General features: G+C 49.2%; 4 protein-coding genes and 1 non-coding gene across 15 annotated transcripts; 2 read left to right on the plus strand and 3 right to left on the minus strand.

Annotated features, from left to right (window-relative positions):
- Positions 1–7,712: 7,712 nt before the first annotated feature.
- Positions 7,713–66,251, minus strand: DIDO1 (death inducer-obliterator 1). 8 transcript variants are annotated; one of them, XM_077117353.1, is made up of 17 exons: positions 66,126–66,251; positions 44,735–44,937; positions 43,425–43,536; positions 41,589–42,432; positions 40,513–40,834; positions 38,127–38,339; positions 36,751–36,961; positions 26,345–26,819; positions 26,041–26,200; positions 24,770–24,886; positions 24,533–24,637; positions 24,032–24,170; positions 23,242–23,776; positions 22,533–22,686; positions 21,754–21,843; positions 20,921–21,116; positions 7,713–12,597 (listed from the first exon to the last, which is right to left on the minus strand). In XM_077117353.1, the coding sequence occupies exons 4-17, from the start codon at positions 42,428–42,430 to the stop codon at positions 9,290–9,292; spliced, it is 6,867 nt and encodes a 2,288-aa protein (XP_076973468.1). In that variant the 5' UTR covers positions 42,431–42,432; positions 43,425–43,536; positions 44,735–44,937; positions 66,126–66,251; the 3' UTR covers positions 7,713–9,289. The 8 variants fall into 8 exon arrangements, with proteins under 8 accessions (XP_076973468.1, XP_076973518.1, XP_076973489.1 ...); XM_077117403.1 differs by lacking the exon at positions 66,126–66,251 and adding an exon at positions 65,890–66,115; XM_077117374.1 differs by lacking the exon at positions 66,126–66,251 and adding an exon at positions 57,510–57,636.
- Positions 60,498–60,634, minus strand: LOC143653707 (small nucleolar RNA SNORA2/SNORA34 family). The gene has a single exon (XR_013161490.1). It is a non-coding gene; the product is annotated as a small nucleolar RNA SNORA2/SNORA34 family (small nucleolar RNA).
- A 212-nt stretch (positions 66,252–66,463) lies between the features above and the next one.
- Positions 66,464–73,325, plus strand: GID8 (GID complex subunit 8 homolog). 2 transcript variants are annotated; one of them, XM_077117447.1, is made up of 5 exons: positions 66,464–66,589; positions 69,325–69,454; positions 70,602–70,798; positions 71,107–71,304; positions 72,606–73,325. In XM_077117447.1, exons 2-5 carry the CDS (start codon positions 69,337–69,339, stop codon positions 72,777–72,779), a joined length of 687 nt encoding a protein of 228 aa, XP_076973562.1. In that variant the 5' UTR covers positions 66,464–66,589; positions 69,325–69,336; the 3' UTR covers positions 72,780–73,325. The 2 variants fall into 2 exon arrangements, with proteins under 2 accessions (XP_076973562.1, XP_076973564.1); XM_077117449.1 differs by lacking the exon at positions 66,464–66,589 and adding an exon at positions 66,703–67,279.
- A 7,843-nt stretch (positions 73,326–81,168) lies between these two features.
- Positions 81,169–95,640, plus strand: SLC17A9 (solute carrier family 17 member 9). 3 transcript variants are annotated; one of them, XR_013158042.1, is made up of 13 exons: positions 81,169–81,478; positions 85,513–85,710; positions 86,300–86,439; positions 89,124–89,223; positions 90,161–90,291; positions 90,766–90,862; positions 91,008–91,104; positions 91,553–91,640; positions 92,933–92,999; positions 93,271–93,386; positions 93,672–93,727; positions 93,850–93,879; positions 94,575–94,670. XR_013158042.1 is itself a non-coding variant. In XM_077117419.1 (13 exons), the coding sequence occupies exons 1-13, from the start codon at positions 81,420–81,422 to the stop codon at positions 94,736–94,738; spliced, it is 1,311 nt and encodes a 436-aa protein (XP_076973534.1). In that variant the 5' UTR covers positions 81,171–81,419; the 3' UTR covers positions 94,739–95,640. The 3 variants fall into 3 exon arrangements, 2 of the variants coding, with proteins under 2 accessions (XP_076973534.1, XP_076973544.1); XM_077117419.1 differs by having other exon boundaries at positions 81,171–81,478; positions 92,933–92,967; positions 94,575–95,640; XM_077117429.1 differs by lacking the exon at positions 81,169–81,478 and adding an exon at positions 82,579–82,882 and having other exon boundaries at positions 92,933–92,967; positions 94,575–95,640.
- A 25,487-nt stretch (positions 95,641–121,127) lies between these two features.
- Positions 121,128–121,811, minus strand: BHLHE23 (basic helix-loop-helix family member e23). The gene has a single exon (XM_077161599.1). The coding sequence runs from the start codon at positions 121,800–121,802 to the stop codon at positions 121,128–121,130; it is 675 nt and encodes a 224-aa protein (XP_077017714.1). The 5' UTR covers positions 121,803–121,811.
- Between the last annotated feature and the right edge of the window lie 19,684 nt (positions 121,812–141,495).

Below are 141,495 nucleotides of genomic sequence, written 5' to 3' on the forward strand. Positions count from 1 at the left end.
TTCTAGATATCCAGAAGCACAAAAAACCGATTCAGAAGCACTAGTAAATTAAATATAAAACTTTGACAAAAAAAAGATTTCTACAATTGATTATGGTGATGAATACACAACTCTGTGATGACACTACGAGCCATCAATTGTACACTTCACATGGGTAGTATGGTATGTGAACATATTTTAATAAATTGTATTAAAAAAGATACAGTATAAGTTTAGTATCCAGAATCATGGAACTAAGTAGCAGAAAAAGTAACTAAAATCATTTAAAAGAATTATTTCTAAAGATTGGAAATTAGAAGTAGAGAATGAAAAAAAAAAGACAACCCAATTTAAAAAACAGCCAAGAAAAATTTCCAAAGATCATATTCAAATAGCCATGAAAGTATATGAAAAGATGCTCAACATTATTAGCCATTAGAGAAATGCAAATCAAAACTATGATAAGATATACTTCATACTTCACAGTGGCTGTTATTAAAAAAATGGATAATAAATGTTGGTGAGGATGCAGAGAAATAGGAACTCGTGCATTGTTGGTGGAATGAATGTAAACTGGTACACCTACTGTGGAAAACAGTTGGGTGGCTCCTCAGAGAATTAAACATAGAATTACCATATGACCTGGCAATCTCACTCCTAGCTTTATACCCCAAAGAACTGAAAGCAGGAACTCAGACCATTATTTGTACAGCGTGTTCACAGAAGCATTATCCACAGGAGTCAAAAGGTGGAAGCACCCCAGAAGCCCATCAACAGACAAATGGATGAATATGACGTATCCGTCCAGACAATGGAAACTGTTCGGCCACAGAAAGAAGTGCAGTGCTGGGCCACGGTGCAATGTGGATGAGTGTATTAGTTAGGGTTCTCTAGAGAAACAGAATCAACAGGAAATATCCATAAATATAAAATTTATAAAAGTGTCTTATGTAACTGTGGGAATGTAGAGTCCAGAATCCGTAGGGCAGGCTGTGAAGCTGAGGACTCCGATGGAGGGTCTGGACGAACTCCACAGGAGAGGCTCGCCGGCTGAAGCAGAAAGAGAACCTGTCTCTTCTGAATCCTCCTTAAAAGTCTTCCGTGATTAGATTGAGCATCACTCATTGCAGAAGACACTCGCGTTGGCTGATTACAAATGGAATCAGCTGTGGATCAGCTGACATGATCATAATCTAATTCTATGAATTGTCCTCATAGATACAGACAGGCCAGCACTTGCCCAACCAGACAAACGGGCACCACCACCTGGCCAAGTTGACACATGAAGCTGAACATGACAGTGACCCTCAAAGGCATCATGTTGCATGACATAAGCCAGACAAAAGGATAAATATTGTAAGATTTCTCTTATAGGAAATACTTGGAAAAAGAAAATTCATAGAGACAGAAAGAGCAGTGGTTACCAAGGGCTGGGGAGGAATGGCAACTTATTGCTAAACGAGTATGAGTTGTGGTTTAGGGTGATGAAAATAGTCTGGAAATAGCAGGGAAAATTCCAAAGTATTGTCAACATACTTGAAGTCAAAGAATTGTCCACATAAAATGGTTTTCACGTTGCATATATTTCACCATAATTAAAAAGAAATAAAAAAATTATAACACCTGAAAAGCAGCAAACAGCAGACTCGGTAGCGAAGAAAATCACACCAGTAATGGACTGGACACGGCTGAGAAATCAGTATAACAGGTGCAGTGGAGGGCGGAGGAGGGTGGGGTGACGGGGCAATGCGGGTTGGAGAAGGAGCTGCACCTGGGAAGAGGAAAGTGCCCAGAAACAGAGGGAAGAGGGTGTGCCGGGCTCACCCCCAATAGATTGTGTCTCTTTCTTCCTCCTACTCCTGCTCTTCCTTCCAGTTCTTTAACAAGGTGAATGTGTTCATTTATTCCTTATGTAATTACCATCTATGAAAATGTTTTCTGAAGATACATGTGTTAGTTAGATTCAGTTGTCAACTTGGCCAGGTGAGCATACCTAGTCTTGTTGCTGAGGACATAAGCCAATGGTGCGTGAACCTCATCTGTTGCCAATTACATCTGCAGTCAGCTAGGAGGCGTGTCTGCTGCAATGAGTGACGTCTGACTTAATTGGCTGGTGCTTAAATGGGAGATTGCAACGTAGCACTGCTAGCAGCTTGACATTCCTCATCTCAGCACTTGCAGCTCAGCCCGGGCCCTTGGAGATGGAGAAAGAAATTACCCCGGGGAAAGTTGTTGGAACCCAGGGGTCTGGAGAGAAGACCAGCAGAGACCATCCTGTGCCTTCCACGTAAGAAAGAACCTCAGTGGAAAGTTAGCTGCCTTTCCTCTGAAGAACCAACAAAATAAATCCCCTTTTATTAAAAGCCAATCCATCTCTGGTGTGTTGCATTCCAGCAGCTAGCAAACTAGAACAATACAGAAGTGCTGAAATTCGCAGAATGAAAGGATTCACCGTATTCCAGGAAAATTAAGTGTTCCTGGTACACCCTTGCCTCCTAGAGTAGAAGGTGCTTCTTTTTGTTCTTCAACTTTTGTTTGTGGGGCTGGGGAGGGGAAGGGGAGGAGGTGGGGACGGGGAGAGGAGTCGGGGGGGGCTGTGCATACTCCACTCTGCTCCTTGCCACCCAGCATCCGTCTCCCCCTCTCTTTCAGTGCCTGGTTTATTGGGGTATATGGTGAAGGTCATATTTGGGGGGCACACTTAGATGAATTTTAACAAATGCAAAAGCCATGGAACCCACACTTCAGTCCCTCCCCTCACATAGCTCCCTCTCCTCAACCCCCACCCCCCAGCCCCTGGCCACCCCTGTGCTGCTGTCCCTGAGCTCCACCTTTTCAGAATGTCACCCAGTGGAATCCCACATCTGTAGCCTTTCAGTCTCTTTCACTCACCTGTGGGACCCACCCACGCACCCTGCGGCCCTGCCCTCCCCTCCCATCCCCTCCCCTCCCCTCTGTGGCCAGATCTGATTCCACCCCAGGGATTTGTTTGGCCATCAGGCTGTTCCAGGTTTTGATGATTGTGCATAAATCACCATGAACATTTATTTGCTCACAGGTTTTGGCGTGAACCCATTTATCATTTCTCCAGGGCAAGGTTTCTCAACCACTTTCTAAATTGCTCCCCTAAGAATCCTTTTTTGATTTATTTGCATTAATCTCTCGTCCTCCCCCGAAAATGAAAATTTAATGTAACAACCATACCATCTGTGTATGGCCTGGGCCCTTTGAGGTGGGGCCACAGACTACTGTACTAGCTGCGGTTCTGCCCCCAGCTCAGCAGGCTGGACGGCCGCAAGCCCCCCATCCTCGCCAGTGCTTTTGGCTCGCAGCATCCACCCCATGATGGAGCCCAGGAAGTCTTCAGGCCCACCTCTTTTTCCTAATCCTGATTTCCCTGGGGGGTAAGGTGCCAAGGGAGACCTTCGCAGCCTCCAGCCTCCCTGGCAGCTGGAGGTAGTGTGGGACAGTCTGGCCAGTGGCGGGGAATCAGGAGTTTTATAAAGGTGAGCAGATCAGATGTGGCCTGTCTCTCTAAACCCAACTCTGCAAGTGAAATCATTGCCCTCCCTCCTATGTGGGACATGACATCCAGGGGTGAAAGTCTCCCTGGTGACGTGGGAGATGACTCCCAGGAATGATCTAGACCTGGCACCGTGGGATCAACAATTCCATCTTGACCAAGAGGAGGGGGGGAGTGTAATTAATAAGGTATCAGTGGCAGAGAGAGTTCAAATAGAGTCGAGAGGCTACTCTGGAGGTTGCTCTTAGGCAAGCTTCGGGTAGACCTTGCTACCTATCATAACCTGCCAATCCCCAACCAGGACCATTCCAGCCAATCCTAAAGAACACCTAGGGCAATTTATAAGATTCCACAAGGGTTCCAACATTAGAATAACTTTCCAGAAACCTACAACCTCCAGATGGGACCCTGGTCCAGGTAAGTCCTGAAACTTAGCCCAGCCTCTCCAGAATGTCACATAGTTCCATCTCCCTACCTCATATTAGTGACAGACCCTTCCAATATAAAAAATTTAGAATTGTCATAGCCCAAACAACCTTAAAGAGAAGTATGGAAAGATTAAAGGTGATGGAGTTATACACAGAAGATAGGATATAACAAATAAATATGAATGCTGAATCATTAAGTTGAAATCTCTTTTACTCTCCAGTATTTTAGAGCAGCTAGAAGTAAAACCTAAAATTATGAAATTGTAACCCATATCAAAGTCTGAAATATGTTCTACAACTAATTGTGGTGCTGTGCTTTGAAATTTATAGCTTTTTTGTATATATGTTATTTTTCACAAAAAAGAAAGAAAAAAAGTCTATTGTGATGATAAAAATATACTTAGTCCTCTAGCCTCCTATATTACAGAGCAGGTAAAATGAAAAATATGAGAGTATTGTATGGTAGTCCATGACAAACTCTGAGCTTTGTCCTATAACTACTTGCTGAAGACTGCTTTGAAAACTATTGCTTTTGTATTTCTTTGCTTTGTATATATTATACTATACAATAAAATAAGTTAAAAAAAAAGAGGAACAGAACAGCATCATGAAAATGTGTTGCCTATTAAGAATGGCTGTTAAGACTATGTAAATACATAGGTTTGACTAAAATGTTAAGGGGAAATATTGCAAACTTTATGTAAATTGAAAGAAAAATGTGAAAACTAGCTATGCATAAAAATCAAGATTGGAGAATTTAGAGACAGAGCAGATCAGAAATGATGAGAGGAATGTGGTTAAAAGGAGGACATTTTAGGTTGTATATATGTTACTAGAGTAAAAATTTATAAGAAATCTATAGATTGTACAACACAGTGAACTGTACTGCAAATGATGGATTATAGTTGACAGTGCAATTATTAAAATGATCTTTCATGAATGTAACAAATGTACCACACTAATGCAACATGTTACTAATAGGGTGGTATATGGAATTCCATATTTTATGATTTTTCTGTAAACATTCAACTTTTTTTCTAAAAAAGAAATGGCCAGAGGGTGAAGTTCTAAGCTTTATAAAGTTGCTTACTCAATTACAATAGTTGAAAAAAAACAGGCAAGCATAGGGGTGGCCCTACTGGGGCTCAGCTGTCCTGCCGTCCTGGCACAGTGACTGCAGGGACCAGCCTCCCGGACACCAGGAGGGCACAGCCACAAGCCCAGCCCGGCAGAGCTGGATGCTGTGGCCCCTGTGCTGCTCTGTCTTCTGCAGAGGTCTCTGTTCATTGGGTTTTCCACTGCATGTAAAAAGCCTTTTCTTTGTGGGTGCCCCTGACATTGGCAGTCTCTGCCCAGAAGACAGGGCTAAGGATGAGGGGGTCAGAAAGTACTTCAGGGGTGTTCGTTTCTGGGGAACCTGGGTTTCCTTTGCAGGGATGCCTGGGGCTCCCACGTGCTGTCTGGGGGCAGGGGTGCCTCACAGCCTCTCCAGGAAGCACCTGGGCTCCCAGCAGGGACAAGGTAAGCCTCTGGAACGCGCAAGAATTGTAAAAGGTTGTGATGAATGTTTGATGCCTTTAGAAATTACCCAGGATGTAGAAAATGAAAAAAAGTTACAAAAGTGCATTTCATGGGGTACACAGGTAGTTCAGTGGTACAATTCTTGCCTGCCATGAGGAAGACCCGGATTCAATTCCCGGCCCATGCACCCTGCTCCTGAAAAAAAATTCAACAAATGGTGCTGCAATAACAGGATAGTCACATGGAAAAGGAATGAAATGTCACCCCCACCATACAGTATACGAAAGAAAAAGTGCATATCATTCCGGTTCATAAGAGTAAGCACAAATAGAGGATTGTCTTAGTTTCCCAGGTGGCTGCAACAAAGTGCCACAAATGGGGGCTCAAGACTGCAGGAACGTAACCTCTCTGTCCTGGGGGGCAGAAGCCTCAAATCCAGGTGTAGGTGGGGCAGCGCCCTCGGTGGTATGTGCCCCAGCCCCTGTCCTTACTGCCAGGGGGGCCAGGGGCTTGGTGTGGTTGGCTTAGGGCCTGAGGTGCCTGCGCTGTGTGCAGGGCAGGCAGAGGCCCCATCCTGTGGCTACTGCTCTCCCTTGCAGCTTGTCTTCTAGTAAAACAGTTCTTCTGACGGGACAGTGTCGGGCTGGAACAGGAGCATGTCCAAGGGACAGACACTGTGTCACGCGGTACTCAGGGTCCTGAGCCTCCTGCAGAAAAGGCCTTGTGGTGTGAACGCAGTTTCTAGGGGCCCAGGGCTGCATCTGAGCCTTAGGGCCAGGCTCCGACTGTACTCCTCATCACAGCTATTTCTGGAAAGCTAGGTACATCCTGTACGTACACACTCAGGGGGTGATGCGGGCTGGCGAGGTTACAGGTTGGAGTCACTTGACTGAGGTTGGGGTGCGGTGGGGTGTGGATGGAAGTCCAGGAGGTAGGGCAGGCCAGAGCTGCCTGAGGTTGTGAGAAAGTTTGGAGGGGCACGTAAGGATGGGCACTGGGATAAATGCCAAGGAGAGGCGACACAGTTGAGGAATATGTGAAGGAATCGAGGATTTCAAAATCGGGGCAGATTTTTTCAAGGCATTTTAAGGAAACTGCTGTGACAGCAGTCTGCAAGGCAAGAACAGACTCACACACATCTAGCCAGGCTCCATGCCAAGTACTCTAGCATCTGTACAGCAGAATTCGGATTTTTATCAATTGGCAGAACAGCCAAAGGAACTCTCTAGAGGGGTCTTCGTGGTTAGCCCTCCTGAAGGCTGGCAGGGTGAAAGGAATATGCGAATGGCCGCATGCTGGGCCCGTGGCTCCCTTCTGCGATGATGGGGTCTCCTCTGGTGCCCTGCAGCTGGAGCTCCTTTGGCTTCACTGCACTTGCTTACAGCGGTCGCCTCCTGCCCTGGTGAGTTTAGATGGGAAGTGTCAGCATTGCTACTGACACAACAGCTGGACCAGCCTGGCCTGCTGGGGTGTGGTTACCGCTGTTCTGAACGTTTTCTCATTTGCAGTTTACAGCTGCCTGTGGATATCTGCTGAGAAGACAAGTTCTGGCATCGGGGTTCCCAGGTTAATGTTAAGTATTCGTCACCTTGCCAGGCAGTTGAAGTTCAAGCACAAGAACCACACCTCCCACTTTTTCCTCCCACACAGTAGCTGTGCCTAGGTAGTTGAGAAGCTTTTCCCTGCATCCCCACCCCACTCCCGTCGAGCAAAGGGGCAGCTCTGCCCACCAGCTCCACCGCCTCCACCCACCCCTTCCGGACTGCTATCAACTCTGTCCGAACTACTTCCGGTACCTGGCCAGCTTCGCCGTCCCCACTTTTGCCCCCTCTTGGTTTAAGCTTGACCATCAACAAGAGCATCCTTTCAAAACATAAGCATCAGCCCCCCGAGTCTCCAATGGGATAGGATTTGGAAACAAATTCTCAGCAAGGCCTTCTAATGCTCTGGCCATACCTCTCCACTTCTTCTCGCACTGGGCTGAGCCGGGCTGGACCAGGCCACCTGACCCTTGGGAGCACTTGTCCTCTAACCTGCTGGGCGGCATGCTGCCCCTGCTGCCCCGTACACTGCACTCCTTCACTACCGAGGACCTTGCGGGTTCTTCAGATCACCTGTTCTAATGGCTGGACAACCTCAGACTGAGAGGCAGGTTTGGGGCTCTTGGGCCCTCCCATCCAGCCAGTAAACGGGCTGCATTCAGCTGAGTTTTGGTGATAGGATCTGCCACCCACCTCGAAGCTCCCAATGTTTAAAGAAAAGCCTAAGTGAGGACAGAATGAGTCAAAAACGTTCTGTAGATGTTTATTCTACTTCAAGTAACAAAACCTATGAAGTTCCATGTTTTAATGTACAGTGATATACTTTGCAATATAAAATACAATTTACAGAAATTTCTATCAAGTAAACCTAAAGAACCACACTTGATTTTTACATTTGTGTATTTAAATTAGAAAAATTTGTTTCTTATGTAAAAAAACCTTCACATCATATTAGATGTTGGAACTGGACGCTACCTCAATGTAGTTCAATCTACGTCCCTCGGTCTGAGGCCGCTCATCCTGTACTACTCGGTTCTGTGTTCTCGTAACATAGAAATTTGTGCTATAAAGTGAAAAACTGTAGTGATGTATAATGGATTAGACTCCAAAGGACAAATGAAATCCTCTAATTTTACATTTGCAAAAGTAATTTTATGAAAATATAAAAAATTATCAAAGTGTATTTGTACAGTCAAATAAATTAGCAAGGTTTTCTCCATTTTACACTCAAGTAGTTGAAAATTACATGACAAGAAGCAGTATACTGTATTTCACAGCGAATGCTTACTGCGCAGTTTGTAGTTCTTGAACTAATATCACTATTTTCCATCTCAGACTTTATACAAATATTGTTTCATTTTCAATGACAAACTTTTAAATTTCTCATCTGACAAACCTAAGTTTTAAGCTTAGTGCACTTTTCCTGGGACACAGGAAGAGCTGTGCAGATGGCAAAATTCTATAAACAAAATGCTCCTGATTATTCAAATCAAAGACACCCCCCACCACCTTAAAATATACTTAATTGGTTTATTTTCTCACTTTCTTTAGGCTGGTAAAATTTTAATATTTTCCAATAAATTGTCATTTAAAACGCAGCAGTTTCTACGGAGACAGATGTTGCTTTTAATTGTGTTTTTGAAAACAAATTTATAAGGTACTATATAAAAACTGAGCAAAATGAAAATGTGGTATTGTTTCCTGGTTGAAATTTGTAATTCAAATTTCCTTGTCACAAAAGAAAAATGCACTCGTAAGTCTTGTTTCTCAACCTCCCAGAAACAGTAGCAGACTGTTTTCTCTAAATCAAGCCAGACAAACAGCATCCCCCCCACAACAGTGAAACAAATCAGGGGCAGCAAGGGGCCCCTCGGAAAGCATGTGAAAGACCCGGAAAATCAGCCTTCTGAACACAAATACAGATGAGATGTCAGAAAAGGTATGGCTCTAAGGTCCACTGAAATTCCCTTAAAATTTACAAGTCAAGTTATTTGGAAAAGATAACTTTATAATCTGAAAAAGCAATGTGCTTTTAATGACACTTTCCCATTTCTGTAATTTTGAATGGAAATATTAAGAGTTCGCAGTTTAAAAAAAAGCATCAGAATTGTAAAGATGTGAAATTTCATTAAGAAACCATTATACACAAAACTACAGTAATTTTTTGAAGTCCAGAATATTCTTTTCTTCATCTGAGTTCACAGTCACGTCAAAAACGATTTGTTCGGCAGTCTATAAACCTGGCTTTGAGGGGCCTCCTGCAGGCCACCTGCCAAGAGCTGGGTGGCTTGCGGCCCCTAGGCCTGGGCAGAGGCGGCGCTGCCCGCCTCGGGGGCTCGGGGTGCCTCGGTCTTCAGGTCCCGGCCGCTCTCCTTGCTCTTGCTGCGGTCCTTGCGGTCCCGGCCCCGCTCGCGCTGGTCTCTGTCTTTGTCTCTCGCTCGTTCGCGGTCCCGGTCCCTACTCCGAGACCTGTCTCGGTCCCGCCTCCGTTCCCGGTCCCGGTTCCTGCTTCTCTCCCGGCTTCGGTCCCACTCCTTGGCCCGCTCTGCCTCCCTCTCCTTGTCTCGGTTTGCGCTCCTCTCTTTGCTGCGGTCCCACTCCCGGCTGGAGTCCTTGTCCCGGTGTCGTTCCCAGTCTCTCTCCCTGCTCCAGTTCCTGCCACGGTCCCGCTCCCAGGGCTTGCCGTGCTCCCGCTCGCGCCTCCGCTCCTCGAAGGCCCGGCCCTGGCGAGGCTCTGGTGGCTGAGTTTCAGACTCCTCCACGGGTTTTTCTTTGGGCCCTGCTTCAAACCGCTCTCTCTGCCGACCTTCGAAAGTCTGGCCTCTATACTCATGGCCTTTGCCCTCTCGGAAATCAGAGGGGGCCCACTGTGGGTCCACCTCGGGGCCTGGCCCGGTGGCTCCAGGGGCCAGGGCAGAGGCTGGGCCCGGGTCGTCCCACCTGTCCTTCCTGTGCTGTGGGGGGTGGCTTGGCAACTCCAGCAGTGGCCGCGGGGCGGGCTTCATCACCTGTGGGGGCTGTCCCTGAAAGTGAAATCTTGAAGGAGTTTGTTCGTTTTTTTCAGGAAATGGCGCTGATCCCCGTGGCCCACCAAACGGAAGGGGTGCCGGTGCCCTTTGATTTGCAAATCTTGGCGGTGAATTTACTCTTTGTTCTTCAAATTGCTGAGGCTGAATTCCCCGGGGGCCTGACATGAAATTTGGTGCTTGGCCTCTGGGTCCTTCAAACTGATTGGGATGGGGGCCCCGAGGAGTTTCAAACTGACCAGGATGGGGTCCCCGGGGGCCCACAAAGTGGCCAGGGGGTAGTCCTCTTTGACCTCCAAACTGAGAGGGAGGAGGGCCTCCTCTGGGTCCTTTAAACTGAGACAGAAGGGGTCTTCTTTGGGCTCCAAATTGGAAGGGTGTGGAGCCCCTGTTGCCCACAAACTGGGCTTGTTCTGGTCCTTCAAACTGGGCAGGAGGGCCAGGCATGTCACTGTACGGGGTGTCCTGGAAGTCCCTCTTTTCTCCATGGGGATCCTTGCGCTCTTCAAACTGGGAGGGCGCTACTCCTCGTGGACCCCCGAGGTAGGAGGGGGAAGGTCCCCTGTTCTCCCCATAAGGAGGTGGCCCATGCTGCCCAGAGAACAAGGAAGGGATAGGCCCCTTCTGGGCCCCGAACCTGGCAGGTGGAGGTCCTCTTGTGCCCTCGTGATTAGAAACGAGATTCTCTTCGGAAAACGAAGGGGCTGGTCCCCGGGGTGGTGGAAAGTTGGGGCCATGAAGCCCCGGCATTCCAAAAGGGCGTGGCACAGGCTCCCGCTGGCCCTGGAACTGTGGCTGAGGCCCCCCCTTTTGGGTGGGTTGGGGGAACGTGGAGGATCCCTCAACGGGTTTGGACTGTGGCTCTCTCTGTCCCTCAGTGTCAACTGCTGGCTTGGCATTTTTTTCACCAAACTGAAGGCTTCTTGGATCCTCAAACTGGGATGAAGCAAGAGCTTTTTCCTGAGATGTAAATACTGTGCTTGAGAAAGGATCCCTTCCTCCAGGAGCATTAAAATTCTGCCCATCATTCTGCGAAGGGAAGTTGGGCTGGAAGGAGGTGCTGGGAGGTGTGGGCAGCAGCACTTTGCGCACAGGCCTGGCTGCACCATCTCCGGCACCAGGGTGCCGGGCATTCTCTACGGGTGGCCTGACCACATCCTCGGGGCGCTCGCTCTTCTGGCCATCATGGTTAGACAGCGGTGGAGCATTCTCACCTGGCACCCACTGTGGAGAAGCCAATCCCCGTTCCTCTTGGGCCAGCAGAGGCAGGTGGCCTGCCTCGGCCCCACCGGGAGTATCCCTTGAAGGCGGGGCACTGGGCATGCCATCTGCTGGTGGCTTTAGGGGATCCCCACCCTCGCTGCTCTCTGCGGCCAGCCTCCTCGCCTGCCGGGGGTCTCGGTTCTGCCTCGAGTCAGGGCTTGGGTTTGCTCCCGGGGCCGCTTGGCTGGTGCTGGGGGGTCCAGTGGACTTGTCTGAAATCTGCGGCTCTGGCTGGAACAGGTCCGTCTTGGTCAGTGCTGACTTTGGTGGTGGCGACATTAATGCATCTGACACAGAGAAGTGGGCCATGGAAGCCCCCACGGCAGCCCTCTGTTGCCTCAGAGCCTCTTCCTGCTCCTCGAGCTGCCTCTTCTGCTCCTCAATTTGTTTATTTAGTTCTTCTAACATTTTTTGTTGTTCCACTAAAGAGGGAGTAGGGACATCAGTGGCGTATTCAGCAGACCTCTCTGTGGAATTACTCTTCACATCTGCACACATTCTATTGGGCAGGTCATCGACAGTGACTTTGGCCTCTTCTAGGATGGTCTCATCTTCCGGGTCATAGGCCACCTCCTCCTTTTCTGCCGTTTCAGGTGTCTTGTCCCCATCACCACAACGGCAGCGTTCTGGGAGTTGCGCGGCAAAGGCCCGCTCAGGACCGTACTCCTCCTCTGGGTCATATGGCCTGTCGTCCTCCTCCTCCTCGAGGGCTCTCTCTTTTGAGAACTGGCCAAACTGCTGAACGATGGGATCTAACAAAGGAGTTGCTGACATCCCGTTGTCCACCTTCGTTTTGGAATCTTGCAGGGAGGCTGCAGCGGATTCAACAGAGTCTTTGGCTGGGGGATCAAATGATTTCTTTTTTCCAAATAGTGTCTGGAGGATATGTTCTAGGGGTGAAGCTGTTTTTGAAGTAGCTGAAGCAGCTAAGGAAGATGCTCCTGTAACTGTCGCTGATGCAGCTGATGTGGTGACAGAGTTTGTGGCCCCTAGTCTGAGGGATGACGGTATTTTTAACACCGATGCCACAGCTGGCGCCGCCGGGGGCTCCGGCAGAGGGGGCGGGGGCGGAGGTGACCCTGGAGGGGTGGTGCCCACAGCTGTGTCCGCAGAGAAGAGCTGATACTTGGAGGGTTTCTTTTCAGGCTGAGGAGCTGTAGTGATTTTGGGATAGGGTGAAACATCCACTTCTTCTTGTGTTTGGAGTCGGCTTCGCTTTTCTTCTATCTTGTCTAACTCTCCAACATTTGAAGGACGTTTCATTTTCTGACAGATTACTAACCCAAGGATTATATTGGGACGTGGTGACTCAAGACCTGCAAAACAAAATATTTGTGTAAACTTTAAAACTAAGTTCAGCTTTTATCCTTCAGAAGTAAACTGTATTAAGGGCTTTAGTGGGGAACAGTCTCCATGGGCAGAAGGAAGGAATTTGGTATAAAATAAAATTAAGTGTTTGAAGAGTTTATCCCAAGGCCTGGCTGGTTCTCGTCCTGTGGACAGCTCCCCACCCAGCTCTCCAGTCCGCCACAATTAGCCCCTCATTGCAAATGACAGAATCCAGGGCCCAACTCATGTTAAAACTTGTTAGACATTTCAAAATTACAGATGATGCTAAAGCACCGAAGGGCTTCACCTTCCTGGTGAAGGCCAGGAAGCAAAAGTCTAAAATTGTCAACCTAAGGGTTTGAAAATATTTATATAGTAGGATGACTTTTAAACAAAAACCTGTTTATGGAATGTGCTCTTCTATCTCCTTGTTACAGGGGGAGATCAGGGAGGAAATTTCCTTTTTGTCTTTAACTTATGAGTTGCAATACATAAACTAAGTTCAAGATACTACTATTATACATTCAACAAGAACCAATTCCCCCACTCAATTATAATGATCAATAAAGCACAAACCATAAGTAATTTCATTCACCTCTGATGTCAAAATTACAATTATGGGAAAAATGATGCTACTAACTGAAACAGCTAAAATAAAGGTTAGGTTTAGGAACAAATTCAGTGAATATTAACTTCTTAAGAGCTCCTCACTGTTCAAGTCCCAGTAAACCTGGGACCCCGGGCATGGCATCAGGACAGCTGTTGGGGATGGGCAGAGCACATGGACAAACAGGCCGGCAGTCATGGGGCACAGCACAGTTTTTAAAAAATAATTATATCTTAAAAGGATTATCCCATGGTACCTTATATCAGGAATGCTATTATTCCAGTAAAGCTCCTCCCTCCAAACTCATATGCCAAAGGGGAAAAAAATTCCAAGTCACAGAACAGTAATTCAGTGAGAAAAGAACAAAGTTTATTTTAATAGCAGAAGCTATTTAATAATAGTTAAATTGCATAAACTCTATTTATAGATAGTTTGAGATTACTGTGGTGTACAAAGGTATGTTACATTTATATGCTTTTAACTTATCAGTATCAAGAGTTCCTTACTCATTTCATGATATTATATATATATATATATACACACACACATATATAGGAAATTACTTCCAATAGTTGTTCTTAGATACCATTACGTGTTACTCATTAATATTCCTGAATTTCAACTAAGGACAGCACCACAGGCTGTGTTGCTGGGTGCAGATGGATTTCCCATTCTACCCCATGCTAAACTGGTGGGGGCAATCCAGCACTTGCAGGGACTGAGGAGATTCACATCCTTTCTCCTTCATGCTACCCCAAGGGCCTCCTAGTCCACAGGCTGGTGTGTAAGAGTTGAGATATACAAGGATGGCATCCTCATAAGCTATAATAGATCCGTGTACCTTACCACCAGCCTTTCATTAAAGAAATGGCTTTCAAAATGTCCTCTCTCCGGCCCTTCTGTTAAGAGCTGGGTAAAGGAGGGACTAGAACTGGAAAGTCAGGCAGACTATATTGAATGCAACTGAGGTTTTCAGCTCAGCAAATGTGAAGAGCTATTTATCAAGCTCATTTTGTAATTCACATGAATTGACACTTAAAACAGTGCTTCTCTCATTGTAATAGCTCTTTACCCAAATACTTAACTTACTCACATCCAGTTGTTGGGTATGGTTGATCCTTGAAATGGCTATTAGGGCCTTTTTGAACCAAATTATTTATAAACAATAGCCCCAGAACTTGCAAAATCAGTTTAATTATAGAGCACTCTGTCAAAAGGCTGAGCTACAGGTTCAGTTCTGATAACTTCCCCTTAAAGACCTTGACTTCAAGGGCAGAAGTGAGGGAACGTGCTCCAAGGCGTGGGCGGGTGGAGACACCACACCTGTTGCAAAAGAAGCCTAGAGAGCAAGGGCCCAGAAACCTTAGTTGGAGTAAGTCACCTCTAGCAGTATTCATCGTCAAGGTAGAGGGGCTATGCTACCTCACTAAGGGAAAAGCTCAGTTTCTAAAGGGTTTTGTAGGGCCTCAAATCTCAGGTCAAACGGCTGTGTGTGGTGAGTAAATTACTGTGAAGCCCAGGAAGACACAATGTCCAGGCCTTGTGAAGTATGCCATTCCAACAGAAACTTAATGGTCTAACACACTTATTACAGGAAAGAATTAGTATGCCCTGGCTCTGGTGAAACTCTTTAGACTTTAATCTTTGTCGTCGTATTCATTACAAGTAAGGTTATTATTAAATTACTTAATATATTGGTTTGAAAACACGGAGCCATCTAGACTTGCATCTCCTTAAGCAGCTGGCATTTAAAAATACTTCCAACTCTTGTATCTCATCTTTTTCTAATAAGGTGCCCAAACTGGATCAATGTTAGCTATGGACTTTCCACTAATTTTCCCCAAGACTTTAAATGTAAATTGGGCTGTCCCAAAATACATACCCCAAATTTTCAAGTACTTAAATCTTAGCACCTAAATATACTTATGCTATAGTTGCATGACTATTTGAAATGTAGCTAGCATCTTGGAAATAACATGATTATGGAAGAAACAATACAATTTACTTCTGACTTGGATCTTTGCAGCAATTACTGAGATGAGGGGAAAAGTCCCCAAATTATGTTCTGTATATACTGTGACAAGGTAGGTATCTAGTATTATGATACTAGAAGTTTTTCCTCACAATGTGACTGTACCTGGGGGAGATGCCAGAGGGCCAGGTTTCCTTCTGCATGCCCCACTCTCAACCCAGGGGCTCCTCCCATTTTGGTGGCCACAGTGTTAAGTGTGCTATCCCTCTGAAGAGTGTGTCTCAAGAAGGTGCAGAAGTCAGTGAGACAAGCTGGTTGTGGCATGGAGACTGGCAGCCTGTACTCCAGACTGGTACAGAAGCAATGTGGCTGCTTCTTCAGTTTTTGCAAAATTACTTTTCTCCACTGTTAGAAGCAAGGATGCTTACTTACCCACCTCCCTTCTGAGGATTGTTGAGTGTACAGTTCATAAAGTGGATGAGAAAAAGCAATTAGGTGGGTGGGATATTTTAAAATGTGCCATCCCTTATTTTCAGAAAAGGAAATTACCAGAGTGAGTACAAGGTGTTGAGCTGTCCCCTCCCTACCACCCCCTGCCACAAATGAGTAAATGTCTTCCTTCAGAATGTGTGCTTGTTTGTAGGAAAAGTCTCTTTAACTCCATGCCTGTATCCCAGGGGTTCTATAGTAGAAGGGTTTAGCCTCAGACTCAGTGTTGTCAGAACTAATACCAAGTACCCAAAGAGAAATCAAGAAACCCAAAGAAGGATCTATCTGACAGGTGTGTACCAATTAATCCCCTGGACCAAGGTCAACACCAGGATGTGAATCCAGATGTGCTGGCACTAGGGACCGGAAGGAAAGTAAAGCAGCCAAAGAAAACCACCCCACTCCCAATGAAGGGCTGTCAAGCAGTCCCCATGGCTTCTGGACAAGTCTGATATGTTGTGGAACCATGCTTAGTTTTATTAAATAGGCTATCTGAGAGCCAACTCTTCCTCTTCACTCCCAAAGCTTTCAACATACCTCTAAAACTACCTGACACTTTCCACTATCTGTTATTTAAAATGAAATTCTTCTTATGTTCTGAACCAGTCAGAGCAAAATGTTCATGCCTGCTGGAACCAAAATTGTGTGGGAATAAATAAGCAATGGTTCTGAAGTGTGACTTGGGTAGGAAAAAAGCCTTAGCAAATAAAGTGGGAAAGACAGCCCCCCCACCCCCCAATACAGACACACTCATGCACACTCATACCAGACCCCTCCTTTCCAATTCTGAAATTCTAAGGCCCGTGGAAAACCACTGGGCCTCAGCATGCATTTCAGGTCAGAGGAGAGAGGTATCCATCTTCATCCAGGGGCCCAGGCACCAGGAAATCACGTCAGCAGCCTGACTCCACACCCTGGGGTGCTCTACTCCCGACACCAGGGGGCGGCCTTTGGGAGCTGGGCCCTACCACCAAGAGTGATGCTGTCATGTTGGCTAAGGTGGGACGGAGCCATCCCTTCTGCATGGATGGGCCTGGGGTGGGTATGCAAGAGCTACTAACGATTCAAATCTGAAGAAAGAGTGACCAGTTTCCATGAAATATTTTTATTGATTTTCAAGGAGAAAAAGTAGTACATTCCATTCAATGCTATTTTTGACTCTGATTACAATTTCTGTGCAAATCTATTCATACATACATGAAAACTGAAGAAACGCTTACCTGACAATATTTCAAGTTATAAAATAGACACTACAGATTTAAACATTTTAAGTGCTTTCCAGTGTTAAAGCATCTTAAAAAAAGGCAGCAGCGCCCGTCCCCCTTCACTTGAGGAGAACGGTGTGGGTCTGAACACCTCTGACCTTACTCAGCAAGGCCAAATAAAGGACAGCAGCCCCATCGATCATCCAGAGGTGAAAGGGGTCTGGTACACTTCATGAAAACAAGCATGGACATCTGAGTTTCAAGTCAAATTCTTGGCTAATCACATACCATCCATCGCAGCTAGCTTTTAAAATAAGACTTCCATGAATAAGACTCCAAAAAGTGCAAATAATCCGAGACCCAAAGTCCCTGTTCCTCAAACTGTCAGTGTAACCTGAATCGAGCTGAACCAACACCCAAAGTGGAACACCTGGTTTGAGGAGGGACTCAGGCTTTCAACTGTTCTCCCAAACAATGCCACCAAAGTGCCACTAAAACATGCCATGGGCAAAACAAGAGGACCCAGCATTTCTTGTGGACAAATCATAAAAAATGTGCAAGGACAGAAAGGTCCTTAGAGGATTTCAGCAGGCTTTGGGTGTGTTCTGAAATGCTATCTGTGAATTGTGTATGGCTGTAGAGAGCTCCATGTGGGAGCAATTCCAGATGTGAATCAACTTCTGACAGCGTACTGCTCTGAGACTGAGGGGTAGGAGCAGGCCAGTTTGTGTGGCACCAAATTACGGTATTGAGAAAAGGGCAAGATTTTGGCACCTTCAGCATCTTCACTTGCTTCTTGAGTGTGATCAGCAAGAGCTCGGGGAGAATTTTTCTATAGCTATCTGACCCCTGAGTTTCCAAAAGCAAGTAGTTAAGTGTTGAGGAGGTGAGGAACCCCTGTAATTTTATGTCTATAAAAAATGATTTTCCATAAATGGAGGTATGTGTCAGTCTCGCTCTCCTGCGATACCTTCTCTGCCTTCGACCTTCTATATACCCCCACCAGGCACGACTGCATGCTTACATACCAGTCCCTCTGCAGTGGCAGCTCTTCAAAGCTGCAGCTCCGTGCCTTATTCAGATCTATACTCTGCCCGCTGCAGAGAGAACTGAGTGGCAACAGAACTTCATGACTGGAATGAGGCTTTGGGGTGGAGATGGAGCCAGGTGCAAATCCCAGTTTGATCCTTCCTGGGTGTGTGATCTTAGGCAAGTGACACTATGTGGAAGGAAGTGTACCCATTTGAAACCAGAGTAAACTGCTCACTACTCCCAGGGCTCGGGGGTGGAAGGGCGTCAGGTCAGGGTGGTGTGCATGCTTGGTGTGCAGCAGCACTCAGATGAGGCACCTTCACCCCTTAGACTTCTGCTGCAGCCCACCCCAAGAGTTCTGCATGGAAATAACTTGGTGTAGAAAGGAACCATTGCGACAGAGAAGAAAAGAAAGTTGAGCCTCTAGCCTTCCAAACATACACACACACACCCCAGTGATTACACATCTACAGGAGTAAACCAGGACCCCACACATACACATTTCTGTCTAGAAAACACCAAGTCAAGCACAACAAAGCTATAAATAAGTGAATCGTGTCAAGTAGGTAATCTGGCCTGGGGTCAAGGTTGCTTAGCTAACAGGGAAGTAAATGAATTGTATATACATATTAACATCAGACACTGAGCAGGAGGATGAAACAAACAAAAAACCCAATTATGATAAGTTTAACAGGCTTATATGATTTAGGAGAAAAGCCTTTAAATTAAATTAAATATATATATATTTAAAAGCTTATGGGCAAAATTTCAGTGATGACTTTTCTAAAACCCCTTCTCCTATATTATTGCAACACATCAAATCAGTTCTTTATTATATAGGAAAACCTGCAAGTCTTTGAGTTCCCTCTTTGGGTGATGGAAGTGCATCCAGGAGGTGCTGGGGTGGGTGAGAATGTGATGTCCACCCCGAATACAATGTCCTGGTATTCGAAGAGTGGCCCTTCCCTCTTCCTCTGCCCACAGGGCCCGCCACCCAGGACCACACCCTCAAAGACCCTTGCCCTATTGTACCTCTCTCAATGCCCCCGACTCACAACCAGGCCCAGAGCGGGGCAATTTCCTGTCTGTTAATTCCAACTCTTTCGATTTGTGATCAAGGCAGGGACAGCCCTGAGGCCCTGTGGTATCCAATATCTGGACCACGTTCCAGGGGCTCGATAAACACATCTGACGATTCCTACTAATCTGACAAAAATGCAACTGGTGATGGTATTAGTGCAGCACATATTACTAAATCTGGAGATAGAGTAGGGAGAGGATCTTAAACGAGAATTAAATATTGCTATGTCATAATGGAATGTGTAATATTTCTTTAGAAAGGAGAAGCTAAGAATCTACTGATTTACATTTCTATAAATAAAAGTGTTTTCTTTTTACTCTGTAAGGAAAGTGCTATGTGGTATCACAGAGTCTATAACACCGGGGAATGATATGCTTATTATATTCTATCCCATACCAATCTCTTATACTGTGACTGACCGGAGGCTCTTCAGAGATGTCTGACAAGTCAGCTTCTTGATCTTCACCTTGAGGAAAACAGGACTTTTCCTTTCAATTGGTCATCAAGGAAGAGCGCCAGCACTCTTCATACAGGTGGTCACCAAGAACCTTCAGCAAAAGTTCTTTCTGGCCACCACTCGGTGGCATTTTACCCCAAGTAGTATTGGAGATGATATACTCAAGTACTTTGCTTTTAAAATCTTACTTAGATTCAATTCAAACAATTGAATGTATCATGCCAGTAAATATTTAACCCTGGAATTACTGATACCAACCAATACCGCTCTGGGTACAAATCTAAAGGGTAGGGACAAGGTGACCCCATGTCACCCAGCACTAAGGAACATGCTTCAGCCAACACCCAGGGGTGGGGCTTGTGCTGGATGTGATGCTGGCTCCTTGCACAGGAGCACAGAGAGGGGCTGCTCCCGCCCTGGGTCCCAGCTAGTGTGTTCGCAGCTTTGGCAGCCACTTTCCCCATGTGGATTTCTCCTCCCAACTCCCCTCAGAGGCTCTGAGGAACACGTGGGTGTAAATTCTGCACAGCTGCAGGGCAGGAGGTGGCCCTGGACTGGTGGCTGGGAAATGACACCAAGGTGCCAGGGTCTACGGCAATACCAGTCAGTGCCCAGGGCATTCGGCTGCCACCTCTAGAACAAAGCACTTTAAAGAGCACTTAAAATCTGTTAGAAACGTCATCTTTTATGTAGCATCAGTCCTCTGCGGATTTTATGATCAACGAGACATTTAAGCATCTTATGCTATTTCCCTAAATGAAGTCACAGAAATGTGTACTAAGGGGCTAAGAAAGAGCTGGCCATTAACAGACTATGCCCCCCTCCCCCAACCTTAGAATCACCCTCAACTCCCTGACAAATCTGAACATTTTTTTGAGGTCAATTTAAAAGTAAAAAGCAGTACTTTCTAAGGAATGAGAAAACACAAAGTAGTTTGCCAAAGATAAAATGTAAGCAGATATAAAAGTAATTATTCTAGAAATATTTTTCTACTTCACTAGTACTTTATATCTCCCAGTAATTAGTTCCTATGAAAGAAGTGACTGCAGAGAAGTAGTCACTAATACTAAAGAAACAATCCCATCTGGATTGTTCCCACCTGGGAAGACTATGGCTCAAGTTCACCAATATAAAGTGTTACCTTTCCTCTCCGGCGATCCTCAGGTGCCTGTGTATGTGAACGTTCCAGGACAGGTTGGATGAAAATTGTGGATGTTCTCCCCTTCCCATAAAACTTTTCTGACACAATTTATGCTAAAAATATGGGGTGCTTCCTGAACAACACTCTTGTATCCTAGAAGTTGAGTTTGCTCCCACCTGTCCTGATTCCCACTCCCCGAGAGGCATGGTGTGTGCCAGGTGCCATTATCTGTCTGGCAACAAATTCAAAGGCCTCTCTGTGTTTGTGCTAAGGGACTGCATGGGTGCGGAGTGTGCCTAATTACCACCCAGGAAGTTGGCACTTACCTGGTCCCTCGAAGGGCAAGAGTTTGGAAGGAATAGGGTCCTTGGCACTCAGTGGGATCAGATAGAGGTCCTTGACATGCCTGTTGTTATTAGCTACAACACCAAAGCGGCCACGGCTGCTAAAATAGGAGTAGAGGGAAATATAAGCGACTTCTTCTTCTTCCGTTGCGGGATGAAAACGAATCAGACACAGCTCCTGCAATGCAAACAAAGGACAAGGGGAAAAACATTGACCTGCGGCTATACTAGAAAAGCATCTGTTCAGAAATTAGTATTTAAACCTCAAAAGCAAAGCCCAAAGTGGGAAGTAGTAGCAATTCTGACTATTTTCAAAGTCCTGCTATCTAATGTGCTAAATGGAGTAGTCAAAGGGTACTGCTGTGATGAAAACTGTGAATGCTTTCCAAAGAAAACTGTCTTTGCAGACACCTGCGATTGTAGCTATACTCTCAGGGCTCCACAGAAAACTAAAGCCCACACAAGTGCCCGGAGAAGTATTCAAGCCAGATCTTCTGCAAGTTTCCACCCTTTGCTTCTTCCAACACAAAACAATGAAGAAACACAGCTTATAAAGTTCTCAACAAAAACTTAACTGCATAAACATTATTAAAACAAAATAAATAAGGGAACTTCCACCTTATTTAAATTTAAATACACCTATACAAATAGATACTATTTTCCTCCAATAAGCTTAATTTTCAAGTATTCACCCCCAAATACATAAAAAGCTGTAGGCTAATGTTTCAAGTGCTAACCAACCCATCCAAATGAGGTGAAAAAAGGTGTTTCAGTAAAAACTATCTTCTACAGTTCCACAGATTATAAGCGAATACCTTAGAAACTGATGATTTGAGTTTGCCAATGTAATCCCAAACTGTCTTCGGTGAGATCCTCCCACCAATGTGAATCGTGTCGGGCAAGTCCTAAACAGAAAGTACTGTGAGTAAATTCCTGCCCAAACGACAACTGTACAGAAACTACTGTAGATATTTCAAGGTACGCAACTACATGGGCTTCAAGAAAACCAGACCATTTCCAGGAAAATGGTGATAATAATTCTATTAAATGCTGACTGGTTAACTAGTCTGTGATCGCAAATCACCAAACCCAAGGGTGGTATAATAATAACCTTCTGCCAAATGAGATTTTCTTTAGAAAGGACTGCTCAACACTTTTATGTTACCTTTAAAGGAATAGAGTCATATAGTAATGACTCAAATCCTAACCCAAAATGACTTACAGCCTCTTGTTAAGGTATTTTTAAATCCTAGTGCTGTTTGCATTAATTATGAAAAATAAGGGTTGCCTGCCATGGTGGCTATATACGCATACCATGCCTGAGGCCAAGTACACCTCTCCCCCACCCCCCAAACACCCACGCCAGATAGAGGGAGGAGGAAAAAGGATTTGGGCTTTCTCACAGTTAAGTGCAAGACTGACTTCTCAAACAACTTGACCTCCTTATTCATTGCATTAGCCTCCACCTTGCTTTTAGAGGTGCTGCACTTTCCAGACACTCCCTGAAGCATGCTAGGTATATGATTCTAATGTGTTGTTGGAACACTCCTGGTGCACGTGCACGCACACATTAAGACATGTTCTTGGGTCTAACCTCACTGAGATAATCAAAACACCCAGAGACAGGATATGCCTTTGTGACAAATTTCGCTACGCTCTGCATGTTAATAAATCCTTTCCAAATGGTGCTGAGTCGAGACAAAAACAGGGTCGTATCTCCTTCTGGAGGGGAACGTGACTCTGAGATGCTGTAAAACAAAACCATAGAAAATAAATAAATCTCTACTTCTCTCTGTAAAATGAGAATTTTAAAAGTATTAAGACTTTCTATATTAAAAGCAAAGTGAATTCTGCACATTTTTATAGTATATTTTCTCTAATTAACTACTTTAATCACAATTATATGAACATTCAGGCCAAAGAAAAATAAAGTGAAAAGGAAATAAAACCAGGTCAGAAACACAAATCTCAGTTTTCAAGACTTTTACCTCTAAAATGATAATTATGTCTTATAAAACTAAGCCTCTCAGGGTGCATGAGTGGTTCAGTGGCAGAATGCTCACCTTTCAAGTAGGAGACCCAGGTTCGATTCCTGGATCATGCACCCCCAAAACAAAACAAAACAAAAACAAAAAAACAAAAAAAAACCCAACCAAACGTCTTTTTTCTTTTTTAAATTATTAAAGTTGTATTTCTGGATAAATTTCAGCACAGAAATATTAATCACTAATTATTTTTCTTTTTGTTAATCTACAAGCTATAAAACGTGCTTGGCTTGTTCAGACTGTATCCAAAGTATGCACCTGATATTTGGGGATGGTGGAAGTGACAAGTATCTTGGATCAGGTGAAGATGATGGTTTAGCCAGGATGGACTTGGGCACCGTAATAGAAGTCAGGGCAGGCTTCAGAACGTCCTGTCGGGTTTCTGCCACATGGGTGCTGTCCACAGAGCTGCTGGTGGGGCGGGCTGCTGTGGAGGCTGCGCCTGAGGCACTGGGTGCAGTCCTGGGGTCCCTGCCAGACACTGTGACCGTGGTGAGTATGCCGCCCCCACAGGAGGTTGAGTAGGGAGGGAGCTCTTCCAAGAGGGAGGGCTCAGGGTTGCTGTTTCCTGGGGGAACAGGGAAGTAATTTCTCCCCAGGTTCAGATGAGATGCACTTTCCAGTTCTGATTCAGAAGCAATTTCAGGTACTGTTTCTGACATCACTTCCTCAGCTGCATTAGGAACAGGCTCAGTGAGAGAGCCATCATACTTGGATTTTGAGTCTTCTTTCTTAGCAGAAGATGACAACTTTTGTTTTTTGGGGGCTGGTTCATCTTCTGATGGAATCTGACCTGAAGAATAAGAGGAAAAATTTATTAAGGTATCTGAACAGTACATCTTGCCCGTGAATAGATACTTATCTTACAAGAATAAAATAAACAAATACTTTAAAGATAGGGGCTAACTTTTTAAACTCCAGAAAAAACTGCTCTAGCCATTTATTTTGTTTAAACTTGGGTCCACCACCAATTTGAAGGTTCAGTGATTTTAACCAAAATCAAGTTTAGTCTCATCTTCAAAAGTTTCACCTCCTAAATCATGCTTACCTGTACAAATTTTACAATTTAGATCAAAAAGATGTGCACGGTGCTGGCTTGTTGTGTCTTTCAACATACTGCTAAAGACATCAAGAAGAGGTGCACTACTACTTTTTTCAGGTATAGTTCGAACTGATTCTTGTTGTTCCTAAAAGGGGGAAATAAAACAGGGTGGGTCATTTCTTTTCCAAATTAACAATACACATGTTTAAAAAAAAAATAAGTTAAATAACTCATGCAACTAAGAACCACTGGATAGGGCGGGCCATGGTGGCTCAGCAAGCAGACTTCTCGCCTGCCATGCTGGAAACCCAGGTTCGATTCCTGATGCCTGCCCATGTAAAAAAAAAAAAAAAAAAAAGAGCCACTGGATACAAGTACTTAAGAAATTACACAATTATATATACCTATCATAAACAGTGTCTTCCCCAATAATTTAGGCACCCCAAATATTTGAAATGGTTAAATTTTAGTCTATACTTCTGAACACTTAAAATCTCAAATGCTTACATCTGAATCTGATACTGGTGGAGAATCTTCCATATCCGGAATGGTTTCCTGTTTAATGGCAGTCTTCTTACTTTCATTATGCAATTTAGTTCTGGATTCCATCACCTAAAATCAAAGAGAGAAAAGCCAATTTAAACCTTGTTTCCTAGGACAGCAGATCATTCACACAGGCTTATTATTTCTGGAAGAGTGAAGTATCTAGCACCTCAGGATGCCTCATTTTCTACGCATACTCACAGATTTTGCTGGTCTCTCTTTCCACATGGAGAGCTCTTTAGAGACAAGTTCTTCTGGCTTCATTCTCACAAGTTTTGCTAAAGAGATTTCTTCACGTAGGACACGATGGAAGAGTCCCTATAACAAACAACTTTCATTCACTCACTTGCAAATATCTGAGCACCTGTGAGATCTGAGATACTAGGGAAGAAAATTAAGCTGCACAATGCAGCCCCTGCCCTGGGCTTAGCTGGTGTGTGGCCATGACCACCAGGACACAGACCCTTGGACTTCATGGCTCCCAGGTCTATGCCATGCCCTTCATGGCAACATTCCCATTCTCATCACAGCCTGTTGAGAGTAAACGCCAGTCTCTGCCAACTGTATTAACACCTGCGGCAAACCCAGAAAAGGTTAAGTACTAGGACCATGTAGCAGATTTCAAGGCCCACAGTGCACTGACGCTACTAAAAAAGAGGTCTTCTCAGGAAACACAAAATTCTGCACACCATTTGGAATACAAGTAAAAAATGTCCAGTGTTGGGAATAGAGGTAGAAAGAAATCACTTGTGCTAGTGGTCATTAATAACAGAATGATAGAAAGTGAGACTATTTGATATTTACCCTAAAATGTTGATAAGAAATGACTGCCAAGAAGAAACTGTCACCCTGGCATGCCAAGAAAGGCATTGAGGAGGGGCTGGAGCAGCTCCGCCACACTGGTTATGTGACACAAAGCAAGCAGCCAAACCGTCTATCATCCCTAATGTCCATTGCGATCAAATGGAGAATAGCTCTGCCTACTCCACCCCATCTGTGAGGAGTGAGTTACCACACACCCACTGCTGTGAGCAGCACCCATTCAAATGGGAGCACTGCGGAAAGTGTTTACTATTATTACTTCTTATTGATCTCAAGGAGGCCCAAGTTGGGGAAAGGTAAGAAAATAAAGGCAGCAAAAGCTGTAGAATGTAAGCAGCACCCCAGATGAGGATAAAGAATCTGAACTATATTCTGGAGACGACAGGGAGCCAATGAAGTGACTGGAATTTTATAGCAAATAAAACTGGTGAAACAAAAGATGGGACTGCAAGGCAAACTGGTCAGATCACCGAAAGAACTCAAATACCAACAACACATGGGCATATGACAAGTGTTGCAGAGGATGGAAAAATGTTTTAGTTTTCCCTGAAAGGATTTAGTCTCCAAACACAATGCTTAGTTATTATTGGGAGCTGAAAGAAACTAGATAATTCTCTAGCAAGTCTATTTCTGTATCAGGAATCACTCACCTGATTTTTAGGGTCCTTGAGGTTGAACATGATGCTGCGGTATTTACTCTTATAGCGATTATCTGTAACTTGAAACAAGTTAAACATCTCCTTCTCAATGTGGAGGGCAATCTTTCCCACTTCATTTTCTGTCATGATCAAGTCGTCACTGTCATTGACTCTACACAGAATAAGAACAACTACATAAACCACTCCACCTGCATATATTAAATGTCTTAAGCACCAGGGCAATCTTGAAACTACCACTTTAAATGGAAAAGCCTCGACTTTAATAAGAGGTAAGAAATAAAGTAAAACAGCCCACCTTTTCCACAAAATCTCTTTTAAAGAACGTCGGATATTTTGCCGAATTTGTGAATTTGGCTGTGACAGGGCAGGATTGGTGGCCATGAGCCGTCCTGGGGCTGGAGCAGCTGTAGGGATAGAAGCAGCCGTCGGCTTTCTGAGTGCTCCACCCAAAGCAGAAGAGCTGGGTAATTTCTTAGAAGCAGATGCTGCAGTGACAGGTGTCAGTCCTGACTGTTTAGCAGTTGAAGTACTGCCAGACGGAGGGGCTGAGAGCCATGGTCTCTTGGGTATTGAACCCCTGAAACCTGAGGGTGACTTTTTAATGGTCTGTTTAGGTGCTGACACATTAGCAAAAGAAGGTGACTTCTTTGGAACTAGATTTCTGGGCAAGGAAGGTTGTTTGTTGACAATAGAGCCCGAAGGAACCATTTTTTTGCAGGCTGTGACAGTGGCTGCCATCTTCTCCTCCGCTCTTTTGTCTTCCTTCATGGCTACAAAGGAAACAAAATGAATTGTTAAACTGATACAGTTCACTCTCAAACTGGGCAAAAACTTATTCATTATTACTGTATGCACTAAATTTAGAGAAAAGGAAGGACTTTAAAAAATAATAGTCGTTAAACTCAGGAAAGCAGTGTGGTTAGGAGCTGTCAGTAATGTTTATGATAGTAATTACCCTTTAACTCTTCCAGAACGAAAAACACTTTTACATTAAAACAACGCTTTACTTCAACCAAAAAACTCTGCTAGATTAGCAGATTTAAATGATTAGCTGCCTTACCTGAATTTCACATTATCCAAAATTAAGCTAGCCTTAGAACAGCACTTTCGTTAGAATTCAAATGCCATTTTAAACGCAAAACCATTCCAAGAAATGATTGGGCAGATTCTCTTTAAATGCAAACTCAAAATCCCTGATAGGGGAAGCAAGGGTAGTTCAGTGGTAGAATTCTCACCTGCCATGTAGGAGACCCGATTTGATTCCTGGCCTGTGCAGTCCCCCCTTCCCACTCCAAATTCAACAAATGGTGCTGCGATAACAGGATAGTCACACGGAAAAAGTATGACATGAGACCCCCACCATATGACATACCAAAAAAAAAAAAAAAAAATCCTCTGATGGAGCCCATAGGGCCTCCAAAGGACCCTGTAATGCCTTAGCTCTTCACGTAAATGCAGAGTCACAGCTGTGAACTAGATTATTCACTTGAAAAAGATGCCATTTAGAAAAAATGAGTAAGCTGAATTAACCACATGGGAAAATCCATCCTATCTTTACCCTAAAAATTAGATGCAATTATAAAGTGGTCCTGTTACAGAAGTGTTCCCAATTATAACCCTCAATTCGATTCATGGGGTCGGACATGTATTAAACTAGTGCTTTCAATCCAAATGAGGAGTCAACAAAAGCTAAAAAAAAGCACATAAAACCCCTCAAGGTGCACAAGAACCTTTATAATGCCAGCATGTTAAAAAACACAAAAGACATGCTGAAAAACCAATTAAAGCACAATCCTCTATTTGGCCATCAGAATGAGGTCTTCAGGAACCACGGAAGACCACACCCAGATATGCACTGCAACCCTATGACCCTAGCCAGTGACTGACCATAGCAGAGTCACTGAGGCATGCAGAGGCTTGGATGCAGAACAATTATAGTGCTCCTTTAGGCATGCCTTGCAAAAAGACTGGGATAGAGGCGACTTTCTGGCAAGGCCCCCAGAACTGCCTTGGCGGTGGATGCAGTCATCTTGTGCTAGGCCAATCCCGGGGGCCTCCAGAGCTACCACAGGAAGCTATCAAATCCCACAAGGAGGGACAAACTGGGAATTGGCCTTGCCTGGGCATGCCCTCCTCTCAAAACACCTCCTGCAAACTGTAAAAACTCCCCAGCATCTAAATGGGGGAACATCTTCCAACAGATGTTTCAGTGATCCCTTCAATTTTACCCAGGGAATAAACAACATTACTGCTCCTCCCACCATTGTTCAACTGTTTCCAATAAACCCAGGAGGAGGTATGAAAGCAAGGGAAGATGTTACTACTTTTCCTACATTTAAAGCCTCACCAACAGAGCCCGCCCAGAGGTATTCACTGTTCAGTAGACCTCTTAAAGCCATACCAGCTCTTCCCAAATGCAGCCACTTTCTGAGATTGGTGGCCCTGCATTCTCCAATAGCCTGTAACAACGGCACTGCATGTGCTAAGTTCATTCTGACTTACACACTAACTGGCACTAAAAGCCTAGGGCTTTAAGTTTTTTTACTTTATACTATAAAGTTCCTTAATTTTACAAACTTTGCCAACAATACTATTTAGATAACAAACTTAGAAATGTAAGAAGTACTTCAGGCATGATTTTGACTTTAAAAGTTTTCATATTTTGCCTTTAATAGAATTGTTTTAATGGTAATAATTAACTGAAAAGGGAAACCCTCTATTTTCATCTCACAAAGCCCTCCAATTTCATGTTTCCAGGTTGCCCCTGGCTAAAGGTGGCTTGCTCATTGGACCCCTATGCTTTGCAGGATTTTCAGCCGCAAGCAATCAAGGGTTTTCAAGACCCCAGCCCCCCCCCCCCCCCAAAAGCAGCAGGCTCAGTCTACAACTGCCTCAGTGGTCATCATGAAAAACTTCATTCTTTTGGGAGCTAGATTTTTAAATAAATTGCATTAAAAAGCAATGATAAGGTCTAACAAAATAAAACACAGGCACACTAGGAACAAAGAAAAAACCAATTTTTACTACCCAGAAAACTATTTCTACATGTATTATTTCATCAGATCAAGTTTAAATACCTAAGGAGTTACCACACCTTAGTATTCAAAATTGTTTTTTCAGTTAACTCAACTAGCAAAAATCACAGCATCTAACTCGAAGTACTGTCACACTTGAGGTTCAACAACTGAGAACACTTTTCTCGGGGAAGGGGGTGGGAATGGGAGCAAGGAAAAAATAGGTCTTAAGCATGAGGATCAAGCGCTGGAAGACAAAGCCTAAGGCCCTCTGACATTGAGCAGACAACACTGTGAGTCAACACAGGTTTGCAGAGGCCTGTAACCCTGACTGCCAGCTGGGAAGGCAGCTGCTGGTCATCATGACAGGAATGAGCCTGTCACGATTAAAACTGAGACCTAAAGCCAGTTCAGTCACTGACTTTTTGAAATATAAACTGTGCTGAGAATATTTTAAGAGTTTTAAAGAAATCTTAAAAAGGCTGTCCTAATGTGTTTCCATGAACTACAATGAAACACCTCAATCGTAACATATAGAACACCTGCAAGATGACTTGTTTCAGGTTGTAAATTCGCATTAACTTCAAAAGCCTCCAATTTCTAATCTTTAGATTAAGGAGTGTCCACCCAAGATTAATATTCCTAATGGCTGACGAGTTTCTTCAATTTAATCAACCTACTTCCCCCTTTAATTCAGGAAAATCAAAGTTAAGAGATATTTAGGCTATTCCAATACACGAGATTAAAATTACTTATTACCAAAAAAATGAATAGTAAATGAATGTACCCTACTAAAATAGCAGTTACAGTAAGGTATTTTGTAACATTAGCTGCTTCTGCCCTTTTAAAGTGAGTCGTCATTATCCTTGACCTACACTCAGTTTATAAAAGTGCAATTAGGTAAATAATTGTTTGGTAAAATGTTCTTAAATTGTGGATTTCAATGGCAAGTTACTTTAAATGTTCTTCTTTCAAAGTAAAATCCTATCCTCCAATTGCTACGTTCCTGCCCCCTTCACACTATGCTGGGCCTGGGTGAGGTGGGCAGTGTTGATGGTGGAATGTGGACTATCACTGACAATGACCTAAAACATCTCCTTGAGCCATTCAATTTGAAAGTTCATCTATGTTCATATTTAACTTTGTCATGTTGTGTATAAATGCATAGAAGGGTAAGGAATAACTGAGCAACCAAACAGAAAAAAAGCTATTTCAGAGAATAGAGGCCATCACCCCTCGCGCCCCCCCCTCCCCCAGACTACCAACATGGGTTTGGAATGCTCTTCAGGGTATGACAAAGGCTGCTGCGTGTGGTTAGCTCCCAGCTGGCCCGTGACAGTATTATACTGGTAGCATGAAGCACTAAAATGACTGTCAAAGACAACGAGGTATGATACATAAATTACCCAACAAATCTACCCATGGTACTGGATGAAGGAGGCAACCCATTGGGAGTGTGCCCCGTTTGTGCCATTCTCTGCTCAAGCCTCCTTTAGCTTCCACAGGTGCATCATTGGGGTCTGCAGGGGGAGGAAAAATGATGCCCCGACTCCAGGCACAGGAACTGACCCTGGGGAGCCAACTCCAATTACTAGGTACTGGAGTAAAAGCTGCCACAATGGGCAAGGCTACTGCCCCCAATTAAATTGTTTCTGCAGAGTCTAGCCGCTTGCTTATCATGGAAAACAGGTTGTTGGTGCTAAGCCTAGAAGTGAGCAGGAGGCCCTGCACAGGGATTACAGGCACTCTCTATTTGGCTTATTTCCCAATAAGCATGAAATGAAGCAATCTGTCCCACTTGCAGGCCAGCTGGGGCGCTAAAGCATCACCGGATGGCACTGGTGGGCCGGGCCTAAGGGGAGAAAAGGAGACAAAAATCTATGTCTCTGCAAAGCAACTTTGCTGAATATAACTTGGGTAGAACCTTGCAACTGCCTGCTAGCTCCCAAATAAATGTGACAGCAAGGTGGTTAAAACAAGGAACACAAGGGGTTTGCAGTAGCCATAACCAGACCCACCCACAGATACTGGGCTCTTAATGATTGCTCCCACCAGAGCTCTCCTCACAGGCAAATGAACTGGTAGACAAGTATTTAGGGTTACTGTAGTTGGTTTTATACCTTTTGGTCCCTCCAAAACAACAAAGGAGATAAATTATCTTATAACCTCCAGATGTGAAACTTTCAGTTGCAGAGATGCCTAAGGTGGGCCCACTGTCTAATGAATCTGTGAGCAATTAGAAGGAAAAATTAGAATTTTCAAAATTAGCAATAATTGTCTGTAAAAATCCAAAGAAATCAAATGAAAAATGAGTCTCTAGTGTGAAAATTAATGAATCTGGACACTTACTTTCTTCAATGTGTGTACATACTAACTTGTAAAAGCCAAGTAATTGTAGATCCTCAATAAGAATGAGTATGAGCTCTTCGGCAGAGATGTTCACAATAAGTTGGTCACTTTTAGGGCAGTGTGACTTATCTAGGGGACATGGGCATCTTAACTTCCTATTGTCAGTAATCTCTAACCCACACCAATTTCCCATCATGTTTTGACTCTGGTTATCAAATAAGACCAAGTCAACTTCACAGCTTTATGTATTTCCTATAATATGAACTTGCAAACCAGAATTCCAAAGAGATACTGTGGAGGAACTGTGGAAGAAAATTCCGTTTGCTGTGACATCAGCTCTATTTCCAGCTCTCAGTATGACACGTGTACAATAAGGCTTCCCATTTCAATCCTGCTTCTTCACTGTCAACATTTTTCCTGATGTGAAAAATCACAGTGCCAGCCAGTAGCAAGAGAAAAAAAAACTTAGGCTTTTGCTCCTTTCAATAGTCAAATATTTTCAAATAAATTATTCTTTTAAAAGTACAAATCAATGATTGCTTTTATACCATAAAACAAAACATGGATAACTCCCATATAAGGAAGCACTGATGCTCCTCAGAGTGGGTTATGTAGTGAGTACAACTGTACATCTGCAATTGAGCTGTCCTTCATTTCTCAGTTTGTTTCATATATAGTATTTTAAAGTTAAACTAAAAGCTGACTCTTCTTGGGCTGGCATCCATAATATATAAAGAGCTGGTTCCATTCCTACTTGATGTGAACCACTGAGGTGAAAGGATGCGGGCAGCATGGGAAGCCAGGAGTTTTGCTGCTCATGCCCCTGCATCTGGAGTTTCTGTCATCTGGCCCAGCTGCAGGTGTCCCAGTGTGGCTGCCAGAACCAAGTTTCATTTAGGGAACCGCTGCTTTCCTGGGATCTCCCAAGCAGGTAACAAGCACTCTGATTAACAAGGTTTGACTTAACCAGCAGTATTTGCTTGTGCTAAAATTGTTTACTTTGTAAACGAACATGATAGGGACATGGTAAAAGAGTCTATTTACCTTCCCAGTCCCAATGGTCCAACTCTGCAAAAGGACCCGAACTGAAATGCACCAGGCAGACACAGTTAAGGAGTATGCAGCCAATTACCTTGTTTTCGCTTCTTGCTGAACTCCTCCAGGTTCATGGTAAATTAAAGTTGCCCCAACCTTTATTCAAATGATTTAAATTCATTTAAATAAACGAAGGTGGCAAAAAGCACTTATTGGTCTTCTATGTTTGCTTCTCTAATTTTTAGAAGCTAAGAATGTACATGTTGATGTGTTACAGAAAAAAAAGGGATTAAGTATTTCACAATTTTATGCAAATATATTTGAAACTTGTTACCGTGTCGGAGATATTATAGCAGGCTTCTTCTGTGACCACCTTTGGACTCTAATTGACATCGATAACACCATCAAAGGAAATGTCCTATAGCATTAATCTTGAAAGAATATTAGAGTAGATCCTTATTTCCACCAGGTTACATGTAGTTCACTGAAGAGCAGGTGACCTGAGCAGGACCAATTCCTACTGGCCACTAACACCTTGCCAGGTGGCCAAAGCACCAGGACCAAGAGGACAGTTCAGGGACAGGCCTGAGCCAGAACCTTGGCCAGTGAGGCAGTGACCTCACCTCACATGTGGAATTCTATACAGGTGTGAAGACCTTCTCTGATTTTCTGGACAGTGGGCCATTTGAGCTCATAAAAAGTAAAACATTTCAAAATACATAAAGATGCCCTTACTGACACCCAAGAAAATTTCAGCTGTAGGGACAAATCGAAAAATCAGTTGTCAATCTAAATCCTTTACCAGTATAGTTAATGAAGGTCTGTCTAAGTGCACAACTTTTGATTTTCCTCTAGTGGGGGCGGAGGTGAAGAAGACTGGTTCAAATGTATCAAACCTAACATGTGGCTCATCTCCAACCTCATTTTGATTACTACTGACAACTCCAGAACAGACAGACACAAATGGCTTATACAATTAATTTAGCAAATCCCTCCCCAGCTTTAATAATCTAGTATCCCTACATATTTTATTATAGGAAGTTTATCTTATGCCTTCAGTGAACTATGCTTCTGGAGATATTCTCGGTGCCATCAGTCATCTTTCTGGGGACCTGTATTTCACTCGATCCATTTTTATCACATTACTGGACCATGTGGAATGCACAATTGAACTAAGGGTACATCTTGGTAAGATGCATAACCCTCTGGATTTGGGTTGAGAGACTGTTATGGTTTTCCATTTTAATTCCCAAAGCTAGGTGGCAAACTGTAGAAATTAAACTTCTCAAGTCAAAATTTGTTCAAATCCCCAGTGCTTTAAGTCGCCTAATGAGCCACTTACGGAGTCTAAAATACTAGGGAAGGAAGTGTACCCATGAATATAAATCCCCAAATCCCGCTTCAAAATTCTAACAAATCAGGGACATTTTGCAAACAAATTTTCAGCCCTCTTTATGCCTTGACAATAATGAGAGGTGAACAGTAGAAATAAGAGAAAAAAATAATGGAAGAAACAGGATCTAAAAACACAGAAGTAACATCATAATCTTGGGGGGAAATAAAATGCAAATTGTTTCCATTAAGCTAAAGATAACTGTACAGAAGAAAATCTCACATCAATTTTTAAAAACTAATCAGAGGAACAATTAAGATCATGTTTAATTACATCATCTTAAAAACATTAACAATCTATTGATACTTTAATGGATCATACATTCTCCTCAAGAGAACAGTAGGGATAAGCTTCTGTGCATAGAAAGATCTTTCCCGCTCAACAGATTTCTCCCCCACATATATTTGCTGAAAAGTTGTACCTGTATCCACAACCCAAAGTCAGCACACTAATGACTTGGGAAGGAAAGGAAATCTAGAGCATTTCCACAGGGCAGAAGCCAGCAGCAGCATTTCGGATAATTGCTGGATGTTGTCACAAAGTGTGCACGGAGTCGAAGGTAGATTAACTCATGAGAACACTGACTTGAAAAGCTCCTCATAAGAACTGTTCCATTGTCAGCTTCAGGCCACATCTTGTCCCCCATCTCCCTGGAAAGCCCATCTCGTAGCCGACCAGGGAGGCAGGGAAAGGGCTCCTGGTGGGGACGCAGAGTTCTGGTGAGCTCCATGCATTGCACCTCTGCCTCCTGGACCCACTGGGGCCCAGAGAACATTCCCTGCTACTGCAAAAGTGAAAGTGAAGTGACAGTTTGGGGAAAGAGGGATAGATGTGGTAACTGCCTGCACCAACGCTGATTTCAGATTTTACCAATGATCCTACTCTCCTTTCAATCATCTTTTGGGAAGATGACATGTCAGGGATAAAAAGAAACCACTAGAAGCAACTAAAAAGTTTTTCCCTTATGCATGTTATAAATTTTGGATATCCATCAATTTTGAGCTACAGATGTGCTGGGAAGTTAAGTTAATCATTAATTTCTCCCAACTTTCTGTCAACTGAGGCAAATCAGCTTCAGTGGAAAGATGAGGTGTTGGAAGTGAAGAAAAAGGGAAAAGGTGGAAAAGGTCTAAGAAACACCATCTATAAGTGGAGAACCCGAGCGTCTCATTGACTGCCCCCAACCCCTTCCATCCCTCCCTTACCCTCAAACATTGGGGCAGGTAGGGAGGAGTAAGAATTTGAGGGTTACAAGGATTAGAGCCCATTCTGTCTCATACTCCCCACCACCATTTCCCTACTCCAATGCAGGTAGCCTCTTGAGACTCCCTAGTGGGGGGTTTCAGGACAGCTTTCCAATTCTGACAGATACAGACTGAAATGAACTGAATTGAAATTAATCACCCAATTATCTGTATTGAGGTTATATTTCCAGTTTAGCTTTCCTTTATTGTATGTGCCTATAGCCACCTTAAAACATTTTCAGCACAGTATTAAAGTGTCTGCTTCCCAGCCATTTACAGATGGGTGATGTTTATTTTTTTAAGTATCCCTCTTACTTCTACAAAGGTGCTAATTTTTGTAGAGGCACTGTAATTTGATGAAAATTTGAGACTTGAAATTCTAGGCTCAAAGAAGTTAAGGTGTAGAGACCTGTTACATGGAATTGGTTAATTCTAATATTTACAATGTACTTCTAAAATCTGAAACTCTGAAAATATTCCAGTATTGCTGTGCAATTTACTTGTGATTCCATTTCTTAAGTCTTGGCGCTGTTAACATTTTCACAAGGAGTATTTAGTGACAAATATTTTCAATCACACTCGTTCTAGAACGTGCCCTCCCATGAATGAGTTGTTAAAAGGCTGACTAGAGGCTGCAGTGCACTTTCATGACACTGAAATTTAGGGCTAACCTTTTTGGTGCTTTAAAAATATGGCACCAAACGCACTGTAGACTGCACAGAAAATGAAATGAAAATAATCTTAACAATAGAATAAGATGTGCCTTAGAGATCTAAGTTAAATTTCTAAAAATTTAACTTTGGAGATTTAGGCTGAGAAGCTGGAACAAACAAATGATTCAAGTGACATCTAACCTGGGATTTAAAACATCAGAAATATCTTAGTTTCTCCCAATAACTTGAAATTGGGGGTAGTCTAAGCACTTAAGAGGGAGGGTAAGGTAGCCAGTTACACCTAAAATATCAAGCCTCACCTCTGGGAAGGACATTAATAGTGTAGAACACACATCATACTCACTCATCTTGGTACTTATTAAGCAGGAGTAAATGGGCCTTCAAAAGTTGAATGGGTGTTTATGCAGTACGTATGTAGTACATGAATTGGACATGAAAAAATGCCCATCTGTCCATTCGAAAACAAATTTAACTCCTGAAAATCACGCATAAACTGAGTATCACATTCAAAACTGACAGAAAGTGATTTTCACAACATACAAAAGAACTGATGATTATATGGGCTAAAAAGCAGATAATGTGGGAAAACTGCTAAAGCTAACAGGGCTGTAATAAAACTATCATGTTTGGACAATGATGAGTGCTTAGCAGTGTATCTATTAAATCCGATTTTGTTTTGAAGATAATATAAATACTTACCAGAGCCTGGTAATGAAAAATAAAGAAACCAAACATCAAGGTAAAGCATTCAGCAATGAGATTTGTACAACTTTTTGAAAACACTGACGAGAAGTCACAACAGACTAAGGATGTATTTATAGGGCCTCAGGAGGCATCTCAGATATGGGTATCTTTTTCACCATGAGTGCATCAAGAGTTTACGACCAGAATAAAAACACAGTTAAAATTCCAAATCCTGGACAGACCAAAGTGGATGGCTATCCAGACAGAATGGAAAGGGTCCATGAGGCTAGCCCCTAGGTCATACATACATTTATACAACAGTGATGGCGAAAGAGCAGCAGTCTTTTCTGGCTTTACTGCATTGTAATTGTGATCGCTTGCCCAAGATGGTGTGCTGCTTTCAGAAGTTGTTTCTTTAAGTGCTTCATTCCTAGAAGGTGCCACCAAAGTCTTCTTCACAATGTTTTCTTTTTTGTCTGGAGCTGGTTTCTTGTGCATAGAAGAAATTTTAATGCCCGCCTGGATAATCAGTAAAATCATTAAGGTGGTCAGAAATTATACTTTAACTTCATTTCACCTCACACTAAGGGCAATGACATGATCTGGCTCTTGAGTCATTTAAGGCCCCCATCCTGACCCAACACTGTGCTTTGCCAAGCAGCATCTGACCTCATTAGCACACCCAGCAAGCCTTAGGGTCTCCACTCTCTGAGTGATGTGAAGGGGCTTAATATATGACAGTTGTAAACCTGTCCAAGTGCAAGGCTGCTAGGGCAGCCACTTGTGCCAGGCAATAAAATAAGAGAGCACGAGTGTGAAGACAATCTTAATGCCTGAAATGGGGGTAAGAGTGATTGTGGAAAAAAGACAGGGGCATAAATGGTATTTTGGCATCAGCAATTGAAAATGTAGAAACTTAGGGATGGTGGCAAGGACCCAGGGTTCTCTTGGCATCTTCATTCTCTTACTGTATATGTAGTAGTAACTGCTTCCATGGCACTATGATTCAAAATTAGCAGTCTCAAAAATTAAGTCATCTAAAGTCTAGAAGAGCATTAAAAAATAATAAAGATCCCTCCACCCCCACAAACAATGCCAGTTATACTCTGCTTGTCACATATGTAATGTAATGGAGGTGGAAGGCGGTCAAGTGAACCTGAACTAAGACTCTAGGAAGGATCTTCAAGCGTAGGACAAGTCTGTGATGTTTAAAAAAATCCCTGGAGTCCTTCCCAAGGACACACAGGTAAAAAACAAGACAATATCGAGAACTAAGTTTTAGAAATTTAGCACATATAACTTTTGCTCAGGACCCTACTTTTCCTCCCTGCCCATCTACCCTGTAAGTATACTTTTCACATGAAGCACAATGATTAACAACTCTTCCTGACAAGACTATGTATTATTTATCGAAATATTCTATTTTGCATGCAGCATTGTCTGTATTTGCTTTACTGAATTTATATTAATCCCTCAGCTAGAGGGAGAGAAAAGAAAACATTAAAACAATATATGCTGCTTATTTGTATTTCTGATAAGAAAGTCGGTGGACAAGAGTGAAGGCAAAAATAAAGATGATACGATCTGCATTACATTTACACCTGATACCTACATTCTACTATAAATAAATGCTTTTTACATACATTCTTTTTTGCTTAAACTGGTTAAATGTTGGTTAACTTACCTGAATGCTACATTTTGGAAGACTGAGCTTTTCTGGTTTCATCTTGGCCTTTTCTTTAGGTTTTGGTTTTTGTTCTTTACCTGAACTTAGAAATTTCATGGTAGCTGCAGCATGCTTAAGAATGCAGTCACTGCTACAGTAAACCGAGTCAGGCTGCGCCACGCTAGAACACCCAGGGCCAATACATTTTGAGGCCCCGGGAGCCTCTATAACCTGCAGAATGAAACATGTGATTTCAAACAACGCACTTGCCATTTCTAGCAGTGAAAGTACTCTGTAAAATCACTACCTATGTACTGACATCACTGTTCTTAACCAAGAGGCACTAACAGTATTTTAATGTGATATATTTTGTCTGTTTATTCCAACGACATGATTATTTCCCCTGTGAAAAATGTTCATTCTTAACTGCCCTTTATGCCACCTGTGATGGGCAGAATTCTAAGGTGACCACAGTTTCCTGCCCACCCCGTTGTGCATATATCCAGTATTATCCCCTCCCCTTGAGTGTAAACAAGGCCTGGGAATATGGTAAGATTTCACACCCATGTTTAGGTTCCCTTATAAGGCAAAGGTACAAGGGTTATGCAGTTGTGGTTAAGCTTCCAGATGAGTTCATGTTCATCAAAGAGGCCTTAGAAGTGTGAGGGGGACAGGGCTTCTTGAAGAGAGAAGACTCCCTCTGTGGCTTTGAAGAAGTAAGCTACCATGTTGTGTGGGCCACATGGCTAAGATCTGAGGGCAAGACTACCAGATAAAATGCAGGACGCTAATTAAATCTCAATTTCTGGTAGACATGAATAAATTTTTAGTATAAGCATACTACAAAAATGACAAAGGACATACAAGTAACCTGAGGGAGTGTGGAATCAGATCTTTCCCCAGTGGAACCTCTGATAAGGCCACAGCTTGAGCCCTGGCAGACACATGAGGGCAGTGTTACTGCAGCCCAAGCAGAAAGAAGACTGGGCCAGACTCACAATCCACGGAATCTGTGAGCTAAGGAGAGTGTGTTGTGTGGCAGTGGTAATTTATTACACAGCAACAGTAAATGAATGTATCACATTATCAGAAGAGCTAAACTTGATTGATCCTTCTTACAATAATCTCTATTTTGATGGACAAGACTAAATACACACAAACATTTCTCCCAAATATACTCATGCAAAATTTTTTCTCAAATAGTTAAGGTAATTGTTTATCCTCCACAGGATCTAAGTTTTTCTTATAATACAATTTAGGTGTATATAGCCTCAAATACACTCACAATACAGACAAGAAATTAAGATAACATTTCTGTTAACTTCTATTAGTCTTCCTATTAGTAGTCAATATTACATTTTCCACTTAATGCTTCTATAATAAATTTATCTAAACAAACCCAGTCCTCACCGTACTTAATGGGCTCTGTGCTGATATGGGGCAAGAGTATTAAGGCCGAGATGCTTCTAAAACAGCCATCTCAGAGACGCCCACATGCCCAAGGTGTGCTGAGGGATGGGTGGATGGGCAGGTAGGTGGGGATCAGGCATCTCTACCAGGCCAGCTCAAAGAAGAAAGGCAGGCCCCCTGGAGGGAATACAGGCTCTGATCACATCTCCTCTCATGTGGACGGGAAAGGGAGAATCATAAGTGTAGGAGATGGTTCTCAACAGCAGACACTAAAGACACATAGAAAGCATGACAAAAAAATCACGCTATGAAGGAACATAAAAACCAGCTGTGAAGAAGAAATGAATAAGCGGAAGCTGTGAAAACAGAAAGGAGGTATAAGGACAAGCACGAGTGAACGTCAAGACTCTCACTGAGGGTCAGGTCAGTGGCAAATGGCCAGTCTCTCAGGTGCCTCTGCTGAGACTCCCATTCTCTCTGGCTGAAATGGCTTGGTTACCTCACATGTATCCATGCTATAAGCACCCCACAGTGCTTCTCCAAGTGAGACACTAGCTGTCTGAAAATGGTATTAGGCGGTATGAAGAAGCAAGTTTACTTCAATAACCTAATAAATAATTTTGTTATATACGCTGAAATATAACTAGCATCAGGCTCAAGATTTCATTAATATGAACACTTAAGGAGAGGTTAGTTTTCTAAAAATGAGTTCATTTAACAAAAAGTAAGTAAATAATAGCTTAGGAAACAGATACTGTTAAAAAAGAAAGTGACTGATGGTGCTATGCATAGGTCTGAAATGTGGAGGCTCATGCTGTAGGCCAGAAGCTTTTTGGCTAGAGTCCAGCCAGCCCAAGGACACAGCACCTTTGGCAGTGGAGACTTAACTTATTCTAAACAAAACAAACTCTTATAGTTCTGAGGTTTTATCAATAGAGTCTGAAATCCACAGGGATGACCTCTTCACATTTACCTCTGTAGGCAAAATACTTACAGGTTGAAATATCTTGAGTTTTTTCTTGCCACTTGGATGTGCGGCTTTCTCAATTCTACCCTTTATTCCTTGGTCTTCACTAGATTTTTGTTCAACTGTTCCTATACTTGTAAAATCTGTGCCATCAGCATTTCCATGGCTAAACTTAGCTTCCTGCTGATCTGTGTTTTCTGAATTAGCCTCATCCTGCACTTGCAGAATGGTACAATTGGGGCAGATATAATCTTCCCCATTTCTTTCCAAAAGCCTCCCTCGAGCCTCAGAAATGCCCACACAATCGCCGTGAAACCATTCTTCACATCGGTCACAGCAAATCATAAACCTGAAATTAGATAATAATAGTATTAGGAATGGAAGGTGAGAGCTAAAGAGCACAAACTCAATTTCAGTAATATCACTAAGTCAAATTGGTTTTAACTTTCTTATATGAAAAAAATGCAAAATATAAACATTTTGTTTATGCAAATATAAACAAAATAAAGAAGTCCCATTTTATTAATATTCAACCAAATTTGCTTCATCTTTTATATTGAATGGAACATTTTAAGAGTAAACTGTAGGCGCAGGACATTTCAACCCTAGGTACTTCAGTAAACACCTGTACAAAACAGCAATGATACCTTTATCCCACCTAATAAACCAAACAGTGGTTCCCTAATGCACCTGGCACCCAATCCTAGTCAAAAGCTCCAAGATGCCCCAAATGTCCACACTGCGGCCCAGTTAAATCCTGCCATGGCACTCTACTAAGACTCTACAGTGTATGTTACTGTCCAGTATGTGAGCCACAGTACCAGGCAGAGGGTATGACCGGTGCCGTGAGGATCGCACATCATTTCCTTTTCTGCCCATCACCTTGACTGAAAGCAGCTGCATGTGTCCACAGTGGACAGCATGGTCTGAGGCAGTCCTTAACGATGCGTTCTTTTTTGACACGGACATTTTATTTTTTACAACTAAAAAAGGTATTCACACAGTCCCACTTTTTAACTCTTTAAATAAAATGAATGGAAAATGTCTATATCACTTGGGGTTCCTGGAAGCTGGGGGCAGCCGCCCTCTTTTCAAGGACTCACCTGTTGTTATGAGGTTGCCGACAGAGGCAGTAAAGGGCGTTGGGGTCGTAGACCTCACAGTCGCGTCTATGTTTGATTGATTCTCCAGATTCTTCTTCTTGAATTCCCTCAGATGCCTTCCCTTCCAATATGCTTTCTCTATTATCTTTTGCTGCCTGAGACACAGCTGCCTGACCAGTCTCGGGTTCCTGCTTACCAGGCAGTGAGCTTTCCACAGAATTGCCTGCCTTGATATCAACAGTTTCTGTTAGATCCTCTTCACGACGTTTTTTCCTCAGGCGATTCTGTATACCTTTCAGAGGCCTATCAGTCGGCTCTTGTTCTCGCTTTCTCCGAAGGCGATTCTGAAGTTCTTTCAGAGTCAACCCATCGCTGTCACTGTCGGAGGCATCATCATCATCATCATCATCACCTCCTTTTGTCTTTTCAGAAGAGACTGGTTGTTCCTTAACACATGTGGAACAAGACTTTGGACCACTCTTAATTTCAGAGGTGCTTTCTACACTCCCTTCAGAGGCAGTTTCAACATCTGTAACTGGACAAGATGTTGGCTCACTGGAATCTTCAAGAGAGACAGAAACATTCTTTCTTCCTCTGCGTCTAACCGTTGTAAGAAACTCTTCCACTCTCTCAGTACGCTTTGGTTGCCTTCCACTGCGTCGCAAGGAGAGGCTTTGTTGCTGTTGCTGCGGTTGTTCCAGAGAATCGATTTCAGCATCTCCCGCGCTCTCTCGCTTAGCAATCGTGGTTCTTCGAAAACCCCATGTTTTCCTGAACTCCTTACTTGTGGGTTTGATGGTCTTAGGCATTTCATCATTGCTTGGACCTCCTTTATCATCCATACCTAATGGTAATATGAAATGAAATCATAGCTGATGTTAATGAGCTTATTATTATTAGTTTTTTTGGTGAATGACCAATAAATCACTGAGCTAAAAGATCACATAACCTTTACTCATACACAAGATGGACTATCACCTACACAAATGTAAATTTATGAATATGAATGTAATGGAACAATAGTCTACCTATGAAAAATGATGTTTTACATTAAGGCAAATAATTTTGACCACTGTTTCCCAAAAGTGTGGTACGTGAGATGATTCCAGGTGATTCGGGCAGAAAACTTAAAGTTTATTAGAAAACATACAGCTAGAAAATCAAATCTACAACTTCACCATTTTTCTTTCTGTTTAGGATAAGGCTTTATAACACATGTAGTATGGAAAAATATTACATAAGTAACAGAAGAAGTGGTACAAGAGCACAACCAAAACTGTGACAGTCAACCAGCTCTGTGTGCTGTGGTAGGTCACCCATGGTCATACATTTGTTGCCCGTGGCTGCGGAGATCAGGTTGGTTCCGACCACAGGGCACAGCGTTATTAACTATGCTAGTCCACAGCCTTGCTTTCAAGGTAAATGCATGCTTCTGTCTTGGGCTTTTGGAGACCTGTCCAACTACCTTGCTCGACCCAGCCTTTCAGCCACTCCACCCCCAGGTGTCTTGTCTTGCCCGGTCACAGTAGTTCAACTGCTGAACGAGTATCAAGTGACCCTGGAGGACACTAGATGGAGAGCAAACCACCCAGATTTCCTGATCCGTAAGACTGTGAGGGGTGAAACGGTCACTGTGTTAAGACGCTGAGGTTTTAAGGAAATTATTATAAAGCAACAGATAACTGGAACACTTAGAAAATACTGACTTGAGAAATAACTTTTAAGGTGTATTTCTTCTCTCTTTTTCTCTTTCTTTCTAACAGAGTATTAAAAGATGTTTTAGAAACCTTTACTCTCTTGTTTAAAATGACAAAACCTGAAAAAGACAGCGTATACCTTAAGAATTCTTTTCCAAGATGTCCAGGCTTCAATCACATTTAAACGCTAATAATGACGCTGAGTTTACACCATATTCCATCCTAGGAGAATGACTTGTATTGAATGAAACCTTAAAAAAAAGAAAATACACAAAATTCAAATCCACTTACAGCCTAAGTATTTTCTGTTCTGTTTTATGGTTGTTTTGTTTTTGCTTTCTACTAAACGCTGTCACTTCATATTTTCTTTACCAGCCCTGTATATGCTGCCTGGAAGCAACCACTTGCTCCCAGGTCACTTGGAAGCTTGAGGAAGTTGCCTGTGACAGCATCCACTGTTCTGGGATGAGAACCACATCACTTCTTTGGTCACCCGAGGTGACCCATCTCTGTCAAAGGGTGCAGCTGAAACTATTCAGGGTGGCCGACAACAATTTCACTGCCTGGTGCAGGTGGTGAGATGAGCTTACAGGAGCACTGTAGCTATGGCAACGATAGTTAAGTCAGGCAGTGTGGATTCTGCTCTAGCTGGGTGATCTTGAGCAAGTCACTACGAATATCCAATGAGGCAATGCTGATCTTTTCAAAAGGCTGAGAGCTTTGAATGTGATAAATAATATGAAAACCTCCTGAAAATAGACATGCTCTTTCCAAATACATGTGGTTAGAGCTGGTATACTAAACTGTATTACATGGCTTACAATTGTTTATTCATTCTTTCTATAGAAATTTTACTTTTAGGAAAACAACTGTCCCTACTTGCACAAAGCAACTTGCAGCAAATCTTTTACAACCATCTTGAAGAAAAAAGTTCTAATTTTCATACATGTTGAATATACACTAAAGATGCAGGTTGGAGAGGCCATGCTACTAATGGTTCTTAGCCTTGAGGGGCTCACATCAGCCTTCCCCAAAAATGCAAGTGAGTGCAGTCTCTCCACCTCAGAGGGCCAGCCCTGATGGGGGCCCCACAAGGTCTGGGAAAGAAACCCAATTCTCGCCTCAGTGGGAATGGCTTTCTGACAGAATCCTCTCCTCTGGAAAAAACAATTCTCAAAGAGAAAATGGGCAATGTAAATATATATACACATTAATAAAAGAAAATAATGAATGCAACTTAAATGAATAATGAATGCTTTGGATCAAATGTTAAGAAATGATAAAACATCCATCTTAAAACTTTAGGCTGAAGTTTAAATATTTAAAATAAAAACGAATCTTACATGATTATCACTTTTATAATGCCATTTTAGAAGAAGAAAATAGCTGTCGAACCTATTAACAAAATTAAAATTTTGTTTTTGTTGTTCAACATTACTGATACTTTACCTGTCCAACACACTGAAAACTTGGACACTTTTTTCCTTAATTCCTAAATACAACAAAAGTCCTGGCCGATGAAGTCATAGACGGCCAGGCCTCAAGACACTGCTGTTGTCAGTCACTGTTCACAAATAACAGGATTCGTACTTTCAAGAATAACTGGATTCGTATTTTCGATTATCGACAAACTGCTCGCATGGAGTAAGCTCCTAAAGAAAGTAAGAAAATGTTTTACAGATCTTAAACAACCAGAACTAAAACCACACATTGACAGATGCATACTATGTAAGCTACAAAGACATTGGGTAGACTAAAAAACAAGCAAACAAACAAAAAACACCCCTGTACTTCATTTAAACACAGTCTTCTTGTTTAAAGATGTTTACAAAGAACAGTAGATACTAGAGTACTAATAACATACTATAAAAGAAGAGGGTGAAGAACCCAGAAGAGGGAAGTCTTGGTTGGCACACTGGAAGTAGGCAGATATGAAAGCAGCCGGAAGTGTGCTTAGGCTTCAGTGAAGTGGAGAGGAAAACATTTTTTTTAGAAATCAGTAATTGATAATCTTTCCAATTATAACCCTGCTTCTGAGATGGACGCAGCACAATAAAATCTATCACAAAACACAGACACCTGAACAAAAGGTGAAAAAGCTCAACAGCAAAATAGCACATTATATACAAATGTTGTTACATAAAATACTGATGGAGACAGAGGGCCTTGAAAATAAAAAATATAGAAAACACTTGTTAATATGCCAGCGTTACTGTCCCCCCACACATATTTTTAGTAGTGCAGCTAGCTATTTTAATTTAAAACTGAGAAAATTTTTAGAAGACAATGTTTTTGATTATTAAACATCTGTGGTACACTTACGTGTATTTAAAAGCCATTTCTCTCTCTATACCCCCATTTAAATAGTCATGCCTAGTTTAACCCCTCACTGAAGATGCCCTTACTTTTACCTGGGTCCTTAATCTTTTCTAACCCTTTTACCATCCACCCCTCCAAGCCCCACTCTCCCAACCAGAGCCCCACATCTCACCTCCTCCTCCGCCTCACTCCAACTGCCTTCCCTCCAACTGCCTTCCCTCCAACTGCTGTCTCCACGGTGACCCCAAAACAAAGGGCACAAACATTCTGACTCAGTTCCTTTTAAAGAGACAGTGAACATGACATTTCAGCACTGACTTCTAATTCTCCAGTGTTCACTGAATGCCAAAAGACCTGAGCACAACCACACCATCTCTTTAATGTGCCAAACTTATCCTCCAAATGACTGTGGTAAGGTCAGAGACATCTCATAAGAAACTGGAAATAAACTTTACCTTCATATTTCACAACACCAAGCACTTATAAAAGCAAACAAATTAAAATGTTCTCAGGAATGGATAAGTCACTTTTTAAAATTAAATTTATATGCTAATCTGAAAAATAAATGTTCCTAGAGGTGTGTTCTGAATAAATAATCCAAAAGGGAAAGTGTAGTTATTTCTGTTAGTACAGATCAATTTAGGTAATTTGGTTCAATTATTGTGGCTGTTTATTAGAGCAAACTAAATAGGAAATACGGTCATAAAACTATGTGGTCACATCATATTAATATCAATTTATTACCCAGAAAGTAAAGGGAAGGTGGGCAAGCATACCTAAAAGAAGCAAATGGGGGTGGGGGGGAGATATATACGTCAACACTGAATATACTGAAATAATTTAAAATGATCTTTTCCTCATTTCTGAGTGCATTTTTTTTTTGCAAGCCCAAAAACATTCCCAGTTGCTAAATGTTTCACACTTGCTAAAACGGGAAGTAGGAATAATGCTATTAAACCTCAGGTTTTAAAAAGAATTATACAAGACAACATTTCCCAACTGCTTTCTTAACAGAAACTCAAGGTGACCAATTGGTAACCAAATGACTGAAAGAGTAATTTGAAAACAGGACATACAGCTGATCTCTAAGCTTCTTGAACCGGCAACTCTCAACCTCTTTTGTCTCCAGGCCCATTTACACTTAAAAATTGAGGGCCCCAAAGAGCTTTTGTTTATATGGGATCTATCTATCAATATTTCCAAATTAAAAATTTTAAAATATTTACCCATTTGAAAATAAATCCATTATATGTTAAACACTTTCTGTAATGAAAATAATATTTTCCAAAACACTAAGTGCTAAGACTGTCACTGCTTTAACATTTTTGCAAATCTCTAGCTTAATAGAAGATGGCTGGGTTTTCCTATCTACTTCTGCATTCAATCAGTTGCCACGTATTGTCTTGGTTGATATAAAGACTATCCTGCCTTAAAAAGACATGTCATTACAAAGTCTTAAGTATTGGGAAGTAGTGACGTCTACAAGGGCAGATACAAGTTTGCCCAAATTCCAAGTTTTTAATTGGAATTAAAAAAATTAAAAATCGGCACAATGAGAGTGCCAATTTTGTCATCAGAAACAAACAATGTTGGTTGCTTTTTTTTTTTTTTTTTTTGAGACACACACCATTCGTTTTCAAGAAAATAAGTGCCAAATTCTCAAGACTTAGCAACCATGTACAGGGTGTTACTTCAAAAGAATGGTACTGTAAGGAGAGGGTAGTTCAGTTCACAACTGAAACAATCATGCAAGTGTTCTTACTGGGGACACTGGTGGAGCACTTTTCTTGCCTTTGCCATTTTACCACACAGAATGTTAACAAGATTTATACTTAAGGACTGAGATTTAATAAAATTAGTAATTTTTACTGAGGTGCACAGCATACACTTGGAAGCCACTGACTTGCTTTGCTTTTGCTCCATCTGTGCAAACATCAACACGGTGAAAAAAGCAGTAAAGTTCCTACTTCCTATAAAAGTGTTTTGATCTTTTAGGACCTACAAGGGTTTTGGGGACTCCAGTCACCCACGGAACATACTTTGACAACTTCAGTAACATGCCATTTCTATTGGATTGAGAACACATTGGCTATGTACAATGCAATATAATACTTATCTATACTTGAGATACCAGAAGGGACTTAGAATGTTTTCTTCCACAAAACTGTTCTAAAACAACCTCCGAATTTTTTTTCAGCTTCCCCCACTCATCAGAATATTAAACTGCCAAAAGTAAATTGCCCAAAGGCAAAATACATTATTCATGTTCTTAAAAGTTAGTTATACATGACTTTACAACTATCATAAAACTGAAGGCTCAACTTCTACTATTCTAATATATTTACAGTGAATAATTTAGTAATTAATTTTTAAAACACTTTAAAATATGATACATAACCACAAAGACATTCCTATTTTCCCAGCATGGCAACCATGGGGATACAGCTATGGATTTTTACCAAGAAATTAAGAGACAAGTACATGTTCGCCCCACCTGTGGCAAAACACTGCGCTTCTTCAAACCTCAATTTCCCCCCCTGAAACAACAGTCAAAATCAGGAGCAAGGTAATAAACAAAATATAAATATAAAAAAATTAAAAATATAAAAAACCTAGATTAAAGAATTATAATTTTAAAACAATTTTATGGATGGTAATGATGGTAGCACAACATTGTGAACATAATTACTTAACAGCACTGAAACATATCTGAATGTGGTTAAAAGGGGAAATGTTATATTGCATATGTGGTAACAGGAACTTTTTTTTTTAAATCCATTAAACTGCACTATACTAACAGTGAATCCCAAGTTAAATCATGGACTATAGTCAATGGTACAATTATAAAAATGTGCTTTTGGGCGGCTCACAGTGGCTCAGCAGGCAGAATTCTCGCCTGCCATGCCGGAGACCTGGGTTAGATTCCTGGTGCCTGCCCATGCAAAAAAAAAAAAAAAAAAAAAAAAAGTGCTTTCATCAACTGTAACAAACGCACCACACCAATATAAGGTATTAATAGAACAGTATAGGGAAATCCTGTATTTTATGCATGATTTTTCTGTAAACCCACAATTTTGCTAATAAAAATTAAAGAACAAAACAAAACAAAAAAAGAATTTTAATCTGCCAGTCAGAAATTATATTCAAAGCTACAACAGAACATATAATTTTGGACTCTGTTAACTCAGAACTTTTCCCAGTGTCAACAAAGCTCAGCAGAAGTTAACACACATTTATATTTCTTATACGGGTCTTCTGTATTAGCAATTAATCTTTTGTGTTTGTTGATGAGGGAGACTGAGAAGATACTACAAGTTCTTTAAACTACTGACAGAAAGACAGTCTACCCAAGAAAAATACTCTTTTTACAATTAATTTTGATAATACAATAGTCACTAATGGGAATATGTCTAGAAATTTCAGACAACTCTACACAGCCTGAGAGTAGGAGTGTTCTCTTTCAATCTGCAGATATTTTCACTTACATAAAATGACAGTCCAGTTTGCTCTCTTACCCCACCCAAACAAAAGGTCTAAAGTATACACGATGCTTGTCCTGTGCCATGAAACAAACATGGCAGCTGCTACACAGAGAACAGATTTGGGCCCACAAAGTAAAACTAAGAAATCCCAAACTTTCATTTATTACAATTTTTACACAGAATCTGACTTCCTAAACTACATTTACATCTTTTAGAAGATCATGAATAATTCAAAGCATCTAGCTTTTATTAAAATCAATTATCTTCCCTTGTTTTTTTTGGCATGGGCAGGCTCCGGGAATCAAACCCAGGTCTCCGTCGCATGGCAGGCGAGAATTCTGCCACTGAGCTGCCATTGCACAGCCCAATATCAATTCTGATGAAGCCAAGGTATCTGCTACTCAAGTCTCTCAAGAGGTAAACACAGAGAGAAATCTAGAAATACCACTCTCCCTCAGAAATGATACTTATTAGGTATTTTTGCTTTACAGATATTTGGAGATAAACATAACTTGCTACTTAAAGTCTCTTCTAATGCTACCTTTGACCTTGACTGGCTCCCCTCTTGTCTCTCAATGAACAAGAAAATATGGTTTCACACTATCCTAGAGAATGCCCATGTCCCACATTCAGGCTTGTGTTGTTCTTAACAAAAGGGCCACTGCCTGGGTCTTACTAGGTAATCAGCTGAGTTGCACAGACTGTTGTCCCTGTTAAGGAATTCTGCCTATGTGATGTGTTAATAGAGTTATCAATTAACAGACAGAGAACCTAGAGACTCTTGAGGGGAAGAAGCCTGAACCAGACTTACTCCAAACTTTCCCCCCAAAACAAGTTAATTACTGAGTCAATAAAGACAGCCCAAAGACATCACCTATCTTCCTAAAAGTAATCAATTTTGCCAGGGTTAAGTTTAGAATAACCATTTTAAACATTCATTGCTCCATATAATTATTCTCTAGAGCAGTGCTATCCAAGTGTGGTTCGGGGCTTTCAAATAGCTGCAACTATCTGCACAACAGTTTTAGGTGCAACTGGCCTTTTTCACTTAGGAGTAGTGCATGGTAGTTTCCCAGAAGTTTAAATGAGACTGTTGTCTGTTAAACCGGACATTAAGAAGATTTGCAAAAATGTAAAAACTGCCGCCATTAAATTCTGTTCTAGAAAAGTTTTCCTAAAATGTTATTTATGTTAATAGGTAAGTGCTTATTTTTTGTTAAATAAAATTAAAAATTTAAGCATCTCATTTTGTATGTATTTCAAATACGTTAAATAGCAGCAGTTGTAACAAAAGCTCCTTGGGGTCCTCAATTGTTTTTAGATGCGTACAGAGGTCCTGAGTTTAAAAAGTTTGAGAATGGCTGACATAAAGTATAGATTTACACTCAGCAAAATTTTAAAAGGCTGCTTATCTAATAATGTGCCAAAATAAATCCCAGTGACCTTCTCATTTAGTCTTAAGGATTACAAAGATTTCTACTTGTAAAGGTACAGCCCTCGAACTGTGACTGTCACTTAAGTTCAAAGAATATGGTTAAGAAAGAAAAGAAAAGCCTCCTCCTACGAGCATCTGAAGGGGAGCTGTATCTTACACAGCAATTAGAAACTCAAGCCATAGCCCAATGGGTAAGAATGATGAGTAGTCAAAATTACCCTTGAAAATCATTCAGGACCCAATTAACTTTGTATTTTGGCTGGAATCTTCCCTTCTTTCCTGAAGACAGCAGATGCCAACGTCTATTTTTGTGTATGCGTGTTTTTAAGGGAGGTTCAAACCTAAGACAAAAATTATAAAAGAAATGACATGATCTTCTGTATCAGATTCATGTATAGCTGAATTTGATAGCCCAGTGTGTGTAAGATGCAGTTTCACAGCACTCCTATCACTACTGTACGGGTGGGGAGAGAGAAGAGAAAGGATGTCTTACTACTAAAAAACATGTGGTAAAACCTAAGAACACCGTGCCATTCATATCTCAGTCCAACAAACCCAGAGAGTTCACAGGCAGTTTCCACGACCTAGGCCTTGGGTGTTCTCTGTGGGTGACCCCTCCTTTTGGTGCAGATTAAGCACCCCTGGTCCTGATGGCTACAGCCACCACCACAAGCCCTCTCTACTTACTTACTCGTAAGTGGGGTAAATGCCTGCCTGCTTAAGCAGATGGTGTTGGTGTATGTGTGCGTGGGGGTTGTTTCCTAGGGCACAGCACATGGGTTTTAAGGTAAAGACATCCCTGGGCATCAATCACAGCTGTGGCGTACTGGGCAAGTACATGTGTCTCAGCTGTGCCTTCTTGGCTGTACAGTGGGGACAAAACTGATCTCACATAGCTTCTTAAAAGGAGCTCTGAAATGGATTGTGTCAAGTATCAAATCAACACAGTGTTTGCCCACAGTAAGTGTGTGGCCCAGGTGCCATCTAGTAACATGCAACACCCATGCTAGTGACGGCAACAGGCCCTCTTAAGGGAATCTTTTCTGACACATATTTATGGGAGCTCATAAAGTGCTTGGCTCAGGGGGCAGAGCAGGCAACACTGTCTTCTCAGAGAAGGCAGGAGGCTTCACTTGGATCTAGTAAAAATGAACTGAAAGCATACATACATTTCTAAGGCTGCTTGCAGCCACACTTTTATGACAAAGTGCCTAGCTGAGCACAAATGAATATCCGATGCATCAGGAGAATGGTTTGAGAAATCAAGAAACATCCATAAAATAGATAAAAGGGTAATTACACTCACTGACAATGGAAAGAACTCCATGAGCTGTGAGCGAAAAGAACAGGACCCGCGCCAGCCTCCACACAGGCAATGCATGCTCAAGATGCTCACCCCGCCCTGCCCCCCCGCCACCGTGCTCACCAATATGAGAGCACTCATCATGTGGGACTTCTGGGGGACGGTACTTTTTAAATTTTATTCTTTACATTTTGCATATTGTTTTAATCTTCTGTATACATATTTCTGTAAAAAAACAGTAAAACTATCTTCATTTTGGAAAAAAACTGACTTTCCTTTCATAAATGTATACTAAATACCATTTGAATGTCTATCAGAACATAAAAAAACAAAATTGAAGCATGTTTGATATTTAAGAGGGAAGTATTTGCTTTACAAATTACATACACCAAGATAATTACCACTACTGATTTTAAGTTTTATACTTGTGGCTAAAAGAATTCTCCCTAAAATAAATGCAATTACCTATTTAATGTCACAAAACAACTTACCCTTAAAAGTACTACTTGAAAAATAAAATGTAGCCTAAGCAAGACAGACTACTGTCCAGGCGAGAATGAGCTCAGTTTGGATAGCCTTTTTCTCACCTGAGTTTTCATGAACTGCAAATTGCTTAGCCTTTATAATGGAATTAGCACACATAATTTGATACTAGCTATAAAGATACCAATATTAGATATCTACTGTAAGGGATCCCAGTGTCTGAACACAAAAGGAGCCTCCTTTCTTAATGGGCTGTGCCCTCCCAGGCATATGAGAAATAAGGCCTCTGATGGACACAGAGCCACACTTGCAGGGAGACTGAATACATTCAATATCTGCTTTGCCTCCAAGGGCCAAAAGGGAGTCACCTAGTATCCTCAAGCAGGCATATATAAGATGTAAAATGGCTAATGCCTACAGAAATATAAACCTATCAGGACCTCAAACAGCTCACAAATGTATACTGAAGCGACCATTCTCTTGGGATGCACAGGAACTGCCCCCAAGTGAAGCAAGTCCTCAAAGCCTTGGAAAACCTTACAAGTCAATAGCAGGACCAGCACACAGTTCTCTTCGCCAAAAGGAAATGGGAGCAAAAGTCCCCACACCAATCCCTCCTCTATCCACAGGAAGACAAATCCTATCTACCTTTCAAGGTCCACTTCAAACCACATTGACTGAAACTGTGTGAAAATATGTTCCAATGACATATTTTATCAACACAAGCCATTGTGATGCTTAACATACAAGCTGAGCTTTACTGTTTGTCAGGAAAGAAATAACAGTAGCCATGGTACTAGTAGACAGTAGGGGGCAGCTAATCTCAAAACTTTATATTTTACTTGTGCCCTTGTTTCATATTAGAATGGAAGGCATCTTGTTTGAAATATCCTTTATTTAATAAAATATTAACAAAAGGTGACTTTTGGTGGAATATCAGATGAAAATGCAAGGTATACATAACAGTGTTCCAAAACAATATAAAAGGTATCTTATTTAACAAGTTCACTTGTTGAAACAAACAGAACAGACTCTCCTCCCTACACATATAGGCAAGCAGGAAGAGAGCACTTCATAAGAGCATCAGGCAACAAGTTTTACAACGGAGCTGGATGTCCCCAGGTGAGATTGCTGTGCTATCTACAGTATATTTAAAAATAGGACAACAAATACTTGACAAGCCAGACAGAAGATATGCCAACAAGAAATGTCACTAAGGGCTCTATATCCTAGGGCAAATGAATTGACAGCAGTCATTCAAAGGAAGGAACTGGGGTCATCTATCAATTTCCCCATTGTCTTTGGGAAGATGGGCAGTGCCCTCCTTGGTCACTGCTGAATCCCTGGTGCTTAAAACTGTATACAATAAATATCTGCCAAATCCATCAAGGAATGGTTCTAAAGTTTCATGGATTTTATTTCTTAAAATGCACAGCTAAAGCATCTTTCTTGGAAGTACACTTCAGCCAAACATGTATGACTCCAGAGAAATCATGAAAACTTTGTCTAGTATAGTGGTTGAGGGCACTGAACCTGGAGCCAGACAGAGAGCCTAGTTCAAATCCCAGCCCCTTAATCTTGGACAATTTACTGCTCTGTATTTCAGTTTCCCTGAGGTAAAATGGGTACAAGAGCACCCTACTCGGTAAGTGAGTTAGTACATGCAGATTGCTCTGAACAGGGTTTTTACTGTAGGGTAAAGGGAGGCTCTCAGCTTTACAACAAGTACGACTTTATGGGTACAAGAGAAGTTGTGTGAATATGGAAAGGCCTTAAAATTCAACTTTTCTCCTGTAAAATGTCCCTGAGTACATTAGGCTCAACTCTTACTCATGAATATCCAAATGATGTGAACATCTCTATCTATGACCAAAGCATAAAAACTGAAGAATATCTTTTCATTAACTTGAACTTTAAATCATCAAACTATTACCTAATGCCCAAACTCACCAGCATCTCAACATCAAGCTGAGGAACACCACTGAAAGTGAACAGAAAAAGGAGAATGCAAAGGGAGATCTGAGTGTGAGAGATGGCAACACAAGGATTACACCTTTCTGTAAAGTATTAAAGTTGCCTTTTCTATTATTAGAATTAACGGAGGATAAAATGTGACAGAAATACTAAATCAAATCAAACTGACAAAAGAAATGATGTAATAAAAAGTAAAAATCAGTATTTTAACATCAGGTATATACTTTTTAAGAAAACAGAACCCATTTTCTGACAACCTTTGCTTCCTAAAGCACCAAATATCCCACAAATATTGTAAAGCTATCGTTTACAAATAATAAGTTAGAAAGTTAAGATCAAATTAAATGAAAGCAAACAGAAGACATCACATTTAAAGGTTTTAGGATGAAGCAAATATACATTCCTTCAAGACTGTCTAGAGGTGTATGGAGCAGTATAACCCGCTCAAGTGAGTTTTTCGAACACATGCAGTATGGCAGAAACACTTTTATTTCTCTCATGAGGAAAGGCACTCACAGGAACAAGCGGCAACTAGAGTATGGGAGCACGCAGGCTCTTTCTATCTTAGTCGCTAACGCAAAGGAGTGCGCCCCCGCCCCCCCCCCCCCCCCGACGCGTTCACCATTAGCTGGCTACTTAGGAATTACAATCTGTTCTCGGAAACTAGCAAAGTAATAGGTGAGTTTTCTATACCTTATTACCGTAATTATTCATTTAGTTTTTAACCAATCACAGATTAGGGTAAATTGAACCCTTAATTTGCATACCCAACTGCCTTATATAAAGGAGTTCAATTGAATAAGCTTATAGTTAAGCATCTATCCTATTCTAGTCAACTTAATCCTTCATATATTGACGTGATTTGGGGGGAATGTGGGCCAGGTTCAGAGGTCGAGACTTAAAGGGGCTTCCATACTTCCTTATTTGACTGGGAGGAGTCCACCATTCTTTACAGAGGGACAATTTCCGTTAAAAAAAAAAAAAAAAAAAAGAGGCGTGGGGAAGCGATTCAATTCAAGCAGTTAAACGGCAACTCAAAAAAAAATAACAAATATGTATGAGTAAGAACCTTAGTTACCTTTCGGATTATTCCGCCTCCAGCACGGCAGACTTGGATCAATGGATGATCATCACTTATTTCTTTCAAACTGTCACAAGAACCTAAGAGCAACTACTTTTTACCTTGAGTCTTAACTCACAAACCAAAGGAACGGGCTGCAAACAACGCTGCCGCGACCTACTCCTACCCACTTCACAGGCCCTTTCAGGGGTCCGGAAGCCCGAAGGGCGCAGCCGCTAAACTCCCCAGGACACGCGACAACCGGTTGCAACCTCTGCCTACGGGGCATACAAAGGAAAGCCCCTCTGACCAAGGAATACAGGGCTGCTTAAACTCCCGAGTTCATACTGCACGAAGGGCGTCTCTCTGTATCGTACCGGAGCCAGGAAAAGAGTAAAACAAACGCTACCCACCGACCCCGAAAGTGAAAGTATTCCCACAGGCTCCGCCCGAGCGCCGGACCACAACAACCTCGGCCCTGGGACTAGGCTCAGCCTTCTATACCCCCCGGATCCGGCACAGCCCCCTTGACCCCGGGCCCGGCGCGGCACCCTTCCCCGGGCCCTTCCCCAGTGGGCGGCTGCCGCCATTTTCTCGGCGGGAGCCGGCACGGCACGGGGTCGGGGGCTGTCGCCTGGCGGCACTCGACCGCCGCCCGCCCGGCCTCACTCGGTCCTTCCCGGCTCTCGAGTACAGCTCTCATGGCCTCGGCCCTTCCGCTCAGCCCCCAAACCGCCACTCACCGCAGGCCGCAAAGCCTCTAGAGTCTCGCAGCCATTTCCTTCTCAACGCCGCCGAGCGGGAGGACGGGTGTCTGCGCGGCAGACGACGCCGGCCATCGAGACGTCGCGGGCCAGAAGGGTGGCCTAGCTCCAAGTAGCGCCTCCGCGCGGCGGGAGGACCGCGTCCGTCTGCCCGCCCGGATGCGCACGAGCCTCTGCACTCAGCCGCCTGCCGCCGACCCCCACCCGACCCCGAGCGGCGCGATTCAGGCAGGGACCTTCCGGGCTCGCGAACCGTCTCAAAAGCGAACGGGATCGGGATTGCTTTGCGCGTGGTCGGCCGGTGTCCCGACCCCAAGGATGTCATCTACATCCGGGAAGCGGGAGCTTCGAACGGTCCCCTTCCCGTTGTGGACCACCGATCCCCACTACAGGGTGCACGCAGAAGGGACCCAGGTGTGGCAGCTGGCTTGTTCAGCCTATCAGCCATCCCTTGATGCATTTTTGCCAGAATTTTATGCCTTAGACGCCTCGTGTTGGTGGGAGATACTAGGCTAAATTTACATGCCAAGGTGTGAACGCTAAGGATAAAGGAAGAAAAAGCCCAGCTTTTATCTTTTCCAGATTGCATTTCTCAAACTCTTAGTCACATCCGCCAAATCTCTCATGACCCAGCACACCTTGGAGCAGCCCCAAATTCCAAGGTCCTCCAGTGGGTCTGCAGGCCTGGCAGGCCCCAGGAAAGAACAGGCCATCAGCCTTAAGTATGGGTTTCTCCCGGACTTGTAGACCTAACCAACCCCATTAGCTCCCTACCAGAAACCAGGGGGAAAGGAACACTGCGAGAAAGGCAGGCGGGCAGCCCTCAGCTGTCCTAGCTGCACGGACCCCAGCAACAATGGCGCAGTCAAGGCCTTCCAGAGCCAGGGGCTCCGCACCCTATGCTGCCCAAGCCTCTGACTCTCCCCATGTCATTACACCTAATGAATGCGGAGTTAAGAGCTTAAATAATCCACGGGCCCTCTTTACGGCAGTCATTTCAAAAGGAAAGATCATTCTGGTCTTTCATCAGTCCGTGATTGTGCATTTGTTTAACGGAGATGTCACATCCTTTCAAAAAACAACTTAAAATCAGGGGAAACATCACTACAGTTCTAGTATCCTTTCCAGCTGGCCTTCAAAACGATACAGGAAAACCAAGAAAAGGAGCGAGCGTGCGAGCCTTCCTTTAACCCCAAGGCCGCCCCCGACGGTGCGCTGCCCTCGCGGTCGGACTGTGAGGGAGGAGGGGGGCGGCTCCAGGTATCCGGGATAGCGGATCGGACCCGCTCCCCCTCGGCAGGCCGCCCGGGGGAGCCCAGCAGTGTCCTCGGCCCACCCCGTCCTTTCAACCAGCCCGCGTCCCTTCTTCCGGGCGCCCTCGGCTTCCACAGCCTGTTTGTTTACCTGGCAGCGTTCAGGCCCGACCCTGCTCCGCCACGACGCTGCGCGCTCCGCGCCTTCCGGAGGGCCGGGGGTTGAGGGGGAAGGGACGTCCCCGGGCGGAGGAGGGAGGGAAAGGGGGGAGGGGAGGGAAGGGGACGGGAGGGAAGTCCCCGGGCGGAAGGGGAGGGGCGGCCGCGAGGTTCCCAGCGCCTCCGTGCCCCGGCGGGCGTTGCGGGCTATAGCCCGCCTCGGTGCTCCCGGATCTTGCCGTGCCCACCGGGCCTCCAGCGCGCTGGGCAGTCCGTGTCCCTGGAGCGCGCTTACTGTCACTTCCTAAAGCTGCACTGGGGCTGAGGCCGACTCCGCCCCGGCTCCCCCGCAAGGCAGGAGCGACCGAGGGGCAGAGCAGGGCAAAGAATGCAAACACCTCTTGGCAAAAAGACACCTGGGTCAGTAGCGGGTTTTCCCAGCTCCTGCTGCGTAGAAGGGAGGGTCTTGCGTTCAGCCCCCACTTCCCCTGATCGTCAGGTGCTCATTAAAGGACCAAGTCTCTCCCCTGCCCTGAAAAGGCTGGGAGCCCCACGAGGCCAGGTTCTTTTTGGCCACTATTCCCAGGACTGTCCTCTTTAAATATTTCTTTAAATAGATGAATGAAAAAGTAGTAACAAAATGCAATCCTTCCTCACCTCTTTTCCCCAGGGATAGAATGTAGATTCCTAGGAAAATACAGTTTCTAATATATTTTATGGCTAGTAAAAGCTTTAACCACCACGTATTATTTTGAAAAAATGAATTTTCCTTACTTTTACATTTTATAAGGGCAGGTAGGTTTAACAGCACTTAAGATGAATTTAGCTACACAATTCAATCAACTCACAAATGGTACAAGATTTCACAATCAAAATGGCTACTGCTTGCCCCCTCCACTTCAAACCAAACTGGGTAATGTACAAGTGTTTGGCTTCCCTTTAAAGAAAACAGGTTATTATTCTTAACTCGCCCTCTGTTTGCCTCCCACTACGGCAACTACACTAGTACATCCCTCTAAAGGGTAAAGTTACCATTAGAAAAGGCAACTTCACATAAAATATCCGCTCAGTGAATTTATTTGAATCATCTGTTTTAAGGCAGCCACCTGTCACTGTTGAAGAGTGTGGAGGGGAATTGGCAGGATGGAAAAGGGCCAGAAAACAAAACAACAAAACATTGGAGAAAAAATCTAGGAATAGAAATGAAACTTTTAGGTTTAACCCTGAACACCAATAGAAAGCCTGTTATGGAATGTGATGGAGCTGCATATTCCAAGTAGGACGAAAATCATACCAATTTCTGCCTTTAGGGCAAAAAGAAAAAATAGAAAGACCAGGACAGAGGAATAAAAATGAGACAAGAGAAGAGAGCCATCCACGTCCATGCTGGCATATAATTTTCCAACATTCTGAGGCCACTGAATATTTGTAGCTGGACACAAGGGTCCTGTCTCATTTGAACATTACTATAAACCTGTGCCATAACTAATTTTTCTTTTAATTAAAAAAGCACAAGGAATGGATCTTTGATCACTTTTGCCTCATTAAGTTACCCAAGACAAGGGCAGTTATAGACTTATCTTGTGATAGCACCTAAAAATAAGACAAAAGAACTACTCTTTTTAGAATGGTTTACAGTATTCTGAAATGTCTGCTTTCCTTATTTTTTTCTGAAACAATCATATTTCTCTATTATATCCCTCCCAGTCTTTAGTTCTATGCAGTTAAAACAAAGATTGTGTCAAGTCTACAGAATTCCATACCCTATTTTTCTATCAAACATTTTCCTATGTCATTCATAAATGTTGCTAAATGTTTAATATGCATAACATATTCTGCATTGTAATGCCATAATTTACTTCTCTGGTCCCCATCTCTGAAAAATTTAAGGCTATCGCCAATGGATAAATATATTTACATAAAAATATTGGTTTGTATTTGATTATCTTCCTAAAGTGAATTCCCAGAGAAGGGGTTACAAACATCAAAGAGTGTCAAATTGCTTTCCAAAAAGCTTGTATGGACTTATATTATCACCGGCAGTGTTTAGGAGGGCCCATTTCACCTTATTCTTACCAACTTTTGAAATTTACTCATTAAAAGATAAATTTTATACATTTATTATATAAATTTTAAGACTTACAGATTTAAAAATTTCCTTATTTATTTATAGTAAAGATGAACACTTTATCAGCCACTTCTATCTTCTTTTAAATCTACCCACAAATAGCCTGTGTCCAATTATGCTTTAAGCGTTTATCTGTAGTTTTTAATTACTTTGCACAAGCATTTTAGAGATAGTAATCCTTTATCAGACATTTACTGCAATAATTAACTGGCAAAATATTTAATAAGCAATATAAAAGTTCACTTTTCCTGTCAAAAGAAGAGAAAATTTTCTTCATCTTCCTACTAAAGAGAACACATCTTACTTTCCAAATGTCTGATATCTTTTGACAGGCAATGAAATCCAGTAAGATTTGTGCCTTTCATATAATGAAGATCATCATATTTAATTAACTAGAGCCTGTCCAGTGAAATCAACTTTTTCAACCAGTATCCATAAAATACGTTTTCAGAATCCAAAAAACAATTTAAAAATTTCTGTAGTTCATTATTACCAAATTAGGTAAATACAGGCCCATAACAGAATCAAGAGACGTTAGGAAAACTTCAAAGGCAAATTAACTGAAAGGAAGAAAAAAATACCCCATTTTTGGAAACACGAACTTTATACTATTGAAGTTTAAAATGTACAAGTTAGGGCTCTAACCATAGAATAAGGGAAGACATTTAAAGGAAGGGCACATTCCAGAACTCTCCTATCATTTTGGATGGAAAATCCCTTCACAGTGGTTTTCGGTAATACTTAAGTTTAACTGCATTATAATTCTAATAAACAAGTTAAATCAAGAATCCCTATATTTTGGAGTACTAGTTTTTATAATGACTAAGAATAAATATTAGTCACCAATGACTCAGATGTTTCTTTCTAATGAATTCACCATAACATTTCCAAAGTTCCACAATGGCCAACAGACCACAGGCAGACATTTCTTTAGGCCCCTGTTTGAAACCCACAGCTCCATCAAACTGCTGGCCTTGATTCAGGGCCAATTGTTTTGCTTTTGAGTTCAGTGAAAAGTAAATAGTCACGATGTGTGAATTTATCTCAATAAAACTGCATTTAAAAAAAAGTAAATAGCTTCGGAAGAAAGTAAATAATATTTCCTACCTGATTGGCTTTTCAGATAAGAAAACCAGAACAATCAATGCCTTTCACATATAAAAAGTAAAACTACTTTTGTGCCAAAGAAGCCATTTATCCTTAAGACTAATCATATCACAAAGTATATCACAGAGAAAAAGGGGGAAATAACCCACAAACTTTTAATGAATTCCTAAACTCACAGGTGGGCACTAAAGAAAAAGCTGTAGGTAGGTATTCCCATGAGGAAAGAGAATGATCCATTTAAAAGAAGTTAAGTTACAGGCACAACGGGACAGTGTCCCATTCTTCTGCCTCTCCATCCAACCAGAAAGCCTCTGGAGCACGGGGGCCTTAGGTGGGGAGTGGGGTTTACAGCTACTGTTTGTGTCAGGCTACAATTTAAGGGATTATGTTTTGTTTAAACAGTGGATTTTCTGGATTTATGTAGAATAGGGAAGCTGTCTAAGGTGATTCTTGCACTTAACCAGTTCAGAGAAACACAATGGTGAGAGTGAAGAGGTGGCTCTGAAGGGGACACCAGCAACAGACGCTGAACTTTTAGGATCCCCCAAAAGGGACTGTACTTTTATTCTGAATTTCAACAAAATTGATGTCCATAAATCACCCTTCCAAAACCTGAATCTTTTTGAGTTCCAAATTGAACCCACTGCTTCTAAAATGTAAGAATTATCTTGTGTGTCCAAAGGAGGAATAAGATCTACTCAAATCTGCCTTCGGAAGGTTGGAGGACAAGTAGGTCGCCTTTTGTGGTTGCATGGAGAAATGAAAAATCTTAGGGTTGTCAGACAAACAAAACTTTCATTTCCTCTTCCAACAGAGAATAACCAATTAAGGAGCAAAATAGGGAGATTTTAAGTAAAAAAGAAAGAAAAGAAATTTTTTTTTTTTTTAACATGGGCAGGCACCAGGAATCGAACCTGGGTCCTCGGGCACGGCAGGCAAGTGTTCCTGCCTGCTGAGCCACTGTGGCCCGCCCAAGAAAAGAAAATTTTGCCACAGTTTAAAAAATTGAAAAAAACCCATCTTCATTCAGTGCTTCTACCTCCCTATGTGAAAACATTCTTAAAACATAGGGCTCTGGCTATCTGTAGGTATTATGTGCACACACACGCACGTGCATAGATGCTCTCCAGGAAAATTACAATGGCTGCCTGCACTGGTCATTGCCAGGAGAGGCGCTTTTGTGTATTATTAATGACATTGTAAACGTGGGAACACAAGTAGAGGGTAAACACATTGAGAAATTATATATTCCTCATATTTATAATTATACAAGTATGACCACAGAATGTAAACACACTGAGAAAAACAAGTCTTTGGAATGTGATAACCAGATCTGCATGCAAGAATATGATAAGGACTGGCTTGGCCTCAGTCACATGGGCAGAGCACCACTAGTGGCCGGCTGCCCACAGGGATCCCCCCACCCACTGCGGTTGGACCTGGCTCCAGGAATCCCTTGTTAAAGGTATCTGCCTGCAGTCAAGTAGCTCACAGGCTGATGTTAAAGAACCTGAACCCTCCATTTTTAAACAATAACCTGATCTAGTCAAATGGCAGCCTGGGAATAAGCTAGGAAATAAATTGCAACAAGAATTCAAACTAGGGTCTGTGGGATCTGCTTTCAAGTGCTAAATTTACTTTCCATTTATTTTTGCTTTCAGTTTGTTACAACTGTAATTACACCACAGATTCCTGAGAAAGGATTTTCCAGCAGACAAAAACAATTGACCTGCTTGGGTTTTTGAAAAAATAGAACAATAGAATGCATACTACAGAACTGCAGATTCGAAACACCTGGCGATAAACTAGCTTTGGTTCAGTAGAAACATATCAGAATGGACAATCAAGGCTTATCTGCTCCTCACTTTGTAAGATCCACCCCCCACCCCTGGTAAAATGAAAACTCCAGCCAATAGGTCATTTCCTCACTTGCTTCTGCATTTGCCCTCTAAAAGCTCCTCCCCTCATCCAGCTTTTTACCTCCTGTGGTTTCCATGCTGCACAATCATGAAAAGTAAACTGTTCAAACAAATGTATACAAATAATATCATCTAATATATTTTAAAATACATATATATGTAAAATTTTATTTAAACAAAAAAGAAAGTTTGAATCCCAAGCAAGTATGTGTATATCAAATCCCTGACTAGGGTCTGTAAGGCATACTTGTATTCAATGTGAAATAGTATATAAGCGCGGTGCTTGACTGGGCAAATTTTAAAAACTGCTATTTAAAGAGTGTTTTAAGCCTAACAGTTGGCAATGCCAAGACAGCACCACTCCCCCAGCTCCACCCTCATTTGTTTCAGGTAATAATATGACAACAAAGAGTTAAGAGTATCATCACTCAGCAGTCATTAAGGATCAAAAAAGAATCAATAATATAAACTCTAGTTTTAACCCAACCAAATCAGTGCAGCAATTTATTACATAACGTGTTGTTACAAAACAAGTGCTTTCTGATTTAGCAGTTTAATCTGGAAAGAGGTATAAAATCAGGCAAATGTGGGGCGACAGGGCAGACAATTAAAAAAATCCCCTCTGAACTTGCGTTACAGCGCCTCAGTTCAGCAGACATGTGATTATGTGCAGCAGAACTAAATAACAAAAAATTCTTCACTTCTAACATCCTCATAAAGAAATTTTTTGAATATTGTGAAAAGAGAAGTCTATGAACACTGATTTCTAGGTATCTACTACCTAGCTGTGCCAAGGGTACTGAGCACGGACAACTGATTGATTCATATATTATCCTTAAGAATAAAACTATTTGCTTTTGCCAAAACCCTTTGAAAACTAGAGGCCTCAGAACTTTGGGTTTTGATTTTTATACGTTTGTATTTTAAGAGTGAAACAAAAACATCTAGTGAAATAATGTGGTTCTGAAAAACATGATTGATAATCCTGGGTTTCAAACATTCTACGATTTCAGTAAAGGAAGGACTATGTATTTTATCCTCAAAATAAAATTCTCAAAATGCTTTTCCCTTTTTAATGTTCTTTTAAAACCTCATTAATGTTCTTTGAAAAATAATATGCCTTTAGTATCTCTTTATAGAACTGCTAACCTCTCTCTTAAAAAGAAACAGTTTCTCAAGTTTAAAGCCACCACCTGGGCTTGGAGACGAGTGAGTTCAGACCACCTGGCCAGGTCCTGTGGCCTCACTCTTCCAGACACCACCTCTTCCACATCAGGAAGTGCAGCCAGTTAATCTTGATCCCAGATGGTGACCAATGTGGCCGTGCACCCTCTCCTCTTCCTGGACCCATCTACCTCTTTCCTGCTCTCCCTTACACTTTTCTGTCGGTCATCTCACAGACTCTGCTGCCAGGTCCCAATGGTGATGCTGTTCTTCAGGGCTCCTGCCTAGGCCCCTCTATTCTCATTCTTATATACTAGCCATAGGAAATCTCATTCACACCTTGTTTCGGTTACTTGTTATCTCTCCTGGATCCAGGCCCATCCATGCAGTTCCTTCCCTGACAGCTCCAACTAGATGTTTCAAGTGTCCCCAACACATACAAAACTGAACTAATGATTTCCGACCCTCCCCCACAACCCAGGTCCTTCTCTGGCTTTCCTTCTTCACTGGATAGTTTCACCCTATATACTAAAATGCCCAAGCCGGAGCCTGGAATTATCGTTGATTCCTTCCTTCCTCCTCAGTCATCAAATCCTGTTGCTTAAGTGTGTAATATGGCCTCTTCCACAGGCTCCCATCACTCATTTGCTGCATGGCTCTCCAATCCCTCTTGAAAGTGTGGAACACATTACTCTCTTCCCCTCACCCTCATTCCCCTAACAACTTACTGTAATTTTGATTCTTCCAGTCCCACCCCATCACTCAGTCACCAATAACCATCAAATGGTGAGTTTTGGGTGACTATCAAACTAGATCTCTCTGTTGCATTGGACATTGCTAATCACATCTCCCTGAAACTCACTATGCCCTAAAGCTGTGGGGACATTCGACATTGCTAATCACATCTCCATGAAACTCACTATGCCCTAAAGCTGTGGGGACATTCGACATTGCTAATCACATCTCCATGAAACTCACTATGCCCTAAAGCTGTGAGAACAGCCTTCTAAATTCCTTGGTTCTTCTCTGTCGCCTTAAGGGATTATGGATTTAATTCACTCCTTCTCTTTATGTGCATTCCCAGAACACATTTAACTATTTTAACTCCCACACGATATCACCACAAAACATTCCAGTCCAGCCTGATCTTTTCCCTTGAGCTTTAGATGCGTCCCACAAGCACCTCAAAGTCAGCCCCGCCCACAACGAACTTACCATCTTTCCTTCTCCCCCTACTACATTCCTCATCATGAGCGTTCCCCCTTTTGTATCCTTCTCACTGGGTGCCATCACCCCTGAACTGATCTATCGGGCTGCAGATCTGACCCCTCTCCCTTAGTTTCCACAAACTGTCAATCACCAAGGACTGTTAATTTTCCTTCCTAAGGAGAAAGCAATGTCAAGGCATTTTCTGAGCAAAGTCAGTCTAATATGGCAGACAAGTGTGTAAATGAAGTCTGGTTGTGGGCATTTTCTTTACTTGAATAACCTAATTCTGTAGGTCCAAAGTTTTGACATAAATCAATTTAAAACACACATATGCAGTATATGTCAGCAACTACTTTTATCTACGACATACAAATTTAGTTGCCATCATCGGATAAACAAGGGGTTGCCCGCTCAATACTTCTGTTTCTTTCTAAAGCTCTTCAATCTTTACCTTTACTTTTCAGTAAGGAAAAAAAAACAAGGCCTTGCTCTGACAGAGTTTACATTGTTCTTGAGAAGACATACAATAATGAGTAAATGAACACGCAAATATATACTTATGCCCTCAGCCAGCGCTCATCTCCCGCCACTGCCCTTCTACAACAAATATCCCCGAGAAGAAGCCAGCCAGGCCCGGCTAGGAATACAGTGAGGACTGCGTCGCTCGCTTCTCCAAGGAGGTCTTTCTTCAGCCCCCGCCCCACTCAGCTTCAACTCTAATAGGCCTGGGTCCCTACGTGTCGACGCCGACGGTTCTGCGACCCTGGTGGGAGGACGTGACGAGCGCTGGGTCGTCCCTGCCCGCTCTTGCTTACCCTTCTGGCATCGAGCGAGAACGCGCTTACCAGCATTCGTCGAATAAACTCAATGAATTCAATTTAACACTCATTCAGGAAACCCACGCCCAGTACGGATCTAACAGCGTCTCGCCTGAGCCTCTGGGAAGCAAGCAGTCGAGAAGCGATTCCGTCGGAGGGGCGGTCTTGGAGCGCCTGGCATCTCTCTCCCCATCCACCCCCTGCCCGCCTCCGCGTCCTATTCCCTCTGGCCTGTCACAAAGAACGGGAAAGGACGCGGGCACCTTAGCCTCCGACTCAATCTAGATGTCGCCGTCCCGGCGCGAAGTTTCCACATCACGACGCGTCGGCGGCGGCCATTTTACTAAAAGCGGTCGATACCTTTTGACTCTCGCGCCAGCCCATAGAGCGAGGGCGCCGCACGAGGAGTTCTGCGCAAGAACGGAAGCTGGGGCTCCGCAATTCCGGGCGGCCGCCGCGTCCGGCCCCATCGCGAGAGCGCTTCATTGGTTGCCGCCTCTTGATCTCGCGAGAGGTGGGGGGGCGACCGCCGGTGGTCTACCCTCTTGCTCACGCCCCCACCCCCGCCTCCGCCGCGGCCTCCGCCTACCTCTCCTGAGGCGCCGCTGCCGCTGCCGCCGCCCCCGCCCCCGCGACGCCGCCCCTTCCTCGGCTCGGGCCCAGGCCCCCTGGAGCGGCCGCGGAGCCGCCGCCGAGACCGTGCAGCGCGGGAGGCGGGATCCGCACGGTAAGATGGCCGCGCGGGCCCGGGCAGCTTGATCCCGGGCCGGGAGACGGGCCGGACGGCGGCCTCGCGCCCGGGTGCCTGGGGTGCGTCCCGCGGACCCCGGGACGCCTGGACCGAGCTCACCCCGCGTGGGTCTGGGAGCCGGGCCCACGCAGGGGTCTGGATTTTGGTGCGCGCTCTCGGGAGTGGAGGGCAGTCGTCTTCTGGGTCTGCACGTCAGCTGGCCGTTTCTTCTCGGCCAGAATGTGCTCCAATCTCGACTGTGCTTCGGAGCCGTAATTTAGGCTTTATTCTTAAAGGGAGAACATTTTCGAACGAAGGCTCTATCCTGCGGTCTAACCATTCGCCTTACGAAAATAATAATTAATGGTTGTCCAGAACATATTGAATCTGTCTCCCCGAAGAGAAAGGTTTATACAACAAAACTGTTTTAAAGCAGACACGGCGTAAAATGCCGCCTGGACAGCAAATGTTTGTTGTCCTCGGTGTTTAAGGAATTTATTTTACTGGTTAAGAATTTGTGTTTATTTGTGTTGATTATTTAACTGCTGGAGGTTGAGCTTGCTGAGTTTTTCCCGCGGAAAACAGAACAGGGCAGTTCTTCAGAGTCGTCGTTTTTAAAAAATCGCACTTACCACCTGTGTGTGATACTAGTGTGACTGCCCGTTGCCAAGTGAAAACTGAGAAAAGGTGCCTTTTTTAAATATTGGGCTTCTAATATTGGTTCTAACTCTACCTTTAATTCTATCTGCGAATAAAAATGAGCTCTTACTGAGTTATACAGTTGACCTGGAGGTACGGGGGATGTTTTGTGGTGTCACCGTATTCTCTCGGTTTTACTTCTCACTTGCTGCTCCTTCACATTGTTTTCTTTTGCTGGTGTCTGCTCTGCTTGGAGACACACATTCGCCAAGTCCCCGGGGGGCTTTTGTCTTGTTTCCTCTATCTACTCTTTCTCCTGTGTGATCTTTACAAACTCTAACCTTTATTTCTCTGAGAATGTTTCCCTAATTAATGTTTCCAGCGCTGAGCTCAGGACCTGTGATCCAGGTACCTGCTTTACTTCACCTACATGCCTAATGGTCACCTCAGACTTGTTCCTCTCCTAGTCCTTCCTCCTCATTTGTGGCCCTACCTTCCAGGGTCTCAAACTGGAAACCTCCAAGTCCTTCTCCATTCTTCCCTTTGTCGTATCTCTCCACTCTCAGTCCATCAGCAAGTCCCATTGCCTCAGGGTCCAAAGAATCTTGACTCTAGTCATATCTTTCCTTCTCTTCTGCCAGCATTCTAGTCTAGACAACTATCCTCTCTTGCTTGGATGTCTCCCTTCTGGTCTTCCTGCCCAGTTCTAGGCACCCTATTATGTTCAGTCCGTCGTTGACCAGGAAACCAGAACCGTCTTCTAACTTTTTTGTTTGCTGAAACAATTTGCTATGTGTAATGTCTATAATGTATGTATAAATCACATCTCTGTGGCCTCTGCCATCCCAGTCATCCTCCCACAGGTAACCACCCTTCTGAGATTTATATTGCTTGCTCATACTTAAAAAAAAAGTTTTGCCACATATATATTTGTTCCTAAAGGACATATTAGTTAGTCTTTTTGATTGTTACAAAACTATCATGCCATACTTAGACCTCTGTAACTGACTTTTTTCATTTAGCATGGTTTCTGCAAGTGATGTGTGATTGTTAGTTCATTGTTTTAACTACTCTGTTCAGTTCTGTTGTGTGGATACACAAACTGTAGTTCCTTCTCAGCAATCCTGAAGTCCAAAAGCTCTGAAACCAGAAGTTTTTGGTTTTCTTTTTAACCCATTTGGTGGTAAAACATGACCTGGTTAATAGGCTTTATTCTACCTTCTTTGAATACTTGTACACGTCACTGAAGAAATAATGTTTGATTATAGGGTGCTGCCCCAAATTCTTATGTAATACGCATATGGTAAATTGTGCCATATAAGCTTCCTACCATCTGGAAAAGGCTGATTTCTGAAACAAATCTGTCCCAAGGGTTTAAGACATGGTATTGTATTCTCCCTGTCAGTTCCTTTGTCCAGACTACTGTGGGTGGTTTCCATATTTTGCCTTTTTGAACATTGCTTATGTGAAGAGGCTTGTATCTGTCCCTACTGCAGGTTTGTGAGTTTTTCTAGGGTATAAATGTGGTATAGGTAGAACTACCATGTTATAAGGAATCCACATGTTCATTTTTACCTAAAAATGCCAAGTTGTTTTACACAGTACCAAATAACAGAGATTGAGAGAACTCCAGGCCTTTTCTAATACTTGGTATTGTCCGATTTTTTTGTTGATCTAGTGGGTATACAATTGTTCTCCCTTCATTTTAGAACCTAAGTCATAACATGTAATAATTTAGTTTATAACTCTCTAGTGGCTCCATTTGTACTTAGAGAGACTCTAACCTCCTCTCTCAGACTATGAGGTCTTACTTGATCTGACCTCAGCTGATCTCTCAACTTCCTAGGTCCAAGATCTCTTGGCTCTTCCCACATTCATCCCACCTCCTCAACCCCCTGACCTTCCTCCTGCTGCACAGACACACTTCTGGGTCTTGGGCCCTTTGCATGAGCTGTTTTCCAAAGTTAGAGTATCTTTCCATTCTCTCCCTTTTACTTCTTATGACACGACTCTTGTTATTATTTTCTGAAATAATCACGATTGTTATAGAATTTGTAACTAGTTCTTTAAGATAATATGTTTTTTTCCTGTAGAAATACATCAGAATGAGTTATACAGAAAAACCCGATGAAATCACAAAAGATGAATGGATGGAAAAACTCAATAACTTACATATTCAGCGAGCAGACATGAATCGTCTCATCATGAACTATCTTGTTACAGGTAAGGGTTTATACTAAGGATGTTATTCCTTGAACATAATTTTCCCTCTTCTATACTCTGGTATAGCTTTACCACTGAAGTTCAGTGGTGAGGTTGTGTACAAAAGATATTATAAAAACATAGCAATAACTTCATTTGCACTTTATTGTGTTAAAGATATCCTCTTCAGGACATCAAGTAAGTTTTCTTGGTATCTGAGACCTAAAGAAAAACTTGTTGCTTGACAATTTTTCAGTTATATAATCAAGATCATTAAAAATATTCCGAAGTACATTTAAGTCCCAAATAATTTATCTCTTATGACCAGTCTGGTAAATTATGCTAACCTTTTTTTAGAAGATGTATCCAACTCAAAAAGAGGAAAGGTAGGAGGGCAAAAGTGTATGGAAGGAAACAAAAGTGATCTGTCATCCTAACACTCAGCCCTCACTGGTATTTGGGAGAAAAAAGGGTAATAATATATGTGCTAAGAAAATCCGTGTTTTCAAAAGACATAAAATGAAAAGTAAGTCTCTCTCCTCTTAGTCCTCAGATGGTCTCTGTGAATTAGTACTATTAAAAAAAACTTTTTTTTGTAAGATGATCAGAAAATGTAGACTCATAGCTGTACATGTGTGGAGAGAGGGAGGGAGAGAAAGAGAGAGAAACAGAAGGGGAGAAAGAGAGGGAGGATTGAGTGGAGAGGTGTACACACACTGGCTTGGGTGCTGAGAAGCTTTGTAGAATCACACAGAGGTGGCGGTCACCAGTTTACTGCAGGTAAAATTGGCTTTGGAGGTACAACATGCTTTCTGCTGGCTTATCCAGTTTGTCTAGAATCATTCAGAACCACACCCTCAGTCTTGGGCACCTGTCCCTGTAATTTTAGCCTTCGAGGAGTCACACTAACAACACCGAGCTTTATGCATTCATTCTAAGCCTCTTTGGCTAATATGTTAGGATATTTTTTTGGATGGGGTAGAAAGGAATTAACATGCTTTTTTCATTTGCTGTATTTCAAGATCATAAGTAGTAAATTACAAAGATAATAATATCAAACTCCTAAGAAAGTGCTGTTCATATTGGAGGTCATTAATTGGAGAGTACAAAGTCTTTGTGTTAATTTCTTGCTAACTTTCCCAGCACTTAAGATGTTTTTCCTGTTTAGAGGGCTTTAAAGAAGCAGCTGAGAAGTTTCGAATGGAATCTGGAATTGAACCTAGTGTGGATCTAGAAACACTTGATGAACGAATCAAAATCCGAGAGATGATATTGAAAGGTCAGATTCAGGAGGCTATTGCATTGATTAATAGCCTCCATCCAGAGCTCTTAGATACAAACCGGTACCTTTACTTTCATTTGCAGGTGAGTTACAGTAGTGATTAGTCTGGTTTGTGGATACTTGATGAGTTAAGGCTATTTGTAATAATTTAGAAATAACTAGGCCAATTTGTATTCATAAGGTATTTAAAAAATTTATATGGGGAAAGGATTCAAGTTAGGGTTTTTTAAAATGTATTTCAGAAGCTGTTTTAAAAATGCAAATTTAATAATTCCGAGATGATAGAAAATTCCTTTTAGATATACTTTTGACTAGAAACAAGTATGCACTGCTCGTTGTTGCTTGCCAGAGTATGTGTTGTTTAAGCTGGTCTGTTTTTGCCAATGAATAGCAGCAACACTTGATTGAACTGATCCGGCAGCGTGAGACCGAGGCTGCCCTGGAGTTCGCACAGACGCAGTTGGCAGAACAAGGTGAAGAAAGCAGGGAGTGCCTGACAGAAATGGAGCGTACACTAGCTTTGCTGGCCTTTGATAACCCTGAGGAGTCACCTTTTGGAGACCTCCTTAACATGATGCAGAGGCAGAAGGTAAAGACAGGTGAAAGAAGTCTTCCTTTTCACCCTCAACCGAAGTTCAGAATGGAATTTTCAAAACAAAAAAAAAATGTGTACAGAATTTGTATGGTAGAATGAGACAGAAGGTTTCTTGGTATATGACACTGTGGTATGGTAGGGTCACTTCCTTCCTAATTTTTAATCTTTTGGCTTGTTAAATCAGAGACAGGAGGGAGCTATACTATAAAATGTCCGTTTATACCTGTAGATCAGATGTAGATGCCAGAATTATTGTATTTATTCTACAGTATTATTTGTTTCCTTGGCTGCTCAAGCAAATATGATGCAAACAGGTGACTTAAACTATGGAAATTAGTGGCTCATGGTTTGAGGCCAGGGAAAAGTCCAAATGCAGGCATCATCAAGGCAGTGCTTTCTCCCTTAAGACTACGGCGTCCTGGGGCTGGCTACTGATGACTCTTGGTCCTTGACTTCTCTGTCATGTGGTGATGTACATGGCAGCTTTACTTGGCTGCTCTCTTCTCTTTCAGGTTCCAGTGACCTTCAGCTTCTTGCTTCCTCTGGCTTTTTCTCTCACTCTGTCTGAATTTCATTCTTCTTTTAAAGGACTCCATTAATAGGAGTAAGACCCATCCTGAATGAGGTGGGCCACATCTTAACTGAAGTGATCTCATGAAAAGACCCTGTTTACAATAGGTTCACACCCACAGGAATGGATTAAATTTAAAAACATGTTTTTCTGGGGTAATTTTTCTCATTTATCTTAAACTTCTTCCTATTTGGAGTCTCTCAAAAACAAGTGTTTCTAAGTTTTTTTACTTTAAACTCTCATATTTTCTTCTGAAAAACTTCCTCTCATTACTATTATTCCAGCCAGATGTGACAACTCGTCATTTCCCCAGACACACCTCCTGCTTTCCCCATCACCCCAACTTTCAGAAAGCTGGACTTGCTCCTCTTCATGGGTACAGTCCTTTCTTGTCACCTTGTCAGAAGTACTGCCTGTTCTAGAAGGGCCACTTCAGGTCCTTCCTTGGGGCTCGTTAGGGCTGACTTTTCCTCACTGGACTATGCATGCTCTTTCCTCTCTCAGATCTCTCAGCACTTTGTCTAAGTCATGCTAGCACCATCAAGGGCAGGTATGGCTTTTCCCCACTGGGGTGGAGGCTCGTTCTGCTCACAGAACCCCACAGTGCTACACAGTTTTATACTTGATGTTTGTTTAAGTAAATAAGCTTCTCCTGTAAAAATGGTTTTTAGGTCTAAAATGTATGTTATTAATAAGCTTTTTATTGGATGTATTTGTTTTCCAGGTGTGGAGTGAAGTTAACCAAGCTGTCTTAGATTATGAAAATCGTGAGTCAACACCCAAGCTGGCAAAATTACTGAAACTACTACTTTGGGCTCAGAACGAGCTGGACCAGAAGAAAGTAAAATACCCCAAAATGACAGACCTCAGCAAGGGTGTGATTGAGGAGCCCAAGTAGAGCCTATACAGACGGCCCGAGCGCTGTCTAGGGCTCATTGCCATGCCTCGCTGCACCTGAGACATGTGACTGCAGCAGAGAACTCGCTCTTTTCCCCTGTTCCCTTTTTTTTTTTTTGAACTGGCATCTTTTTATCTTTTTGAAAGGGAAAAATGGCCCTTTTAAGTGCTGGGAAACTTGCAACAAAAGACACTGTTTCTCTGGAGGTCTGATATAGGCATTGCACCATGGACCATTTTGAAGAACTGGATACGTTGAATTTGAATATTCCGGTCATCTTGGTATTCTTGGCTACTGAAGGATTTGGTTTGCCATTTGAGTGCTGTAGATTAGGGGATATCAGTTAAGTGTAATATCTCCTGCTTGAAATCTCTGAAAAGCACTGAGCATTCGTTTGCTTTTTGTTAGGTAGTAGGCAGACAGTACTGTCCTCCATTTTCCTAGATCTTGTCAGGCTTTCATCTAAAAGTTCTTCCTTACCTGCTTGCTTGTTCATTTTTTGTTTTTTTTTTCATAGGAAAGAATATATAAATTTGTAAATCCTCATTCAAAGACTTCTTTGGTGTGATGCTATTTAGTTTGACTTTTTTTGCCCTCTGATTCTGGGTATTCTGGCTTTTGGGGATGTGTGTGTGTGAGCAGCAGGGTGTGGTACTTTGCATTTTTCCACACGTTTATTTGGTGCTGTTTGTGATGAGGGTCTTGTTTACAGTAGGTCACTGAACTGTCTTTTCCAGGCAGATTTTTTTTGCATGGGCAGGCACTGGGACTTGAACCCGGGTCTCCAACATGGCAGGCAAGGACTCTGCCTGCTGAGCTACCGTGGCCCACCCTCCAGGCAGTTTTATTGAAAATAAAGGTTTCTCTTTGATTTCAAGAATGACCAAAATGGCCTTTAAAAAAGTTTTAATCATCTAAAACAAACCTTTTGTTTTCAGGGGATTTCTTACTCCCCTCTGGTGAAAGGCCACAAAGACCACTTCACCCCGTCTGTGTGCTGAGAATGGTCGGCTTAGCACTGCATGCTTTGGCTGAGGGCTGTGAGGTGCTTGGTAGCCTCTTCCAAAGCATCGTGTGTTCAGTTGTGGTCCATCTGCCTTTCAGTATCTCAGAGTTATCTTTTGTTGCATGGTCTATACTTTGTAGATGTCATGATTTGTTCACTCATAGATTTTTCCCCTGTCGATGGAGGGCCGTGTATAAATGGGTCAGCATATGGTGCTTCTGCACACAGGTCAAAGCAGCCGGCAGTCCATGCATGCACCTGCAACAGGGGTTTACACGCAAGGTTGAATTGCTACAGTATACAGTGGGTGTGAATGACCATGCTGGCCTGTGCTTAGAGTCACCTCTGTGCATCACCATAAAGCTGCCGAGCCCTCATGTGCATTTACTGCGCCCTCCTGTGAACAGGCTTCTCTTGCCACCAGTGTGGTGGGCTTGGGCTCCCCAAGGCGCTGTGACTCATTTTCCCCTGACCCATTCCTTATGCTGGGACAAGGTGTTCTGGCCCTGGAGGCTTGATGGAGAGAAAAGCTTTCAGCAGCTGCATCTTGGGGAATGCCTGCCTTAGTCTTTGCATAACAGGAGGTACCTTGACCACCAAGGCTGGGCCAGGCCATGGATTGCCAGCCTTCCAGCATTTAAGCACATTGCATAGACTGCCTCTATCTGGCCTGCTCATCTTAGTGAAGCCCATGCATACCTGAGCCCTGTTCATTACATGTCTGTGGCACTAGCTGTTCTCTGTGCTGAATGATGTGTTTTACTCTTTGACTTGTAGTCTGGTGGTGTATTTTTTCAAGCTCTCTACGGTTTTCAGTGGGTAGGAGTTTGGGGCAGTATTTACTTTTATATATATATATATATAAATAAATATATATCATTTATATAATTTAGTGACAGAAGCAGAGATAAAACCGTGGCAGTCATTATAGAACAATTTTAGCCTCCAGACTGAGCTTTAGTGCCACCCTTTAAATTTTGTGAGGATGGAGTGCGGGCAGAAGGCCTGTTCTTTTACTTTACCATCTGGAACTGACAATTTAAACTCCAGGTGTCTTAGCAGTTATGGACAAATGTAGCCTTTAGAATTATTTCCTGTGAGGTTTGGGGATAGAAATAAGTTAGAGGGAAAGGGGGTTTTAATCTTCAGGTATTTAATAGGTTACATACAACAGAAGCTGAAAGAAAAATAGGAGAGGTAGAGATGAAAGTGTACATTTTTTTAAAAACACCAGATAGTTCAGCATATTCCTCGTCATTTTTAATTAATGTATATAAGATCATTTACATGCATAATTAATATATCAATTTGACATATTAATACTAGAGCCCGTGAGATGTGTAGTAACAGAAAGGTTCGCACACAGGGTCACCCGTGAACTCTCGGGTTGGGACGGGGTTTGTCATGTGCTTGAAATGTTAAGTGATATTTTATTCACCAGTCCAAGCTAATGCTAAAAACCAATGTGAGCTAAATGTTGGTGAAACTAAAAATTCTGATGCTATTCTTGTTTTCCTTGCTTAAGAGAATATAGTTACCTTTTCTATGATCTGTTCATAGACTACAAATTGCCTTTCAATGTAGTGACTTTGTTTACTTTCCCTATTTGCCACCATTTTAGTATTTTTTTCCCTGCAAGAAGCTAAAAGTGAAGTCATTTTGTGATAAAGTTACAGTATAATTTGATTTTTCTGCTTTTGTCTCATATTTGGATCTCACTGTTGTGTTTATTAAAATTGAGCTGTTTTACAGAGGGAGTTTATTTCTTCTTTCTACACTTTCTTGTTGAAAGTGCCTTGAAATAAATAAAATTTGAGAATATTTTGTACTCTATGTTTCTGATATCATGAAGTTGTTTGAGAAGTAACCCCTAATTTGGAAGTGTTCCGAAGCATAGAGATTATTGCAAAGCAAATGAGAATGAATAAGTTTTTATCTTTTTAATTAAGGTCTGGGTTTTAGAAAAGGCAAAAATTATTGAGACTAATATTTGAGACAAAAGAATTTACTGTACAGGCTGGCGGCTAAAGAAGGACATTCCTAAGCACATATGTATACAAAATGCTACTGGCCTCTGAGAAGCAAGAGGAGTGGTCTTGTTGTCCAGTTGTCCTCTCATACCTAACTGAAGGGGACATGATCTGAAAACTTGTAGATATTTTGAGTCCAAGGCACCGTGTCTTTAGTTCCTTCTGCCTGTGTACTATTTGTGTGCAAGAGTGGCGGCCCTGTGGGGGATTTGTCAGCCTGTAGAGTCTTCATGCAGATGGAACATGACCCCTTCCGGTTGTTACTGTCAAGTCTCTGAGCAGAAGGCCAAAGGCCAGGTGCCCTTGCATGGAGCCCGCAGTTCACTTCAATGCTTGAGCCAGAACAGGCTGTTGTGCACAGTTGACAGCACGTGGCGAGGCCGTGGTTCCCATCAGCCTTTGGTGTTGCTGCCCTGCTGTGCCATGTGTCATTTTTGACAATGGCTGTTTGTTTCAGAAATACGTATTTTTTAGATTTATAGGCAATTGTATTGTTAACATGAGGTATTTTAAATCCTGTGTAAATGTAGAACCTGCTGTAGTACTTTTGTGCACATTTATGTCTAATTCTTCTCCATCCCGGGGAGGGGGTCCGTGCCCACACTCCCCATAGCTTTTGAAAAATACAGAATAGGTCACTTTTGCTGTCTACTGCTAATTTTTTTTTTTTTTTAACATGGGCAGGCACCGGGAATCGAACCCAGGTCCTCTGGCATGACAGGCAAGCATTCTTGCCTACTGAGCCACCGTGGCCCGCCCTCTACTGTTAATTTGATAGTAAAAGTTTTCCTGTTTTCTCAGATTGGTCATCTGAAAGCTCTTTTTTTTCCCCATTCTCTAAAGATATTTTAATAAGAGCAAAGAATTAAATGCTTCATTAACACATTTTATGGAAAATTGATACATTGGGATTTAAAGGGGAGAAGGAACCTTTTGTTTCACCTAACTTCAATGCTGTGGTTTTGATCTGTCTCCACTCTGAACATACTCTACTGTAGTTTGGAATTGTACCCTGTCTTTGTGTGCATGTGTGTTTACTTTTGAAATCTATCTTTCTAGAGTGGGGCACTTAATGTTTCATAAATGGAGATTCTTTTTTGTGAAGGAAGTAAGTCAGAACTATTTAAACTGTGCTTTGAATTTTTTTTAGTTGAATTAGAATAAACTAATTTTTTTTACTTTTTCTTATGAAAATTTCAAACTTAGAAAAAAACTGAGGGAATACTAAGACTAGACCCAAGACCCATCCCCAGCCTTAATGGCTGCTAGAGCTGGAGGGAACTGCAGGTTTAGCCGTGGGATTGGTCCCCCTTTGTGGGGGATGTTACTTGCAGAATGCTTTGCAAAGGCTTCTGGCTGCCTCACGGTGAGATGGAGCCTTGACAGCATGCTTGCTGCTGAGAGTTTGGGACTGAGCAGTGGGCATTCTGGGGCACAGACTGGGCTGATTTGCTTTAGTTTAAAGAAGGTGAGCCTTTCCCAACACATCTCCCTTACTCGGCAGGGACACTGTGGTAGCCTTGATTCTGGGGGCCCCTTCCTCTCATATTTGTCTCAGGCTTACAGGAGGCACTTTGGTGGTCCCTGTGATGGCAAGTACAGCTTCTGGCTTTCAGTGACACCCCACCCCCGCATCCACGGAACCAGTGAGGGAGCCCGGGAACTTGAATGTTTGGATCTGAGTCTGGGCGCAACAGTCTGAGGCACCCAGCAGGGCCATGGGTCCCTGCTCATGTGACCTGCCTGGAAGGCCATTGAGGTGGTCTTGCCTTCTTTGCTTGTGATTTTAATATCAAAATAGAATCCCAGGCCGAGGGGCCCTTTGGCTTTACCAGCTGAGGCAGACAATCATGTTAGCCTGTGCTCCACGGTGGCGCATCCTGAGCTGTTCTTCCTTTTCAGGGTGCTGATGAACACCCCTGGGAAATAGGCCAAGGCCACACACTCAGGTGAAGTCAACATGAAAGTGTACTTCCGTACAGAGGCTAGGGGTGTGAGCTGTATGTTTTGTGCTCCTTATAACATCCCTGCCTGCGGAGGGGATGGGAAGGGGAAGCAGGACTCTAACCTCAGTGTGTGTAGACTGTCTCCCTGGAGTGTGGTGGTCCGAAATCTAGCTGGAAGGTTAGGCTGACCATCAGGTGTGGCCTGCAGACTGGGTTACACCCTGCTCTCAAAGAAAGAAGAACAAATGATTTTGTCCATGTCAGTGTTTTGAAGCTGGTGCGTTTTTAAAATGCAAGCCATGGTCCAAGCCCTCCTTTTTGCTGTCGTCACTGAGTGTCAAGTGCCATTCTCATTACACAGTTTTGGTGTGAGGCCAGAAACGCCACTGTGAGGATGCAGTTGTTTTCGGCCATCCCAAGTGTGCTGTCTGAGCTCAGGCAGGCATGCGTTGAGATGGGCTGTGTGAGTCTAGGGCCAGAGAAGCCCTTGAGGTGTCTGGAGTCCCATCACAGGCTCTGCTCGTGCACACCAGGGTTCTCTTGCTACAGGTCCCTGTGTCTCAAGCAACAATTTTCCCAACTGGATTTTTAAAGTGAAGAAGATGGGAAGTTCACAGGCTGGAGCTGGAGGTCTGGCCCAGTGTCACTGAGGAGTAGGGGGGAGGTGGGTGGTCATCTGGAGGCGGTGAGACCTGTGGCCAGCACTACCTGGGGCAAGGGATGGAGAACGGCTCCCTGCTTGGCCACGGGTTTGTGACTGGCAAGGACTTGATCTCTTGGTGCTGCTGTTTCTTAGTGTAAAGTGGAAAGGTCCAGTAGCTTGTTAGATACTTATACGATTCAAATAATTCAAGAGCAAAGTATTGCAGAATTTTGAAGAATTCCATATACAGAATCTTATATTTCACTAAACCTATTCAATGTAGTCTCAAAGTTTGTTTTCCTGGCTTTCTAGTGGACTTTTACCCAGTCCTCAGTCCTTTGTACTCTTCCAGGCTATGTTAGCCTGAAGTGGCTGCTCCAACCCCACCAGTCAGTTCTTGCAAACTGTGCAATGCTGTGGTCTCACTTCTTAGAGTTACTTGGCAGTCACAGTGGAGAATGATGTGGCTTGTCAGTCCCATTCACATGGATATTCATCTTCAGAACTGCCCGTGTTGGTTGGAAAGGACCCAGGATGAAAATGGGGGTGCAGGGGGGAAGCCTTGGCCCAGGTTTTGAGTTGTCTTATGGAGAGTTGCAGCAGCCCAGGTCTCTTGATACCCCCTCTTCTTGGAGGGCCCTGGAATGGAGGCTAAGGCACAAGGGCCACACTGTAAGCAGGAAGACCTGAATGAGCTTTAAAAATATCTTAATAGCTTGTCTCTGCAGCAGTGCTTCAGATAAAGGATCTCCCATTAGCCAGGCCGAATCCAAACGAGAAGGTGAAAACAAGCACCAGGAGCAAAGAGTTGTGGATGTCTGACTGTGACAGAGACTGGCCCGAGGCCAGTCCTACTCCTGAATCCCCAGGTGTTAAACCATCTAATTCTTTCCCCACATACTGGGCCACTACTGACCCCTCAGGGCATGACCCCTCACCTGGCAGCTATTGCTGCCATCCAAGCCTCCCTCCTGCCTGCTGCTGGCTCTGACCTCATAGGAACAGTGTACAAATAGCCACTTCCTGCTGTTCCTCAAACCCCTCTCCCTCTCAGGATCCACTAAGCCTACTAGCTTCTCCTCAAGGCTCTCCTCCACACTCTGCAGGTCTAAACTCCTCTCAGCCCTGCTGCTTCTACCCTGGTCCCTGGTCAGAGGCTCTTTGCCTCTGGCAGCCTGGATTACTGCAGCAGCCGCATTCTTGCCTCTGCCCTGGCCACCTTAAGTTGTCCCCCAACAATCGGGGGGGCTTGTGAGACTAGTGACCCTGACCTGGGCTCTGGAGTTAGCAGCATCTGCCCTGGCCCCACTGCTTTGCTCTCGCCTCTTGCCCTCCCTTGACGCTGGCCCCCCTCTATCCTTGACGTCACCTCCAGGCCTTTGGACTTGAAGCTGTTTGTCTGGAGGAGAGGATACGCTTGATAGCAATAACCACTTCCAAACTTTTCTTGGCTTTGGGTGAGGACAGTGGGGACTAAGCCCCCAACTTTGTGTACTGAACAGCAGATGTGGGTGGGCCCTGGCACGGCACATGGGTGTGTGTGTGTAGTGCCTCTCCGTGCAGGCACCATCCCGGTGCTGCATTCTCTGGAGAAGAGCCCAGGGAGACTCCTGCTTAGAAGGCATTCAGTGCAGTTGGGAAGAAGTAAGCATTGAACACAAGACTATGCCCTGGGGGTAAATAGGGCTCAAGTGGGACCAAGGTGTGGGGGACCTACCTCAGACAGGATGTCTGGGAAAGCCTCCAAGGAGCTGTTGTTCAGGCTAACCAAATAAAGAGATCAGGAGCAGAAAGTGCAAAGTCCCTGGGGTGGATTTGGCTGTTGCACAGAGCAGGCTGTGGGGGTGTGGGAAGGCAGGTGTCCCAGCATAGAGAGCGAGTTTTGGTTTTGTTCTACGTACAGTGAGAAGCCTCTGGAAGGATTCTAGTGTGTTGGGATGTGGCCGACTGGTGTTTGGGTAGACCCCCAGCTTCTGCATGGAGGATGGGTTGAAGTGGTCAGAATGAAGAGAACAGGGGTGTGAGGCTGCTGCAGCCCCCCATGTGAGGACTCAGTGAGGCTGCAGGGTGAGATGGGGCCCCACGTCAGCTGGCTAGCACTGGTAGCACTCTCCCATGCCAGCTGTGTCCTTGCCATGGTGCTGCAACGCGCATACTGATGCTGCGACGCTGGCTCTGAGAGGGTTTCTTCAAGTGGGATGTGGTGCACCTGAGGGAAAGGATGTGGGCTCAGGGCCCCCCAGCACAGGCCTGGTGGGGATGGATGCCAGAACACCTTTGAATGATTGGGCTCAGGCCTCATGGGGCCTGGTGAGTGACACTGACCAGCGGCTGAATCACCCCAGTCCCTCAGCCGCCTTGGCTAGGGGCGGGGCTGGGCACCCCTATTGAGAAGTGGCTCCCCTGGCACCCTCCTGCAGCTTGGCACAGGGTCAGGCTTTAACCCTGACTCATTTGGTCTGTGGTTAGAACCGTCGGAGGTAGGGTCCCGGATCCCCCGTTTCACAGGTAGGCTACAGCTGCAGCCGCGGTTGTGCTGCTGGGAGGTGTGTGCCAGGGTTCCCGCCGCTGCCTGGCCTGTGTGCTGCTGGAGGCCCCGCCGGCCGCGGACCTGCTGTGAGAGGGGCCAGGACGTTGGCTGCGGTGGCCTCCCAGGATCCGCCTTGGGCTCGTGGGTTGTGGTGAGTTCTGCGCTGCCGCCAGGCGCAGGAGTCGTTTGTGGGGGCGTTGGCTGTGTGCGGCGGGTGGGCGCGGGCGCCGATTCGGAGGCGCAGGAGGGACGCTCCCGGCAGAGAGGAGGCACCAGGGGCGGGGACCTGGGTGGTGCAACCCCGCCCGCCGCGGTGGCAGTCCGGGGGCGTCGCGTCCTGGGAGCGCCGGACGGAAGCTCTGCTGGGACTGACACGTGGACTTGGGCGGAGGCGGCCCGGGGCGGGCAGGGCTAGCGCCCGCGGGGAAGCACGCACCGGCCCCCGGGACACCCCGCCTTGTCAGACAGTGCTGCCGCCGCGCCCGATGCAGCCGCCCCCGGACGAGGCCCGCAGGGACACGGCCCAAGACGCCCAATGGTCAAGGTAGGGGTTGGCGAGCAAGGGCAGGGGGCTGCCAGGTTGGAGCTGGCGAGTGTCCCTACAGGAGGTGCCGGTCTCCGGGATGGCCCCGCTGGCCCGGCAAGGTCCTGCGAAGGGGTTCCCCTGCACTCTGCCTGGGGGCGGGGAGGAAGGAGGAGACAGGTACCCAAAACTGCTGGTGGGACCTTCCTTCCTTCCCAGTCCCGAGCCCTGGGAGGAGTCCTGAGCACTGAGCCCTTCTCAGAAGACGGGCATCCTTGAAGCCTGGCACTGTCCTGAGTAGTGGTTCTGAGGTCAGGAACCCTCACAGGCTTCACTGTGTCCCGAGACTGCCCCTTTATGGGGGCTAAGGAGCCCTGCCAGTCACCCTATACCTTATGGCCCCCCAACAGAAGCAGAGGGTGCTGGTCAGGAGGCAGCCCTGCAGCTAAAGGCCATATACCAGCACCGATGACAGGGACCTCATCCCTCCCTGCCCTGTGGGCCTGTCGGAGGGTCAAGCTGGGCAGGTCACGGACCACCACCATGTCCATTGGTGGTGGTTTCCACTGCCCCGTGTTGGGGCTGCTGGAGACCACCAGAAAAGGGGTGCGGTTGGGTGGGGTGGTGGCAGCTCACAATGGGCCAGCGGGGGAGAGGCCTGGAAGGGGCCACTGACCCCAGGAGACCCCTGTCCCCAACCCAGGGCTTGGCTCTTGTTCTGGTCCTGGGGCTGAGGGCCCTCCCCCTGCAGACAATGCCGCCTTCCCTGGGAGCCCCCGCCAGCCAGTAGCCCTGGGATCCCCTTTCTCCCACACCATGCAGGGGCCAGGGAGCGCGCCGCCTGCAGGCATGGTGTCAGGGAGGGGGCCTGTTTTCCTGAAGGTGATAAGGGTTGGTCCCATCTGATTTCAGGAGCCAGATACAGGCAGAGCTGGAGGGAAGATGGGGAGAGAAGCTGCAGGTCAAAGAAGCCTTCCGAGGCCAAGAAGCCCCTGGGAAAAGCACATGCAGGGGGGGAGGTGCAGAGACAACACAAAACCCTAACCAAACCCTGGCGGGGTTCCCTGCCATTAGAGGGTACCCATTAGAGGGTGGAGGGCTGCACTTCCGGCTGTGCCAGCTAGGCCATGGGGGTGGGGGGAGGTGGCAGGGGGCGGGCCTGCCTCTCCTCTCACTTCCTCCTACTGGCCACCTGCTCCTCCACGTTTGCTCTCCTTTATGGAGGGGTGTCTGCCCGGCTGCGCCTCTCATGGGTGCGGCCTGTCAGGGTGCGGGGTTTACGGGGCACACTCCCCAAAGTGCTCTCAGTCAACATGGAGTGCTTTGCAGTCGTCCCCTCGGGCACCTTCCCTCCCAGCAGGGCAGCCACCTCGGGTCTTGACAGCTCAGCTGATCTGCATGGGATCTGCCTCGCCGTGGGTGCAGGTATTTAGTGTACATGGGATCCTGAGAAGTGCCACCTGCCGACTCCCATGCTCTGCTGAGCCCTTTATGGGACGGTGGTGGCTTCCCCCCCCCCCCCCAGAGCAGCCCCTCTCACCACCCCCTCCCAGGACGGGCCAGTGGGGACTCTCACATTGTAGCTTTCTGCCCAGTGCCGCTGGCACATCTCACTTTTCTGAATTGTGGGCTGTGTGACAAAGTGCCTCTCTCTGGGGGCCTCTGTGGGGAGCAGCAGCTTTGGGGGTACCAGAGCTCCCTGGAAGAGCTGACCGGCACTGAGCACAAGGTGCCTCTTGTGGGGGCCCCTGGGGGCCTCTACAGGGAGCAGTAGCCTTGGGGGTACCAGAGCTCCCTGGGAGAGCTGACAGGCACTGAGCATGCCACAGAGTGGGTAAAGAAGTTTTTTGGGCGATGCCATTTCCTTTTCTAGCCAGTCAGCAGGAGCAGAGACTGGTTAGCTGGCCTTGGCCTGGCCGCCCCTCTCCAGTCAGGCCCAGAGCCTGTGTCTCCAAGATCTGTGGGAGGCCTGCCCATTGTCAGCCTAGGGACAGGCAGGGATGGGCCGTGGGGCCTTCCCCCTGGGCCCCAGCAGTGTTTCCCACCCCAGTGCCTGGGGCCCCCATGAGGCTGGGGACCTGCAAGCCGAAGGGTGGGGCTGCAGCCCACCTTCCACCCCATGCCTCCAGGCACGTGACAGAAGGGCCCGGATCGGGGCACAGCCACGGTTCACGGGGCACGTCCAACTTAGCTTGTCTCTGCCCGTGACGTGCTAGGACAGAGGCCTCTCCATCAGGGTCCCCACAGCCCAGCCCCTGGGCAGCATGTACCCTCCCTGAGGACTGGCCAACACCCCAGGACCCCCGCATCTCCTAGCCCAGCCCCTCCCAGGAGGGGTACCCCTATCCAGGGTATCACCTGCCCTCTGCCCTGCTCTCTGAAAGCACTCCTTGAGTCCCCCACCCCCACCCCATCATTGCCAGGCTTTGCTTTCCTGGCCACGAACCCTGTTGCTTTCTTGAGAGAACTTAAGGTTTGTCCACCCGGGCCCTGGCCTGTCATCCTTGACCTTTGTGTTTCCAAAGCCCTCCCCTCCCACTCGTCCCCCCCACCCTCCAGCCTCCTTCTTCCTCCCTCCTCACTTGCTCACGAGGGCCTGGCATCCCCTGCCCCCCTTTAATCTGTTCCTGCCCTGGGCAGTTGGGGCCGTGGAGAGGGTGGACACAGGGGCCACCCTGAGGTGGGGGTGCAGGCTTCTCGCGGACCCCCCTCCTAAGACATCCCCCTCCCTCATAGGGAGGTCATGAGGTCATAAGGGGCACCCCTCCACCTTCCCTACTGCAGACCCCCTGTGCGGCCACGTGCCAGCTGCCCTGCAGGGAGCCTCCTTCCTCCACCTGCCCCCCGCGAGCTTGAGGCTCAGTTCTTGCCCCTTTTCCTGTGCACTTGGTCTAGAGCGGTTTGTTTTTTGCTAATTGTGAGAGTGCCATCCTCCCGCACCGCCCCTCAACTCCTGGCCCCCACCTAGACATCCCATCCATACTCACAGGCCCCTGGTTCCCTTCGCACCTTTCTCTGTCCCAGGCCATGGGCTGGGGGAGCCTGGCAGGTGGGGGTGGACGCCTCTCTCCGAAAGTTTCCTCAGTGAGACGGGGTGACCCTAGGGGTGGCTGAGCAAGTGTCTCATTTACAAGACAAACTCACCAGTGAAAACCAGGATACCCCTTGGCCCGCATGTCCTGGCCTCTCACCCCTGCAGCCCTGCTCATGGCTGGGCCTGGGATCCGGGTGTTCTCCACCCTATGGCTGTCACCTGAGCCCCCGGCTGGACCAGCCTCTCCTCTCTGCCCCACCTGCTCCTGGGGAAAGGGCTCCCACACCTCTGGGGCACCTGCCAAGACAACACAGAAATCTGGGCATCTTGCTGATACCCATATGCTAGGGCCACAGGTGCTGCATCACGCCCTGGGGACTCCTCCCCTCCCCACCCGCTCGCACCCTCCATGCTCAGCCACAGGCCCCTCACACTGCACTCCCGGGGCAGCCTGACCCATGGGGCTGTTTGGTTGGGGAGAGGGTTTGGGCTGCCTCTGCCCCCAGGGTCTGCTCCCAGCCAGCCCTCAGCAGTGTTTGTGAATGAATGAAGGAAGAAAGGAAGGACGATGCGAACAGCGAGTGTGCGCTGGGGCCGAGGAGCGGGTAAAGGCACAGCCCATGCCTGGACCAGGGCAGCCACTTCCAGATGGACTGGCCATCCTCCCTCGTAGGCCCCTTTGCTGCCCCTCACTGTCCGCCACAGTGGGTTTCTGGCTGTCAGCTCCTGGTCCAGGGGTCATGAGATGGTGGGCCCAGGACGCTCTCGGGCTGAGCTTGGCTCTGGGTCCTAGTGGCAGCTCTGGGTCCCTCTGGCTGTGTCTCGGGTGCTGAGGTTTGTTTGCCTGTCCTGCTGCCCCACCCCCCAACGGACCTCTAGGCTGTCCCAGACCCTTGGCTGTTTGCACGGCATGGCCATTTAGGGTGTCAGTGGCCCTTCCGGGAGCCACCATGAACATGTCCCGCCTGAGCCTGGCTGCCTGCCAAGAGGCTGGGCACTGACCGGCCCCTCCCACCCCCAGGCCCGAGTGCCACGCATGGACAGGGACGCTGCTGCTGGGCACCTGCCTGCTGTACTGTGCGCGTGTCAGCATGCCCATCTGCGCTGTTGCCATGAGCCAGGACTTCGGCTGGAGCAAGCAGGAGGCAGGCATCGTGCTGAGCAGCTTCTTCTGGGGCTACTGCCTGACTCAGGTCCTGGGTGGTCACCTCGGGGATAGGTAATGCCCCCACTCACCTCTCCTACTGCCCAGGCTCTGGGAGAGGCTTCCCTGGGGGGTCTCTGGGTGGGTCAGGGAGTGGGGGTGGAGGAGGATGGGGAGGATGGGGAATGGGGATGGGGAAAATGGAGAATGGGGAAAATGGGGGATGGGAGTGGGGAGAATGGGGATGGGGAGGGGGTGGAGAATGGGGGCAGAGAGGATGCAGAACAGGAGGAAGTGGCTCCCAGGGGACTGTTGGTAAATAACTTTGGGGAGAGGCCCTGCCCAAAGGGAGCCCTGGGGCTGCACAGGAGAGGCCCTTGTGGGCAGAAAGGCTGAAGAGTTGTGCCTACAGTGCCTTCGGGTGCCAACAGCCCTGCCACCCAGCATCGTGGTGCTAGGTGAGACAGCCCCAGGGGTTCTGGAAACCCAGATGGACAGAGACCTGGCCCAATCCTGCTCTTTCACCTCTCAGCGCCTTCCCCATAGAGCACTGGGAGCACCCACCTTGGAGGGGAGGGCTGGTGCAGACCCCCTGGATCCTCTGGTCTTGCCCTTGAGGCCTACCAGCCTGGCCTCCATAGCACCCCCCTTGTCACTCCCCCAGGATTGGGGGTGAGAAGGTCATCCTGCTGTCGGCCTCTGCCTGGGGCTTCATCACGGCCGCCACCCCGCTGCTCTCCCACCTGGGCAGTGCCCACTTGCTCTTCATGACTATCTCACGGGTCCTCACAGGCCTGCTCCAAGGTAAGGGCTTCGGGCAGCTTCCCTCAGCTGCTCACACTTCCCTCTGGTGCCAGATTTTGCGTGCATGTGTGTGCATGTATTCACTGCAAGTGGGCTTATGTGCACATGGGCTCCCACATGTATGTGCATGCATGTGAATATGTACATGTGCATGTGTATATGTGCACACCTGTTACTGCAGTGGACATATGTGTGCAGGTGTACATGTGTGTGTATGTCCCTGAGCATGTGTATATACCTGCACCTGCAGTGTGTGTGGGGTATGTCTGCGTGTCCCTTAGCCTCTGGAGGGGTGTAGGGGGCCAGGTGAGCCTGTAAGTGACTTACCTCCTGGAACCTGCTGTGTCATGGACGTGCTGGCTTGGGGAATGGCACATGGCCACCAAGGTCACTGCTTCCAATGCATCTGTGTCACTCCATGCTCAGATGGGCACTCGGGCAGCTTTGTGTTGTCAGGAGGATGGAGTCCCCTGGACTAGCCTGCAGTGGTTCCCAATGTTAGTGTCTGACCTACAAGGAGGCCCGGCCCAACCCTAGTACCCACTTGGCCGCCCCAGTGCCCCACTCACCCTGGCCCCTGACTTCCCTGCAGCCTCTCACATCTTCCTGCTGCTCTTTCTGCTTCTGGGCTGCACCCAGAGCCAGCTGCAGGTCAGGCGGTGGGTTCTATGAGTGTATGACTATGTGCGAGATAATGGTGTGAGTGTGTGAAAGCATGAATGGTGTGTGAGGTGTGAATGTGAGGTGTGTGTAAGAGGTGTGAGTGAGTGTGCACAGCTCTGTGCAATTATGTCACGTGAGGGTCGTGTAGCCACCACGGCTTCAGGATATAGAACTCAAAGAAGGTTTCTTTTAACCTATAGGCGCTTACTCACTTGTGCCTCTTTATGAAAGCAATGGACATGCACTGTAGAAGTTTTAGACAGAAAATTCTAAAGCAAAACAAAGTAAAAACTGGCCATTGCCCCGTCTCCAGCACTTCCCCACTGCGAGCTGCCTCTGGATGGCCAGACACAGACAGGGGGACTTTTGTCTCAGCTTTGGTTAAAAAACACTGGTATTTCTTATAATTACAAAAAAATATCAGGTGCATGGGTAGTTCAGTGGTTAGAATGCCTGCCTTTCATGCGGGAGACCCAGGTTTGATTCCTGGACAATGCACCCCCCCCAAAAATATATATATATGTGTGTATCTAGTGATTGTGGAAAAGTAGAAACCAGCTCTCATGAAAAAGGAGGAGATGTACTCGGTTGGAACCCCTTCCCCGAGGCAACCTTGTGCATGCCAGGGCCCGCTTGCATACCCTCCGAGTGCCTTCTCCGTCGCCTTGGTGGCTCGCACACCCAAACAACACTGTTCTATGGCCTGTGGCCCAGAGAGGGGCCCATGGAGACCTCCCCTGGTCAGCACCCCACTCCCCAAGAGAAGCCCTGTCCTCCTACCCCTCCTTTTTAAGTTCCTAAAATCAGTCTCTCAGCCTCCTGGGACTGCAGAGTTTATCTTGAGCAAAGACATTATCATGCTAATAAACAACCTGTGATGAAAAATGACTCAATCTGGCAAACATTTCTGCATGTGTGGCTATAACGTATGGTAATAATGATGTAGAGCGCAGACAACGCCCTGTAGATAGTGAACCTGCAGTGAAGAGGGACAAGTATGGCCGTGATGATTCTAGGCAACTCAGTGGATGCTGCAGCCCCAGGTGGATGTGCTCACACAGCCCCTTCAGGCAGAAGCTTTAGAACCCTCTAGAATGGAAGAGACATGGTTCCTGGCTGCCAGCTGCCTGGTGTCCAACTCATTGAGGCCCAGGACATGCTCAGTCCATGTGGGTTGTAACCTTTCTGAAGCTGCTATAGAACCCTGTGTCCGAAAGAAATTCTATGAGACTCTTGGTGCACAAAACAGACAGAGACAGAGCTGCCCAGGGAAAAATTTGCATATATCTGCATATGCGTGTGTGTGCACATACATGTGTGCGTTGTGTGTGTTTCCGTGTGACCGTAATGCATGTAGCAGTGCAAAGGCTCAGGGGAACACAGCCAGGAAGCTGATATGTGAGTGTGCTGTGTTATATATGTGAAGTGTATTGTGTGTGTGCATGTGTGTGTCAGTGCAAGGGAGACATAGAGTCCTGGTGTGTTGGTTGGTAGGTGTGTGTTCATGTGTATTCATATGCTTGGGTGTTCATGTGCACGTGTTTGTGTGTGAGTTTGCATGTGTGTTCATATGTGTATTGCTTGACCACATGTGCACGCACACGTTTGTATGTGTGCATGTGTGTACACATGCACATGTGTGTTCATGTGTGCCACGTGTGTACATGTTGTGTCTATGTGTGTGTGCATGGGCATGTGAGTGAGGGCCATGGAGCCCCACCTTGAGCCCCTGTGGTGGGGGCAGGAGACCCTGCTTAGGGTGGTGTCCTTCTTGCAGCTCCTTCTGGCCATCGCGCCTCAGCCAGTGTCCCCCCAGGTGGAGCCCGTTCCTTCCCATGCAGCGCTTAACGCCCGGCCCTGCTCGCCCCTTTAGGCTAAGGGAGCATAAACAACAAATGGGTCTTCCAAGTTCAGGACAGACACGGATCATTCTCCTTGTCATCCTGGGTTATGGCCCTTTCTGGTTGACCCTCACTGGGCCCTAAGCCTGCTCCCAGCCTCACATTCTCCATTGGTTCCAGGAGTCTACTTCCCGGCCCTGACCAGCCTGCTGTCGCAGAAGGTCCGGGAGGGCGAGCGAGCCTTCACCTATAGCACCGTGGGGGCTGGCTCCCAGTTTGGGTGAGTTGCGGCCACGGGCAGGGGCTGCCACCGTCCAGGGCACACTGTGGGCTCTGACCACCTGGCTGGGGCTTGGGAGGCACCCGCTGCTACCCAAGGTCTGAGAAGAGCTTTCTCTCTGTGCCTCCTACTGCCTTTCCCGTGCTGCCGGCTATGACTCAGGCTCTGGACACATGGGGTGCTGACCGGAGAGCCAGGGGTGCTGTGCCTCTCGCCTTCCTGCTCCTGGCCTCTGTGGGGTCTGCGGACACTGAGCTGGACAGGGCGGGGTGGGCTGCAGGTGCTGGGGGCTATTGCCTGTCTATGGGGCTTGACGCATGCCTGCAACACAGAAACCTTTGCCCCTCAACCCCTGTCCTGCACAGAGGCCTGAGGAGGGAGCTGGGCAGCCGGGTGGCCAGGTGGGATAGGTGCCCCTGAGGGTGTGCCCCCCAAGGGTGCACCTGGGATACTGGGAGCCACAGGGACATCTGAGTGGGGGGCTGCAGGTGGGCCGGCTGTGCTTTTGTGTTTAAGCTCGTTTTGGAATTTTGAGCTCTATAACGCATGATCCTAAAGTTCACTTCAGCATGTCCCTGGTCACCATTTTCTGCATGTTCGCTGCCTTGTGTAGTTTGAAGGACACCCTACCACCACCACCACCCTGCCCCCACGACTGTAGGCCATTGCTTCCAGATCTGAAGGTCTGGAAGCAAGAAAAGCAAAACAAGGCAGGTCCCACAGCAGCCTGCCCTGCGCCAGGTCACGTGTGTGCTGCAAGTCCCTGTCCTGCAGTGTCCAAAGAGGCAGCCCTGGGCCTCCTTTCCCACAACTGTGTCCAGCAGTGACAGACGCTCTCAGAGTGCCGCTCAACGCTCCCCCTCCCCAAGCCACGTCCTGTAGGTGCATCCCGGGAGGACATGTGGCCCAAGGCCATAGACTCTCCCTGTGCCTCCAGCACGCTGCTGACGGGGGGCGTGGGCTCTCTGCTCCTGGACCGCTACGGCTGGCAGAGCGTCTTCTACTTCTCCGGCGGCCTCACATTGCTCTGGGCCTACTATGTGTACATGTACCTGCTGAATGAGAAAGGTAAGGGGGGTGGGGGGCTGTCAAGGTGCAGGGTGGGTCCAGGGGGGCAGGGCCTGCCACAGGCACCCTCCCCCCACCCCCATAGTAGCCCTTGAACCTCTGCATAGCAGCCTCATCTCGGCAGGCCTGGGAGGTTTTGCTGTGGCAACAATCCTCTAGCCTAGAGCCTTAGGAAAAGATGCCAGAGTGCCGAACTTGCCCAGTAGAGCCACAAAATTCCATCCACAAAGTTCCATTTGAGATGAGCAGACACCCGGGACCCTGGCAGCAGAAGCAGTCTGTGCCTGCAGGAAGGGGGCTGGGCGGGGTCCAGGTCCAGCACCCCCAGCTCTGGAAGGGCTGTAGGGAACACTGGCTGGACCACACCTTTGGAACTGGGTTTTCAGGGAACCCGAGTCAGGGACCCCATGAGGCTGGCCCCAGCACTATGTGCCCTGGGCCCTGGCCTGAGTGGCCATCACTCTGCTCCTTCAGCACTGCTAATGGCCCTGAGCGTCCTGGCTCAAGGCCTGCCCATGTCCAGACACAGGAAGGTTCCCTGGAGACAGCTCTTCCGGAAGGCCTCAGTCTGGTGAGTGGGGACCGGTGCTGTCAGCTGGGACACATGGGGACAGTGACGGTGGGGGTTTTGAGTCTGCGGACTGCACACAGGGGTCCTCCTCGCTGAGCCCCCCTGGGCCCCCGGCCGCTGAAGACCCGGCCACGCCCTCCCACAGGGCTGTCGTCTTCTCCCAGCTTTCTTCCGCCTGCTCCTTCTTCATCCTCCTGTCCTGGCTGCCCACTTTCTTCCAGGAGACCTTCCCCAGCTCCAAGGTGGGTTGCCCGTCCTGGGAACCTGTGGGGAAGGGAGGCCTATGCTGCCCGCAGAGCCCCCTCAGCCCCACAGAGTCCTGGCAGAGCCCTGGGGGACCCCCACCCTCACCGCCCCAAAGACTCCCACCGTCAGCCCCCACGGAGCCCCAACCTCAGCCTGCACAGACCCCCACCCTCAGTCCCCATAGAGCCCTACCCTGGGGCCTGGCATCCGGCCTGTCAATGGCTGTCCCTGAGGTGGGCTGGGGCAGGAGCTGTGATATGGAGTCGCCTGCTGGTGGACACAGCTCACTATGGGGCACCTGCCCTTGCTCTGAACTGGCCTCCAGAGCTTCATATTTGCAGGGACTTGGGGCAGGTCTGGGGGTAGAAGGCATAGCCTGGACCCTGTGTTTGGGCTGGGGCAGTGTGTGGGGTTGGCCTCTCTTAGGCTGTGCTGTCCCCGCAGGGTTGGGTCTTCAACGTGGTCCCCTGGCTGGTGGCAATTCCTGCCAGTGTGCTCAGTGGATTCTTCTCTGACCACCTCATCAACCAGGGTGAGAACTGGGGGTGGCAGGGGGCCCTGAGCCAAGCCCTCGGTATGCCTGACTTTTGAAGGGTTCAGGAGAGACCCATCAAGGGGCCGTGGAGCCCGGCGCTGGTTGTAGCTCAGATGGAGTTTTAGTTTGCCAAGCTGCCAGAATGAAATATGCCAGAAATGGGTTGGCTTTTATTAAGGGATTTATTGAGCTAGGAGTTTGTAGATCTAAGGCCATAGAGATGTCCAAGCTAAGGCATCCAGGGAAAATATACCTTGACTCTAGGAAGGCCGAAGGCTGATGGGTCTGGAACACCTGTGTCAGCTGGGAAGGCACGTGGCTGGTATCTGCTGGTCCTTTAGCTTCTGGTTTCAAACAGCTTTCCCAGGGGTGTTTTATTTCTGCATCTCTACAGTGTGGGTTGGCTCTGAGCTCTTTCCAAAATGGTTCCCTCTTAAAGGGCTCCTGTAAGTGGATTATAACCCACCTTGAATGGGTGGAGACATCTCCATGGAAACCACCTAATCAAAGGTCCCGTCCACAATTGGGTGGGTCACATATCCATGGAAACAACTTAATCAAAAAGATCCCGCCCCGTAATATTGAATCAGGATTGAGGAACATGTCTTTTCTGGGGTACATAACAGTTTCAATCCAGCACAGATGGCACCCCCCCCAACCTTAGTGTGGGGTAAGATCCCGTGCTGGCTGGGGCTGTGGACCCTCTGCGGGGAGGCAAGACCTTGTGTGGGGTCCCAGGCATAGGTGTTTGCCCTTTGACCTTCCAGGGAGCCCTGTCTTTGTCTCATTTTGCTTCAAGCCTGCAGTGGGCGGAGCCCCCGGTGGTGGGAGAGTGGGGGTGGGGCCATGTCCGCTGACCTCTGGGAACACTGTCCTCGCAACACCTTGCAGACTCGCACACGCTCTCACACTCAATGTGCACGCTGACACTCCATCTGGAAGAATTAGCGTTTCCCTGATTCCAAAAGCAAGACATGCTCACTGGGGCAAATGGAGCATCTGCAGCGGCCAAGCATGCACATTGGCGTGGCTGTGTATGCATTGTCTGAGCGTCCCTTTCCCGGCCCATGCCCAGAGCACACATCCGAACCTCCCCACACCCCACATCCTGCGGACATGCATGTACATGCTTGCACACACATGTGCATACGCTTTCACCATGGCCCAGGAAACCTACCTGAGTTCTGGGGTCCATCCCCATGCCTCACCCTGAAGCTGGGTGAGCACCGGCCCCTTCCCACCACATCGCTGGTGGCTAAGGGAGCCCCTCCTTGTTTGCCCACCCCCAGGTTACAGAACCATCGTCGTGCGCAAGTTCATGCAGGTAGGAGCAGCGCCTCCTGGGGCCTGTGGCGTGTGAGTCCCAAGTCACCAGTTTCTGGGACCGGGCAGAAGTGAGGCCTCCCTGAGAGGAGGACACCGGCCTGGGCTGGCCTGAGCCTTCCCAAGGCTGGCCCACGCCCTCAGGCCTCGAGCACCACTGTCTGCCTGAGTCCACTCTGTGCCCGGGGCCTCTCTCAGGCCGCTGAGGAGGGTGCCCTCGTGTCAGGAGGAGGGGCCCCTCGCTCAGGGCGCCAGGGTGGGGCCCCAGTGTCCCCGCAGCAGGCTTTGCCTTGCCCTCCTGCAGGTCATGGGGCTCGGCCTTTCTGGCGTGTTCGCTCTGTGTCTGGGCCATACCTCAAGCTTCTGCCAGTCCATGGTCTTCGCGTCTGCCTCCATCGGACTGCAGACCTTCAACCACAGGTGGGACTGGGTGGCAGGGCAGAACTGGCTCCTCCCACCTGCTGTGTTGCAGTCCCCCGTGGAAGCGCGGTGCACAGGGGTCCCCTGTCCCTCACTGGGGCCTTTCCACCACCCTCCGTCTCCTCAACGAGGGCATTTAATTAGAGGGGTCTCATTCAGGGTTTTCCATACGAGCGAGCGCCCAGCTTGGGTTGTTTGTGTTGGCGCCGGCTGCTGCAAGGGGTGCATGTGGGTGCTGGTCCTTGGGCGCTCCGCGGCCAGCCACCGCTTCCCGTGTCCCCACAGTGGCATTTCTGTGAACATCCAGGACTTGGCCCCCTCCTGCGCTGGCTTCCTGTTTGGTGAGAACACCCCCAGCCCGGGAAGCTGCGCAGAAGCTGCCCAGCCTGGGCTCACCCGGGGGGCGGTCTGGGCACAGATGGGCCTCTTTTGCCAGTCTGGACTCACTCTGGCCTGTTCACAGGTGTGGCCAATACAGCTGGGGCCTTGGCAGGTAAGAGCTGGCACTGGGGGTACCAGGCGCCCATTCTTGGGGGCTCCTGGGGGATCCAAGCCCAGGGTGCCAGGGGGGGACACGTGCCATGTGCCTGGGATGCCAGGAGTGATCTATGCCTGGGATACCAGGGGTGACCCAAGTCCGGGATACCTGAGGGGGACCCATGCCTGGGGTGCCAGGGGGTGACCTATGTCCAGGGTGCTAGGAGGGACCCATGCTGGCCTCCTCCATGCCTGTGGGTTCCCGGGGAGCCCACATCCACCACGAAAGCAGCCCAGATGGAGATGAGCCAGTGTGAGGGACACAGTTCCCAAGCTGGCCCTGGTGGAGGCCAGCTGCCTTCCCGCAGGCTTCACCACTATTTGACCAAGACTTGCAGATGTGGGCAAGGGACCCGGGGCTGATCCCCCCAACTCCTGTAGTCCAGGCCCCTGGTGGGGTCGGTTGCCCTTGGCTGCCCTGAGAGAGACACGGGCTTGTGCAGAGGGACCCAGGCCAGCTGGCCAGCTGCTGGACGGCTGAGTTGTTGCCACCCTAGACACCCTGGTGCCCCTGGCTGCTCCTCAGGTGCCAGGCAGGATCTCCCCTGGGCTCTGCCCTTGAAAGTCCCAGGGCCCGGGGCTCCTCTGGAGAGGGTCAAGCCAGCCCGGAATCGCGAACCTGCCTCACCAGGCCCTGTCTCTTGGGTGCAGGAGTGGTGGGCGTCTGCCTGGGTGGCTACCTGATCGAGACCACCGGCTCCTGGGCCTCCCTCTTCCACCTGGTGGCTGTGGTCAGCAGTCTGGGGCTATGCACCTTCCTGCTCTTTGGACAAGCCCAGAGGGTGGACCTGAGCCCCGCTCACGAGGACCTCTAGTGCCCCCCTACCCCGCGCAGACCCTGTGGCCTTGGAGGCTGGGGGTTAGGGGCACCAGCCGACTCTCTCCTGACCCAGACATGTGAATGGAGAAGGGGGTCCGCACAAGCCCAATAGGGGGAAGGCGGGGTGCAAGTACCCCCCAACCAGTGCTGGCCTCCATGCCAAAGGCCTCCCACTGAGCCTCAGTTTCCCTTCCAGCCTTCCACACTGACCCACGTAGAGCCTGGCACGGATTCCCCAGGCTCCCCAAGGTCTCTGCACTTGGTTTCCCAAGCCCTGCACCTCAGACATTTGGGAGTGGGAGGTTCTTTGGGTGTGGGTGTCCTGGGCACTTGGTTGTTGAGCAGGGTCCCTGGCCTCCCCCGCACCAGGGTGACAACCACAAATGTCTCCAGACGCTGCCGTGTGTGCCGACTAGCATTGCCTCCGGGGTGAGCCCCTGCTCAGGCAGGGCCTTTGGGACGCCAGTGCTTCTGCGGCCCCCACCCCCCAGATGGAGCCCAGTTCTAGGAGGCCTTGCCTGCCTTGGCGCCCCCAGCCGTGGCTTCAACTACGCATCCTAGGAATGCAGCCAAGGGTCCGCAGAAGCCACTGTCAGGCGCCCACCCTCCCCTTGGGTGCTGCATCCACCCACTGCTGAGTAGGCGCTGCCCGGGACCCCCGCGGTAGAACCCTGCAGGCAAGGGCTCCTCTCAGAGCTGTGGGGGCCCCACAGCCAGTTGACCCCCCCCTTTCAGGACCGGCCTCCACCTCCTCTTTGTAAGCTGAGCCGTTGGCCTCATGTGACGTGGAAACGCACAGATGTACACATAGGAAAAGATGTGAAAAAAAGTGAAAAGTCACAACAAAGCCTTATCTAAATGACAACTTTGGGGAAAAAAGAAATAACTTTTTTCAAATATTCTGTTAATCCATGGCTAACTGAAGTATTTGCACGCTTGAAAAAGGGGAGTCCCTCTGGGGCCTACTGGGTGTCTGGCGCTATGAGCCCAGAGAAGGGCTGCAGGGCCACCCTGGCATGTGCTTTCTGCCCCAGGCCTTGCAGCAGTGCTGGGCGCCCGGCCCAGGACCACCCTGACCCCTCACAGGACCTGCCAGGAGGCACCCCGAGTTGCTGGGTGCTGCCCCCAACTCTCTAAGGCCCCATCCCCTGGATGACAGTGGCAGGGGGTCCAGCCCTTTCCAGGACCCACGGGGCGTCTATTATCTGGGGTTCCGGGCAGTGCCTGCTGGGCCCACATGGTCCCACCCCCTTGGCCCAGCTCCAAGAGCTTGAGGCCCAGCGCATCCCGGAGCCCGGGGGTCCTGGTGCAGTCAGTGGAATTCTCCTTGGGGGGCGGGCTGGGTGCTTACTCACCCACTCGCTCACTTCCTCACTCGCATGCCCCCCCTCCTTGTGCTGACCACAGCAGCCCCTGCCCCAGGGGGTGCCGCGGGCCTGGCAGTCTGGGGGTACCAGTACTCACCCAGTCCAGATCTGGTCCAGGCGAGGACAGCACAAGAACGAGGGCTGGGTTGGGACAGCCTCTCTGAAGGGTGGAGGCACAGAATGGCAGGGCCCAGCATGGGGAGGGCTGGAAGGGGCAGCCTAGGGGTTGGGGAGTGAGGCCTGGGACGGGGTAGCCACGGGGAGACCCATTTGCAGGGCCCAGGGCAACCAGAGAGGGGTGAGGAGTTGAGGGGGGCTGGGGAAGGGTGTGGGATGTGTTCTGGGAGCAGCGGGGAGCTATGGAGGGGTGTGATCAGGGCACATAGAGTCCCAGAAATGTCTACCTGCCGTCCTTAGAACCCCTCCTGCCCCCACCACTCTCCAAGTCCCTGTGCAGGGACCTCTGGGTCAGGGTTGGAATGCAGATTCTCAAGGGTGTGTCTGAGGTATGAACTGAGACCACACATGACCCTGGGGGGCAGCGGGATCCCGGCGCCTGGCCCACCCAGGGTTGGATTTATTTGACCTGGTGGGTGGCCAGGCTGGTTGGTGCTCCCAGATGGTCAGCGGGTTTCAGTGAGCCTGAGCACTGGGGTTGTTGGCCCTGGGCCCCAGTCTCAGCATACAGAGGGTGCTCGGCACACTGGGACCAGCAGGACAGGGGGCTCAACGCCCCCATCCTCACCAAGACTCCTCGCCCCGGGGCCATGTGCGTGTGCAAGAGTGTGTGAAGTGTATGTCAGTGTGAGTGCTGTGTGAGCGCATCAGTGTTGGGGACGAATCCTGCCCCCTATAAATCCTGCCCCTGGTCCCGAGGGTGTGAGCCATTTGTAAAAAGGGCCTTGGAAGGTGCTGCAGCTGCTGGCCATGGGCGCGAGGCAGCCCCAATGCCAAATCCTCATGAGAAGGGACAACGGAAGTCACCAGAACCCAGAGGAGAAAGGAGCGCCGCCCTGCGCATTGCCGGGTGACACGAAGCCCAGGGGAGCCCTCAGTAGCCCCCGGATGCCAGTCTTGGGGAGAAAGCCTTGACTTGTGGGTGCCTCACACTGAGAGCCAGTGAATTCCGATCACTTAAGCCACCAGTTGCTTGGGAAACAAACACAGTGACTGTGCGTGAGGGTGTGTGCAGTGCATATGTGAAAGTGTGTGTGTGAGTATGTGTGTGCATGCATATGAGCCTATGTGTGTGTGTGTGCACGTGAGTGTGAGTGTATGAGTGCATGTGTATATACATGTCTGTATGTGTGTGTATTTGTATGTGAGTACATGTGCATGTGTGTGACTGCATGTATATGTGTGACTGCATGTATGCATAAGTGCTTGTGTGAGTGCATTCGTGTGCATGCGTGTATATGCACGTGTGTGTACTTTGTGCAAGTGTGTATGTGCATTCATGCACGTGTGTATGTGCTTGTATGGATGTGAGATATGCTTGTGCATTCTTGTGTTTGTGCGTGTATTAATGTTTGTGTGAGTGTGTACATGCGTATGAGCATTCATGTGGATGTATGTGATTGTGTTCTTGTGTGTGAGTGCTTTGTGTGTGTATGTGCATTCATGTCAATGTGTGTGATTTTGAGTGTGCTTGTGTGTGCATTTACATGCATGTGTGATTGTGTGCTGTGTGTGAGTGTATGAGTGTGAGTGCATGTGTTCCTTCAGGACCCTCCACTGGGAGACGGAGGCTGCTGTCATTCCCCTGCTGGCTGACAGAGGGTGCCGCTGGATAGGGCTGCATCCCTGCTTGGCATGCTGGTGAGGCTGTCCCACGGCCCCACTTGCCGCATCCCCTGGCCCCATGTCCTTGCCCCTGGCCTCCCGTGTCCTTCCACTTTGCTGGCTGGCCTGGGAGCACCAAGGACAGCCCCTCTGGCCGGGCCTCCCCGAGCCAGGAGCCAGACCCCACTGCCCAGTGAAAGGACTGCCCTTCCAGACCTCCATGGGCTCTCAAGGCCCAAAGCTGCGCTTCTGGGCAGGGGTTCCATGACCTCCAGGACAGAGAGGGTATGTTGGGGCCAGGCCTGCTTTGCCCCTGGGAGTCCTGGGGACCCCCCTGGTGCTTGGACTCATGTGGCTCCTGCTGGCTGCGTGTAGGGAGAAAGGGAAAGACGGAAGGACAGGGAACCAAGGAGACAGGCCCCTGTGGATCTCCCCAGAGTAGGGGACATGGAAGGAGGGGCCTGCAGGGAGCTGAGTGTGGGGGAGGTGAACTGCAAGGACAGGGGCAGGGAGCAGGGGCCCTTTCACCCTGCTGTCCCCAAGGACCTGTCCCTGAGTTACTCTTACAGTGTCCACATAGTTCTGGAAAAGTTGGAAATTATATAACAGTATGAGAAAAGACCTGGAGCCTCCCCAAATGTAGAGACACCCAGGCAGGCCCTGTGGGCATGTCACTATGGGCCCTGGAGGGACATAAGGAAAAGGCCCTGTCCATCTGCCCACCCACCCGTCTGTTCATCCATCCATGGGAAGTCTCTCTGTAGCCCCTGCCCCCTGCCTGGGGAGTACCCTGCTGCCCCAAGCCCTCCCACTGTCCCCACCTCCGTGTCCGGGGACCCTTTACAGGCCTTTCTTGTAAGCGGGGTTCCATGGCACTGCCTGGGGCTGGCTGCTGACCCCCTCCGTGGACTCCCGTCGCTGCCCCTCAGAGGGAAAGGGGAGCTCGGGGCTCTCAGGGGCGGCCCTTCTGCTGTGCCTGTGCCTGTGCCCCCAACATGGGCTGGGGTAAAAGAGGCTGCCCATGGGAAAGCCCGGAAGGGCGTTTGCTCTAAGGGAACGGTGTAGGGCGCATGGTGTGAATAGGCACATGGCTCAGCTGGTGGCCGGTCTGCCCCCGAAGCCCCCAACACAGTGATGGGGGTGGCTATTAATTGAAATAACTTCATTAATGAGTAATTAAAGCAGGATGAGTGTGTCCCGGGTTGTGTTTCAGTGAGTGCCCTTCAGCTGTGACGGGTCTTAATTAAAGGACATGTGTTTCCACTCGGTCCACTCGGGCCCCACCCCCCACCCCCGTGGCCTCAGAACTGTGGTGGGGGCGTGGCCGAGCTGCTGGGGCGCTGGCTTCCTCAGCCCTCGGGAGCCCTGAGGAGCCCATGGGCCGGCCAGTCTTCCTGGGGTCATGGTCCAGGGCAGGAGGGGACCGCGGCTCCATGCTCCCTGCAGCCAATCTTCCTGTCCTGTCCTCTGGGGGTTGCTGGCCCTGACCTAGCACCGTGATGCCCGAGCAGCCTCCATCGGCCCCAAGGGTCCTGTTAAGGAGGGACAGTTTGGGAGACGGAGGACGCTGTGGCCCTAGGCTGTCGTGAGTGGAAAGCCATGGCGTCTAGCAGCCAGTGCCAGGGCATGGGGTGGGTGGAGGCACCAGTGTCCCCCAGCTCTCTGCCCAGTGGCGTCTCTCTACCCCACGCTCATGAAGGGCAGGGTGGGGCCTGGGCTGGCCAGGCGGACCCCGGGACCCCCAGGACCCCCAGGAGCCGCCCCAGCACCCTGCATCTCGGGACGAGTCATCTTCTGTCATCTGCCCACAGAGCCCTCCTGGACAGACGTGACCACCCTTGGGCCCACCTGTCCTGGGCGCCTCTCCTCCCACCCCACAGCCCCGTGCCCCCATTGGCTGGGAACAGATGGCCATGCTGCCCACTCCTCAGAGAACACCGCCATGGCAGCAGGGAAGGGCATGGTTCTGGACAGGTGTCCCTTACCCTGAGCTCAGGATGCAGCCTCCCCGTATACCTGTGGAGACCTTGCCCCTCACACCTGCCTCCGCCGGACCCCCTCCCATGTCCTCCCACATGCACAAGCCTGTACACACACACGTGCACAGCCCCAACACCTGCCGCTGCCTGTGCCCGGCATCTCGGGGCTCAGCCTGGGGAAGGCTGGGGCTCCCCCTACACTCTGGGCCCCCCTTTGCATAGGAAGGAGTGGAGCCTCCAAAGAGGCCTGGACTTTGCCCTGCCCCTGGGGCCTCGCTGTCCTTGACATTCCCCCGCAGGGGAGGGTCTTCGGACCCATGCCTGAAGGCAGATGTGATATGGGATGTGATATGGGTGTCTCCCCTGTCTCCCAAGCCCCGTCCATAGACCATTCACAGGCAACGCTAGGCCTGGTCCCCGCTACGGGGACCCCCAGACGCCCCTATGCTCCTCCTTGCATGGGCCCTTTTTGCTAGAGTAAATTATCGAACCTGAGGGGTGGGCGGTGCGGGGGGCCTGGGAACCCTGAATGTGCGGCTGAGGTGTGGGGTCTGGAGCTAGGAGGCCCATGAAGGGGTGCCCTGAACTGTGGATCAGTGGGCCTGGGTCTTTAGAGCCCGGATTGTAGGGTTCCTGATGTTGATGTGGGGGAGGGGGTCTCCTCGCTCCCCAGGCTTCCTGTAGCTGCCCCCCCATACCCTGCCTGGGGCTGGTGTAGGCCCTATTGGGCAGGCTCTTCACTAAAGGAATAGGAGGCCCCCCGGAGTGACCAGTGCCCTCCTTGGCCCCTCCCCAGTGTCCTGCCCATCAGGGACCCCCAGTGTCCACAGATACCTCGTTCCCCACCTGGGGGGTCCTCAGCCGTGGTCATCTGGGTTGAGTGAGGTGTGGAGGGCATGGCCTCATCTGGACAGGGGGATGGGCAGTTTTCCAACAGCCCTGAATTCCTACCCTCACGGGGGGTCTGTGACAGCTTCATGGCAACAGGCAGCCACATGAGTTCCCCAGGGTTGGACCCCGGTCCCTGCCCCAACCAGGGGTGCAAGGAGGGCCGGGGAGCCATGCTGCCCAACCCCAGGTGCCCACTGGCCGTGACTGCACGAGGGCCATCCAGTGGGGCCGCCCCTGCCCTCCATTCCTCACTGTAGCGACTGTCGGGGAGAGAGGACAGAAAGGACTGGGTTTGGGGTGCATCTGGGCAGCAGCAGCAACAGGAGTGGGTGCCAAGGCTCTCACAGGGCCGACCACAGTGCCTCTGCCTTCATCCGTCCGTCCATATCCAACTTCCTCTTCTTATACTGGACGAAGGCCTGGGGTGACCTCACGCCACTGTGCCCAGGCCCATTTGCAGTGAGCTGCTTCCTGGGGGCACAGCACAGTGAAAGCCCCCTCCCTCCACCTCCATGACCACGGCCTTGTCCACAACCCCTTGTCCAGAGCAGCCCGTCAGCATCCTGAGGTCACAGCTGCAGAGGGGTCTGTGCTGACCTCTGGGCTCCAGGACTGGGGCTGCTTTCCCCGGACGTGTCCTGCCTGCCACCTCGATGGTGCAGCCTCCTTGTTGAGAAGCCGAGGGTCCACCGTGGGAGGAAATGAGACTGAGATTGAGGAATGGGGGCTCCCCTTCAGCTCCACCCAGAGGACACAACTCTGCACACAGGTGCGCACACATCTACACAAATGCATGTGTGTGTGCACATGCCTACATAGCTCTGCACATGGGCATGCACACATCTGCAAGACTGCACATGCATGTGCACACATCTACATGACTACACAACTTTGTATGTGTGCATGCACACCCTTTTATGACTCTACACATGTGTACAGATCTGCACAACTCTGCATGTGTGTGCACACCCCTATATGACTCTACATGTGTGTGCATACATCTACACGACTCTGCACGTGTGCACACATCTACATGACTGCACAAATATGCACATCCTTATACAAATCTCCATGTGTGTGTACACATCTATGCAACTCTGCACGCATCTGCATAACTGCATATGTGCATACATCTACACAACTCTGCACATGCATGTATGTGCACACACCTGTATGATACAGGTTGCCTTCACCCCCTGCTTAGACCCAGCAGTGTCGCATGGTCAGCTGTCACTCACCATCCAGAGAGCCCACCCCTGCCAGGGTCCCCAGCCCCCACCGCGGGAGTGCAAGGAGAAGTAGCTCATGCCCATCCCAGCCTGGGGGTCAGTTTAACCTGATGGCGTCCGGCTAGGAGGGTCAGCTCCCTTCTTCAGGCCCCAGGTGATCACAGGGGGGTTATCCCCTTCTTTGGGGGGACCCCTCTGTCCCCTGCTGATGCCACTGACATGGCAATCCTGTCTCACAGGCAGAGGTTAAAGGAATTTTCAATGGTGTCAGAGTCTACGAGCCTCTCCTGAGAGCAGAGGAGCAACCTGGAAGCTTCCCACCCCTCGCCTCTTTGCCTGAGGAACAGAGGATGGGCAGACCTAGCTCCCCACATTGCTCACAGCCCCCCTCGTTCCCACATCTTTGCTCAACTTCAGCTGATGGAGACATGATTTCTACGTGGGCTGCAGACATGGCTCCCCATCCTGTGAGCACCCCTGAGTCTCTGTGGCATGAGCACCAGCTAGAGAAAGTGGGGGACAGGACCTGAGGTGGCCAGGGTCTCTTTTTCCTGCGGACCTGTCCTGAACTGGGTCCAGCAACACTTCCTCCCCCGTCTCTGGACGCTTGCCCGGGGCACCTGGGGGGTCTGTCTCAGCACACTGGGTTTCTGCGGAGCAGGGTTGGCCCATCTTCAGGCTCTCTGCCGCCCCCTCCCCATCATACCTGGACAGCCACCGGATCCCTCCCCCACCATGCCTCTTCAGCCCGGAGCTGCAGTCCTGCCCTCTGCCCGCAGGGACAGCTTATCTCCTGGGGTGGTGGTGGCAAATGTTTCCATCTGCGTGACGCCACGTTGATGGGCTCCTGTGGGCAGCTTCTTCTGCAGTTTATCTCGTTACGCAATAGAGCCCCTTAGCCGTGATCTAGGCAGTTAGATACGCTGTTCTCAGCGTTTCCCATTCCCATTTTGATTTTACTGAAATGATTCTCAGCAAGGCTCGTTCTTTTACATGAAGAACTTACAGCAAGGCTAGGCCTTTGGTCCTGACAAATTTGCCAACAATGGCTTCCAGCTTTCTAGCAAGTCCAGTTTCCCTGGTCAAAGCCAGGAGACCTAACTTCGCAGAGGGCCACTCTGCCACCCACTCTCCGTGGATGCTCACAGGGGCTCCCAGCAGGCACAGCCGCACCTGGGCCTGGGCAGGGCTGCCAAGGAGCTGGCTCTTGGACCAAACAGCCGGACCGAGGCTGATGCAGGTCGATGGCCGGTGTCTGGGCCTGGGCCCACACGAGTAGGCTGCTGCTGGTCCTTCCCTGTCCCGGTGACTGTCAGGGACAGGCTTTGCGGGCTGGTCCTTCTGTCCCCTAGGCTGTGGAGAAGCCCATGCTGACGCTTCTCCCCTCCTGCCCCTCCCCCTTGCTTGTCCTCAGTATTTGGTCCACGTAGGCCCCTCCCTGGCCAGTCCCTTCAGCCCTGGAGACCCCTATCCTTCAGGGCACAGTGGTCGGTGTCGCCATGAGTCTGCTTGGCTCTACTCAGCCTTCCTGATGAGCGCCCCCTGCACCCCTGCTCTGATCTGGGGGCCTGTGGCAGGGACACTGCATGGAGTGTCACCACAACATGCCCACAATGGTGGCAATTCTCATCTGAGACCCAAGTGGGGGGCCCAGGAGCTGCCTGTCGTGGGCAAAGGGCCTGCCTCGCCTGCCAGTGGCATGGGGGGGGGGGGCAGTGCCGTGCGAGGGTTGGGAGGCCCCATCCACCCCTAAGGTCAGGGACTGTCCTTCAGAGTGAACAAGACAATTCCATTTATTTGCAGAAAAACGTAAAGGAAAATGGCCCCAAAGGAGCCCCTCCACGTGGACACTAGCGAGGCCCTCCTGCCCGGCTGCCCCAAGCAGCCACGTTCAGCTTCGTGTCCCCGAGGCTGACCCCTCGCCTGGCTCAGCTGTGCTGCCTCCGATGGCCGAGCCCCAGGCCCCCGTCATGGCAGAAAGCGCCCAGCTTCCCCCACTCCTGGTGACACTCAAAGGGGTGTGGGGGATAAATGTTTCCCTAAGTTTTAGCTGACATTCAACTTTAATGACTTTTTCAACAAAGTGACTTTTGATGGCGGCTGCGCCGCAGCGTCCCAATACCTGACAGGTGCCTCCGCCGCGTGGGCTGCGCAGCCGCCCCCCCCCAGTCCCCCGCTCAGTGGGGCCGCCCCTCCCCACCCAGCAGCGGCCCCTTTGTCTGCTGCGCTGCCACCGCCGCTGGCTGTTCAGAAGTGGCCACCCCGGCCTGTCAATCATCTCTTGCCTGAGGCACTTTTTCATGATTAGAAGTTCCTCAGAGAATGAGGACTCCAAATTAGGTTTAAATTAAAAATAAGAATATTCATGTTGTTGCACATCTAAAGGTAAAAACACAACAGAATCCACACTGGTGGCTTGGGGTGCGGGCATCGCGGGTGGGGGGGCTGTGTGGCCACGTGGGACCCCCGGGACAGGGGCAGCCGAGCTAGACAAAGGCGGGGAGGGCGGGTGGCAGCGTGGACCGCGCGGGCGGGGGCAGGGGCATGTGTCACGGGGCTGGCGGGCGCACTGTGGGAGCCCGGGCGCTGTCCCTCGAGGAGGCTGCGGGTGGTCCCTCTGGGGCCATGAGCACCCCTTCCTCCCGCCGCCCTCCCGGGGCAGCCCCAGTGGCTCCTCTTCCCATGTCCTCACTGCCCAAGGGGCTGGGGGCTCGGCCCCCCCCCCCAATGCCTCCGCAGGAGCCCGCAGCCTACTCAGGTCCCGGGGGGTTGTTGGCCGAGGTTCCCACCCTGAGTGGGGGGGCCCAGCCCCCAGCCCCACACACCGAGGTCCCTATGAGCGAGGGAAATGGATTGCGGGAGGTCCGGCCATGGGAGTCCCCCAGGCCAGGAGCCAGTGACAGGTGACAGAGACTTCCAGGACCCAGGATTGTAGCACCGGTGCATGCCACAGGCTTGGGGAGAAGGCAAGACCTCGATGGCACCTTGAGTTGGACTTGCCCCTCACACTGGAGCCAGCAGGTCCTCATGGGGGGCCCAAGCCACTTCCACAGCTGGGAAACGACAACAGTAGGAGTCACAGCTGCAGCTTGTGCTGCGATTAGCTGCCATGGGGGAAGTCAGGGTGGCTTCCTGGAGGAGGTGGTGCTCCAGCCAGGATTCCACTGGCCAGACCGAGTGAAAGACATGGACGGGAAGCTGGGGCTTCAGGAATAGTTACACAAAGGTGCGTGGTGGGTGGATGGGTTGTAGGTAGTGCCTGCCTGAGCTCCCTACCCCGCCTGGGCAGTGCTCGGGAGCACCTGGAGATGGGCACATTGGCTGCACGGAGGCCTCTGGAGTCCTGACCTCACACCACACCTCTGGTCCCCAAGGATGCACTGGCTTGAGGGTGGGGATGGGTTCAGGGAACTCAGAGACCCCTGACCATCTCACCACAGGGTCACGAGGGGGCCTCTCCCTCTTCTCCCACCCAGGGACTTGCGAGGACCAGGGAAGTCTGGCAGGTGCAGGCCTGGGAGGCTTCTTGGAGGAGGGGCAGGGGGCCTATGGGGGACAGTGGAGGGACCTGAGTGTTGGGAGGATGGCCCTGGGCTGAGAGAGGGGGCAGTGGAGGTGGGGAGCAGGGGCGACTGTGAGACCTCGGGTGGAGGGACACTGCCAGCTGGAAGGATGGACCCCTTCCAGGAGCGCCCAGTATTTTGGACCACTTTGGGAGTGCACAGGGAGCCCCCGTGGCCAGAACACGATCCCCACAGCACCCCTCTGCTTGCCCAGCCTTCCCTATTGCCCGCTCAAGGTGTTTGTTTTCCCAGTTGCAGGGTGGTGCCCTGACTGGACACAGCATCCAGGTCCCAGGGCCTGGCCAGAACTCATTTTCCCTTTTGCAGGGCCTGCCCTGTGAGCCCGCCACCCTCCACAGCATCCGCAGTGGCTCCCATCCCTGGGGCCCGGGGGTGGATCTCGGGCCATGGCTGGGCCGGGCAGGGCAGATGCAGGCAGGCTGTGACCCTGTGGGCTCTGGGGCCTCTACCACTGACGCCGTCCCCAAGGCAGGACTCCATCTGGGTTCTCTGCAGTCCCAGGGCCTGCTGAGGGGCCCTGGGGCAACCCTTGCTCTCAGGGGGTTTGCAAACGAGTCCTGGGCTCAGTGCCCTCCACCTTCAGGCCCAGCAACGCAGGCAGAGGGGTGGGGAGCCCAGGGGGCACTTATCAGGGCTGGGAAATAAATAAAGCCCTCCTCACCTCTACGGTGCCTGCACAGGACCCCCAGCCAACTGCCCCTTGCCTGCCCACCCCCCTGGCCCATCCTCAGGCCCACCGTCCCTACCCCCCACCCCCGGCCCACTGTCCCAAACCCACTGCCCCTGCCCACTGCTCAGAGGCCCCCAGCCTCCGGCTGTAACTCTCCTCCGGCTGTAACTCTCCGCCAGGTGAGGCTTCCCACACCTGCCTCATTAACAGGCAAAGGTGAGTCCATCGTGTGGCCCCTCCTTCCTGGACTTGGCTTCCAGGTGGGGTCTGAGGCAGCCTGGGTCAGGGGAGGATGAGCTGGCACAAGTCTGGGTACTGGGCGCTCCTGGAAGGGGTGTGGGCTATACCAGCAGTGGAGGCGGCCCAGGAGAGCCTGTGGGTGATGGTGCTCCCCCCAGCGATGGGGGCCGCTCGTTAAAAGGGGAGTCTCCCTGGGCATTGGCCCTGGAGCTGGGCGTGGGCAGGGGGGCTCTCCGTGGCCTCCTGGGCAGCTGCTGAGAAGCTGCAACCTTGGCTGGGCGCCCCCCCCCGAGCCTCTACATGTGCCCCTGGAGGGGTCCGTGGGGGGCCCACATGAGGCCATCATGCTCAGGGACAGGGCTGTGGCCTGGCCTCTGGGCTGCAGCCTGCCCTCCCCTCCACCAGTTACAACAGTTGGGGGCTCCCTGCTGCTCTCAGGACAGCCTCCTGAGGGGATTCCACCTGCCCTCGGCCCTGCCATGGCACAGAGCCACCTGCCCTAATTTGGGGCCCTGGCCCCGACATTCTTTCCTCGCTCCCCCTGCACATGGTGCTTCCCCTCTGGCTGGCCCCTTCCTCCTCAAGGCTCAGCCCAGACGCCACCTCCTCAGGGGAACCCTCCTGGGTTATCTGGTTACTGTCCAGCCCACTCGTGACTGGGGATTCCCAAGGCCGAGACCAGGCTGGGCAGCTCGTGGCCACATCTGAGTGGGCAGGCCTAGGTCAGGGGGAGGCTCCCACCATCAGTGCCACCCCCCACCCCAGTCACTGTGCAAACCATGGCACCTCCCTCGGCCTTTGGGGGTTGAGGATTTAGGGAACAGCTCCAGCGAACATTTACCCTGCCCTGAGTGCAGCAAATTCTCGCTTCTCACCCCGAGCTTGGCCGCGCTGGGCTTGGTGTTGGGGGCCCTGGTCCGCCTGGCTGTCCCATCACCTCTGCCACCGGCCAGCGCGGTGACCACAGGGAGTGGCCAGGAGCCGAGATGTGTGGCAGCCCGTGTCCTAGCACTCCCGCCACACTGCTAAATATTTTAGCAAATAACAAATTTTAGATGTGGGGCCAGATGCCCAAGTTGACTAAGTGCTTAAGGCGCCAAGTGATAAAAGGCCCCGAGTCCCAGGAAACGGGGATTCAAAACCTGCCCCGAGGCGAGCGCGGGTGGGGGACACTGCAAGCTTTGCGCGCCAGGCGCGTTGCGGGGCTTGAAAGGCCATGTCCATCTGTCGCCACCGCCTCCCGCCCCACAACAAAGCCCCATCGCCTTTGGAGCGGCCAATCGCCAGCAGCCCGGGGGACGGCTGCGCGTGGTGGGGACGCCCCCGAAAGGCATTGCTGTCCATATTCATGAACCAGCCTACCGGGCCCAGGGCCAGGGGCCAGGAGCTCTGGGCCCGCCTGGGATGTGCCATTCCAGGGAGGTTGCAGCATCTGAGGGAAACTGCTTCCCAACCACTCTGCCCCCAAAGTCCGTCCAGACATCCTGGAGCCTGGTGGGGGCGGAGGCCGCGGCCCACTGCCTGGCAGAGGAGGGGGGCTTGGTCCATCCTGAAAGTCAGACCAAGGACACTCTGCCCTGTTGGGGAAAGATCCTCTGTGATGCCAAGAAGAGGGAGCCGGGGGGTGCCACTTTCTAAGGAGGGAGGGAGGCCCAGGTGAGGGGCTCCAGGAGTGGGGTTTAGGAGTCCTGGGGGGAGGTGAGAGGCACGGGGGGAGGCCAAGGCACTTTCGGAGAGGTGCCTCTGGTTGAAAAGACCTGCTGAGTCAACCGGGCAAAAACTCTGCCCCAGTCAGCGGAAAGCTTGATTAGGAAGTCAGCCCAGGGGGTTGGTCTGCAGAGGTGCCTGTGGGCAGCCCCTAGTGGTGGTGAATTTGGGACAACTGGCTCACAGACTCACGTACTTGCTCTCGGTGGTCTTATCTGTCTGACCATATTCTTATCTGCATGGCTAATTTGCTGATGCCCATTGTGACAACAAGGGTGTTTGCCACTGTCCACTGCCTCCCCCTGTGTCCCCCCAACCACTTCCCTTATTCTGACCACAGACCTACTAGGCAAAGCCTGGTGTCCCTGATGTCCAGAGACTGGACCCAGGCTGGTCAAAGGGCTGGGCCAGGGACCAAGAGGGGCCGGGAGGGGTCAGGGGGTGTTGGCTGCGGCTTCTGGGAGGGCCCAGCAGGTGTGGTCTGGTTCCCGGCCCCTCAGCGTGTCTTGGGCTTACTGTCGCTGAGTCTGTGAGGTGAGGTGGGGCTGTGCGTCCCCGGCCACCGCCCCCCGCCCCCGGCAGCTGAACGAACCGGTGGAGACCCTCAGGCCAAGCGTTTAGAGCCATGCACCCATGCACTCAGAGCCCACCGTCCTGGGATGCAGCGCCCTCTGTCCGCCCTGGGTGCGGGGTCCAGCGGGGCCTTTCATTCTGGCTTTAGAAGGTGTAATGCGATGGTCCCTGACCTGAGGTCACTGGGCCGTGGAGGAGAGCCGCTCACTGTGGTCCCCTACCCTGGTCCCTGGCCCCAGTCACCTGCCTTGGTCACCTGCCCAGGCCACCAGCCCCGGGTCTTTCGCAGCAGGCATGCTGTTGGTCCCATGTCTGCTCGGGCCGCTATGGGCGACAGAGCCCCTCCCCCCGTTCCAGCACACTGGGGAAAGATGTACTCTCTGGGGTCCCCTTGTTCAGGTGTCCCCACAAGAGCTGCAGGGAAGCTCCCCCAAGCCCTGGTCCCGCTTTCCTACCTAGCTCCATCCAGCCCAGGAAAGCTCTGCTGGACCCAGACTGGCCAACAGAAGGAGACCAGAAAGGGACGGACTGAGCCGAGTGCAGAGGGCAGGTGGTGGGGATGAGGATGGGCGCAGGTGGTGGGGGTGAGAGTGGGCGCAGGTGGTGGGGGTGAGGATGGGCGCAGGTGGTGGGGGTGAGGGTGGGAGCAGGTGGTGGGAGTGAGGGTGGGCGCAGGTGGTGGGGGTGAGGGTGGGCGCAGGTGGTGGGGGTGAGGGTGGGTGCAGGTGGTGGAGGTGAGGGTGGGAGCAGGTGGTGGGGGTGAGGGTCAGGAGAGGCGGCAGGTACATAGGCGCCTTCAATCCCCTGATGCCATCCAGCTAATCAGCAGGGGCAGTTATCACTGCCCATAGAAGGTGACGTTGGGGGATTGAAGGTGTCTGTGTACCTGCTGCCTCTCCTGAATCTCAGTGAGGGCCCAAGGGGCCTCAGTGGTGACGGCAGACGGGCTTCTCTGGGTCCTGGGGCTGAGACATCCTGCCCGAACTGGGCAGTGCCGCCTACACCTGTTCAAGGGCTTTCTGCCTGCGTGGCCGGGTGCTAGGGAAGTAGGGAGAGAAAGGGGACATCTGCTCCTGGGGACACCTGCTGCTGTGAGGCACCTGCTCCTGGTGGGATGCCTGTTCCTGGGGTTGTCTGTTCCTGGGGACATGGGCTCCTGGGGACACCTGCTTCTGGGGGCTGCCAACCCAGCCCTGTACGAGCCAGGCCTGGAAACCGATAACTCACGTCAAGTGACAAAAGCATGGAAGAGGGGGCCAAGGGAACAGGCACGGCAGAGGACAGCACTGCATGGGGACGACAGTTAGCAAAGAAGATAGCCATGGCATGTGCCCCCTCGGTGGGAGGTTCCCATTTAATACAGAGCTTGGAGGCCCAGGTCCCACCAAACCTCCAGCATACCCTACCCAGGGACCCAAATTTACCAGCTTTAGCCTTTTCCCACATTTGTATATTATTCGATTTATATGCTATTATCTATCAAAACTATCTGTTTTCTAAACATTTGAGAGTAGGTTGCAAACGTTGTGCTTGTTTACCATGTAACACTTCCTTGTAGATTTGGAAATTCACAAGGACATTTCCTAAGAAAGGACCTTCAATTAGGTTAATCATCTTAAATGCAATTAACGATGAGGTGAAATTTGACGTTGATGTAAAGCGTCTGGTCTACATTCCATTTCTTTCCATCGTCCCAGTAATGTCCTTTGGGCCCTTTCTCTGCCATTCTTAGAACCACTCCAGGCTCATGTACTGCATTTAGTTGTCATCATCCCTTTAGTTTTTTCTGTTCTTTTTCTAACTGTGGAAATAAGCAGACAATGTGCAATTTCCCGTATCCACCTCTCCCGGGCATTCAATTTTGTGGTGTGAACCCCATTCATGATGTCGTGCCACCCTCACCACCACCTATTTCCAGAACTTTCCCATCACCCCAGGGGGTGTCCTGCTCCCCTCATGCACAGGTGGCCTCAGGGGTATTTGGTGGCAGTGGTCTCAGGGGAGCCCCAAAGGCTAATGGGGCAACTGCGGCCCATCTGGAGCAGGAAGAGCCAGGTTCGGCACAGACCTTGTGTGCCCTCGGGTGTGCGCACAACTCCATTTAGAGAGTGATTCTGGATTAAACCGGGGCTGAGCAACAGGCGGCAATCTGCATTAAGTCTCAGCAAAATGAAAATTGCAGCTTTACTTAGGGTTGTCACACTGGGAGATTTAATCACGGCCTCAGCCATCACGTCGCACTGCCACCAACAGATGACCAGTGCCAGGCAGGGAGTATGGCCGGGCTCAGGGCTGAGTGGAGGTGAGGCCAAGAGTGACACATACAGTGCGCTCACATACTGTGCTTACACTCATACATCCGCTCACACTCACAAGCTGACACTCATGCTTACACGTGCATGTGTACACACCCACACATATGCTTACAGCTGTTCTCACACTCACATGTACAAGGTGACACCCATATGCTTATATGTGCATTCTCACACTCACTTACATGCTTACACTCACTCTTACAGGCTCACACTCAGAGACGAATACATGCCCATACACATATGCTCATACTCGCAAGCTGACATTCTGTTCATCTGTGCATGCTTACACTCACACACACTCACATTCTAACAGTCATGTGCACACTCACATGCTCAGTCTCATCTGTGCCTGCACATCTGCCCATTAACAACATCAGTGACTTACTCTGATGACAGCCCTTTAAATTCGCTTTATTTATTAAAGACATTTCAGATTATTCTCCATCAAAGAGGTACAACAGGAGGAAGAAGATGAGGGGAAGGAAAGCCTGCCACCCTCCCACCTTCCAGGGACTGTGCACTGGAGCAGCCTCTCTTCCTGGGTCCCGTGTAGCCTGGCTGGGGTTCTGCAGCACCCCCTGGTCTCCAGCCTTTCTCTTTTGCTGCCTGTATCTCTCCATTTCATCCTCAGCTTCTCCAGGACATCCACAGCTGCTCTCCAACTCCTGGTCTCCAGAAAGGAGCCCCTGACTGGCTGGGGATGGACCAGCTCAGGAGCAGCCTCGAGTGTCAAGCTCAGGGCCAATTGTCCACTGAGACCCCTGCCCCAGGGCCGCTCTCCCCTCCTTAAGCACTGGCCAGCTCTCCTCCTCCCCTGGCTTCTCCTCTGGCTTGACTGCTGCCCCGTGTTCAGCCAGGAATCATCTCTGGGGAGGGAGCTGGGGTGAGCCAAACACTCAACAAGGAAGCCCAGGGCAGGGGGTTCTGCCTCTTCTTTGCCATCTCTTCCTGTGTCCTGGGTCTGAGGGTTCCCTGGGCTGGCTGGGGTCTGGGTCCCCTCTCAGGATGTCACCATTAGCCAGTGGTTATCAGTCAGCCCGGCTGTGGGGGTATGCGGCCTGGCAGAGAACACGCGGGCTCTGGATGTGTAGTGGGCGGGCACGAGGGTGGCGGAGGCCCCTATGGGTCACGGTGGGGTGGGGGTCCCTCGCAGGCCGGCGTGGGGACGTGGTACATCTCAGTGGAAGGGTGTGGGGTGCGACAGGCGGTTCACAGCCTCCCAGTACTTATCAAACACCCGTGAGTGATGGGAACTGCCAGTCCTGCCCTCCTTGGGTCATCCCAGCATCTCCGGACATGTCCCAGGAGCAGGTGGCAGTGAGCCTTCTACGCAGCCACATGCTCTGCACATTGCAGCGCTCAGCTCCACTGTGCAGTACGCGGGCACCAGACACAGGTAAGCAAATGTTCTCTTCTGTCCAACCATTTACACGTGAGACCCTTTCTTTGCTTGCTGGCCAAACAAGGATAGAGGGCAAGGAGTGTTGGGTTCTGGGCTGCAGCAGCTCATGGCGTAGTCTTGAGGGCAGAGCAGTGGCCCCTGCTGCAGTCCCCAGGCCCACTGAGGACGGATGCTGGCCTGAGGCCCTGACTGGCGGGAAGGACAGCCAAGTCAGGTCGTCCCCTCTGCTGGCCTTGGAGTGCCTCTGTCCTGGGGGCAGAGCTGCTGGGAGCCCAGTGGTCCCCCAAGAGGGTGGACGGGGCCACAGGGAGGCAGGGTTCATGGCCTCCCCTCGTCACCCCAGCGACACCTCATGCCCTGGGAGAAGTGGCCGCTGGCACCAGGTGGGCTCTGCTGCTGTTTAAGGCATAGGAGATGCTGTGGGGAGGGGAGGAGGAGGGCACTGGACTGATGCCGAAGGCCCTTCGGCTTTGGTGGTGTTGGGGTTCCCCATGTCCCGGATCGGGATCCCCAGAATCCCAGGTAAGAGTCACTCCGGAAACCTTGATGATGCCTGTCACCCTGCAGGAGAGACCAAGGCAGAACTGGTCACTTTAGTCCCCAGCCTGGAGGCACCAGTGGTCCCCTCTGTCCAAATCAGGTGCTGCCCACTGCTTGGGCCAGTGGGTGCCTCAGACCTGGTGGGGGTCTTGAGCCTGCCCCCGGGTCCATCGGTACTGCAGCTCCTACCCAGCCCCAGTTCACCCACAGAGAGGCCTCCTGACCCCAGCCCGGTCCCTGGGCCCCCCAGGACCCTCACCAGCCCTTCCTGCCACACCCACTGGAAGGTGTAGCACCTATGCCCAGAGAAGCGGCTCTCTGGCCATCCTGGCAGCCATGTTTTGGGGGCACCTCTGTCAGACCCCTTGCCCAGAGGAGTCTCTGACCTTGTTTGCGCATTTACGCTTATTTTGGAAACGTTCTTTTTTCGCCTACATGGCAGGGAAGGGTAGGCAGGGCTGTGGAAAGTTGAGCGTCATCTCCTAAGTGGCACATGTCGCTGGCTGCAGAGCCGGAATGAGGCAGCTTAATGAAGCCAGTGTCCTTGAAAGTTCTTCATCATCCCTCCTCCGTCAGCCGCCCCCAACACAACAGTCATTAAGCACCGCGTCCCCTGAAGTGCCAGCAGAGGCTCCGTCACCGATAACGAACAGGTTTAGGTCGGGCTCATCCCCACAAAATTACTCTTTAACTCCAAATCACCCAGACAACATGCTCATTAAAAGGCACTAAACCCTGGCAGCGCCTGTGTTCCAACATCTTCACTTAGCAGCTCAGGCCGCCTGTGGCCGCAGCCCCCCAGCCCCCGTGCCTCTGGGGATCAGCCCCCTCCCATGCCTCCAGGGACCAATCCCCCCCCCACCTCTGAGGACGAGCTTCCCCCCCTCACCTCTGGCGTTCAGCTCCCCCACCTCCGGGGACCAGCCCCCCTACTTCCGAGAACTAGCTTCCCCTTTGCCCGCTGGAAGCTGGAGATGGACGAAGAGGTCCTGCAATGGCTTAAATGGGGCGGATCTGAGGCTGGGGCCACAGGCTGGGTTGAGGCATCCTGGGGAGAGGAAGGGAGCCCAAGGGTGACCGCACCCCAACATCTAACTCCCGACCTGCTGCAGAGTCTCTCGGTGGCTGTCCCAGTGAGCGAAGCCTGAGACAATGCGGAAACCTCCCCGGGGGCCCTGCTCTGCTTCAAGGTCTGCGCACTTAGGGCCACACCCCCTTTCTTCAACAGCCGCCGAGGCAGCAGCGCCCCCTCATCTGGCAGGAGGGTCTGGCTTTCTAGGGGACTGACACCTGGTTTCTTCCAGGCCTTCCTCGGGGGGGGGCTGGGTTTGGCCTTGATGGCACTCTCAGGCCGCATACGGGGTTGATGCGGGGTCCGGGGGGCAGGACAGGCTTGAGTGCTGACTCTGAGTTGTGCTGCTTTTGAAAAAATGACCTTCCCTTCTGAGCCTCAGCTTACCCACCTGAAAAATAGGTGCTTCGATCCCAGGGGCCATGGGCCACCAGTGCAGTTTCCAGTTCTAGAAGGCTCTGGAAGCAATCATTTTACAAAATGCTTGCCCGAAGGGACGAGAGGCCATGGATGGCCTCCATCTCACCTGCTGCGGCTGCCCACATGTCCCGCAGGGCTGAGGGGCCTCCACGCAGCAGATGCCTGCCGGGTGGTGAGGCCCGTGGAAGGGAGTGCCGGCTCCCAGCTCCTCTGTGTACTGACAGTGCGTCAGGGCCCGGCGCCGGCCCCCGGGGCTGCCACGCCTGCCGGCCTGTCCCCGGCCATGCCTGGGCTGGGTCTGATGGGCACCTGGGAATCTATGGTTTTCCAGGGACAGACCATGTCCTGTGTGGACCCTCCCATGCCCTCAGGGGGCCACAAAGCTGCCGCTGGACTGGCTGGTCCCTACTCCCTTGGCCTCCAGCCACCCAGGCTGCAAATGCCCTTGGGGAGCAGGCAAGAGGGTGTCCCTGGGAACCACAGCCAGTGGCAGGCTGGCAGCATGGCCGTGGACCTCCCAGCTCCTCCCGGCCCCCCAGGACAGAGTGGGCTCAGCCAGGGCGGAGGGGGTGTGTGTGTGCCCTGGGGGCTGGGAGCACCAGGGGGTGAGTGGGTTCCAGCGGCCCCCGCAGAGGCTGAGCCTGGGAGACCCGAGCTGCCCCCCCAACCTCCCGACGTGCCCCTCTACGCCGGGGCCCTTTAGCTCAGCCTTGCTCCAGTTTTCCCTTCCCTGGAAGGATGGGCCACGGAGTCGCTGCAGCCTCTTTTGCTCGTGTCCCTCCCGGCCACTGCTTCTGCCAGGTGGTGAGTAGGGGGCCTTGCCTTGCTCTGAGTACGGCTCAGGGGTGCGTTACCCCTCCCTACCAGTGAAGGGGGTTCCTGAGAAGGTCCTGGTGGCTGCGGGCTCCCTGCCCCATGCATGCCTGGCAGTTGTCCGAGTTTTATCGCCCTGGTGTGTCATCAGATGCCCACGGGCCGAGCTCAGGTGACAGCTAACATCAGTGGCACCGCTGACAGTGCTTACCTGGGGGGAACTGTGGGGACAGGGTGGGGACGGTGGGGAGGGGGCTGAGTAAATTTTTCTCCTTTTAATCTTTCCCAAAATTTTATTTTTAAACATATTTTAAACTTTCGAATCTTATTTGAAAAATGTCAAAGTGTGCATGGGTTGAGAGAGCAGTGTCATGTGTCCCGTGTGCCTGAGGGTTTCAGGGACCCCTGGAGTGGCTGCACAGGGCTGTGGGGAGGCAGGGATGGGGTCAGATCTGTTGTCCTGCCGGGCCCTGGGCAGGCATGAGCAAGCCCCGCATGCTGGTGGCCATGAGGGGTGGAAGTGGGGGCGCTGCGGCTGAACCCCTCGCCCGCAGGAGACACTGAGGTAACGCATGCACGTGGCGCACCAACAAGCAGGGAGGGCTGGGGCTGCCGCACTCCATGGACACTGCTCGCTCCCCATGAGGCCCACCTAGGGAAAGGCCTGTGTCTGGAGAGACCCTCAGTCCTGGGCATAGCTGGGCAGTGTGGCCCTGCAGGTCAGGAAGGTTTGCAGGCAGACGTGTGCAGAGGGAGGGGCCGTGGGTCTCTCTGAGGCAGGGACATAGGCTTAGGGGACATGGGGTGGAGGGTGGTGGGGGGAGCAGGTGGGGGCGCTGTTCTGTGTCATTTCTGGGCTGGTGGATGCATGAGCCTGCAGGTCAGACCTCACACATGCATGTAGGTACTCACACATGCACACAGACAGCTCATGCACACTCAGCCACTGACACATGCACACACACACATGCACTCACACCCACTCACGCACATGTGTACCCACCCAAGCACATGAACGTAACCCCCCTTGCACTGGGGCTTGAGGGGACTTGTCAGACCATCCTGCGGCCCTGCACACAACCCCTCAGGGGCTCAGGGGCTTGCAGGTTGAGGTTGACCAGCTGCCGCCTCTGCCGAGCTGGAAAGAGGCTCTCTCCTGCGCACGGACGGATCAGGGAGACATCTCTCCTTAGGGAGCTGTGACTTCGGCTTCGGTGGTGCTGGCGGCGGCCGCGGAGTGATGGCCAGGAGAAGCTGCTGTGTCTGCTGCTGGCATCTCCAGTTTAGACCACGCCTTGTGAAGGCTGCTAGGCCAAGCATGGGGACCTGGGGAGACCAGCCTCACGTCAGGCCAATCAGGGGCCCCGGGAGGGCAACGGGCAATGAGCTCATTTCTTTGGACACAACAGGGCTTGGAGGGAGCACAGGGCTGGCCGGAGAGAACTAGGCACATCTGGAGCATGCTGCCCAGAATATGACTGCCTGGGACCAAGGTCCCCTGGGCCCCAGGCCCCATGCATGCGATCATCTGGCCCAGGCGGGCAGCTGGTAGGGGGCAGGGCTCACACACTGCCTAGCATTGCATCGGGCGAGACTGGCCACACTCCACGGAGAGAGCAGGTCCTGTTGCCTTCTGACAAGTGGGTACTTAGCAGGTGCCCCCCAAACCAGCCAGCAAAGGACAGAGGCGAGTGCAGGGCGGGGGTGGTACACATAGCCCCCTCTTTCCCATGCGTGGTCCAGCTGTACTTCACATTTAAAAACAGCATGTACACATCTATATAGTAAAAATGCCTCACACACTTCAGGTTGGGAAAAAACAGGCAGAAATCACTTTTAAACACACAGAAAACACTGAAGTCAAAGGTAACTTTGCTAATTATGAGAGCCTTTCTGCATTTACAGTAACATGAGTTTACCCTTTTGGGATTAAATTTACAAAAGTGTATTAAGTGTCTGATTTTACTGAGTAGGCTTTCGTTGGGGACATACGTGCCTTACTATGAATCCAGAGAGGTAATTGTTAGAGAAATGATTTAATACATAGCAAATCCCTCTATTTCCATCCCTTCACATGGGATGCCAAAAGCGATTAAAGTCTAAAAACATCACAAAAAAACCACATTAGGAAATTGCTGTGGTCATTCCCTGTGGGGCTAAGTGGGCTCAGGAGCTTTTGCTCGGTGGCTCCGTGGGGGACCAGTCAGGGTTGGTGGGGCCAGGCGGGCTGCTCTGACCAGAACGACCGTTTGTGCATTGTGCCCATCCATCCCTTTAGGAAGAGATGCCTCTTCTTTTAATGTCCCCAACCCGCAAGGGAAATGGGCACACACATATGGCAAAGTGAGCTTCGGTGCTGGGCTGCACGCAGTGAAGCAGACAGCTGCCAGCAGGGCTGAGATGGGCATGTGGCTGATTTCCAAAGCACTGGCCTCAGAGGGATCACTTAGCCGGGCCGGGACCACAGGGGGCAGCTTTGCACTTTAACCTGCAGCAACCTGTTGGCTTCTCAGACTTGGGCGTGTTTGGTCAATGCTGGATGGGCATCCGGAACCCGTGACCTCGCAGACACGTGGCCACCACCTTGGCTAAAGCTGCCACTGTCCGGTCCCAGCCAGCACTTTGGAGAGAGCCCCAGTGAATCAAGGATTGGAAGAGCGACATGGATGGAGCTTGTTCCCCGGAGCAGTGGATATTTCCTGCTGTTAGAAACAAAGGCCCTTGCTTGTATCACCAGAGCTGGCTGTCCATTCGGAGGCCTGGCCACCTGTGGCCACTGAGCACTGGAGAGGTGGCTGGCCTGAGTTGAGAGGGGCTGGATTTTGAAGATAAAGTGAAAGAAAGAATGTGAGCTAGCTCAATCATTTAAAAATACTGTGACTACATGTTGAAATAATGACATTTTGGATATAATGGCATAACTAAAAGATATTAAAATCAATATCGTCCTGGAGCCTGCACAAGCCAAAAAGTAAAAAAAAGAAACCTTCAAAAAAAAATCAATTTCAGGGGTGCAGGGATAGTGTAGAATTCTCACTTGCCATGGGGGAGACCTGGGTTTGGTTCCCAGCCCATGCACTTCCCAAAACAAAGAAGCCAAACAAATAAACAAGCAAACAAAAAATTCAACAAATGGTGCTGCAGTAATGGGATACTCACATGGAAAAAGCATGAAATGTGACCCTCGCCATACAGCATGTAAAAAAAAAAAATCAATTTCACCTGCTTCTATTTACCTTTTTTATTTATGTGCCTTTAGAAAATTGAAAATTATCCACGAGCCCACCTTCTATTTGCATGGAGCAGTGGAAATACCCTAGTCCTGGGGCTCCTGCTGGCACCTTGCTGCAAGCACATGGGTCATTTACACCAAAGAGGGCCCAGGACCCGCATGGACACCCCAGAGCTGAGCTATGAGCAGAGCTCTTCTATTTACTTCTATTTAGATCTGCTGACAACCTTCCTTTGAGCCAGTACGCGTGACACTGCAGAGTCCACATTTAGGAGACGAGGCTGACTGTGGCTTGGAGCCCATGCAACCAACAAGTGCTCCTTCTGCGCTTATTTCCCTATTCGCCTCGTGTGCCTTTTGTGCTGGGAAAGTTCTTCCAATGCTTATGCTGGCTGATGATGGGAGGTTTGCCAGGCGAACTTGCAAGAGGCCAAGCGGTATTTGTTTGGATGGTCCAGATTGCTTTCACCACTGTTGAGAAACCAACCAATCTCCCTGTGAAAAACCCTACTCTGTGCAACCCTGGGAGCGGCATATTGACATTTTGGAGAAAAGGAGATAAACATCTTTATCATTTCTTTAAAAAAAGTTTAAATTTAGTTGGAATTTTACTTGAACTTTTATTCTTCCAAGTTATTGGAAGAATTTATGATGGGTTAAATGGCTCATTAGAAAAATTATTGTTTTTCACCCAAGGAGGCAGAGACACATTTTTTTCCCTCTACCTTTTCTTCATTACTTCATATGCTTCCTAAGGAGCAATTGCTTATACGCCAGTTTTCAGCACCTCAGAGACCTTTTTAGGTGCTGTGATTTAGAAGCATATAGCCCACAGGACAATGACCTGAAAACTGAAATGATGAATGTAGCCGTAAATGAACACAAATTTAATATTAAAACTGCAATTATGTGATTATTTGGTTACTTTATTTAAATATGCCTATGGTTAAGCTAACTAAGATATCCATTTTTGGTGGTTCTAAGTGTATTATTTGTTTTCTGAAATAAAAATATTAAAAACAAACAAAAACTGCAATCATATTTGTTTTAAATATCAGTTGAAATCAAATACTTTATTCTGAATATAAATGTACTAAATAGTTCTGGTTTTACTCAGAACAAGCAACTGTTTGGAATTATGGTATGTAACTAATGCATAACGTTGATTGAAGATCACTGCGAAATGAGCCGGGAGCCAAATGACATTTGAGTTTCCCATTTTCCTGCCGTAGGTTATCTATCAAGGATTTGAAAAATAGTCTCAGACACTCAGCTTTTTGAATGTGCAAAACTGATAAACCAGTCTGTTAGGGGATAAAAAGACAAGGAAGAAATAAAAATGGAAATTAGCAGAAACCAGTATTAAGTATATGTCTTTATGAATAAGACTTAATCACACACTTCATTTTGCAAATACAAAAGGGCCTTTTGAAATGTATTAATTAAAGCTAAACTCTGTAGACAGGCCGCTTTGCAGGGCGCCCGGCCGCTCCCCATTAGCATAGCATTAGCGACAGCCGAGGAAATTGGGTTAATAAAGCTGGGTCCAGTGGCTGCAGCGCGGACAGCTAGTCCCGCGGGTTCCCGGGCCCTGCACGGAGGCAGAATTCCGAGCGGCGTCGCCTTCAAGAGGCACAGGCCCCGTCACGGCCCGTGGGCCCGGCCCCCAGCGGCTACTCACCCGGCCTCCTCGTTGGGGAACGCGCAGGAGCGGTGGGGAGGGGGCTCTGCCGGCCGCTGGGCGAGACCCGCCCGCCCCCCAGACCGACCCAGGCCCAAGCCCGGCGCAGACTGTGGCGACCCCTCCTCTATGCAGCCCCCTTCGGGCAGAGGGCGCCCGGCAGTGTCCCATCCAGCGGGGGTGGGGCGTGCGGGGCCGGAGTCTGGGGGGGGATATTTAGGGGATAAATCCTCGCGGATTTCGAGGCGCAGCGGTGGCGGCCCCTTTCTGTGCCGCAGGGCTGGAAAGAATATAAACAGGAGAATCTACCCGGGCTCCGACTTAGCCTTGGGGAAGTCAGTGATCCTTGCCCCGGTCTTCCTTTTGCGAAGGCCTGGAAGGGTAGGGTGGGGCGGGCGCTCGGTTGCCGGGCCGCTGGCAGCGGGTCCGGAGGGCGCGCGTCCGACGGAACTCGCCCAGCCAGGGCGCCGTCCTGCAGATTTGGCAAGACGCCGATCCGGGCCGAGAGGTGTGTCCCAACGCCCGCCAAGGACATCAACGCCTTGTCCCTGCCCTCCGCACGTCCCAGGTTCCCGCCGTGATCTCCTTTTTTGAGGTGTGGCAGTGTCCCAAGAAGCGGGATTGGCTACCCCCGCCGGCGATGGCTCCCAAGTAACGCCCAGGGGGGAGTAGGGAGGGTCCCCAGCGAACGCCCCTAGCCTCGGTCTTAATCTCGTATCCTCGCGTTTCCTACGGCCCCAAACTCCAGCGCGCTGGGGCTGGCAGCGGGGTCGGGCCGCCTCCCCCGTTTGCGTGGGACCGTCCGGGCGCCTCAGGGCGGAACGGGGGTGACACAGTCATTAGTGGAGAGAAGGAGGGCGCGTGCGAGGGAGGGGGGGCCGGAGCCGTCAGGGTTTCTCGTTACAGTGCTTGCACAGCGCCGGGGGCGTCCTGGAGATCGCAGCGCACTTGTCGCTGCAGGGCCCCAGCGTGGCTCCCGTCGAGAAGGGGTACACGGCGGCCTGGCCGAAGGGCGTCAAGGGAGCGGCGGCCACGGGCGCGGCCAGGCCCTGGCCCTGGTTGAGGTAGGCCACGAGGCGCCGCATCTCGTCCAGAGCCTGCGCCTGCATGAGGATGTAGTTCTTGGCGAGCAGCAGCGTGGCGATCTTGGAGAGCTTGCGCACCGACGGACTGTGTGCGTAGGGGATGACGGAGCGCAGCCCGTCCAGCGCATCGTTCAGATCGTGCATTCGCCGCCGTTCGCGCGCGTTGATGCTCAGCCGCAGCGAGCGCTGCTCCCGGGGCCGCCGCCGCCCGTCCCCGGCGCCTCCGGGCCCGCGCCGCCGCCGCCGCTGCTCGAAGGCGTCGTCCTCGTCTCCGCTCTGCTCGCCGCTGCTCTCGGCCGCCGCGGCCGGGGCGCAGGGCGCGGGCACCGCGGGGAGGTCGCCGCCCGAGCCCGGGGCGCGGAAAACGCGGGCCGCCTCGGCCTCCCGGGCCGACCCGTAGGCGATGCCCGCTGCAGCCGCGTAGCCGTGGCTCAGCGCCAGGTACGCGTCCCCCGACAGAGACTTGAACTCGGCCATGGCCGCGCGGCCAGGCACTCTTGCGGCCGGGCCCCCGCCGCACCGCTCCGAGGCCGCCCGAGCCTGTCGCTACCGCTCCCGTGCACGGGCCGGGCCGGGGTGCACGGAAGAGGGGTTGTCCCTGCACGTCTGGCCGGCGGTCTATTGGTCCAATCTCTGCGCTCCGGTCCTCCCAGACCTCTCTCACCGCCCCGCCCCCGGGCTCCTCCTCTCGCTGCTCCTCCTTCCCCCTCCCCCTCCTCCCCCCTCTTCCTACTCCTTCGTTCCGCCGCGCGCAGTGCCGGGTCCGGGGGCGGGCTCCTGCTTCCACTCGCCCCCGCTTCGGGTTTAAGCTGCGGAGGCGCCCCTGGGACTTTGCGGCTATCCAATCAGAGGGTCCTGGAGCCGCCTATTCGGCACAGACCGACGGGGCGGGGGCAGGGGCCTTTGGGTGCGAGAGGACCGGAGGGTGGGGACCGAGACTGGGTGGGCGCGACGAGATCTGGGAGCCCTCTCCCGGCTCCTCTGCGTCCGCGGCCCCCGCCTCTAGCCGCGCCCAGTGTTTTGCCACCACAAAACGCTGGCGTCCCACTCGGACGCCCGCCTCAGTCCGCCTGGTCCCTTGTCCCCTCCTGCGGGAGCGCCTCCGGCGTCGCGCGCTGCGCCGTGGGCGGAGCCGGGTAGCTCGCCGCACAGCCGCGGCAACCCAGCCCCACGGAGGCCTGCGCAGGTGGGGAGCGCTCACCTGGGCCCGGGACTCCGCAACCAGCTGCCCCAGGCGCTCTGTTGCCTCCAGCCCCTGTGCGCAGTTTCCCTGAGGTTATTTCCACCTTCCTCGAGGTCCGGTAGTGATTTGCGGAAAGAATCTGATTTTAGGATAAATCCTCCTCTTGTTTCAAATAACTGGGATTTTCAGATGAAAATGTTTTTCTAGTTTGCTCTACGTGGGGGTGGGGAGCGTTTTCTCGGTTCTCTTCTAGGGGAGGGCCAGGACGCACGTGGAGGGGGCAGGGAGGGCACAGCGCAGGTTCCTGCGGGCCTAGCCCACCCCTTCCTGCTTGTAGCTAACGGACCAGAGGGACAGTGGGAGCCCGGGAAGGGTCGTCTGTTCCTGGCCTGAGTCCCAGCCAATAAATCCACCAGGACAGTAAGATGGCCCCCACCCCCGGTCCCCCGTGGTGTCTGGGCATCTGTGGGGTTGACGACCCAGGTAGATGTTGGCTTCTGGGACTGGACTCGCTGCCTTTGGGGCGTGGGGACTGGAGCGGTCCCAGCGGGGAGGAGCTGGGAGCCTGTCCTGGGGTTTGCCAGCAGCCATTACTGTTTCCAGTGGGGGAGGTAGGGCAGCTGGGTGTCGTGGGGACCCTTCCTCAACCCTGAGTTCGCTTGGGGACACATGCTGAAAAGATGGGTGGATAACTCACTACTAAGAGTCCCTCCCCCATGTGTTCTCAAGATATGGAGGGCCTATTGGGGCTTCAGGGGCGTTCCCCTGTAGCTTCAAAGGTAAGACCAACAGAGGCCTTCCCGCCTGGGGGCTCAGCTTTCCAATCCTCCCTTTGAAACCCAGGACCCCAGACTTTCTCCCAGGTGGAAATCTGTTCTAGAAGCCTTGGGGAGAGAGTGAGGGGCTCATTTCTCATTCGGAGGGGAGACGGGTGGCACCCTGCCTTTCAACACGGGGCAGCCTGGGAATCAATGTAAGGCTCTGCTGTGTGACCTTGGAGAAGGCACCTAACCTCTCTGCTCTCCGGGTTGCATAAGCAAGAGGGAGAGCAGGAAGGAGCTGTGGGGCATTGCGTGTGCCGCCCACCTGGCATCTCCATGCTCCGGGAGGGTCAGCAGGTGCCCGGGCCATGCTGGGGAGTAAATGGACGAGAGATGTGCCCTTTGAAAGAGTGTGGAAATCTAGCACCAGCTGAAATCAGGCTCAAGGGCTTCCAGACTGGTGTGAGTGTGCAAGGAGGCAGGCACATGACACATGGGTGAGCTATCGCAGGAAATAGTGGAACTTGGTCCAGCCCCGCAGAGAAATGGACTGAGGGAGGGGCCTGGCACGCACTGGCCTGCCCTGCTGCCCCGTCCCTGTCAAGCGCAGCCCGCTGGACTATGGGCAGGAGTGCAGCCTTCCCACACTGCTCTGGGGCCTACCCTGCAGGAGCGTGCACCTTTGGCAAAGGATGAGGTGTATCTGAGTGAGGGTGCTTTGCCACCTGCCTGCATTCTCTGGCCGGGATGACAGTGGCACAGGGCCACTGTCTGCAGTGGCACAGGGAGGGCTGCAGGGACACAGCAGAGACCCCTGATGTGGACAGCAGGCCATGCTTGTGGACCAGGCCTGAAGGGGTGTGGGGGTCAGTTAGGCCAAGGGGCTGGTCTGGGAATGGGGACAGGTTAGATGCGGGGTTGGGGCACAGGTGATTGATTGGGAGGGGGAGACACACTGGACGGGTGGCCGGGGAGCAGGTTGAGCCCTGAGAGTGAGGGGGGCAACTGCCCTAGGGGGAGCAATTTCAGCAGAGGGGGGGCGATTGTGGAATTGGAGGGGACTTTCTTCGTCTGGGATGTCCCTCCTGTCATGTTGGCAAAGCTGCCAGAGACAGGACCAGGGGGTGGTGCAATCCCGGAGAAGACAGAGGACCAGCTGGCAGGGAGGGTGGCACCTCGTGGGCCCTGGCACCATCCCAAGAGGATGGCCAGGGGCCGAGAGAGTGGAAATGCCAAGCTGGGAGTCCATGGAGGGTATGGGAACTGACCACAGGACTGAACGTGATGAGCTCAGGGCTCCGGCTGCAGCTGCCAGGGGCCCCGAAGGGACGACGGAAGGAAGACCCCCGCCTGGGCCCTGTCCCAGAGGTTCTGCTGACCTGGCCTGGCCAGGTGAGGAGTGAGGTCCCCAGGTCCTAGTGGCTGTTAACTGAGGGGCTCCCTGAGCGCAGGGGTGGCGCGGGGACTGGTGTGGGCAGGTGCTCGCAGTCTGGAGCCACTCAGCAGCCCTGTGGGCGCCCCCTGTGGGCTGCGTGCGAGGGCTGCTGGCGCCGTCTGTGGTCAGACACTGCCACCTGCTGATGGCCGCGGAGACTGCCTGCTTGGGGCTCCCCAAAGTGCCTGGGCCGGGCTGACCGTGTGCCGCCCAGCCGTTCCTGTGCGCTAACTAGCCCCCCCCCACCAAAGTCACCCTGCGTCTGACCCGTGGCCCCCCCAGGGACCCTCAGATGCGGTGGGCCGTGTGAGTGCCCAGGGAACATGGTCAGCTGCCTGGGTGGACTAGGTCCCCTGAAGACCCCACCAAGCTCTGACCCTGTCCCCACGAAGTGACCTTTTAAGGAAAGAAGGTCTTTGGAGAAGGGACTAAGTTAAGGAGAGCCACACTGGAGAAGGGGCCTGGGACTATGAGAAGGGGTAGTTTGGGCACAGACAGAGACTGAGACTGCGAAAGGGAGAGGCAGGGGAGCCCCCCAGGATCCCCGGAGGGGACGGGCCCTGCGGCTCCGTGGCCTCCCAAGCTGGGAGGAGAGAACTCTTGCTGTTGTAAGCCCATCCCCCATTTAGTGGGGCTCCGGCCACTTCTGCTGCTGAATGTGGGGTCACGTGGTGGGAAGGGGGGCTGAGCAGTTGGGGGGCGCTGTGGGACCCCGGGGCAGGGGCGGGAGCCAGGTGGCTGCATGGCCGGGCAAGCCCTGGTAGCTCCTGCAGGTGGAGGTGCGGCCGAGACCAGGTGGCACACAGAAGGGCCCGCCCCTATGCTGCCCCAGGAATGAGGGGCCTGCCCCTTGGCCCGTCCCCCAGGGTCCACGTGGGAGAGGGAAGACCCCAGGACACCCCGTGGCCTCAGGGGCCACCTCAGCGCAGCAGGAACCTCACTCAGCTCTCACTTCTTGGTCCTGGGAGCCTTCATCAACCTGCTATCACATACAACCTCGGCTTATACAAAGGCCCTAGCAGTAGCCTATTTTATGTAAAAAGCCTTGCAGCTTGCCTGGGGTGTCTGCAGCTTGAATATGGACGCTGGCTAAAAACATGCCTGGAGGATATTTACTTTCAGGCTTGCCATGTTCTTACTGACTTTGTTTTACATCCAAACATGCTGTGGGCTGTTTTCTCCTGTGAAATTTCCTAGGCCTGGAAGGTTGACAGTCCCAGTTCCTTTGTGGAGAAATTGGACTGAGGTTGGGGGAGGCTCTGCCATTCCTGCCCCCTCCTCGCTCATCAGAGGGGCCTTCCGCCTGCTGCCCCGGGCCCCTTCCACCTGTGCTGGAGGGGCCTCCCACGGCCACTCCCTAGCCTCAGCTGCTGCCCTCCCTACCCATCAGGGCCCAGAAGTCCAGGCCCCTCTCACAGAAACCCTGCCTGTGCCCGAGTTCTCTCTAGAAATCCCACAAGACTGCCACCTCTCGCATTGGCAAAACACTCAATAGTTTACAAACTATTTCCTCTCTCCCTCCTCCCCTCCTCCCTTCCTCCCTCTCTCCACCCGCATTAGCGGGCACCACCCTGTGTCCTGCTGTTCCAGTGTGAAGGAGGGCATTTCTTTTCCATTCCTTCCCCAGAGCACCTTATTGAGATAAAACTCAGGCACCAACAGCCCGCCCGTTTCACATGTGCAGTGTTTGGTGCACTCACAGCCTTCCGTAGCCCCCAACTGAGTACCCAGACCCCGTCACAGGCCTCGCGCCCCTGCCCAGCCCTGCAACTTCAAATCCTTGCTCTGTTTCCCAACTGGTGCCTCCCGCAGGTGGCATCAGGTGGCGCGTGGCCCCTGCTCCTGGCTACGGCCTATCTGCGCGGCCCCACCCAGCCCTCCAGGCCATTGGGGGGACAGTCAGTTGCGGGGGGAGGGGGGGGAGCGCAGCCTTCTGGCCCTGATGGGGGCATGTGGGATGTCCTCCTGGACGCGGCCGTGGCCCCTGGACCCGTGTCCCACCAACCGGGCCTTCTGCTCCCCACCAAGGAACATGTCGGGGCGGGGGTGGGGGGTCAGGTGGGTGCCCTGGGGACAAGCTTGATCTCCACGGGCTGTCCCCTTGGTTTGCCACACAGCCACTGGCCAGCATGGAGGGACTGAGACAGGGTGAACCGGCGCCTGGCTTGTCCCTCCGGCCTGTCCTCTCCGTCCTGTACACCCCGGGCTGGCTGAGCCTCGCCACATGGGGGTGCCAGGGCTCCAGGGTCGCGACTGCTGCGCATGTCTACCGCGTCTGAAAAGCAAGTGACTAGACGGACTTTGGTTGCCACCCAGTGTCACAGCCCGCAGAACCGGCTGCCCCGTCTCCTGAGGGGCTTCCTGGGCCTCAGAGGCCCCCAAGCACCACCTCGGACATGTGGAAGGTGGGGGTGGGGTTAGGTGGGGGGGTGAGCTGGGAGCACCCTTAAAATGCGACTGTTGTGACGCGCGTTTAAACCACGGAGGCGCTGCTGTCACACTGCTCTCCGGACGGTTCTCGTTCGTTTGCCCACGTGTTTCCCATTTTCCAAGTCGCTGTCCTTTCCCGTGTCTCTGCTTCGATCACTGCCCATTTTCCTTCTGCCCAAAGAACACCCTTGAGCATTTCCCTTACCGGGGAGATGCTGCTGACATAGTCTCATAGTTTTTGTCTAAAAGTGGTTTTACTTTTCCTTCTTTGTTGAGGAAGATTTTAGCTGATTATAAAAGTCTACACTGGCTGTTATTTTCTTTCAGACTTTAAAGCTATCCCATTGTCTCTTGGCTTTTTTTGTTTGTTTGTTTCTGTTGAGAAGTTAGGTGTTCTAGTTTGCTAGCTGCCGGAATGCAATATACCAGAAACGGAATGGCTTTTTAAAAAGGAGAATTTAATGAGTTGCTAGTTTACAGTTCTAAGGTCAAGAAAATGTCCCAGTTAAAGCAAGTCTATAGAAATGTCCAATCTAAGGCATCCAGGGAAAGATACCTTGGTTCAAGAAGGCTGATGAAGTTCAGGGTTTCTCTCTCAAGTGAGAAGGCACATGGCGAACACAGTCAGGGCTTCTCTCCCAGCTGGAAGGGCAGGTGGTGAGCACGGCATCATCTGCTAGCTTTCTCTCCTGGCTTCCGATTTCATGAAGCTCCCCGGGAGGCGTCTTCCTTCTTCATCTCCAAAGGTTGCTGGCTGGTGGACTCTCTGCTTCATAGTGTTGCTCTCTCTGGATCTCCTTCTCCAAAATGTTTCCTCTTTTACAGGACTCCAATAAACCAATCAAGATGGGTGGAGACATGTCGTCCCTCAATCCAGTTCAACAACCATTCTTGACCAAACCACATCAACCAGGGAGATGATCTCACCACAGTTTCAAACATACAGTATTGAACAGGGATTATTCTACCATTATGAAATGGGATTTATATCAAAACATGGCTTTTCTTAGGGGGCATACTTCCTTTCAAGTCAGCACATCAGGTTACCCTCCAAGGATTATTAACCACATTGACTGGCTGTTTCTCTCTAACTTCTTATTTAGTTGTGGGTTGTATTTTTTTAGGACGGGAAATTTCTGTCTATGCAGATGTAGGCAAGGCAGTAAATGGACCTTGTGGCCCCCTTGCCTGCCCCGACAACTCAGAGCCCATCCTACCTCCACACCACCCCCCATACTACTTTGAACAATACCCAGCACCGTATCTTCATCTGCTTATATCTCAGGAAGGATCACAAAATGAGAAGGATTTAAAAAATAACCACAATACCATAATTACACCTAAAAAATTAAGACAGATTTGCAGATATTAGGGAATTTGAGTGCATATTTTCAACTGTTTCATATATGTAAATTGTTTAAAAGCCAGTTAGGATCCAGGTAAGATTCAAATTTTCCTTTTAATCTATTGGTTCCCCTCCCCACTTTTTCTCTTCAAAGTCACTTGTTGAAGAACTTTGCTTGTTTGTCCTGTTGAGTCCTGTGGCAGGTTGACTTACATACCCCAGAAAAACATGTTCTTAAACTTAACCTCTGTGGGTGTGAACCCTAGTAAATAAGGCTGTTTGATGAGGTGACGCCAGTTAGGGTATGGCCGGGCACAGGATGGGTCTCAGTCCTGTTAATGAGGCTTGAGGGAAGGCCACAGAGAGAGAAGCCACGAGAGCAGCAGAACCCAAAGTCGGTGGAAGCTGGAAGGGAGAAGAGGAGCCGGGAGAGGTGCCGGGTACACTGCCACGTGCTGGAAAAGCCAAGGACTGAGGGCGGCTGGCAGCCAGCCCCAGACGCCAGGCTTCTGGGAGAAGGTGGGGCCTTAATGATGCCCTGACTTTGGCTTCTCCTAGCCTCACTGTCCAAGCATCTGATTGCGTGGCATTTGCTTTAGCAGCCGGGAAATACAAACAGGCCCCTGCCAAGGTCTGGGGTTTGCAGATCGTAACTCTGGTGTGTGCTTTGTCACGGTGTCTGTGCTGGTTTGGAGCTGTATGTACCCTAGAAAAGGCTGTGTTCCTTTAATCCATTCTTGTGGGTGGGACATTTTGGTAAGGTTCTTTCAATTGAGATGTGAGCCACCCAATTCAAGGTGGGTCTTAGTCTTTTACCAGGGTCCTTTATGAAACGATAAAGAAGACGGAGAGCTTCGAGTTTAGAGAAAAATGTCCCTGGAGAAGCAAGCAAGGACCCACAGACACCGAGAAAGCCACCTGCGACCAGAAGCCAGGAGAGAAGGGTCAGCAGACATTGCTTCCCATGTGACAGAGGAAGCTCGGATCTAGCAGTCTTTCCCAGAGAAGGTACCTCCCTCTTGATGCCTTAATTTGGACATTTTTATGGCCTTAGAACTATAAATCTGTGAACTAATAAACCCCCATTGTGAAAGCCAACACTTTTCTGGTATATTGCATTCTAGCAGCTTTAGTGAACCAAAAGTATCCCCTGCCTATTTTCAGTGTTTTCTCTGTCCTTGGTTTCCAGCAGTTTTACATCAGGCACCAAGGTAAGGGTTTCTTTTTATTCTTTCTGTGTTTATGAGACTTCTTGACTTTGTGACTTTCATTAGTTTTGGAAATTTCATGACCATCTACTCTTAAATATCACTTCACTCCCATTTCTCTCCGCTCTCCTTCTGGCTCCCAGATATATGTGTATTAAACCTTCTCCCTGAGTCCATTAAACATCTTACCTACTCTTCTCTATTTCTCATTGTTTTTCTCTCTCTACTGCAGTCTGGATGTTTTCTATTTCCTATCTCCCACTTTACTAATTCTCCCTCAAGCTGTGTTTGCTGTTAAAACTGTCCTCTGAGGCTTAGTTCCAGTGATCTAAATTTTCTGTGCTAGAATTTTCATTGTTTTTTTGTGTGTGCTTCTCTGATGAATTCCAAATCTTTCCTTTTATTTCCTGAATATGGTAAGCATCACTCTATTACAGCCTATCTAATAGCTCCCATATCTGGCACCCCAAGGATCTGCTTGTGTCGTCTGTGCTGGTTTTCACTCATGGCGATTTGTTTCCTCGAGGGCCCCTATTTCTAATTGTGCTGCACATCATATTTGCAGAATTCTCTTGTAGAAATCATTTGAGAGCTCCAGAGAGAATTTTCTTTTGCTTCTGCCATCAGCCCAGAAGGGCCCCCGATGTGCCCCCAGTCCCCAGCTCCGAGGGGGGAGGCTCGCGTGCCAGCCTCTCCTCTCACGGCTCTGTCTGTCCCTAAACCCCTGTAAGCATTCCAAGGAAGCAGCTTTCACCTTCTGTTCAGCTTTTGCAGTTGCCCTCAGAAGGAAGATTGACCAAGTGGTCTCCTGCTGCCCCGGGCACTCTGAGCCCACTTTTAGAAATCCTGAGGCATTAGTGGCTGGTATTTGAAGAGCCACCTCCTGGCCACACATCTCAGCTGCTTGCTGGCTGCTGCTCTTTCCCCTGACGTCTTCCTCCTGGAGGCCCAGGACCCTCTCCCAACCCCGCTCCCTGGGTGTGTGTGTGTGTGTGTGTGTGTGTGTGTGTCTTGTCCCAGCCTTGGTGTGGTGGGCTTGGCTTCTGCCCCAGCTGCTGGCCTGAGCCCCGGGCTCGTGCACCCAGTGCCCACTCACGTCCGGTACCCGTGAGTCCAGGCCGAGCTCGCCATCTCCCCCCCTGCCTGACCTCCCCCTCTCCCTTGGGGCAAATTCACGCTTACAGTTGGGGGGGCCCACATCCCACATCCTGCAGTTTCTACCCTCCAGATTGTATCTGAGAAGTTAAGAATTCACAAAAGATTATGATTATGGAATCATTATTAGATAGCGCTTACTGTCTGTTGCGTTAGAATAGCCAGAAGGACATACCTGAAATGACTAACGCTAACTCAGCTCCTCGATCTCTGGTAACAATTGTATAACTCAATAACTCTGTACTCTGTGACAGCTTTTACGAAACCTTGCGACTGGCCTCCGTTTGTACCACCTTATCCAATTCTTCAACCTTGGAGTCCTATGACTCCAAGGACAGCCCTAAAGCTCATTAATGAAGGGTCTTGAGCCCGCCCAGAAGGGACCCACCCCAAGTCCTAAACTGCCTTGCCAGGCAAAGCTGGATCTAACCAAAACGGGCTCCCCAGCCACGCACGGAGAAGTGAATCTATGTGCCCTGCACTTCTTTGTAATCCTAAGAATCACGCCCACTGGGGCTGCGTTTACCTGCGCGTGCCCCGTAGTTCGATCACCTCTCATCACATCTTCTTGACCACTGCACTCGCTACTGTAACCCGCCCATCTCCTGGCCTATAAAATGGTCAGTTACTGTAGCTCAGGGAGACTGCTGCTGTCCCACTTAGCACTTAGCAATAAGCTCTTTCTCTCGTTGAAACCCAGAGTGTCAGGAACTGGTGGTTGAGTGCGTGGGGCATAGAGGCCCAGGTTTGATCTGCGTTGGATTCACTTACAGCACAACCACGCCTCCCCCTCCCCCCCCCCCTCCCCTAACCACTTCTCTCCTCTCACCCTCAACCCCAGAATCCATTTCCATGACAGCCAGAGCCAGAGGGATCCTTGCCTGGCGTGAGTCAGAGCCCATCTTTTTTTTTTTTTACTTGATTTATATAACTTTTATTTTTGGAAGTTTAAAATAGATACAGCAATATTTAAAAAACAGTAACAGTAATAAAATTAAACTGTACAGTAATAAAATAATAAAATAAAATCTTCCAATGGAGTAGATATTGGAATTGGAAAGCAGTGGTCAGGCCAGCAGATTCAGAATTGCTTTTGGTGGTGGAGGGACCTGCCCCTCCCCACCTCTCTACCCCATGCCTGCCTCAGGGCCTTTGCACAGCATTCCAGGTGCTCAGCTGCCTTTTCTTTGCTACCACATGGCAACTCCCCCTTTTCGAGGTCCTCGACCTCATCCCCTGAGCCTGGCATAGCAGTGGCCTTTCCTTCTAAGCTGTTGGTTTCAGATGGGCGGTGAGGACAGTGGGTGATCCTTGCCAAGTGGACACATAGTGCCATTCAGAAGCATCTGGACAGGAGAGCAGCAGCGTTCCCGGCAGTCAACACAGTGTTTGTATACAGCAGCGTATATGACAAGAACTGGTTCATGTGATTGTCATGACAATGGAATGGAATGAGAAACCATCTTGCCTCAGTTTCTTTGTCTGAAAAACCAGTGGGAGGGAGCAAGCTCCCCACTGGGGAGAGGGCTGTCTGCCCTCGGGCTGGTCCCGGGGCCCTCCCCTACTGCCCGGGGGTTGGGGCTTGTCAGCTGTGTTTGCAGGGGGTCCTGGCAGGCCTCGGCTCCCTCCCCTTGCTGCCAGAGGGAAGCTGGGGGTCTCAAGGACAAGGTGTAGGGGCTGGGGTCAGCACCCCAGGTGCCCACTGCTGCTGCCTGGGGCACCCAGGCCTGGGGGGTCTCAACTGGGAGTTCAAAGCCCAGTCCCCTCCCGCTGGCTTTGTGACCATGAACAAGCACTGTTAGCATGTGTTCCATTATTGAGCATGTCCTGCCCTAGGCGAACGGCCTTGCTCTCACCATTATTTGTGAGATGGGGGCAGCAGGACCAGCTCCTTGGAGAATGTTGTACTGATCTCTGGGGGCAGGGTGGAAGTCCCTGCCACCACGGCTGGGAGAGGAGGAGAGGGGAGAAGGGGAGGGGAGGGGAGGGGGGAGGAGGGGAAAGGTGGGAGAGAGGGGAGGGGAGAGGGGAGGAGGGGAGAGAGATTAGTGGAGGGAAGAGGTAGAGGGGAGAAAGGGGAGGGAAGAGGAGGGAAAGGGCAGAGGTGAAGGGACAGAGGGGAGAGAGGAGAAGGGCAGAGGGAGGGGAGGGGGGAAGAGAGAGGGGAAGGGAGGAGGGAAAGGGGAGGGGGGGCAGGGGGTAAGGGTGACAGGCAAGAAGAGCTGTGAGTCCGGGCAGTGGCGCCTCGCGAGCAGCTTATCACAGACCCCGAGCTGTGGCATCGGTCGTGCTCAGGGCTCCCGGCAGCCAGGGACCCCACAGCTGCCCCTCGGCTCCCCTCCCCTGGCCCCCCACGGCACCCACCCCTGGAAGCCCAGGGCTCAGGGAGTTTGGAGGAAGCTGCAGTAACAAGACTTGGATGAAGAAAGAGCCAACCCAGGGGGCCAGGGCAGTGGTAGCCAGCAGGGAGGGGGCTTGGGGTGCCAGGGCCCACAGCAGCCTTCCATGGCCCTAGACAGGAGGCGAGCTTGACCCCTGCTGACCGGAAGAGGGCTTGTCCGTCCCCAAGGGGGGGCGTTAAGGGCAGGTGAGCTTTATTTTGTTTGGGGTCAGGGGTCATAAACTGGGGCTTGACTGGCTGTCTGGGCCAGCTGCCCCGGTGGGGACTCCAAATTTCTCAAGATGAAGAAGAGGGTCCCCAGGTACAGGGTTTTTAGTGTGTGGCCCTGAGTGGCCCCCAGGCTTTCTCTGTACAATCCCATCAACCCCAGAAAAGCGATGGCCCCACATTACCCAGTGCAGTCGCAGCCTCCTCTCCCAGGCAGACCATTTACCCTTGAGTCTTCACACCCGCCCGCTGCTGCCTCTGCCCCCACCCCCCACCTAAAGCCCGTCGCCCGCTGTTAACCAGTTTGGCAGGGGTCATGGTTGCTGCTCACCGTCTGCTCCCCTGGCCCTGTCCACCCATGCCCCTCGAATCCTGTCCGCCACGACTGTCCACCTGTCCGTCCTCCTGCACTGCCACACTGTGCCTTCTGGCACCTCCCATGCTCCCCATGCCCGGGGACCCCTTTGCACGCCTCTGGCTGGGTGTGAGTGGGGGACTCTGGCAGGATTTGGATGGACACTGGGGTCACGGTGAGCTAGCACCTCTGGCTCCACATCTGGCTGGGCTAAATCCCAGAGGACGGCGGGCCAGTTCTCCTTCTGGCCTCCAGGGGGCAGCAAGTCCCCAGGTTTGGCTCGCTGGGCGCAGGGGGATCCAGGTGAGGCTTTGGCTGGTGGTTGAGCCTGTGTGGAGGCCAGAGCGTGGCCCGAAGGCTGGACCGTGAGGCCTGGGCCCTGGGGGTGACCAAGGCACAGCAAGCAGGGCGGGTGGGGTCGGGAGGGTGACCCCTGCGACCCCCTCCTCACTGACCCTGCCCTGTGTGCACCAGCCCAGCGTGGGCTCAGCTCAGATGGGGGTACTGCAGGCGCTGGCCGACGATGTGGGGCCCACTGAGGGTTTCCTACCCACGGGGGTGGAAGGAGACCCAAGTGGGAGGGGGCCATGGAGGAGATGGGAAAGAGCATTTACCAGCTGCCTGCCGGGTGCTCCAGTGCTGGACTGGGGTGTCCATGAGGCCAGGCACTGGCCATAGGAGGGACAGGAAGACAGGGGAGTGGTCAGGGCCCAGAGCCCGAGCCCCGCTGCTGGGGTCCCACCCTAGCCCCCAACTCTCCTCGCCTGTGCAGCAGGTATACTGATTGGCCTTGCAGTGCCAGGCACTGAGGAACCAGGGCTGGCCACACAGCCCTGGCCCCAGTGTGGCCTCTCCGAAGCTCTGGGGGCAGCCAGACGGAGCACTTGGGCCTCCCCGAGATTGATGGGCCTCTTGATTGGGGCCTTCTCCTGGCCCTGCCGGCCCTGGCCGGGCCTTACTCCCTGTGGTTGGACACGCTCATGGGGGCGCACTGTGGCACCCACACCTGGGAGGCATCTCGGGGAGGCTGAACCTGGGGCTGGGCCGGGTCCTCCCACCGCTCCCCCCCCCCCAGGGATTCATACTGAGCAGAGGGTCCCTGAGGGCCCCAATGGGACTCAAAGATTGGGGGGAGGGGTTGCATTGAGGTCCTCAGGCTCAGGTGGAGGCCACCCCCCTGGGCTCAGGCAGCAGGGAGGGGGCCTGGCTGGGCTGGTCTCGTGGAGCTTGGGGGGCCCAGAGACTGTGAGCCAGGGGCTCTGCAGGCTTGAGGCTGCTGCTGCAGGGGCACACAGCTTGCAGGAGGGAGCCCTCCATGGGGACAGCCCCCGCCATCGTCTCTTCCTTCCCTTACAAAAGGCCAGTTTGTTCAAGGTGTTTGTCACGTGTTACCACAAAAAGCACCACTTTTAGTACTTTTTTGATGAGTTTTGGCAAAGGCACGCTTACATCCTCACAGCTACCAGCAGGTGGGCCCCCGAGCTTGGCCCCCAGGTGTGTAGCGAGACCCTCGGTGTGGATTTGATTTGCATTTCCCGGTGGCCAGCATGGCCGCCTCCTCTGGGCTCATCTACCATCTGTAGGGCTTCTTTGGGGAGTGTCTTTGCAATCTTTTGCCTATTTTTATCAGTTCTCTTTTTAACGAGTTAATTTCTCTATATATTCCAGATGCAAATCCTTTATCAAATGAACTTTTTTTGGGGGGGTGCATGGTCCGAATTGAACCTGGGTCTCCTGCATGGAAGGCAGGCATTCTAACCACTGAACCACCCGTGCACCCTTCAAATGAACATTTTGCAAATTTTTTCTCCTAGTCTGTGACTTACCTTCTAATTTTATTAACGGGGCTTTCGAAGAACAAAAGTTTTAAATTCTGATGGAGTCCAATTTACTGACTTTCTTCTTTTGTGGTTTGTGCTTCTTGTTTCATATATAAGAAGTATTTGCCGAGGAGGAGGGGCCAAGATGGCGACTTAGCAAGGTGCGCGTTTTGGTTCGTCCTCCAGAACAACTACTAACTAGCCAGAAACAGTACAGAACAGCTCCCGGAGCCACGACAGTGACCAGACACACAGCGTACCCCAGTCTGGACCAGTTGGACCAGCTGCGAGTCCCCCAGAACCGTGAGTTCCCCAAGATGCGGCGGCCGGCGCCTGGCACCCCTCCCCCACAGGGGGCTTCCCAGAGGGAAAGGAAAGACACTCTACAGTAGCAGGGACTGAGTCCAACCAAACACCAATTGTAGCATTAATTAACAAATTCTGACTACTAAAAATAGGCCCCCAGCTCCGGTGAACCTGGTCAAAGGCAGAGGTCGCTTATTGGGCTAACCGAAAAAGAAGAAAGGGGACGAAACGGAGTTTTTTGTGGGTGTCTCTATGGAGGCTTGGCTGCCTCTGGATTCAGCGGCGGGACTACTCAGTCTGCAACTGCCCCAGGCATAGGCAGAAACAGACTGCTTTCAGGGCTGTCTCCCGCCTGTGCCGTCCCCAGGGGAGGGGTGAAGCCCACCTCAGGTGGAATCCCTCTCTCAAGGAATTCAGAACCCAGGGCTTGGCAATTTGAAGCCATTAAAACCAGCCTACAACCTCTCCTCTGTCTCCACCACGCCCCCAGCAGGGAGAGTGTGCCAAACTTAAAGGTACCATAACATCTTTTGCTGGTGGGACCCGCAGGCAAACAAGCACCACATACGGGGCAGGATAAGAAAAACAGAGCCCAGAGACTTCACAGGAAAGTCTTTTAACCTGCTGGGTCTCACCCTCAGGGAAAACTGACACAGGTGACTCCTTCCCCCTGATAGGAGTCCAGATTAGTCCAGGAAAACCTGGCTGGAGTCTATATTACCTATGTAGACCCTCCTAAGGGTGGGGAGGGAAAAGGCACCTTACAAGCAGGGCAAGAAACAAGAAAAAAAGAACTGAAAAATTATCCTCTGTTAAATAAAACCTAAGCTAGAGGTCCAGAAAAAGCTGAACTGAAGGTCAAAGAACAGATAGATAACAAACTCATCTAGCAAGAAAACCCTAGGTAAGATAAGTGAAAGCAATCTCCAGAATAAACTAATTAAGGTAATTAAATGTCTAGATGCCAGCAAAAAATAACAAATCACACCAGGAAAATTGAAGATATGGCCCAGTCAAAGGAACAAACCAATAGTTCAAATGAGATACAAGAGCTGAAACAATTAATTCAGAATATACGAACAGACATGGAAAACCTCATCAAAAACCAAATCAATGAATTGAGGGAGGATATGAAGAAGACAAGGAATGAACAAAAAGAAGAAATGGAAAGTCTGAAAAAACAAATCACAGAACTTATGGGAATGAAAGGTACAGTAGAAGAGATGAAAAAAACAATGGAAACCTACAATGGTACAGTTCATGAGACAGAGGTTAGGATTAGTGAACTGGAGGATGGAACATTTGAAATCCAAAAAGAAACAGAAACTATAGGGAAAAGAATGGAAAAATATGAGCAGGGACTCAGGGAATTGAATGATAATATGAAGCTCACAAATATACGTGTTGTGGGTGTCCTGGAAAGAGAAGAGAAGGGAAAAGGAGGGGAAAAACTAATGGAAGAAATTGTCACTGAAAATTTCCCAACTCTTATGAAAGACCTAAAATTACAGATCCAAGAAGTGCAGCACACCCCAAAGAAAATAGATCCAAATAGACGTTCTCCAAGACACATACTAGTCAGAATTTTAGAGGTCAAAGAGAAAGAGAGGATATTGAAAGCAGCAAGAGAAAAGCAATCCATCACATACAAGGGAAACCCAGTAAGACTATGTGTAGATTTCTCAGCAGAAACCATGGAAGCGAGAAGACAGTGGGATGATATATTTAAATTACTAAAAGAGAAAAATTGCCAACCAAGAATTCTATACCCAGCAAAGTTGTCCTTCAAAAATGAGGGAGAAATTAAAACATTTTCAGACAAAAAATCAATGAGAGAATTTGTGACCAAGAGACCAGCTCTGCAAGAAATACTAAAGGGAGCACTAGAGACAGATAGAAAAAGACAGAAGAGAGAGATGTGGAGAAGAGTGTAGAAAGAAGGAAAATTAGATATGACATATAAAATACAAAAGGCAAAATGGTAGAAGAAAGTACTACCCATACAGTAATAACACTAAATGTTGATGGATTGAACTCCCCAATCAAAAGACATAGACTGGCAGAATGGATTAAAACACAGGATCCTTCTATATGCTGTCTACAGGAAGCACATCTTAGACCCAAAGATAAACATAGGTTGAAAGTGAAAGGTTGGGAAAAAATATTCCATGTAAATAACAACCAGAAAAGAGCTGGAGTAGCTATACTAATATCCAACAAATTAGACTTCAAATGTAAAACAGTTAAAAGAGACAAAGAAGGATACTATGTGCTAATAAAAGGAACAATTCAACAAGAAGACATAACAATCATAAATATTTATGCACTGAACCAGAATGCCCCAAAATACATGAGGCAAACACTGCAAACACTGAAAAGGGAAACAGACACATCTACCATAATAGTTGGAGACTTCAATTCCCCACTCTCATCAATGGACAGAACATCTAGACAGAGGATCAATAAAGAAACAGAGAATTTGAATATTATAATAAATGAGCTAGACTGTACAGACGTTTATACGACATTACACCCCACAACAGCAGGATACACCTTTTTCTCAAGTGCTCATGGATCATTCTCAAAGATAGACCATATGCTGGGTCACAAAGCAAGTCTCAACAAATTTAAAAAGACTGATATCATACAAAACACTTTCTCAGATCATAAAGGAATGAAGTTGGAAATCAATAATAGGCAGAGTGCCAGAAAATTCACAAATAGTGGAGGCTCAACAACACACTCTTAAACAACCAGTGGGTCAAGGAAGAAATTACAAGAGAAATCAGTAAATATCTCGAGGCGAATGAAAATGAAAACACAACATATCAAAACTTATGGGATGCAGCAAAGGCAGTGCTAAGAGGGAAATTTATTGCCCTAAATGCCTATATCAAAAAAGAAGAAAGGGGAAAAATTCAGGAATTAACTGAAATGGAAGAACTGGAGAAAGAACTGCAAACTAACCACAAAGCAAGCAAAAGGAAAGAAATAACAAAGATTAGAGCAGAAATAAATGAAATTGAGAACATGAAAACAATTGAGAAAATCAATAAAGCCAGAAGTTGGTTCTATGAGAAAATCAATAAGATTGATGGGCCTTTAGCAAGATTGACAAAAAGAAGAAGAGAGAGGACGCAAATAAATAAGATCAGAAATGGAAGAGGAGACATAACCACTGACCCCACAGAAACAAAGGAGGTAATAACAGGATACAATGAACAACTTTATGCTAATAAATACAACAATGTAGATGAAATGGACAACTTCCTAGGAAGGCATTGTCATGGTTAGGGACATGTGTCAACTTGGCCAAGTTGTGGTACCTGTTTATCTGATTGGGCAAGCGCTGGCCTGTCTGTTGCAATGAGGACATTTCATAGGATTAGGTCATGATCACGTCAGCTCCATCCACAGCTGATTCCATTTGTAGTCAGCCAAAGGGAGTGTCTTCTGCAATTAGTGATGCTAAATCTAATCATGGGAAGCCTTTTAAGGAGGACTCAGAGGAGACAGGTTCCATTCCTGCTTTGGCTGGTGAGCCTCTCCTGTGGAGTTCATCCAGGCCATCCATCAGAGTCGTCGGCTTCGCAGCTTGCCCTGTGGATTTTGGACTCTGCGATCCTACGGTCACGTGAGACATTTTCATAAATTTTATATTTGCAAGTGTTCCCTGTTGATTCTGTTTCTCTAGAGAACACTAACTAATACATCTTGGTACCAGGAGTGGTTCTTAAGAAACAGAATCTTAAAAATGGGTTTTTATGAATGGTTTTCTACTCTTACTGGACTCATAGACACTAAGGACTCTGATTCCCGTAATCAGAATGACACTCCCAATCCATGGAGTGACTTGGCAAAGGAGATAGTCAAAATATCATCATTCGATTCTCCTAATGCTTCGCTTGTACGAAGCCAGACTCTGGGGGATAATGTTTTTGACACCTTTACAGAGTTTTGTAGAAATAAGAGTTATAGAGATGTTGGTTGGTTGTTGTTAGATACACTGTCTGCATTAAGGGGTGAAAGGGATGGGCTTAAGGCTTCAAACGAGAAGCTTAAGCGCCGTCTGAAAGATGTAGATGTTTCTATGAGTATCCTGAAGGAAAATCTTATTTCCTATAGCCATAGACTTGAGATCTCTGAAAATCAGACTCAGAATCTTATTGTTAGAGTAGCAACTTTACAACGTAAACTGAAATCTCAGTCTTGCATAGTGTCTGCCGTTAAAGTGAGGACATTGATTGGAAAGGAGTGGGACCCTGAAAAATGGGATGGTGACATATGGATTGATTATGATGTTGGGGGCGAGGTTGAAACCCTAGGCCATGCTGGGTCTTCTCTAGATAACCCTGTAATAGTCTGCCCCGAGGACATAGCTGCCCCACCTCCAGCCTGCCTTGAGGAATTGGCCACCCAACCTCCTCCTGAAGGGATTAGCCCTAGAGTGATTAATCCTGTTTCACCAGATGAAACTTCAAATGAAGGCCCTGAAGCAAATGGCTTGGAAGATATTTCTAATTCTTTTCAAGACCCACCCCCACCACCCCTCATTTCTTTTAGACCTATAACTAGACTAAAGTCCCAATAGGCCCCTAAAGGTGAGGTACAAAGTATCACACATGAGGAGGTATGTTATACTCCAAAAGAACTGGGTGAATTTTCCAATTTATATAGACAGAAATCAGTAGAATTTGTGGGGCAATGGATTTTAAGAGTGTGGGATAATGGTGGGAGGAATATAAGGCTGGATCAGGCTGAATTTATTGATATGGGCCCACTAAGCAGAGATTCTGCATTCATTGTTATAGCTCGAGTGGGTAGAAAAGGTGTTAACAGCTTGTTTGGGTGGTTGGTTGAAACATAGATCAAAAGGTGGCCAACATTACCTGAGGTTGAAATGCCAGAACTGCCCTGGTATAATGTAGATGAAGGGATCCAGAGGCTTAGAGACATTGGAATGTTAGAGTGGATTTATTATGCAAAGCCTGCTCTTACACCCCAGGAATGTCCAGAGGATGCACCTTTTACCAGAACAGTGAGAAATAAATTTGTGAGACTAGCACCATCATCCCTCAAGAGCTCTGTGGTTGCACTTCTCTGTAGGTCAGATATTACTGTACAAACTGCTGTCACTGAGATGGAATCCTTAAACACAATGGGGATGACAGGATCCTGAGTTGGCAGGAGCCAACTGGCAGCACTTAATCACCAAAGACAGGGTAGACGTGGCTATTATAATAGACAGCAAACTCAAAGGAGGTATCAAAATTATATGACATGCAGAGATTTGTGGCATTGGCTAGTAAATTATGGGGTTCCTAGAAATACAATAGAAGGGCAGTCTACTAAATTCTTGTTGGAGCTGTATAAACAAAAGAGTTCTAGGTCAAGGGAGCAGAAGTCTAACCTGAATTACAAAAACACAGAGTCACGCCCCCTTAATCAATTTCCAGACTTGAAACAGTTTACAGACCCTGAGCCCCTTGAATGAAGGGGGGGCCAGGTCCCTATGAGGGAGAAACCTGTTACACTGTCACAAATTTATACTGTTAATCTTCCTC

This window comes from Tamandua tetradactyla, chromosome 1, assembly GCF_023851605.1.
Source record: "Tamandua tetradactyla isolate mTamTet1 chromosome 1, mTamTet1.pri, whole genome shotgun sequence".
Classification (NCBI taxonomy): Eukaryota; Metazoa; Chordata; class Mammalia; order Pilosa; family Myrmecophagidae; genus Tamandua; species Tamandua tetradactyla.

Coding starts and splice junctions, on each gene's coding strand:
- DIDO1 (XM_077117353.1), bottom strand. CDS start 42,430: ATGGATGATAAAGGAGGTCCAAGCAATGATGAAATGCCTAAGACCATC. Junction 36,962..38,126: donor TTCCAAAATGTAGCATTCAG/GTAAGTTAACCA, acceptor CTGATTATCCAG/GCGGGCATTAAAATTTCTTC. Junction 21,117..21,753: donor TCAAATCATCAGTTTCTAAG/GTATTCGCTTAT, acceptor TTTGCATTGCAG/GAGCTGTGTCTGATTCGTTT.
- GID8 (XM_077117447.1), top strand. CDS start 69,337: ATGAGTTATACAGAAAAACCCGATGAAATCACAAAAGATGAATGGATG. Junction 69,455..70,601: donor CATGAACTATCTTGTTACAG/GTAAGGGTTTAT, acceptor TTTCCTGTTTAG/AGGGCTTTAAAGAAGCAGCT. Junction 71,305..72,605: donor ACATGATGCAGAGGCAGAAG/GTAAAGACAGGT, acceptor TTTGTTTTCCAG/GTGTGGAGTGAAGTTAACCA.
- SLC17A9 (XM_077117419.1), top strand. CDS start 81,420: ATGCAGCCGCCCCCGGACGAGGCCCGCAGGGACACGGCCCAAGACGCC. Junction 90,292..90,765: donor GTACCTGCTGAATGAGAAAG/GTAAGGGGGGTG, acceptor CTGCTCCTTCAG/CACTGCTAATGGCCCTGAGC. Junction 90,863..91,007: donor TTCCGGAAGGCCTCAGTCTG/GTGAGTGGGGAC, acceptor GCCCTCCCACAG/GGCTGTCGTCTTCTCCCAGC.
- BHLHE23 (XM_077161599.1), bottom strand. CDS start 121,802: ATGGCCGAGTTCAAGTCTCTGTCGGGGGACGCGTACCTGGCGCTGAGC.